Source organism: Trifolium pratense, linkage group LG7 (genome assembly GCF_020283565.1).
Source record: "Trifolium pratense cultivar HEN17-A07 linkage group LG7, ARS_RC_1.1, whole genome shotgun sequence".
NCBI lineage: Eukaryota > Viridiplantae > Streptophyta > Magnoliopsida > Fabales > Fabaceae > Trifolium > Trifolium pratense.
The window spans coordinates 52,318,804-52,420,820 of NC_060065.1; the positions used below are offsets into that span (position 1 = coordinate 52,318,804).

At 32.5% G+C, this 102,017-nt stretch overlaps 13 protein-coding genes, 1 long non-coding RNA gene and 1 other non-coding gene across 16 annotated transcripts; 7 read left to right on the top strand and 8 right to left on the bottom strand.

Moving 5' to 3' along the window:
• Nucleotides 1-3,993: 3,993 nt before the first annotated feature.
• On the top strand, nucleotides 3,994-14,704 carry LOC123899354 (E3 SUMO-protein ligase SIZ1-like). The gene is made up of 17 exons (XM_045950465.1): nucleotides 3,994-4,309; nucleotides 4,451-4,498; nucleotides 5,129-5,209; nucleotides 5,475-5,517; nucleotides 7,732-7,804; nucleotides 8,028-8,190; nucleotides 8,366-8,496; nucleotides 9,322-9,390; nucleotides 10,098-10,185; nucleotides 10,279-10,354; nucleotides 10,525-10,598; nucleotides 10,780-10,887; nucleotides 11,815-11,976; nucleotides 12,076-12,180; nucleotides 12,270-12,350; nucleotides 12,441-13,650; nucleotides 13,881-14,704. Exons 2-17 carry the CDS (start codon nucleotides 4,475-4,477, stop codon nucleotides 14,018-14,020), a joined length of 2,628 nt encoding a protein of 875 aa, XP_045806421.1. The 5' UTR covers nucleotides 3,994-4,309; nucleotides 4,451-4,474; the 3' UTR covers nucleotides 14,021-14,704.
• Nucleotides 14,705-16,522: 1,818 nt separating this feature from the next.
• Nucleotides 16,523-22,640, bottom strand: LOC123895687 (auxin response factor 4-like). 2 transcript variants are annotated; one of them, XM_045946163.1, is made up of 12 exons: nucleotides 21,287-22,640; nucleotides 21,096-21,152; nucleotides 20,350-20,538; nucleotides 20,153-20,237; nucleotides 19,706-19,796; nucleotides 19,369-19,533; nucleotides 19,010-19,129; nucleotides 18,824-18,902; nucleotides 18,370-18,532; nucleotides 17,544-18,289; nucleotides 17,259-17,449; nucleotides 16,523-16,904 (listed from the first exon to the last, which is right to left on the bottom strand). In XM_045946163.1, the coding sequence occupies exons 1-12, from the start codon at nucleotides 21,644-21,646 to the stop codon at nucleotides 16,721-16,723; spliced, it is 2,430 nt and encodes an 809-aa protein (XP_045802119.1). In that variant the 5' UTR covers nucleotides 21,647-22,640; the 3' UTR covers nucleotides 16,523-16,720. The 2 variants fall into 2 exon arrangements, with proteins under 2 accessions (XP_045802119.1, XP_045802120.1); XM_045946164.1 differs by lacking the exon at nucleotides 21,287-22,640 and having other exon boundaries at nucleotides 16,550-16,904; nucleotides 20,350-20,595; nucleotides 21,096-21,143.
• A 3,836-nt stretch (nucleotides 22,641-26,476) lies between these two features.
• Nucleotides 26,477-26,548, top strand: TRNAP-AGG. The gene has a single exon. It is a non-coding gene; the product is annotated as a tRNA-Pro (tRNA).
• A 1,791-nt stretch (nucleotides 26,549-28,339) lies between these two features.
• LOC123898480 (MLO-like protein 6) lies at nucleotides 28,340-33,325 on the top strand. The gene is made up of 14 exons (XM_045949448.1): nucleotides 28,340-28,505; nucleotides 28,618-28,675; nucleotides 29,042-29,373; nucleotides 29,874-29,934; nucleotides 30,099-30,187; nucleotides 30,302-30,376; nucleotides 30,799-30,893; nucleotides 31,002-31,051; nucleotides 31,249-31,289; nucleotides 31,423-31,596; nucleotides 31,702-31,737; nucleotides 32,036-32,103; nucleotides 32,242-32,302; nucleotides 32,755-33,325. Exons 1-14 carry the CDS (start codon nucleotides 28,386-28,388, stop codon nucleotides 33,244-33,246), a joined length of 1,752 nt encoding a protein of 583 aa, XP_045805404.1. The 5' UTR covers nucleotides 28,340-28,385; the 3' UTR covers nucleotides 33,247-33,325.
• Nucleotides 33,326-34,348: 1,023 nt separating this feature from the next.
• LOC123897895 (protein transport protein Sec61 subunit beta-like) lies at nucleotides 34,349-34,979 on the top strand. Its single transcript, XM_045948712.1, has one exon. It carries the CDS (start codon nucleotides 34,467-34,469, stop codon nucleotides 34,788-34,790), a length of 324 nt encoding a protein of 107 aa, XP_045804668.1. The 5' UTR covers nucleotides 34,349-34,466; the 3' UTR covers nucleotides 34,791-34,979.
• A 1,182-nt stretch (nucleotides 34,980-36,161) lies between these two features.
• Nucleotides 36,162-40,174, bottom strand: LOC123899994 (exosome complex component RRP4 homolog). Its single transcript, XM_045951274.1, has 6 exons — nucleotides 39,748-40,174; nucleotides 39,608-39,653; nucleotides 39,419-39,508; nucleotides 37,885-37,950; nucleotides 37,730-37,795; nucleotides 36,162-36,828 (listed from the first exon to the last, which is right to left on the bottom strand). The coding sequence occupies exons 1-6, from the start codon at nucleotides 40,002-40,004 to the stop codon at nucleotides 36,370-36,372; spliced, it is 984 nt and encodes a 327-aa protein (XP_045807230.1). The 5' UTR covers nucleotides 40,005-40,174; the 3' UTR covers nucleotides 36,162-36,369.
• A 2,080-nt stretch (nucleotides 40,175-42,254) lies between these two features.
• LOC123896616 (syntaxin-71-like) lies at nucleotides 42,255-44,294 on the top strand. The gene is made up of 8 exons (XM_045946986.1): nucleotides 42,255-42,476; nucleotides 42,870-42,995; nucleotides 43,257-43,419; nucleotides 43,508-43,593; nucleotides 43,739-43,807; nucleotides 43,905-43,949; nucleotides 44,070-44,132; nucleotides 44,214-44,294. Exons 1-8 carry the CDS (start codon nucleotides 42,321-42,323, stop codon nucleotides 44,292-44,294), a joined length of 789 nt encoding a protein of 262 aa, XP_045802942.1. The 5' UTR covers nucleotides 42,255-42,320.
• Nucleotides 44,295-44,749: 455 nt separating this feature from the next.
• LOC123897955 (NAC transcription factor 29-like) lies at nucleotides 44,750-46,758 on the bottom strand. Its single transcript, XM_045948790.1, has 3 exons — nucleotides 46,455-46,758; nucleotides 46,060-46,346; nucleotides 44,750-45,418 (listed from the first exon to the last, which is right to left on the bottom strand). Exons 1-3 carry the CDS (start codon nucleotides 46,633-46,635, stop codon nucleotides 44,912-44,914), a joined length of 975 nt encoding a protein of 324 aa, XP_045804746.1. The 5' UTR covers nucleotides 46,636-46,758; the 3' UTR covers nucleotides 44,750-44,911.
• A 5,753-nt stretch (nucleotides 46,759-52,511) lies between these two features.
• Nucleotides 52,512-53,126, bottom strand: LOC123896617 (E3 ubiquitin-protein ligase MBR1-like). The gene has a single exon (XM_045946987.1). It carries the CDS (start codon nucleotides 53,124-53,126, stop codon nucleotides 52,512-52,514), a length of 615 nt encoding a protein of 204 aa, XP_045802943.1.
• A 2,268-nt stretch (nucleotides 53,127-55,394) lies between these two features.
• Nucleotides 55,395-58,375, top strand: LOC123899042 (zinc finger protein BALDIBIS-like). The gene is made up of 4 exons (XM_045950093.1): nucleotides 55,395-55,862; nucleotides 56,001-56,133; nucleotides 56,277-56,676; nucleotides 57,260-58,375. Exons 2-4 carry the CDS (start codon nucleotides 56,043-56,045, stop codon nucleotides 58,083-58,085), a joined length of 1,317 nt encoding a protein of 438 aa, XP_045806049.1. The 5' UTR covers nucleotides 55,395-55,862; nucleotides 56,001-56,042; the 3' UTR covers nucleotides 58,086-58,375.
• A 1,661-nt stretch (nucleotides 58,376-60,036) lies between these two features.
• On the bottom strand, nucleotides 60,037-61,275 carry LOC123897611 (fasciclin-like arabinogalactan protein 12). Its single transcript, XM_045948323.1, has one exon. It carries the CDS (start codon nucleotides 61,100-61,102, stop codon nucleotides 60,230-60,232), a length of 873 nt encoding a protein of 290 aa, XP_045804279.1. The 5' UTR covers nucleotides 61,103-61,275; the 3' UTR covers nucleotides 60,037-60,229.
• A 3,420-nt stretch (nucleotides 61,276-64,695) lies between these two features.
• On the bottom strand, nucleotides 64,696-65,811 carry LOC123899655 (fasciclin-like arabinogalactan protein 11). Its single transcript, XM_045950842.1, has one exon. It carries the CDS (start codon nucleotides 65,711-65,713, stop codon nucleotides 64,859-64,861), a length of 855 nt encoding a protein of 284 aa, XP_045806798.1. The 5' UTR covers nucleotides 65,714-65,811; the 3' UTR covers nucleotides 64,696-64,858.
• A 1,483-nt stretch (nucleotides 65,812-67,294) lies between these two features.
• LOC123895256 (fasciclin-like arabinogalactan protein 12) lies at nucleotides 67,295-68,318 on the bottom strand. The gene has a single exon (XM_045945513.1). The coding sequence runs from the start codon at nucleotides 68,248-68,250 to the stop codon at nucleotides 67,492-67,494; it is 759 nt and encodes a 252-aa protein (XP_045801469.1). The 5' UTR covers nucleotides 68,251-68,318; the 3' UTR covers nucleotides 67,295-67,491.
• Nucleotides 68,319-74,150: 5,832 nt separating this feature from the next.
• Nucleotides 74,151-80,308, top strand: LOC123895257 (beta-galactosidase 8-like). Its single transcript, XM_045945514.1, has 19 exons — nucleotides 74,151-74,727; nucleotides 74,812-74,907; nucleotides 75,602-75,714; nucleotides 75,790-75,856; nucleotides 75,935-76,027; nucleotides 76,125-76,268; nucleotides 76,415-76,503; nucleotides 76,591-76,696; nucleotides 76,822-76,909; nucleotides 77,041-77,159; nucleotides 77,341-77,502; nucleotides 77,701-77,903; nucleotides 77,999-78,093; nucleotides 78,202-78,311; nucleotides 78,446-78,559; nucleotides 78,668-78,769; nucleotides 78,894-79,105; nucleotides 79,197-79,533; nucleotides 79,793-80,308. The coding sequence occupies exons 1-19, from the start codon at nucleotides 74,575-74,577 to the stop codon at nucleotides 79,898-79,900; spliced, it is 2,511 nt and encodes an 836-aa protein (XP_045801470.1). The 5' UTR covers nucleotides 74,151-74,574; the 3' UTR covers nucleotides 79,901-80,308.
• Nucleotides 80,309-86,692: 6,384 nt separating this feature from the next.
• LOC123897826 lies at nucleotides 86,693-93,430 on the bottom strand. The gene is made up of 3 exons (XR_006805128.1): nucleotides 92,937-93,430; nucleotides 88,808-91,097; nucleotides 86,693-86,968 (listed from the first exon to the last, which is right to left on the bottom strand). It is a non-coding gene; the product is annotated as an uncharacterized LOC123897826 (long non-coding RNA).
• Nucleotides 93,431-102,017: the final 8,587 nt, after the last annotated feature.

Here is a 102,017-nt window from a genome sequence, read left to right on the forward strand (position 1 = left end):
AGTCACTTTCCTCGATCGAAATCGTTTTTGAGTGATGTTTGAAGATCTGGGTGTGTTGGAAGATTTGGGTATGTTTGAAGATATGCAAAATTTTGATTTCTTTTTTTAATTTATTTTTTGTGTTGAATGTTTGAAGATTTGGGTGTGTTGGATGATTCTGATTTTTTTTGTTTTCTATTAAAGATTTGATTTATTTTTTCATTTATGAGTTTCTGGGCTAATTCTTAATGGGTTTGTTGCTGAATTTTCAACTCATTATGATCATGGTGCTAGTCACATTAACCCTATAAAAGCTCTTGATCCTTGCTGCGTGTTTGTTGTTTATGGGTTAAATCTTAATGTTGTTGTTGCTGTGTGTGTTGTTTCTGGGTTGAAGAAGATGAACAGAAACATTAGTTGGTGATGGTGGTGCACAGTTAGATTCGAAGTACTTGCAAAATCTAATGGTTTATTTTTCTTCAAAAAGATCTAATGGTTAAGATTAAAAAATATATTGAGGTATATGGTGAACCACCTATAATGTTGGTCCACCTAATACATTTGGGGTTGATAAACTAACGGAAGGGACCAATGTGGCAAACGATTATATCTTTAAGGGACCAAACCAGACCTTTTTTTCTTTAAGGGACCATTATGAAACCTAAAATGTCTTTAAGGGACCATTTTATTAATTAAGCCTAAAAAGAAAGACTGTAAAAAAAATAATGGATAAAGCAAAAACAAAATATCACATATTTACATCATTGAATTGAATCTATAATCAGTCTCGTGGACAGAAGGAGAGAGACGTCACCCACAAAACAACAACAAAAGATCAGTGTCCTTTGCACAGAAATACTGTTTGTTTGTTGTTGCAAAGAAATTACCCAAAAAATAATGCAATCCATGATCTTAAACATCCCTGGTCTTCCTCTCTGTCTCTCTGGGATCACACACCCTCTTCCTCTTTCTCATGAGTAACTTCATCTCACTATCTTTTCACTTTCTTTCTCTAATACTATATTATATTATTATTATATCTTTATTTTTTGTTTTTTGCTTTTGTTGTTGTAGGATGGCAGATCATGATCGTAGGAGGAAGATCATGATGATGATGAGAAAGCAAAGATCACATAGCAGAAGCAGAGAGGGTGTTATGATTAATAGTAATAATATTATTCATGCAAATCAAGAAATGGGTATTCTAATAAACATTGCAAGAGAGTATTTTGATGGAGATCTGAACGATATCTTGTATGATCTCTACCACACTTCACCTGCAAGAGCTGCTTAACTTAATAATTAGCTTATTTAATTTTTCATCAAAATTTCATTATTTGTATGTGGATTTATTGTAATGATCTGCCTCTTAGCCTCTCTATGAATTATGATCCTTTAAATTAATTTATTAATTATGCATGCAATTTTTTTTTTGTTTACTTTAAATTCCAATGTTATTCAAGTGTACTTTTTATGATCATTAATTTTAAATTTAAATTATAGTGATTAATGTTATTCATTATCTAAAGATTATTGCCAAGTTTTTGAACAATAGGGATAAAATGGATTTTAGATACTAACACTGTCTCACCTAAGGATGATATCATTGAAGATGACAACTTCATTTGAAAACAGACCAATACAATACCTAAGTTAGGGGGTGATGGTAAATTTGTTTAGCATGTGTTTAAACTTGTTCTTAAATTGATATGAAAAATTGGATGTTAATTAATATATAAATGAGAAGATTCATACACTTAATTTTTAAAGGTGTTGGATGAAGATATAAAATTCAATTCATTTGTGTAATTGTTTTTAACTCAATGTAATCAATGTGATGATATCTTAGGAGTTTATCCTCCTTTGTTATTTTTTATGTTGTTCTTAAATTTTTTCTCCTTCTATATAATGTAAACTTTTAAGTTTTAACTCACTTGACACATCAAAACTCTTCACCTTCTTGATCCAACAACAAGAACCAGTTTTTCTCTTCCACTAGGTCGAATCAATACTCCGATACCACTATTGAGACATTTGAGAGAGCGTACAAAATGGAAGTGGATTATTCAATTGAATTTGAACATGATATCTTCATCCAAAATCTTAAAGACATCACGCATATAAATCATTTAATTGGACTATTTCATCAATCTTGCAAAAAATAAATAAATCTACTATTATTGTATATAAGCATTATATAGTGGTCTCAAACCAACTCTCTCTCCAAGACATTTTTTTTGTCAAGTAGCATAGTGGCTAGAAAATTCATCCTTAAGGTGGATAAGTGGGATAACCATGGTTCGAACCCCGACCCCTACATATATAATGTAATATTTTGTCAATTGAGTTAAACTCACAGGACCTCTCCAAGACATTTATTTATGTGACAATGTTTATATTTTTCTGTTTAATTATATGAGTAGTGCCAATATTTATGGAATGAACCTTCGCACACTGATACATATAAAAAAATTAAAAAGAGAAATTGTGGAGCAGTTTTTGGATATCCAAATTATACAAAAATACAAGTTTTTGAACCTTCGCACATTGATACACGAGACTGACATACACTTATACTTAACCAAAACAAAACAACAAAGATAAACATGTTCGTGGTTCAGTTCGGTTTTGGATGACAAGCAAAAAATATTCAATCCGAACCGATCCAATTTTATGAGGTTTAATTTGGATCGATTTTTGCATATCCAAATTATACATATTTTTATTAAATATTAATATTATAAAAAACACTGTAAAAGAATAGTTTTATTTTTGACAAAATAAATATAAGTATGCTAACATATAATATATTAAAAATTAAAATTTTGGAATGACAATTGTCAAGTATATTTGAAACATATCAAAATATAAAAAATAAATTAAATTAAACTAACAAATAGTGTTAACAAAATTTAAAATGAACAAAAAATATGTTAATGCAATATATATTCATACTAATAAAAAGATAAATAAGTATTGAAATACATTACGTCAAAATAAAAGAGTATTGAAATATATGTATGCGGTTTAATTCGGTTTTGATCGGTTTTAAAAAATCAATCCAATCCGATCCAGCGATTTTCACAAATGGACATCCAAACACATCCAAAAATATTCGATTTTTTGCGATTTTCGGTTTTTTTGGATCGGTTTGCTGTTTTTATTTGGATTTGAGCACCCCTAGTGAGATCCATATCAAGTCATTCACATGATAGATTTCTTTCGGAATATGCTTTGAGGAATCATACATAATTTCTTAATCAAGCATCCAACTTAAGCCTATGTTTACAATCCTTTATTAACTCGTAGCTAGAAGGATTTGTGTTTGCTTCTGCGGTGCGTTCACCAGCATCGCCTTAATGCAAAAGCTTGATTTGAAGTTTCAATGAAAACATTACATAACCTATAATTGAAAACTAAAACGCAAAACCAAACATATACTAAGTTTGAGTCACTTTCAGGTGTGTGACATTGAAAATCAAACCAACTTACTAAACATTGGTAGGTCACCGCCACCGTACATTTCAATTACCATTTCATCGGGAAAAAAAAAAAATTAAAAACCACAAATTGTATTTTGCTTTTAAACACACGATTGACATCCACCATCTCCATAAATATTTCATTGGAAAAAAAACTACAAATCGCAATTTCCTTTTAAACACGCGACTGACATCCACCATCCATCGTAAATATTCCACCGCCAAAATCGTAAAAAGAAATGGAAAACTACAAATTGCATTTTTCTTTCGGTTTCCTTTTAAATACACGACTGACATCCACCGTAAATATTTTATCGCCGAAATCGTAAAAAGAATATGAAAAACCACAAATTGCAGTTTCCTTATAAGCACGCGACTGACATCCACTGTAAATATTTCACGGGCGAAAAAATCTCAATTTCCTTTTAAACACACGACTGACATCCATCGTAACCTTTTAAACACACGACTGATATCCACCGTAAATCTTTCAGCGCAGAAACAAAAGTGTCTCCCATATAAAAAATAAGAAAAATCCTAATCCTAATCCTAATTACGGCAAACATAAACCCTAGCCAAACAAAACCTACCCTAAAAAAACAAAGAAATACGAGAAACCGTCGATGTGTTGTGTTCCATTGACATTGAACTTAGACTTGAAGCACTGAAAATTAACCCGGACATGTTACCGTTAAAAAAACTAGATTGAATAATTATCGATAAATCCGATTGCTGAAAATCAACAAAACGCATATCAGCGTTTCATAACAGTGACCACTGCCGACTCCGCTTACGCAAGCTCCCAAAGCCGAAACCCTAATTCATCATTCAATTTCCCCCTTTTCTTGGTGCGTTACGGTTTTGATTTGTGATTTGTTTCATAATTTCTACTTAATTTCTACTTAATCATCTATTAGTTAAGAAATCAAATTCTACTTTTTTGTTTTTTATAAATAGTTTGTGAAATTCACTGATTTTGTTTGTGGCAGCATGCTTTGTTATTGCTGTGCAATATGGATTTGGTTTCTAATTGCAAGGTATGATATTGAATTGAATTTTTCTGTTTGGGTATTTTGATCTATGATCATTTTTTTTTTGTGTGTTTATTTTTTTATTTTTTTGTAACTTTAAGTGTTATCAATCTATAATGTAATGTTAAAGTAGCTTTTTTATACCAATGGGGATTAGGTGGGGCTAGACTCCCATCATATGGTGAACTAAGGTTCAAATCCTGCTGGGGTGGTGGCTAACGTGCCTCAAATAGGATTACTTCATGTGTTATGGCATTGTGCAATCACCACTTATTGCAGTTTTTTTTTGTGAACGGCTATTGGAAAATTAAAGGGTTCTTGATGGATTTTTTGTTTACTTGAAGAGTTTCTTATTGCAGTTCTCTTTGTTGAAGTGCTAAAGCAATAATGCATTATGCAGTTTTTTTTTTGGTGTATGGCAATATAGGCTAGTTCATGTCGTTGGTCTTTCTGTTTTTTATTTTATTTTGTTTGGTTTACTTGTTGTGAAACTTTGATAACCAGGTTTTTAGTGCTGGTTTTATGTTTTTGTTTATCGGAGTTTAATGCTATGATGTATTATTAACCATGTATTATTAACCACGAGGGTGTGCTTAAGTGCTTTCCTACTTTACTGACTAGCGACTTTTCATGTAGGAAAAATTGGCATATTTTCGTGTAAAAGATCTTAAAGATGTGCTTACTCAGGTAGGGCTTTCAAAGCAGGGAAAGAAGCAGGTGAGATGACCAATATTACTGATTGTACGTTAAGATATTGTCTTTTAAACTTGCTATTGTTTTACATTATTTATACCACTTTTCCCATTTGATTACATGCAATCAAGAATACAAGTTTAAAAATCAAACTCTTTAGAGAGTATTTATATTGTCAATCCAAGGAATGGACTTTTACGACTATTGTAATACTGGAGTTAATCTCATACATTATTATTTTTAATTGCTTAGGACAATGTAATAATGTCACTACTCCATTTTTTTGTAGGATCTTGTCGATAGGATATTATCTATTCTCTCAGATGAACAAGGTATGATTATATTAGTATCTCTTATCCTGGCACACACATGATTTAACTTTTAGTATTCACATCACTATTTTGTAACTTTTGTCTATTTGATATGTGTGAAAAACTGAAAGTTTATAGGTGTGACCTCCTATTTAGTCTATTTGCATTCGTTCTAGGCACATACTACAATAAGAAAACTGTAGCTTGAGTTCTTTCATTTACTCACACTAAATGGTAAATCTTCCTTATTAAAATAAGAAAACTGTAAACCCTAAATCAAAAATATCAACAAACCATATACGAGAAATATCGGATAGCATAGCGGGAAAATAGCGGAAGCCGCAAAGCGGTTAAAATAAGTAATTATTTATAAAATAAAAACACAAAACACAAATAAAAAATTGACTGACATTAATCTGAAAATCTCAAATTCAAACAACTAATAAAACAAAAAACAAAAGTTAAAAACAACTTAAAACTCAAAAGCTAAGCAGTTCAAACTTCAAAAGAACTAAGGATCTGTTTGGCCTAGCTTTTTTTAGGTGTAGAAGCTCTTTTAATCATAAAGCTAGAAATAATAGCTTTTTAACTAAAGTTAAAATTGTTTGGTTAATCTTAATTTTGTTTTAATAGTTGTTTTTTTTTAATTAAAAGTTGTTTTTTTTATTATAATAGGGTTAAAAGATATATTTGATAAAATATTATTATTTTTTCTAAAATATAGGAACTGTTTTTTTTTTTTTACTATAGCATTTAGAAATTGTTGTTTGGCCTAGCTTCTTACTTTTAAGTAGAAAGAAGAGGAAAAAAAAGTTAGGCCAAACGGGCCCTAATAATTGGTAGTTCTAGCTCTAACTAGGGAAATGGTGAAGGTGTTACTTGTTTAAAGTTATAACTGGTGGAATTTATAGTTTTTCAAAAAATAATTAAAAATTCTATGTGATTATTTAAAATTCATTTATTTTATAAATAATTATAAATGTAACACATGTTAAAATTTATTAGCATTTTGTATTCTAATATATATATTCATTGTCACATGACATATATGATTCTAAAATTCATATTTAATATATGAAGAATGAGGGAGAATGAATTTTTAGTATCATGCATGTAGCATGTTTTCTTGTTGATGATTGACATGATTGACATGTTTGATCCTAATAGTCATATTTAATATATGAGAAGTAAAGAACGTCATTTGTGTATGATTTGTTCACATCTCATGTTTCTGATGCAACTCCAGCATTATGGAGGGACAAACTTAATCAACATAGGGCTGGTAAAATCTCAAATTCAAACAACTAACAAACCAAAAAATATAGAGTCGGTAGTGGCTTTGTTTACCTATAGGTAGTGCGTTCAGGGTAATATAAACCCACCCACACCAACTCAACACTCACTCCACCACTTCACATTGTTTTTATTTATTTTTAATATGGATCAATACATAGCGACTATACCGGTTTATGAGAAAAACGACGCTATTTTGAGCATAGCGAAGTCAGAATGTCATACCGGCTTTCGTATCGGATAGCCAAAATTCCGATACGCAATATCGGTATACCGGCTCTATACCGGATATTTAATAACACTGCTTGGACGTTTCCTTTTGCCTGTATGTTTTGTTATATGTAGCAACAAGGTAATGAAGGGCAGTGTTGTTATAGCGTGGCAGATTTTGTGCCAGCTGCCATAGGAAATTTGTGGAACGCCGTCCGACATGGTGGTACCATAGATAACAATCCCACATTTATATGGTTGAATTTTGGACAGCCACCATTGACAACATTGATGATGAACGGTCATCGTCAGGCCAGCCCAGGCTTTATGCCATAATGCAGTAGTGCCTCAGTTTCTCACTCTCCTGTGTATCTGTCTGCAAGACGTTCACATCATTTTTATTTATTTTCAATTAAATTTCGTCAAAAGAGAAAGCTGGTTAGCTCTTCGGTTCTAAATTGGCTGAGTCAAACATGTTTATACCGATTGAGTTACATTTCCAATCTGATTTGAGGCTTGGACTGGTTGGACCCGCTAGTTTTAACTTTCAAAACACTGCTTTAGGAGTGGTGGAAAATTCTATGATGCCATATTTTATTGAATATGAAATTTTGAATATTTAGCTTTTATGCTTCTAATAATTCAATTTTGTGTTTTTAATATGTGAAGTTGTGTTTCTGATGTTCCTCCCTTTTCTCTGGTAAACTAAGCACCTTGTTACATTTTTTGCAGTTGTCAAAGTGAGTGCTAAGAAGAATGCTGTTGATAAAGAACAATTGGTAAAATTAGTGGATGACACATATAGGTCAGTGTCAAAGACAACACTATCGATACCATTTTCTTCATCTACTTTTGGTATGCTTCTGATTAATGTAATGGCTGAAGTTTTATAGATAAGTTCATAGTTAACACATGATTTGGTGATCTGTTTTTAGGTTTGCTTTAAGTTGACTATACTGGTGCATATATGCCATAATGCCCTCATTTATAGTTTTTCTTTCATGATGTTGTGTTTTATTTTTCCCCAGAAAACTTCAGGTATCTGGAGCCACTGATACAGCATCAAAGGGGCACGGTGCTTCAGACAGCAGTAATGTGAAAATTAAAGGTGAAGTTGCTGATTCCTTTCAATCAGATACAAAGGTTCGCTGTCTCTGTGGAAGTTCATTGGAAACAGATCTATTGATCAAGGTGTAATATTCAATATATTTCCTCTATCCTCATTATACATAAAATTATATGCTTCTTTAATCTTACATTCTCGTATAATTCATTGATCATTTCCATTGTTTTCCTTGATGTCATGTGATTTTAATTTAGAACCCAACTGACAACGTATATTTGATAACTATGGCATTGTTTACAGTGTGAAGATACAAAATGCCCTGTGTCACAGCATATCAATTGCGTTATTATTCCAGATAAACCCATTGAAGATCTCCCGGCACTTCCAGATAAATTTTATTGTGAAATATGCCGTCTCAGTCGTGCAGACCCGTATGTCACGTTCCCTTGTTATTTCAGCTTATATGGGGGCGGGAATAAATTGTTTGAAATTTTTTACTCCATAGTATTGTGTTGAATTTTTTTATGTTCACCACAAGAGCCATGCCATTTGTGTTTCTATTTCATCAAGGGTTTGTGTTGGTTCAAGTAATTCAGTTGTGATTTTCTATTACCGAGCTGTTATATTTGCTATTGGTCCATTGAACTGAGCCTAGGAGCAGTCTGGTGATTTTAAGAACTGATTCCATCAGGCAACTTTTATTAGATGCCACGATTTTCAAATTACAAGAAAAGTCAGCTTTTGTTTACTGTCTTTTCTTTTTCAAAAAACATTAATTTTTATTTTCAAACATCTTTTAATCGAAAAGATTTTTGTCAGAAGAAAAAAAAAAAAAAAAAACACAATTGAATGAAGAGCATAAGGAATGATTTTGCATATTATCAAACTTAATTTAGTAAAAATACAAATGCTTGGTTATTGTTAGATAAAATTGATTTTGCTTCCAAATCTTAGTTTAACTAGAAATGATGAGAAGTATCTTTTGCTTTAGGTTTAAACCTTCACACTAAGTTTTACATAACACTTAGAAATTCAAATTGGTGAAGTTGGTTCTTTGTGAGGCTTCATATCTTTTTATTTATTTTCCTTTCATGTATGTGATCATTTTCCGGGTTTGCAAACTAAGTTTTGTTGCATTAGATGGTTTTTTAGTTGTCTTATTTTGTTATATTCCCATTCATTTAATTGGAAGAATTTTCCTACATTTTATTATTTTTCATTTTCTTTAATTCACATGCTCTTTCTCTATATTACAGGTTTTCGGTTTCAATGACACACCCTTTATTTCCGGTGAAGTTGATTACAACCCATATTCCAACTGACGGGTGAGTACCTTGTGTTGATTTTGTTGAAGCTGATATAGTTATGTAGTTTTTTTCATTTGTCTTTGAGCAAGATGTGTTGTTCGTGTAATTTCTTATATGCCATTTGAAGATATTTGTTGCCTACACTTGAACTTAGTCAGTAGAGAGTAAGATGTTCTTCATATCTTATATGACACTATAGGTGATATTTTGTTGTCTAAATTGGTAGAGACTTGCATATTCTTCATTTTTGCTTGACTACTATCCATTTCATTTAGGGTAGTGAGTGGAGGTGAGGGTCAGGTGAAGGAGGGGGTGTCTAACTCCAACAGTGAATCCAAATACACGTGCTTTAACTGCTGTGTACTCCCGCTGTTCCTTGTTACTTGTTGCTTTTGTAGAAAAGACTTGTTCCTATATACTTGTCATTTTCAATATACAATGCACCATTTGTGTAAAACTTTTTCTAATAATACCTTCATTTAATTAAATAATCCATCTAACTATTCCACTACCACGGGGCTTTTAAACACTCTTTTAATCTTCATACATTATTTTACTACATAAGTCAACACAATCATTTTCTTAAGAAGTGTGCATGACCTAAAATGACATTTATAATGAGACAATATATTGGTATATATTATTATTTACTATTGTTGAAACCCATTTTTTGTAATGGCTTTCTACTTGAAAGACTTGACCGTACTTCTGTTTGTATGGTTCAGAACCAACCCTGTGCAGACTATTGAGAAAACATTTCAACTTACAAGAGCAACCAAGGATTTGTTATTAAAACAAGACTTTGAAATTCAGGTTGGTTTTGGGTTCTCTGTAAGTATAAATGTTTAACCTTCTACTAATCTAATTAAGCACTTTGTGATGTTTGCCGAATGACATAATATGTAGGTTTGGTGCATGCTTCTGAACGACAAAGTTCCATTCAGGATGCAATGGCCACAATATGCAGACCTACTGGTCAATGGTATGTTATTATTATTGCAAATAATCTTCTCTTGAGGTTGAGGGGTTATTTTAGTTCCATTAGTGTAATTATAAGCTCATAATTTTCATGTAAAATATAAATCAGTTTTTGGAATTCATGAATTTTGTGGTTGTATTGATTGTTTGTTCTATTTGATTATGATCATATAGGTTATTCTGTTCGTGCAATTAATAGACCTGGTTCACAATTGCTTGGGGCTAATGGTCGTGATGATGGCCCAATTGTGAGTTTATTGTCACTTATTATAACTATTCCAAACTTTCTTCAGTTGTCTTATTTATCGCATATTCTAAATGTAGATATTTATGTTGGGTAGCTGGCCAATCATTTAGCAGTGTTATATTAAGTTTTGCCTGTCTTGGTTTTATTCAATTTCTTAATATTTTTTCTTTCTATTTTGTTAGATCACGCCATATACAAAAGAAGGAGTTAACAAGATTTGTTTGACGGGGTGCGACACTCGCATTTTCTGTTTAGGGGTCCGCATTATTAGAAGGCGCACCGTGCAACAGGTAGTCTGCAGTCTTCCTTAACTTTAGTCAGTTGAATATATGTTGGTTTTTTCATACAGGCTTATCCGAATAGTCAAGTTTGATGTTTAGAATCTGCGCGGTATGGTATCGGTCCAAACTTTCTGATATCTGGGGCTGATTCCCGAGAAATTTGATAAATTGGAATGCTTGTGTGGTCCTTTTTCCATGTCAATTTGAAGAACACGTGTTTAATCATGGTCTCAACTCCATAGCTTCGAACATAAATGAAATCACAAACCAAAAAACCTGAACAGCCCCATTTTGCAAAATTGTAATGAACCCAACAAGCTTATTAGGTGGATGGTCTCAACTTTGATGAGCTGAGACCTTGATCTACAAACCTATATTTGACTCTAATGAGGGAAGCTCAGTTCCGTCATATTTCAATCTTTAGTCATTTCGAACCTTATGATTTGTCAATATTATATGTCTATCGATTTTGAACTTGTTATGCTCATTTTTGCTAAGTTGTGGATCTATCGTGATTTTTTATTTTGTCCATTAATTGTCTCGTCTGGTCCAGTCTGGTCCTTTTTCAGACCTCGTGCTTTATTGTTGTGACTTTTTTCTTTGATATATATCTTACTAAGGTATTTTTTTGGGGTGTAGAAGGGGATGGGTGATTTATTATGATATCTTTTATCATAAATAAACAAAATAAAATTGTACACTTTTATTATAATTATTTGGGCATACCCTAGGGAGAAACACTAGGGAGAAAACAGAAATAATGTAATCCTTGAGTAAGATAAAAATTTAATTCAATAAAGATGTGTTTTTTTGGTCTATACTGTTGAAATGTGTTTTGGTGGTATCTTGAGTTTTTAAAGCGTCTATGTTTTGATTGAACTTCCAATTTCTACCATCTGTGTCATAAAATTAAATAATTTAGTCTCTGGTATCTAGGTCCTCAACTTGATTCCCAAGGAGTCTGATGGTGAGCGTTTTGAAACTGCTCTTGCACGTGTCTGTTGTCGTGTTGGGGGTGGAAATTCAGCTAATGATGCTGATAGTGACAGTGATCTGGAGGTGGTTTCAGATACTTTTAGCATCAACCTTCGTTGTCCGGTAAGGCTTTGATGTATTGGATTATTTTAGTAATTCGGGAAGTTATACAATCCAGTCCTTGAAGTTTTTAAAAAAATTATGTTCTTGTGAAATTTGTAGATGAGTGGTTCAAGAATGAAGATTGCAGGAAGATTCAAACCTTGTGTTCACATGGGTTGTTTTGATCTTGAAGTTTTTGTGGAAATGAATCAACGTTCAAGAAAGGTAATATCCTCAGAAACTGTGCATGCTTTATCTTATTCCTTTCTTTGTATTAAAATAAGTGTTAAATGACACATTAATCGTTTCTGCAGTGGCAATGCCCCATATGTCTCAAAAACTATGCATTGGAGAATATCATTATTGATCCGTATTTCAATCGCATCACTTCTATGGTAGTGCTTTCTTCTTTGACCTTCATTTCTCTCGTTTGTATTTGAGTCTTATGAACCGGTGCTTATTATTGAAATTGGTTTTTGGCACAGATGAAAAACTGTGGGGATGAGTTTACAGAGGTGGAGGTGAAGCCTGATGGTTATTGGCGTGTCAAAGCTAAGAATGAAAGTGAACGCCGCGAGTTAGGGAATCTTGCTAAATGGCACTCCCCCGACGGGTCCCTCTCTGTTTCTACTAGTGGAGAAGACAAGAAAGCGGAAACCTTGAATGTCAAACAGGAAGGTGTTTCAGACAGTCCTAATGGCTTAAGACTTGGCATTAGGAAAAATCGTAATGGAGTTTGGGAAGTAAGCAAACCCATTGAAACAAACACCTCTTCTGATAATAGGTTGAATGCAAATTTAGGAAATCATGAACTTGTGGTTATTCAAATGAGCAGCAGTGGCACTGGAAGCGGATTGGATGGTGATGATCCAAGCGTAAATCAGAGTGGTGGTGGGCATATAGATTATTCTGCTACCAATGGGATTGAGACGGATTCTGTGCGTCACACTAATGTTAATTCAACTTATGGATATACTATTCCTAACACTTCTGCTCCAATGGCTGATGCAGATATTATTGTTCTTAGTGATTCTGAAGATGATGATATATTAGTATCTGCTACAGATGGTTGCAACAATAATCAAACTGGTGATGCAGTTGATGTTTACTCAGTGCCTCCACCTGGAATTACCGATCCATATGCTGGAGATCCCAATATTGATGGAAATTCATGCTTGGGAGTTTATGATAATCCCGGTGTTTGTTTTGGGGTCCCCTCTCTCTGGCCATTGCATTCTGGAACTCAGGCAAGCTCAGGATTCCAACTATTCAGTTCTGATGTGGATGTGTCTGATGCATTGGTTCATGGTGATATTAATTGCTCCTCATCACTGAATAGTTATACATTGGCTCCAGACGCTGCTCTGGGATCTAATACTCTAATACCCAATTCATCCACTGATCAGTCTGACACTGATTTAAATGGTGGCTTGGTTGACAATCCATTGGCATTTGGTGGAAACGATCCCTCGCTTCAGATTTTTCTTCCTACAAGACCAGCAGAATCATCTATGCAGCCTGAATTAAGAGACCGCACAGATGTGTCGAATGGCGTCTGTACAGAGGATTGGATCTCTCTTAGCCTCGGAGGTGGGGCTGGTGGCAGTAATGGTGATGCTTCCACGCCAAATGGTTTGAATTCCGAACCGCAAATTCCATCCAGAAAAGATGCCACACATTCTTTAACTGAAACCGGTTTGTTACTTTCTGAATCTAATTTTTTTTTTTTTTTTTTAATTCAAGTTATTCCTGTAAATTTCATTATGTGACGGTGGTAGTCCACCAGAGTAATGTTAGCTAGTGAAGCAAGTCGTTAACCTACCCTCACAATATATTAGGATTCTAGTATATTCATGTTCTAGTATAGTAATTCTTAATGTCATTTTTTTCCTTTTGACTTTCTTGACTTATTTTTCCTCATGCAGCTTCTTTGCTTCTTGGTATGAATGATGCTGGTTCTGACAAAGCAAGTAAGAAAAGATCAGAAGGCCCTTTCTCATTTCCCCGCCAAAAACGTTCAGTAAGGCAGCGCTTGCATCTTTCTATTGGTTCAGATTCTGAGTAGAGGGAATTACACCTCTAATAGCTTTAGATGTCCTTGCCGCTACATTCTGTATCTAGAAACTGATGAAGTTAGAGCAGCATTTTTGGTCTCAGGAAGTGAAAGTTGTTGTGTCATGAAACATCTCTGATGGAACAGCGCTACAAAATTTTCCCTTGCGAAATCCTCTTCCTCCTGTAGGGTGTCATTTCCCTATTGGGAAAGAAGTATGTTGGCTGGAACTGTCCTCGGTTATTTATGCAGATATATTTTCAGAGTTGTCCTAACGACAACACATGATAGTGCTGCTTTTGTCCAGATGGGCATTTAGATTGGATAGTTCAAATTATTATATCTGCAATTTTGTCTCTGCTGCTGATAGCCATTAACCTGTACAGTTTCAGCCAACAAATTGAATAGGAAAATGAAAAGTTTTATTATTTACACCCAGGTAGACGCTCGCTTTTGTAATATATATGGTTGCTAATATTTTGTATTATAATTTAGGAACTAGATAGAGTGGCCTCCTGGATTAGCAAATTTTTATGAGGATCAACATTTCATCCGTTGTTGTATTTAGTTCTAGCTCGCGGTGTTCCAATTTGGAGCACAGCTCGAGTTGAATTGTTGTAATATAGTACAAGCTTCAATGTGGTGGAAATATTGAGCCTCTGCGCTGGTTTGTCGAAATGAAAGGACAATTTGCAATATTGTGTTTTTTTGGGGTTATTTATTTTTAATATAATTTTAACTTATCATAAAATATATTTGTCATCAAGATTGATCTTAAGATTTTTGGTGCTCTGGACCAACTAAAATAATGGTGTCTTTCATAATTATATAATTAGGATTGTTTCGTTCAGGTATTGTGGCAGAACTTAGAACAATAAACAAGGCAGGTTCTTTTGACCAGGAAATTAATAACAAAACTCTATACTAAGTAGTCATGAGAATTGTTAAGTATTTAAAATAAAAAATTATTCCTCCAATTCTTAAGAGAAAACATCTTTAGTAATATGAAAATCAATCAGGAGTTAAGAAAAGTACATAAACTATTGTTCAATTTTTTTTGATATATTTTTTTATAAAACTATTGTTCAAATTATATATTAAACTTATATACTCGTAATTGATAATTTAATTTTGAACTTAATCTTTTTTTTTTAACTTAATTTAAAATTAATATTTTATTTTTAATTTGAAATTTAAATGTTATAAATATAAAGTAAGGAAGTTATAAATATTAAGTAAGGAAAATATAAAAAAATTATTAATATTTTATTAATTAAAATTAAAAAATTAATTTCGAATATTAAATAATTCACACTCAAATAATTTTCTCTCATTCCCAAGAATTAAATGTGATTATAGTCATGCATTTCAATAACAAATAACACCAACAGCTATATAGTCATTAATATATCTTGTAAAGAATAATATCTCTCTCTCACACACACATCTCATGTATTAAATATGATTCTTTGAGCCATACATTTCATATGAGAACTAATATTATATATGATAAAATACAAAGTGATTGTAAATTTTAACTCATATTATTTTATTTGTGTGGAACCCTATTATATTTATATATCAATTATTTATCAAATAACTTAATATATTTAAATAATCGCATAAGATTTTGTAATATTCTATCATTTTATCATAATACAATTAATTACTTGTTTCATCTCTCACCTATTTTCATCTATTTTTTTTTCTTTCTTTATTCCTTTTGTACACACGCAAAAAAATAAGAGACATTATTGGAAACGAACGGAGTATCAAAAATGTTATTTCTCTAACTATTAATGCATCTCTGATGTTCCCCTGTTCTCTATTAATAACAAAACCGTTACCATCTTCGCATTTAATTTAATCGTAAGAAAATGCAAAGAAGACAAGAAATCTCATATTCAAGCAACTAGAACAAAACATCATCTATCGTTCAAGTATTAACAGTTAGCACTTAAAACCATCAGCATTTTGGTATTCAATCATGAAGCAAGAATTATAAATTCTAAAGTCAATTGAAAACACAATTCTCAAAAATCAAGTAAAGTAACATGTAATAAGGAACTAACAATCAAATTCATAAAACTAATTACACATTTTGCAAGATAGTTAAATAGTGATTAAGGTGCAAGTGTAACTACAACAATTAAATCACAAGAGAAAATACAACTGATAGACATACATGACTGACATCACGTCCACTCGGTCTGACTAAACAGACCTGCTCTGATTGACATATAACCCACGTGGTCGAATTGGACAAAACGGGCTCTGATTGACATTTTTTTTTATAGCTTTTGAATTGTTTAAGAGGTCATCCAAATAAAACACTATAACTTCTCACAAAAAGTCAATCTCACAGTTTGTACTTGGTGGTGTTTTATTCACTTGAGATTTCAAATTGTTCTTGTTTTCATCTTGGCAAAGAGGTGGCAGAGATTGAATGATGGGGAAAACGATTGGAGGTGATCACAAAATTGTTTATGACATGATAAGTTGGAACACATTTTTGAAAGTCTTTCATTGATTTCTATTAGATTGGATCAAAATTGATTGATAAAGAGATTAATTGATTAATAATATTCAATTTCAAAACTAGCTCAAAGATAATAATATATTTTTTTCAGCTCAAATATAGTAATCAATTGTAATAAACATGCAATTAACATTTGATTATATTTGCATTAGAGACAAGGCCAGCATATGCAACTAGATTCTAACTACTGTTGGAGAAGAATCAGGTTGACCTACTGAGGATGACTTTGAAGCTTCCATAATCAGTGGTGTTTGTTCCAAACAGCTCTGGTTATCATCATTCATCATCCCAATTGTCATCTTCTCCACTTCTTCTTGTGTATGTATATGAATTTTGGATACCATATCACAAAACTCACTGCAGCCAAAAGGGTGAGTGTATTTTTTCAGTATGTATCATATCACCCAAAATATGTTATGTTACATATACCATTTGCAAATAGGTGCAGACAAAAGCAGCATTTAGTTAAATAAAATATGAGTCTAGGAACCAATCGTTAGTTGGTTTAGTGGTGATTGCCGTTGGACTTGGTAGGGAGGACCACGGTTCAATCCCCCGCAACTCCAATCGGGAGGGGGCTGGAACCACTTGATGCCAGAACTGACCCCCAAACTAGATTATGCGGTCCAGTGGGCCGGATACTGGTGGTGAAAACAAAAAGAAATATAAAATAAAATAAAATATGAGTCTAGGAAGATGAATGAAACTTACTGCCATGGATCATCCCCAACAACCATAATGTCATTTTCACTGTCAGTGTAGAGGATTCTCCATCCCTTATCAGAATCTCTTAAAAGGCCTTCCATGCCAAATAGTCTCTCTAGTTCACTCATCAGATCATTGTAGCTGCTCAATCTTGAGAGATCAACGGCTCTTCCAACTAAGCTACCTTGCTTGTGAACCTTCATTCAGTGCAATATGCGTCGGCAAATTGTCAAAGGAAGAGAGAAAAATGCATATCAATCACAATATAACTTAGTTGCTATCGTCGCTCACCTTTGTGCAACTTCTTTTAGCAGAGTTCTGTAGATTTTGTGAGGTGGTTTCCGCCGCAGACAAGGAAAATCCAAATAATTTGCAAGGATTTATCTTCCCCTTAAAATTTTCATCATTTAAAATCCTTATGTTTGCACCTAGAGATGTAGCAGCCGAAGTATTGTCCTGCAGCTTCTGCTCGTTTCGGATTGCGAAACTTGATAGTCCAACTTCATTTTTCAATGTACCTATCTGAGCTGAAGGAGTGTTAAATGGAACATTCTCTAGGTTGAAATTTGTGGGTTTAGAGCACAAAATGCTACTACCTTGGCCATAAGGAAAATAGGAATTTTGAAGAATTTCCGATCCTAAAGAATGAAAGTTTGGTTTTGTAGCTTGATGTAAGGTGTAATTTGTGTAACTGACATTGGTTTTACCCCAAGAATTAAGGTTTAAATCAACCTTTCCCGTCAGGGATCTCAATGGACATATTTCTTGACCTTGCAAGACCATAGGAAACCGGTTTGTTTCCGTGAAGCCTGCGTAACTAGAAGGGTGAACCCTCGTAAACTCGGCAGAAGTAATTTTTCTTGCTCCAGTTGATGCAAGATTAGTATGAGAATGACTTAGAGAATTGATATCAAATTCTGTCTTCTTAGTTACCGTGTCACATCCATAATATAGTGACATAAAACTTGTTTTTTCTTGACCTTGCAAGACCTTGGGTGATCTTATAGACTCATCAAAGTCCATAAACCCGCCGTCTCCTGCTACCAAGAAGAGAGGTTAGGACACATTAAGTTTAGTCGTTAATTCTATTTAGCTAACTCGGCATTTGGATTCATACCAGTGATAAGGTGACTGGGGGAGTCAGCTTGAAGACCTGTCCGGAGTTTCTTCAGCCTTCGAGAAGATTGAATGTTCAAAGGAGGGAGAGAATTAGAAGGATCAATCTCCCAAGGAGAGATTCTATCTTGTTGATTATTCTCAATATCCTCATCCCATCTGACCTGTTGGATATCACAGGTAGCTTTTATTGATCAAGCTATCACCATTTGGTAATTAATTTATTAATGAAATCTGTTAGAAAAGCATATGTTTCAAGACAAAGCTGGTGAAGATAAATATCAATAGAAAATACTAAATGTATATTATGGTTCGAATTTTGAAACAATTTTGGTCAGACTTTACTTACCTCCTAGTCTAACTTCATATTTACTAGGGCCCCCTTCCTCTCAGAACCGGAGGGTTAAGACAAAAAATATGCATAATATGGTTGTAAAGAAAAATAGAAAATGTACCATAAGGCATCTCCATTTTGACTTGGGCCATTTATAGGGATCCAAATCACTCATTCCAATCACTATACCACTGCTAAACCTGCAAGACTTGAAAATGATATCATATTCCTCACGAGTCAACCGATTCATTTTGGTTTATGGAATACAAACAATGGCTAAAGATTTATAACTATTGTTGTAGCTGACCTTCTTTCTGGAGATTCATCCATTTCAAATTTCATTTTGAATCTTGTCCCTATGGTCACTGGACTCCTGATGCTTTTAACATACTTTTGGTAAGGGACAACAAAATCCGCATGACTTGCTCTATATTACATCAAATTCAAACACATTAGTTGAAATCATTTACTGAGCAAGATGCAGATAATTGTTCATAAGAACATAAAGCTTCACATGTTGCAAGAGCAGTCATAAAATTCATCCAAGCCACCAACTTAATATCAACATGTCATATATAAAAAATTACGCTCACAAATGAAAATCCAATATCAAATAATTAGAGTGTGAACTTCATACATTTTGCAAATGAAGAAATGTATAAGTACCTTGGACTGTAGAAAACATGAAACATGCTTTTTGCAGATATTGCATTAGCTACAGAAGAAAGGAAACTAGGAGAACAACTCTGGTTACCAATAATTGATTCAGGAAGACCATTTCTTGGTCGAGCAGCTCTTCTGATTCCCAATCTTAACTCACCATTTTCACCCCTACATAGTGATTCATGAGCAGTAAGGTACACGCAAATATTTTTATTTCGAAGTTTATCATTTCTTTCTGATCAAAGCTTAACAATGATAGCAGGAGCAAAATATGAAAAATCTATCATATAAAGATTAATGCAAATTAAAAATACTCAGTTCGACACAAACACTCGCACACCTTAGAAAGAGCACTGCATCACCAGAAACAAGATTCTTTTGGCTTACAAAAATACTCCAACCGGTAGTGAGCAGATGCCTCCTCGGCTGACCTGACAAAGATTACAACATGGACTTTTCTGGTTCATTCATAGTCGATATATGAATCCAACTAAACACAATATTACTTTGGTCTCAATTATAAGCAAAAATAAAATTTTTATTGGACTCAAATATAAGCAAATGTCAACTGAGTTATCCACATTTAATGTTATTATACCAAAAATATCCTTACATCAATTTCTTAATGTTGCGAAGAGATGACCATTATAATTAGGGGTAGGTTAGTGAATGTATTTCCTTTTTTACATGAAATTGCGAAAATTAAATGCACTTAACTACCAGTCTTATAAGTGCGAAAGTGGATACTTATAATTGAGTCCAGAGGAAGTATTTTTGTTTCGTCTACCTCTATAAATATGGCGAAATTTCCAGTCCACACCATGCAGATCTTTTGCAACAAGCTCTTGAGAGGGTCTCTCCAGCTTATAATCCTGAAGAAGTTAAAATAAACCGAATTCGTCACCACCTTCAAAACATTTTCCAATAATTTCATGTCAGAAAAATAAATAATATCAGCTCAAAATAGAACATATTGTGTCATACCAAAGGAGGAAAACAATCTTCGGCAGCTCGGCGAGGAACAGAAAACCCTCCATGAGTGCTGGTATCAGAAGCAGTGAGTGTTTTGCAAAACATGTGAGAAGCTAACTTTGCAGGTGTTGTTTTTCCATTTCCATTTCCATCTGCTTCCAACCCTTCACACTCTTTGCCATCCAAACACATCCCTGCTAACTGAAGACCACACAAAATTTATAATTTCCTTATGAGCTTGGACCAAAGAAGCAATCGCTGCATTATGTATAACACTAGTATTGAGATCCCGTAAAACGCACGGGGAGCAATTTGTCAAAAGAATCTACATTAGAAACACTCCTATAATTTGTTGTGTTCGGTTATTGAGAATCAACAAAGTTTAACAGTAAATCGAAGTATCACATTCATCATACATTGATATTTTTAAAAACTCGGTATCCAGCCTAAGGACCAACTAATCCAAGAGACACCAATCCAGCCGTCCACTAGCGGGGGCCATCTGTATGGATGGGCCCCAACACAGAAAGTGGCACCGGTAGGATTTGAACCTGAGACCTTGAGAGGAGCAGACTCCAGGTCCCAAGCCTTCACTACCAGTCCAACCCATGTGGGTTTCGGCATACATTAATGTTGTATAAATCTATAAGTCTATAACTTGCACACAATTTTTTCCCCAAAACTTGCCTATTTCAAAAGAAGAAATCCAAACCAAAATGCATCAAAAAAAGAAATAACATAACAAAAGTAAAACCAACCTCTGCCTGTGGAAGCAAAGTAACTTGTGTGTAAACCTCATCATTTTCCTTATTGGCCTGTTAATTGAAAAAATTTAGAAAACAATTAAACCAAACCAAATTAATAAAAGCAATTAAAGAGTGCAACTTCATGTGAATTAATCATATACAAGTCAATAAAAGAGTAAACTTCACTCAATTTAAGTGCTTACCAGTAATTGAACATTGACAACCCTACAAAAGATTTGTGGCTGAAGATCAAAAGTTGGAATCTCCAATGGTGATAAGAGAGACAAAGATGAAAATTGTTCCAAATGACCCTGTGGAAAATAAACTACAACATTCCCTTTCTTTGGAAGTGATGTTAAAGGACCAGCACAAGCATGCCATAGCTCAAGATAAGAAGATACAAGAGCTGAAGAAGAACTAGAAGATGAACATGTTGGTGAAGAAGAAGATAAAGTGCAAACACAAACACTTTTCTCACAGTCACCATTGCAAGACACATTATTCTTCTTGTTCTTATTCTTGTCCTCAACTTCAGTTACTTCATCATTCAGATCAATTTCCATGAACACAAAATATTTTGTTGTTGGTTTTTCTCTTAGGACTCAAATGAAAACCAAAGAGAATATATAAAAAAAATGAAGAAAAAAAGGAAGATAAAGATGAAGGAGAGTGTAATCAAGTGGATTTAAGAAAGAAAGAAAAAGGAAAGAAAGAAAGAAACAAAGAGAGAAAGATGAGGTGGAAATGAGGTCAAATCAAATCATGAAAAAAAAAAAGGAATACATGTTTGGAGGGACACCACAACAAAAGTGAAAACAAAGAGATGAACAGAGAACATGTTTTTTTTGAGAGGAAAAAACAGTGTCAAAGTTGTATGATTCTTCTTCTACCATTTGAAGAGGGAACAAAAGAAGAGAGACATAGATAATTGCATTTAGCACAGGAAACAAAAGGCAACAAAAGTTAATTTTGTTAGTGGATTTTGTAGTTGTTGGAGAGAGATAGAGTGGGAGTGAGTGAGGGAATAAGTTTTCGTGCCGTAACTGTCTGATTTCAAATCAACTGTGTCGAGATCTTTTATAGCGTCAAATTTTGCAAAAACATCACAACAGTCACAATAGCGAATCTATTTTTGTGTCGAGTGCATGTGTGTGTGAGGGAATATGATTTAATTTTTTGCTATAACTGTGTGAAGTAGTTACAATTTTGACGCATCTGATCAAAATAAGCTATTAAGATTGGTATAATGCATAATATTGAAGTTGAAATTTGACTGGATGATCTCAAATCAACCGTTAAGATCTTTTACAGCGTTAAACTATATGAAAACATGACGACCAACATGGTATAATGTATAATATTGAAGTTGAAATTTGACTGTGTGATTTCAAATCAACTGTTAAGATCTTTTACAATGTTAAACTGTATGAAAACATGACGACCGACAGGGAATCCATATCCGTGTGTGAGTGAGTGAGTGTGAGTGTGGGTGAGTTGGGTGGGGGGACAAGGCAGGAAAGTACAGAACCCACACTTCTTCTCCTTTGCTTTGTGCTTAGCTTTATCTTTTTTTGTTTCTTTATTAATAATAATTTCTTACCTTGTTGGTGAGACCCTCCACCAAAACACAAACAAAAAAATTATGTTTGATTCATTTAATAAAAACAAAAAATTTATGTATGACCTTATAAGTGTGTATTGTTTGGTTTAGTGTTTGGCAGCAACTGCTCAGAATTCAGAGATTGAGCCCTTTCTCTGCATCACTAGTACTCACTCCATTTCTTCACATTTTCCTTTTACTTTTTTTACTTCATGTCCTCATATGCATCTCATGCCCTTCCAACTTTCTCATACTTGCTCCTAATAGATTGATCAGTAATTTTATTTTTACCGTTTTATGAGATGATTAATCTTCGTTAAGAATTTATTGGTGTTTAAAAGTCTCACATCGAATATGAGATTCTCAATATTGTCATGTTCGACGTCCACATCATCTTTCACTTTATCGGTACTGACCCGATAATAACTCTTTTCCTTTTTAGCGGCTTCATTCACCTGCTCATTTATCTTTGCCAACTTTTTAATACCTATATGAATCATACTTAACAAAGGTTCTTTATGAGCCATGAAGTATGGCCGTTTTACATAAGTGAGTTTTTAAAAACCTAACCTTCTCTTTTTAAGAAAATGTCTTATATGAATATGATATGATGTAGTCAAATAATAATGAAAGGTTTGAGTAATTTGCAGGTTTTGTAGGGCCCATAAGGTAGTACTTCACCCGACACATAGATTATTGTTTGGATAAAGATAAACTAAGAAATCACTTTTCAATTGCTTTTAGATAAAATATTTTTTCCCTAATTTCATCACTTATCTCTTGAAGGCAAATGCAGCTAGGCCTCCTTTCCAAAGAACCCCTCGTGCATACAAAATCAAAACACTTCATAAGCACTAATAATAATTTGAGTAATATTTAATTCATATCTTTCAATAAAGTAATAAACTAATTAAAATATTAATTACCTTGCACGGGTACTATGCATTTTTAACTTTTGTTTAAAATTCTTGACTACTTTATAAAAATGTTATTGCAATTTCAAATGTCATAATCAACAATATAATAATAAAAGAAAACGTGTGTAACTTAATCATTGCTAGATACAAATAAGAAAGAATATACCATGAACGTACGTATGTATTGTTTGATGATGAGCAAGGAAAGTTGGTAGGAGTGTCAAGCAATTGAATATTAAATCTTCAATATATTTTTCCTATTCTTACTGTAAAAATAAAAGCAAATAAATAAAATAAAAATTGTTGTTCTACCTTATATGGATACACTACAATATGTTGCTTATAGAACAGGAATCTGCTCAAAGTAGATCATGCATTGCAGAGTTGTACACTCTACCAAGTTACTAATTGGGTGTCACAAAGTTGATGGTTGATATACAACTGAATCTACTATAACATGTGGTTATGAGTTTGAAATTTTTACTTATAATATAGGTGTGAAGTATTCACTCTTATTGGCGATGATAAATTTTGGTGGAGTACATGTGGAGTGCATACTATAAGCTCTCTCCTCCCAACCAAATTATTTGCATATACAGGAGTTATGAATCGAACTTCTGATGAACTTCTGACCACACACTTAAATGATCTATCCTTGCTACTTGGTTGTAAAGAATCAACCAAATTGAAAATTAAATATATTAAAATATTTAAATATACATTTATAAATGTTATTTTAATAAAGTATTTGGGGATGGAGTCTCCGCAAGACGGAGGGTAAAATCTCATCCCCAAATCTCTCTTGGGAGACTTTCTCCTTCATCCCCATCTCCACAGAAAAAATTCTCCATTTTCAAATCCCTAAACCGAACAATCTCCGTGGAGATCTCCATTTACAAATAAAATTCACATCCTAAAACATATGAACTCTTCAATTATTGAAATTCCTCCCTTTGCTACCCTCTCCTTATATATAGGAAGTAAAGGGTCAATTTCTTCTTCACATGTATATGATCTATACCTTTTTTATCTATCCAACTTTGCATACCAAATAAATAAGCCGTATATAGCTTTACTGTAATCAGTACACACTCCATAACTCTATCTCTATCTGCTTTAATTAATGTGTCTTTGTCTTTTGGATTGATTTTGTTTTTCTTGTCTTTGGCAATAAGTTTCAAATTTAGTTTTATTATTAATCGCCCGCATGCATCATAACCTTCCATCATATATGTCCATGTCTCCTTAATTTCCCATATTGTTTGGTATTTGTTGGTGTGTGTTTGCTTGTACCGTAGTATTTCCTCTTTTCTAAAATACTACTACTATATTTGGTTAAAAATTAATAAGTCAAAGAAAGTCAAAGAAAATTAATATATTTGGTTAAAAATTTGGACAAAATATATTCACAGTTGTCGATCAATTTTTGCTTATATTTTAGGACGAAAAGAGTATTTCATATTGATTAAAAAATTTGATAAATAAAAAAATGTTGATTTTACTCAATTTCCCATAATATTACTATTTATGTATTTATGTTATTAAAGTAAAAAATAATAAATTAGAATGATGCACGTAATATTAATATTATTAATGTTATAAACTAAAGGAGTACGTATTTGGTACATACCCCAGCCTAGGTAGTCAATCAAGGATTGATGAAGCTGTTGGGGTCTAATAATGAGTACTTTATGAATGATATGAGAATGGATCTCTCAATTTTGTTTTCCTCAATTTTTACATCTCAATCATCAATCAACTTCCTTCAATTTCTTTTAAATTTAAATAAATTTTATATTTATGATCCAATGACCTATATTCCACATTATTTCCTCAATTTTTTTCCACACCAGAGAATCCATTATATAATCCATGCTTTTGAAAGGAGCCCATGCTTTGCTTAGTTCCAATAAACAAAGAGTTAATGGGTCCATCATAGGAGACAAAGGGTATCCCATAATTACTCATTTGTAATTGGGGTATCAAAATCATATAAATAGATCTCTTGAATTGTGAGGGAGGAGCCTCGCTAGATTGGATCGGTACATTGAGCATCGAATAATTTTATAAGTGACTCTAACATTACATCTTCACCCAAAAATCTTAAGGCATCGAGTTTATGAGTTTTCTCACTTATAAAGTATTCAACATCAACTCTTCCAACTAATATGAGACTTTTGTCACACTTGATATATTTCAACGATCAAAGATAAGAAAAGTAAAAAAAAATAAAAAATTACCTATAGCTCCAACTAATGTGAGACTTTTGTCACATTTAATATATCTCAACAATCAAAGATAAGAAAAGTAATAAAAAAAAACAAAAAAAAAGTACCTATAGGCTATAGCAATCATAGATCAAAAATTTCATCATATCAAAGTTATTTTATTTTTATATTATTTACAAGGTGAATATGCCTCATTTTATTATTTTTATTTAATCCCTATCTTGATTATTTGTGAGACTTGTTTTATCTAAAGATTTACATATGTTTCAAGAGCTTTTAATTATTATATATCACTTCATAAAACAAAAAGTTTTTTTTTTCTCATTACAACTAAATTGTGACAAGGCCATCTTAATCAAAATTGGACCTACTCCTCTAATTCTTTTCAAACTTGAAAAGTGAAAAGACTCATAAATCTTTCTATTGCATGTTAAACGAATTGATAGGAATTTAAATCATTAGTACTGCATAGGAGAGTGTATTTTCTTGTGAATCACCAAAAAAAGTTTATAATTAAAATTAAAATCGCTAATCTCTCTCTTCTCAGGACAATGTGTCTTAATAAGCTTCTTAATTTAAAATAGAATGCCAATTTTTAATTGATTGTTCAGATTAAATTCTATATTATACAGATACTAATATCAACTTGGGCATTTGGTCTAGTGGTATGATTCTCGCTTAGGGTGCGAGAGGTCCCGAGTTCAATTCTCGGAATGCCCCTTTTCTTTGTTATCTTTTTATTCATTTTTTTTAACTTTTTAATGTAGTTTGATTTAGTCTTATAAAAAACGATAAAATTACAGTAACAGAGTCTCTTTCGTGGGCTCGTAATAATGCATAATAAGCAAGGATGGGCTTTGGACCTTGAAAATCTTATGTGATTTTAAATCCTTAATTAGAGACCTTCATCATTATATTCATTAATTCCCATGAAATAACAAAAGGAAAAGACAAATTAGAGTACCAAATTAAGACAGATCATCATAAATTAAATGATCCAAAGGTAGGTATCATATTATAGTTGTATTGTTAATTAAGAAGACAAAAAGTGAGAGACATATGTCAACAAATATTTCATATATATACACGTAAAAAAAGTATTCTGCTTAGAGTGAAAATAGGCCAATCCAATGGACAAAATTCCTTGATCTAGTAGTAAAGACCAACATTTTATGAAAAAATTATTTAGCTAAAAAGGATAGGCTTTTAGGTCATTAAACTTGTTAATTTTTTTGTCGTAGTGACTAAAAATTTCACTGTTAAGTTGGATAAGTGAAATGATTAGAGTCATCGTGAGTTTAACTCAGTTAGTAGGGGCATCGCACCATATGTGCAGGAGTTCGGGTTCGAACTCGGGACATTTCATTTATTCACCTTTAAGGTGAATTTTCTAACCACTATGCTAGTTGACAAAAAAAGTGAGATGATTGGAGTGCGAAACCTAACCCTTGCATATAATACAACGTTTTTGCCAATTGAACTAATCTATAGGTATATTAAACTTGTTATTCTATTTAAACTAAATATATGTTATGGTTAGTTACTTAATTAAAGATGTTAAAATGAAATATGTAGGTTAGCAAATCATATTATATTATATTTTCCTAAAAGCTAATACTCAAGTCTACAAATATCTATGACAAGCACGGGCGGCTCTGAATTTTAGGAGGCTCTGTGCAAAATATAAAAGTGGTCTCTTAATAAAAAAATATAATTTTTTTTTAAAAAAAAAATCGATTTAAATTGCATATAATATATATATATAAAAAAAACCATTCTTATTCTTTCTAAATATATAAATTATCAATATTAAACTAATTGCATTAAATCAAATGGGACAAGAAATACAAAATAATTATCTTTGTATATAACGTCAAAAAGGAACCTCCTAATCTAAGGTTAAATTTTATGCAAAGATTAAAATGGACTAGAGCCATATTTACGAGTATAGATAACTAATCTATTAATACTCATATGATATTTTATGAACATTAACAATATATAACTATTATTTTAGGGCCTAAAAATTAATCTATTAATATACATCTGATATTTTATAGGTATAAATAATATATAAGTAATATTATAGGACCTCAAAATTTTAAGTTGAGGCCCTCAAAATTTTGAGGCCCGATGCCGTAGCGCATCTTGCACATGTGTGAAGCCGCCGCTGATGACAAGTAACATGTTAGATTTAAATCATAATTTTTTAATCATATCAAACTTAGGTTTTGTAAAAACCTAAACTATTTCCATTCCAATCTTGTTAGGTTAGTTTATGCGTCAAAGGCAAAAGTCAACAACAAAAAAACACACCCTTGGATATAACTGGATTATTTTTTTCAACATAAACAAGAAAAAAAATGAAATCCCATTTTTTGTCCAAATCTCAATTTCTCATCCAATATTATATTAGAACATAGACTCCTCTAAACAACCTCCACTCATCATTAACTTATCATCTATATATTTATTATTATGCCTCAAAATTAACAAGTACATACAATTTGTTAAAATTGCTTGCAACATAATTAATTAAGAAGCAAATTAATTAACCATGGCAGGAGGTGGAGGAAGAAGCTTAACTGAAACACCTACTTGGGCAGTTGCAGTTGTTTGCTTTGTTTTACTTTCTATATCTATAATCATTGAACACATCTTCCACATCATAGGAAAGGTATACATGCACACATATAATTGTACATTTAAATTATTTAATTTATATACATCGACAATATATTTATTTAATTTGTGCATGTTCCATAAAAAAAAATTGTGCATGTGAGCAGTGGATGAAGAAGAAGCATAAAAGTGCCTTATACGAGTCACTTGAAAAAATCAAATCAGGTATGAAATTTGAATCATTTTTTTTTTAATTCAAAATAATAGTAGATAAACGGGCAACGAACTACGTCGCTATGTTAACCTTTTCTGAATGACAAAATGAATCATCCTAGAAATCTATGAAACACGGACAAAGATACGGATACCAGACACGATATGAACATTGACACGTCGACACCGATAATATTTTAAAAAAGTGAAATAATTATAAGTGTCGGTTTTGTGTTGCTATTGGACGCTGACGCGTGTTCGACATTAGAACACACCTAATTCAAGGAATGTTTGTGCTTTGTAGAAAACCACATCCATAAAATTTGAAAAAGTTATAGTATTATTATGTATTGAACATTTTATGTGTGTTAATTGCAGAGTTAATGTTATTGGGATTCATATCATTACTCCTAACAGTTGGAGAAGGTTTGATATCAAAGATATGTATATCAGAAAAGGTTGCAGCTACATGGCATCCTTGTAACAATAATGTAGATGAAGAAGAAGACCACGAAGCCGGTGGTCGCCGGAGATTACTAGCAAATCCCCGGCGTATATTGGCTGGTGGAGGAAGTGATAAATGTGAAGCTGAGGGAAAAGTAGCGTTTGTGTCAGCAGATGGTATTCATCAACTACATATATTTATCTTTGTGTTGGCTGTTTTTCATGTCGTTTGTTGCATACTTACTCTGGCTTTAGGCAGAGCAAAGGTATAAACACATCTTTTACTACTTTTTATTTAAGGTTAAATTATATTTTTAGCCTAACTTTCATAAACTCGAGATTTCAGCCTCATAACTTTCATAATATCATTTTTGACTCTTTAACTTTAGTCACTTTTGTAAAAAGCTAACCATCTACCGATTTTGACTAATTCAACACAGATGTGAATAGTTACTCACTTGTCACGTAGTATGTCTTGCCACATATGTTGACGTGTCACGTGAGTCGTTGTCCATGTGCCAAGACATGTTGGCGTGACATGCGAGTTATTGTTCATGTGTGCGTTGATTTGGTCAAAATCAGTGGGGTCAGCTTTTTACAAATGAGCGGGCCAAAAATGTTATTAGGAAAGTTATGTTGCCAAAATCACAAGGTTGTAAAAGTTAGAGAGAAAAAATGCAATTTAATATTTATTTAATTATTATAATTATACTATATGATTTATTTATCTCTTTGATACATAAATTGATTAATTATAACTCAATAGATGAGAAGGTGGAAAAGATGGGAAGAAGAAACCAAGACACCCGAGTACCAATTTTCACATGGTTAGTCAGACACATCTGCTATGAATTTTGCCAAATTACTATTATGAAGGAATGTGTTAAAGAAAGTGCTAATTAATTATTAATTAATGTTGTATATAAATAATTTTATATATATGTTAGGGGAACTCACATGATATATTTGGTGCATTATTTGTGTATGACAGATCCTGAAAGATTCAGATTTGCTAGTGAGACTTCATTTGGAAAAAGACACTTGAGTTTCTGGACTAAAAATCCTGTCCTCATTTGGATTGTAAGTCTAAGTGAAACTCATTTTTGAGCATTTTCATCATTTTATAAATTATAATACTAATTATATTTTACTAAATAAATTATTGTGTTTGTTATACTTAATTGCATTTTGCAGGTTTGTTTCTTCAGGCAATTTGTAAGGTCGGTTCCTGAAGTGGATTACTTGACCTTAAGGCATGGATTTATTATGGTAATTAATATTACCCCTACCAATTTCTATCATTTCTTTAGTTAGCAGTATTTTTCTCGTCAATGATGATCGAACTTAAGATCTTATTCTTAATACCCAAACTCCTGATTACTATGTTAAACCCAGTGAATTTCTTTAGTTAGTAGTATTCATTAATAAGGATTTAATTTGTATATATACTGATAGTGTAAAACTTTTTTGACACGTACATTCAATCAAATCACGACATGTAGATATTTGTTGAGATATTTCACGAACAAATCTATAAAAGTGACACTATAATGTGATTTAGTTGAATGCATGTGTAAAAATATTTTACACCGTCAATGCGTAGCAATTAATCTCCATTAATAATACTTGTTTGTTATGAAATTTATTTAACTAAATTCGACATTATTATTATTATTATCTTATAATTATAGGCACATTTGGCACCTCAAAGTCATGAGAAATTTGACTTTAGACAATATATCAAAAGGTGTTTGGAAGAAGACTTCAAAGTTGTTGTAGGAATCAGGTTATTCTACTTTATGTCTTTTTTCCCTTCTTTTCCTTTTATGATTTTTTATTTAGAAATTTAATACATTATTTATCAAGTATTGACTCCTCTCTTAATTTTTTTTAGTCCTCCAATCTGGTTCATCACAGTGTTCTTCCTCCTGTTCCATACTCATGGTAATTAGCAAATTGTACATCTTATAATAACTCATAATTAAGGTCAAAAATTTCACACATTATTATTATAGTTTAGTTTTCATATGCATTGTTAAAGTTTTAAAAAGTTTTATACTATCGGAATATCACAACTAATTATGTACGTGTGACTCAACAAGATTCTAATAAAAGTCAAAACGTTTTTAATGATCTGACAGGGTGGCACTCTTATCTTTGGCTACCATTTGTTCCTTTGATTGTAAGTACATGCAATGCCATAGCGTATAAACTAAATTAGTATTACATTAAATAGAGATTGTTGTTAATTAATGATATTTTTGTTTGAATAAAATATAAAAAAAATAAAATAATTTGATGTCCCAAAATTGTAGGTTGTCCTATTAGTTGGAACAAAGCTGCAAGTTATAATAACTCAAATGGGTCTTAGAATTCATAAACAAGGAATGGTTGTAAAGGGTGAGCCAGTGGTGCAACCTGGTGATGACCTCTTTTGGTTTAACAAACCTAGATTTATTCTCTTCCTTATTAATTTTGTGCTTTTTCAGGTAATTAAATTAAGCAATAACTTCAATTTAATTTTAAATATTAAATAAATACAGTGACTAACCAAAGTCTCTTGTGTGTTATTATTTGTACATTTATTGAAACAGAATTCCTTCCAGCTTGCTTTCTTTTCATGGACTGCAGTAAGTACTCCATATAAAAATTCATATAATATAGTTTTTTTTTATAACAATCATATAGTATAGTATTTTTTTTTAATCAAATAGGCTAGTGATTAGAATTTTACTATGCAATGTCCCCACCAGAATTTGACTATCAACTCGAGTCAAATAAGTGAGTATATCAGAGTTCGAACCTCAATCTCTACATATTACATGCAATATCCCTACCAACTGAGTTATTTGATTATGCACTTATAGGCTATTAGCAATGATGAAATCATGAAACTCATATTTTTGAATTGTTTGATTTTTTTTCTAGCTTCAATTTGGGTTGACATCCTGTTACAATTCACATAAGGATGGTGTGGCCATTAGAATTTCCATGGGGTGAGTCTCATAATATATTATATACACCCATTCATTCCCTTTTAACTTGCATTAAAAATATGTACAAAAAAAATATATGTGTCAATATTAGTATCAAGTTTATTGTATGCAATTAAATTAACTTGGATGATTTGGCAGAATCTTCGTTCAAATTCTTTGCAGCTATGTGACTCTTCCTCTCTATGCTCTCGTGACACAGGTAATATATACTATAATGAGATCTCATACTATAATATAAAATATGTTTATATACATATGAAAAATGAAAAACTTGGGAGTTTGGGCGGGTCATGGCTACCCCGGTCTTAAAGGAGATCCGCCCTTAACTTAATACTATATTTCTATTACTTTTCGTTATATAATATAATGATTTAAAATGACAGTAAAAATAGGGAGTCTCATTTTCTATGTATAAGAATGAAGTGAAATAAATATTCATATACATGCCGCTAAAAATAGTATTGACATGCATTATAATTATGGAAGACATACTTATGATACTTTTGACTAAAATGTCACATTATGTTCTAGTCCATGATAAATTTGGCTATTTTCTTTTCACTTATATTTAGTTATACTAACCCCTTTTCATTTTCAACTATTAAATAAATATCTTCTTCTTTTATTTATTTATTTATTTATTTAAATCAGATGGGTTCAACCATGAAACCAACAATATTCAACGATAAAGTAGCCACAGCTCTAAGGAATTGGCACCACACCGCAAGGAAGCACGTAAAGCAGAACCGTGAATCTGGGCATCAAAGCCCATTATCAATAACTCCGGCCCATTCAATGTCCCCGGCCCAAATCCTTCGTCATTACCGCAACGAAATGGACACACCAACAAGAATCAACTTTGATACCCCATATGAGTCATATTCACCCTCACCTTCCAACTCGCACCACCACAAGGTTGAGCCCAATGTTGCTTCTTCCAACTCAATTCGTTTTCTTGAAATGGAAATGGGTCACTTGGCCCATGATCAACAACAAGATGTCATTGAGCCCAAGCCTGTTTCTATGGGCTCGATTCTGGCTCAAGTTGAGATTGATGTCCAACAACACAGTGATGAATTTTCATTTTCTAAAATGGCAGCAAATCAAGCTGAGATTGATGATGCCCAACAACACAAAGATTGATGCCCTCATGTGTTCAAACACCCTCTAATATAAAAAGGATAATTTTAAGGGATCTATCACCTATGAATATATGAAAAGGTCTAAAGAACATATTTCAAAGTTTTTCATCAACAAAAAAAATTCAAATCAATTATAACAACTTTTGTGATGATGGTCATGGTAGGGCTTGTATAGTTCTTTGGAGACTATGGATTTTTTTTTTGAGAGCAATATCACTTCGGATGTACATGTACATTTTTGTGTCATTCGGCTTGTATAGGGCTTGTAATATTGTTTGATTTTTTTAGAAATGTTGGATAGATGAAGTTGCTCTTATATTATGTATTTTTCATCTTTTTATCAAATTGAAAATAATAAATAATTTTTGTTTTATGCTTTTATGTATTGAAAATAAAGGGTATTAGTAAAAGTAACTTTAAATGTATTTTCTATTCTCTATTTTTTTTTTATAAGCTATTCTCAATTTTTGTTGATTCACAAGTATAATTTGTCTATTTTAAAATTTGATTATATAACTTTTTTTTTTAATCAATATCATTCTTTTACACATGAATGCAAGATAAACAGATAACAAATTGCACTATGTTAATCATTTCTGAATGACTAAACCAATCATTTTGAATCTACATCCATAGAGGATAGACAACGTTGTTATGCAAGACACTTTGAACTTTCTTCAAAAGATCAATGCACCTGGTGCTAACAAAATAAGAGGTAGTTTAGTAAAAATAATAATTTTTTTAATAAGTGTGAAATGTGATAAATTTGACTATAAATAAGCCGGAGGGAGTACCACTCTTAAGTTGCAGCTATTACCGTGGTCTTCAACTATATTAAATGTTATTGTTCCTAAAATACTCCTGATTAATTGTCCACTTTTTAAGATGATTGCATATTTTCAATGCAAATTTAATATATTATAAATGATAGTTTAGTAAATACAACAATTTTGCTTACAAATAAGGCCAGAAAGCATATAAATCATCGCATAAAAAATAAATAAGATAAAAATTATGTTAAACGGTTAAATCAAAGTGTTTAATTTAGAGCTGTCTGATCATAAATCTGAGACTGAGGTTACCTATTGCGCGTAACTTCGTGAAGTAGCGTATAGAATCGGGATCCCTTCTTCAACTACTTCTTCCTCTAAAGTCTATTTTCACCCACTTTCCTTTCAATTTCAATTCTCTTTCTCAGGTTTCTTCTCCCACTCCTCCAACATGGCTAAAGGTGCATCTCAATCTCAATCATCAACTTCAACCGCCTCCCGTCCAGCTGGAGGAGGACTCGCTGCTCCTCGCGGCTCTGCTGCTGCAACCGCCGGCATGCGCCGTCGCCGTCTCACTTCCGGAAACACTACTTCCAGCGTCGGAGCTGGATCCAGCGGAGGTAGTAACATGCTGAGATTCTACACCGACGATGCTCCAGGTTTGAAGATATCACCTACGGTTGTGCTAGTTATGAGTCTCTGCTTCATCGGTTTTGTTACCGCTCTTCATGTGTTCGGGAAGCTTTACCGTTACAAATCTGGCGGTGGTGTTTGATTTCAAGATCTGAATCTGATAGTTTAGGTTTTGGATCTTGATTGATCTTTGATGATCATAGTGGTTTGTTTTGGTTTCTTTGTTTTGCATAATTAGAAACTTGCGTTTTGTTTATTTTGTGAATCTTTCTAATGCTTAATTTCACTGATCTATGTTTGGTTTAAGTTGAATCGCAATTTGCTTCGTTAATTTTGTTGCGTTATTTTGTTAATCATTTTCTGATTATGTGTTGATCAATGATTTCTTTGAATTTAGTTGAATCTATAAAATAGAACATTGCAAAGACGGAGTAGTTGTTTGATGAGGTTCCATTTAATCCATAAGTTTAATTTAATTAATGCATGCAGCTAGATTATGCATACTCATTAATAATGTGGCGGTGACACAACTCCATCCATTTCAAATAGTTTTATGTGGTTGGTTGCTTGCTTAGTTTTGTTGCGTTAAAACGTATAGAAATGTGACTTTGAAAATCTTCAATTTATCATGTTTGATTCAAGTGTTTTTTTTTGTTGGTACATTATTTGATTCAAGTGTATAAATTATGCACAAATACTTTGTATTCCAAGAAACATACACAACCTTTTCACTTTTTGTTTGAATGTTAAAGGGTGAGAATTTTACATTCTCATAAAATTAGGGAGTTTGATCCTTTCATTCTCAATTTCTCCATATATATCTACTTTTTCTCTCTATCTGTCTTAATTTTTAATCCCCTCTTCATTCAAAAATAATAAATTAATCATGAGAGAGGATAAAATTAAAAAGATAGAGAGAAAAGAGAAAGATGCAGAGAAAATGAAAGGAGAGATCCAATTTGAAAAATAAGGGATGCACCACTCATAGCTCCTCCACTCAATGAATTTAATTTATATGCACCGTCAGTGAAATGTTATTTTACACATACGTCCAGTAATATACCAACATATCATGTATGATATTTAAAAACACATGATGTGTCACATTCATTAAATGATATGGCAACACATCATTAGATGCATGTGTAAAAAATCTTTACACTAAAAATCCACAACAATTAAACTCTTTAAAAATATTCCTGAAAAATTAAATTACTTACCAAATAAATTCACCGGTAATAAGTAATATTTTCCGGTTAATAATACTAACATGGCAAATCATGTTGGAATCCTAGGTGAAAAATGTTTTCACATTTAATATCAAACAATACCTCAAATAGAGTTGCATCTATTATCTACGGAAAACAAATAAAAACATATTTTTAGTCTTTATTTACAAAGTAATATTTTAATCCTCAATTCTAAAAATTACCTTTTTAAAAATTGTACCAATGATCAGACCAATAACATCATCAAGTCATGATTAAAATGGTTCATTTGTGGTCAAATTGGATAACAAATAAATAAATTTAAAAATTATAATATATATGTAAATGTAAAAAATCAAAATGGGTTAAACCAACTGTAGTTAGACAATGATTGAATGGATTTTATCCGATTCAACCAAATTACAATGTAATTGAAATCAAACCAACTAAAGAATCGGAGGATTTCCGGTTTAGTTCAATTTGATTTTTAAAATATTAGTTCAGTTTCACAATCTACCGCTTCCTTTTACTTGAGCTTCTCCTTTCTGCCTCTTTTTCGGCAACCAGAACACAAAACTCAGAACCAAACATGTCGTGTATATCAAGATTTGCAGAAATGCTTAGATCAATAACTTCCTTGATGCTTTCCAATGTTATAGTGAATCCTAAAGTGGATAATACTCTAACAGCATTAGCAGCTCTGCATATGTAATTTCTTGTCTCCAGTGCCGTATAGTTTTTATCTTGTTCTTCAAGACTGACAGAATTTTCATTTGGAATTAACACTTGTGGATCAGATAGGTTCACTGGATCTTCTACCATGACATCTCTGGCTTCAACGTGTTCCCCGACCCATACGAATCCATTACAACCAAGTATTAAATCAACATCAAACTTCTCCAGATGATGGAAATGCTGTTTCTGTCTCTTCACTAAATACGGTGCGACTGTAAGCAGTTGACCAGCATTAAGCTGCAATATGTAAAATTGAAACAAATTTTAAGAACCTAAAATGTATTACAAAGTTAGACGCCATACATAAAATTACTATAAGCGCCATAGCTATCAAAATGTGTATTTACCCCCTCATTTCAGGATTATATTTGCATTACATCTCAATCATAAACAGGAAGTTGTAAACCGCGTAGTTTTATACTCCCTCCGTCCCAATATATAAGACCCTCTTTGACTAAATATACTGTTGTGCACAAATAGTAACAGAAGGTAATAATAACGAAATTGCAAACAATAAGAACACAAGAAGTTTGATAACGGAGTTCCCCTTAGGTACGTCTCCGGCTGCAGAATTCGCTACAGCTCGTTTCTATTAGATGAAAGAATGAATTAGGGTTTCAGTGTTACAAGCGGTATATATAATATCAATAGAATGACGTAAATACCCCTGCACCATATGAACCATACTCAACTCCGGGCCGGGCCGCTAGCTCAGCTCCGGGCCGCCCCCAGCCTCTTCCTGATGCATATATGAACCATACTCAACATATACTATTCATTAATCTTATATTGACCGTATTTTTTTTTTAATGACATATAGATGTAAACATTAACATATGAGATCTTGTTTGATTTGTGTTGATGAGTATTTTCAAAATATCAAGTTTTTATAATTTTTACAAATAGACAATTAAAGATATTAGTGATCAAAATTGTGCATTGAAATACGTGCAGTGGTCAACTAGATCTTATATTTTGGGACGGAGGGAGTATTTGTAAGCAACAACGCCCATATGAATAAGAGTTTCCATTGGTACTATTCCCTACTGGAAACTGTATATAACTGACTATCATTTTTTGGGGGAAATAATAAGCAAGACGATAAAAGAAATGTTTCATAAGTTTCAAGACTACAAACCTTTCCATATTTTTGACTTCTTGCTTGAAGGTGTATGTCATCATGCTGAGAACGTCGAACTTCAGCCTGTGGACATGTACATAATTTAGGATACTAGTCAACCATTATTTCCATCATAAAAGTAAGTAAATTTTAATAAACTTGACTGCACTTACACAAATGACATCTCCCTCCTCAAAGATACGGCGCATGTTTAACTCATCCACGGCTGTCCTTCGCCTCTAGCAGTGGAAAGAACATTTTTGAATGAGTGAATTTCAAGCTTAATTGGAAAGAAATACAACAGTATGCTATGGTATATACGAAGAAAAAAAAATGGCAAAAAACCCAATCAAGTACTTACAAAACTGAAGGCGGTTGTGTAGGATACCTATTTTTGTGCTTATCAAAATTTCAAAAGGACTTAACTACTTGTTAAGTGATGACAACCATAATTGTTTTGAAATCAGCATTTGTACCCCTCACATTTTTCTATTACCTTGTTTGGAGTTTAAACTTTAAGTATTATTTAGACCACAATTACAGTTTATTTATGCAAGCATAAAAAGTTACAGCTGAATCAGCTTAACTACTTCATGAAAACTGAAATCAGCTGTAACTACTTCATGAAAAGTGAAAACAGACATTGATGACCATCAAATCAAAAGTTGACGCAAACAAAGTAGTTAAAATCGAGATTTATGCAAAATTGGGAAATTTGGAATCGTAACAGATTATACAAAACTCAAAAAACTCATTTATGCATATAAAATAGCACATGTAAGATAAAGAAAAAACGTAAATCACACTTGAAATACTTATTTAAATTCACAAGCATGTCAATAATAAAGTCTTACAAACTATTAACTGAACTTCGACCAGACCTAAACATCATCATCAACTCCGACCACTGCCATCAGCTCAACTCCGACAACCGCAATCGGAGTATGAAACAGATGATTTTTTTCCCTCAGTATACTACACATTTCATCCACTATTGATGACCGTCTCAAGGGGTTTCTCTTCCCATCAACCCACTGCACCTTAAATTTCATTGGATTAATTCGCATGATAAAGACTATTCTCAGTAACCAGCCTCACCACTTCTGAGACTTAACTTTGAGCCCCAATCTTATACTATTATTACTACTATAAACATAATCAATACCTCTGCTGGTTCAAAATCACAGTAAAGCTCAGACACAACATATCAAAGGCTGTTCATTGATCGCAGGATCGTACGACCCCACAAGGTAACTTGCGATCCTACCAACATCAATGTTGGGGAACTTGCCCCTGCAACTAAGAGCTTCACATAATCCCCAAATCTGTCCTAAGGCACTGTTCCCATATTCTACAGTTACAGAATATCCTAGAATCAATTCATCACAAATCCAAAACTCATTAACTGAAATACTCATTATGAACTGCTTATACGCAACTACTTTATATAAAATCTATACTAAATACATATATGACTCTTGTTCACCTATTCTTCCACTCAACAATTACATTATCCTATGGCAACAAAGCGGCAAAAAAACTAATCAACGCTACCAATTCTATTACACACAGTAATAAAAAATCATTTAAATTCTCATCTGCACACTAATCTGCTTTTCTTCTATTTTTTCCTCTTTCAGACATAACTTCCAACTATAAAATTTCTTAAACATTATTCATTTGGAAAGATACTGTAATCGCAAATACCTGTACACCGTCCGGCATATTCATAGCAGAAAGCATCAGATAAGCATTTTGGCTGCAATTAATATCCAATCTCCAACATTTTTGAGCAACCTACACAATACATCAAACAATAACATTACTATAGTGAAACATTATCAACAATATCAACATTATCAAATGCACAAAACAGTTGAAACTATGAAATTTTACCTCAACTACACGCCCTATAACAATATCACCATCCTCAGGTTTATACCTAAAATTCAATCACAAGATTCCATTAACAAACAAAAACATAACAATTGAAAAAACTGAACAAATTAAGAAGCAAAAATCGAAATTAAAATTACCTTGAGCGTAAAGTGCGAACATAAACGAGTTTGTTAACACGCTCAACAATACCACACAGAGTGGCAACGACTTCACCGTTATGATCGGTGGTTCCGTGTCCCTTGAGTACGCCGTCTTCGTGGTTGACGGAGATGGAATCGGATATGGTGACTGAAGAATCGGAATTTGGAATTGAAGATTGAGATTCTAGAGTTTCTAGAACTTTCTGGAGACGGAGCTTCTGAGTTTGATTGAGTTGTAACTGAATTTCTCTCATGTCTATTACGCTCTGTTGTGAGATAGTAAGGGATGGGAAAAGAAAAGGTTAGATAAACCCTAACCCTAGAAGTAGTTAGTTAGGGAGTGAGGTGAGGAGGAAGAGAGCGGCGGTGCAGTGGCGGGAAGGAGGGAGTGAGGGTTGTTGTGACTTGTGTTAAAAATTGATTTGATTTGATTTGATGACATGTAATAATCTAAAGAGTTTAATTGTTGTGCACCGTCGGTATAAATATTTTTTACACATATATTCAATGACGCGTTGCCAAATCATTTAATGAATGTGACACATCATGTGTTTTTAATTACCATACATGATGTGTCGGTATATTATTGGACGCATGTGCAAAATAACTTTAGACCGACGGTACATATGAATTAAATTCTAATCTAAAAACAAATTGTAACTTATATAGAAAAAAAAATAGGGATAAAATTAAGAAATATCTTTTATCTTATTTATTTATTTATAACATATAGTATTTATATATACGCAAAATAATTACACTTGAATAAAAGGCAAACGAGCAACAAGCTGCGCCGCTACCCATTTTTGGATCGCAAAACCAACACTATTAAACACTACATCGTGATACCTAGGAGACACCACATTGCTATGCATGTGTAATAAAAATCAGACCCACCAATTATATTTAATTGATAAATACCAAATTTATATCCAACAGCATGACTCTTTAAACTCTTTTCAAAGTAGTCGCAGCCTTTTGTGCTAGAAAACCAAAAAAGTGTCAAATGCGAAAGGTATAAACAGAACATGCTCTCTCATATTTGACCACTTTATTTGAAGCAGCTTTGAGGGTTTTCTGTCCTACAGTAAAATCTCCAATCGTCAATCCCACAAGTGGATAAACTCCAGTCAAGTCCACACATGCATGTTTCCCCCTATCCAACCGTGCACCAGAACATCGGGTGCCTCTAGTTTTTTAATTGTTTTTAATTCGTCATTTATTTTATAAAAGTGTACAAATTAATCTTTATCATTTTTTTTATACATGCTCTTTATTTTTATAAACACACGAGTTGCTCTTTTCAGTCTTTCGACAAAATAAATTATTGTCATAAGAGTTTTTTTTTTTTTTTGGTTTACAATGAGCTGGAGATCGAACTCATGATCTATAATGTACTATCAAAATTCTTCATCACTAGATCAAACCCAATAGCTTAAAATTGTTTTTTTTGAAATCCAACGAATTTTGAATAATTTATACGTGGGTCATCACTCATCAATTCCCCATTATTATTATATATTATATAAAAAGAGCGTTAAACAAAATACCAGTTTTTCTCTAATTTTCATTGTAAAGAGAATTTAATGGTGATGATTTTAATGAGGCGATAATGGTTATTGATCTTAATTGCAAATGATAAGTGGTAATTTTTTGGTGTCAACATATTCTTTTCATCCGTATGATGATTTTGTACTCTAACTTTACTTAAAATATAAAAAAAAAATTGTAAAGAAGTTCATTTATGTTTACGAGCAGTTTGATTGTCTTGTTGTTGGATTCTCCGGAAGGAAGGAAAGAAGCAATAAAAATTTTGCTCATAAATTTTTTTTTGTGGTGATGTTAGATAGGGTGAAAAGATTATCGTGGTGGTGGTTGAAGTCTAGAAAAAAAGTTGTCATTATGATTTGAATATGTGGTGGTTAAATTTATTGTCTTGTCTAAGATGTTGATGGTTTCTTGGATGTTGATGTGCTTACATTTTTTGTAGCTCTTGTTAAATTCATTATACTTAAGTTTATTTTAATATATAGCATATTTCTTTGACTTCTTAAAAAAAAATATAGAATTTGAGAATGAGTATATTTTAATGTCGAAACTTATAGTTCATTTTATGAAAATGAAGATTTTTCTTTAATTATTAATTAAATTAGTCACAAGAATCAAACACTTTAATTGTGGATAAATAAAAAAAATGAGTTTAAACTTGTACCTCAAATCCTCAATAATATATCAAATGTCCTATACATCCCTCTCAACACATTTTTTTTTCTAAATAAAACTCTTTTCAATCTCAAATATATATTATTTTTAATCATGTCAATGTTATTAAGAAAGTCAATACTATTAGGAAAATAAGAAGGATAAAATAGAAAGAAATATGAACATGCATGCCACGATGTCATCTTGTCCACAAATAACTACTTCACATACCCGTTCTATACGCTCAACCCCTGATCTCCAATTGAGATGGAACACTCTAAACTACTAACACAAACACAGACATACTTAAAACTTTCTCCTTATTTTTCTCAATTTCCCTTTTGAGGAGAACAAAAAAACCAAACACAATGTCTGTCATCGACATTCTCTTCCGTGTCGACGAGGTTTGCAAAAAATATGACAAATACGACATTGACAAACAGCGTGAACAGAACGCTTACGGTGATGACGCATTCGCTCGTGTCTATGCCGTGGTTGATTCCACCATTCAACAAGCTCTCATTGTTTGTTCCCTTATCTCCCTCTCTTTTTTATCTTCTTGGTCTTTATTCTATGAAGCACAAATATGGACACCAGATACGACACTCACACATAATACTGGACACATGACACAACACTGATAATAATTTGAGAAAGTGTCATAATTGAATGTAATGATAAGTGTTGGTGTCAGACACAAACACTGGATGACACCAGGACACATGTAATTCGAGGAGTGTCCGTGCTTCATAGTCTTTTTTTACCTCAAACCCAATTGCATGATGATGCAAAGTTTGAATATTTTGGCTTCAAAATGTAAAATGATAACGAAAATTATGACCCTTTGATGTTATGTGATGAAATAAAATAATGACCCTATGATGTTATTGAAATTTAATTCAGTTGTTTCAATGTAGAAATCTGAGGCTGCTGCTAAGGAGAGTAACAGGGCAGTTGCTGCAGCTTGGAATGCTGAGGTTCGTAGAGCCAAGGGGCGATTGATGGACGAAGTTCCTAAACTTCGTAAGCTCGCTAATAAGAAGGTGAGGTTTGTTTTTAAGTTACTATTATAAGCCACTTTTGTAAGCACGAGTATGATACGATATCTAATGTTTGAGGAGATGTATTATTATATCTTTCCTTGGTACTACTCCGGTTTCAACGACAATACTTTTTCAATGAATCTAAAAAGTCAAATTTTGCTTATATATGAAACTGGAGGGAGTAGTGTTTTATGCATTATGTACTAGCCTTCATTGTTACGAAAAATTGCGGTCAAATATGGCTAATCCTATCAGTAACAGGCTAAAGGTCTAACAAAGGAAGACATAGCCATTCGTCAAGATCTTGTTCTTGCATTGCCAGAAAGAATCCAAGCAATACCAGACGGCATTACATCTGCTGCTAGTCATACCGGAGGATGGGCAGCTACATCAGCTCATCCGCATATCAAGTTTGATTCACCAGGTAATCGTCGTTGCAGATACGAAATACATTTTATTGAGACGTATGGATTATGAAATAACGGTGTTTTCTTCATTTATTCCAATCTCAGAAGGACCTGTTGACAGTGATTATTTCAGTCATAGTGAAGAATCCAGTCAGTTTCGAAATGAATATGAAATGCGCAAGTTGAAACAGGTGCACCAGATTTCTGCTTTACTTCATTTTACTGTTTTTATGCTAAAGCAGAAAGGATTTGAGTTTCTTAGTTATTTTGTTTTATGGTAATTCTCACTGGCTGGTCTACTGTATTCATGAATGATTCCGATTTTGATATCTGCAGGATGAAGGGCTTGATATCATATCAGAAGGATTAGATACTTTGAAAAATCTAGCACTTGATATGAATGAGGTTAGTTATGAATCTAGTCTTTCGTAATTCCATTCGGAAATGTTGGATTTTAAGAGGATAATCATTTTCTCTTCTTTTTCTCATCAACCTTGTTCAGGAATTGGATCGGCAAGTTCCTTTAATGGATGAAATTGACTCAAAGGTAAAATAGTTATTAATTCGATCTTTTTATTTTTCGTTCTACTTTCGCAAATAGTGTTGCAAGTATGTTAACAATAAATACATTACAAGATGTTCTGTCCTTGGCATGATTATTATACAGGTGGATAGGGCAAACAGTGAAGTGAGAAACACTAACTTAAGGCTGAAGAAAACTATCACCGAGGTAATTGACACGATTATTGAGCTCGTCTTTATGTGAAAATTTGCTAGCTTATATTGAAATGCAATTTTGTTTCCTCTCCAGATGAGGTCCAGTCGAAATTTCTGCATCGACATCACTCTAATGTGTGTTCTTCTGGGAATCATTATGTGGTTATACAAGTAAGTCCGATATCCTGCTCCTGGTCACCAAGCATTCTAATTCAAAACATGGTTCGCAAATCGCAATAACAATATCTTCTTTTTGTTTCAGTGCACTAAAGTGATTTGATCTCAAACTTTCCCTTGTTTTGCTGGTTGTGCTATCAACGTATTGCATCCTTACACTATCCGAGGGATTTCGGGTGTAATTTTCAAACGGTCAGCCTGGATGGCAACATATATATTATCAATATATTATGTAACTCTCTAATCTATTGATGTATTAAATCTTCACTTGGAAATGTCATCACTCTTTTGAATAACATCTATACACAACTTAAAAGATCGATATTTATCAATAACACAACTCCTATAGGTTGGAGGAATAGAAATTGTATTTACAAATTCTCATTGCTAAGTAGGATACAAGGAATTTCATGAATACATACATGGAAACTTCTTTATCTAGTTATTCGCCATATGTTACAGGTAGCAATAATCATAACAATACATAAAGAAATAGAGCAATAACTCATTTGAACTTTTGAGACCTATTGTCTTTCCGGTTATTTCTATACTTCGAAAACTAACTATGAAATAAAGGATTCTTGACTATTCTATAGTCAGTGCGCCTTGCCTTCATCACTGCTGGTATCTTTCTGCAAAGTTTAATTCGTTTAGCGCTTTAAAATCGATGCTAGGAGATTTGTCTATTTTGTTTACAGTGTTGAACCTACTGTTAAAAGAAATTAGATTTTCAAACTGATCATCATCCTCAATAGATTTCCTTTTCAGTGAGTTGAAGTAACATTCCAAAGAAGGGATTGAAGTTTGAGAATTCACTTTATTGAAACCTTCTTCATAAACTGATGTTAGATTATCTCCTTTGCTTCCATCAAAGCTGAAACTTGACATGTTCTCAGTTGGAGGTATAACTCCACCAACAAGAATAGATGCTATGATCTGATAGTCTTTGTACTGATAATCTGTGATCATGTCGGCTCTAAAGTTCGTGTTTGCTGGGCGTTGTTCTTCCACTTTCGGTAGGTTTACTGGCATGCTTGGTTCGCAAGGAATCTCTTGATTCTCTGATAAATTCTTCATTGAGTAGCCTCTATGTCGAACCCGACACAATACCCAGTCATCCAACTGTGACAGCAGAGAAATGCTTATTATTGCATTGAGTCTGCTATGAATTTATTATTGTCATTTAAAATCTCATTATTGTCATTTAAAATCTCATTCAAGTTTATAAGATTGAACTATTCATTACTTAAGGCCTATTTGGATTGATTTATTTGAGCTTATGTGCTAGCATAAACACTCGTAAGACTCCCTGGGATAGCTTATAGAAACAACTTATGACATGTCAATAGTTGTTTTCAGCTTATTTCCATAAGCTCTTCAAGATAGTTTATGAAAACTATTAAGAAGCCCCACATCGGTTGCGAGAATGGTTGCAATCCGCACCTTACAAGACATTTTAAGTTAGAGCCAACTCTCAAATTCTAAGATAGTATCAGAGCCTCCTTCATGGTCCGCTGGGCCGTCTACTATCAAGTTTCTGATCGGGCAATCCACAATTTATATTCGCGCCCCAAGCCCAATAGCGCTGGGCACGAGGGAGTGTGTTAAGAAGTCCTCACCTTACAAGCCGGTTTTGTATGGTTGAGTTAGGCCCAACTCTCAATTCTAAAAAACACAACTTATAACTTATATTACACACAAACACTTACATGATAGGGTTTATGCTATAAACACTTAATTAAGTTGTTTATCTAAACACTTACCCGCATCGAACCTTTTAGTCTGAATGATTTTGTAGTTGTGTCAACCAACCTATACTCATTCATGATCCAATCTGTCTTTGAACCCTTAGGAGGTCTACCTGAATAAAACACAAGAGCTTTCTTCACTCCTATATGCTTTGATCCACAAGAAGAAATTATTGGCTTATCAGTTCCAGTTGCTTTCCAGTATCCTGAAGCTGCTGTTCTATTCGGCCTTAATCCATTCGGGTACTTTCGGTCTCTCGGACTAAAGAAATACCATTCTCCCTCCCCAAATAAAGACTTCTCTGCACAATCACAACAAAAACAAAAGCAAAAACAAAAAGATTCATTTTCTTGAGCTACAAGATTTGGTAAATACTAAGAATTAATACAAAGAGAGTGAAATAACAGACTTGGTAACTCCCATGGATTATACTTATAGAGATCAATTTCAGCTATAATAGAAGCTGGAAGCGGACGCGACTTGATTTTGTTTTGCAAGTAATGAACTATGAGTTCTTCATCAGAAGGATGGAATCGAAAACCGGGCGGAAAAATGTAACTAGATTTGGATCCCTTTTGTTGTCCCTCCATCAAAGAATTTTATGCTTTGTTTTTGACAAAGGAGAGAACAATGCAATGGAATCAAAATGTAACGGTAATACCTATTTAGCTTTGTTTAAATAAGAGAGTGAAGTGTTTTTGGCATTATATAAGGTTTTAATCCCATGCAGATAGTAAAACATTATGGAGAGGAATTAATTGGTTGCATGTAAAGTTTGAAAGAAGAAAACATAGAAACCAAACAATTTGTTTTTATTCAATGAATTGATATTCAGCATGAAAGATGCTGATAGTATATTATCTGCTTAATACCTTACCTTATTAGCACAATGTATTAATTGTGCTATAAATTGAGCTTTGCAAAAAATTATATATAATTAAGTTTAATAATTGATATTGTGTAGCATAATAAGTTAGTGTAGTCACTTTCATATAATTGTATTGTAGATGGTATGTGTACTGTGAAAAAACAATTGTTACCTAATTAACTTGATACTGACTCTAAAAATTAATTATATAATTTGCTTGTAAACAAAATTTTGCTTATGGGACCTTTGGCTTTAAGGTTTTCTTATTGTTTTGTCAAGTATTCAAGTTTAAGTTATAAGAGCAAACAAGAATTGACACTATTATCATTCCAAAAACACCCTTCAAATTTATTGTGGCGATGAAATGATTATTTTTTGCGCATGAACATGAACAGTTGAACACTGACACGGATATCAGACATGACACGAACACTTACCCGTCGAACCAATAATAATTTTTAAAAAAAAGGACATAATTCAATGTAATTATAAGTGTCGGTGTCCGACATCGACACATGTCCGACACGGGACACACCAAATGTGAGAAGTGTTTGTGCTTCATAGAATTATTGTATTATAGGTCTGAGGCGTTCGCCGACTTTGTTAATAACTAATTTTTTATTTTTTTTTTCTAAGAAACTATAATCATATTGAATGAGATGATGAAAGTCTCTTCTTCTTGGACCAGGATTCCATGCATTTGATTTTTGGGTGCAGTCGTGCAGTCATTTCATTTATAGCCGTCCGATCAAGATCGGACGGTTATGATTTAAAACTGTATTTGTTAACTGAATTTATTTAAACCGTTCGATTGTGATCGGACGGCTATAAACCAACTGCATTGAAATTTTGACTGCACATGATTCATTTCCCTTCTTCTTTCTACCAAACTTTTTTCACAAGATTGAGTTTCAAATATCGCCGAAGTCATAATGTGGGTTTAGTTTCACTTGTAGTAATAACATAGTCTTGGTAATTAATATTCCAATTGTTTGTAGGTGTTAAAGTCTCACATCGATGTGAGATTTCTTAATAAAATCGTCTTATAAGATGATAATTGTGTCTCACTTATAAACACATATTCAGGTCATCTCGCAAGCGATGTGATTTTTAACCGTATTTTTCCAACAACAGCCAAATTGTGTCAGATATGCTCTCGAGAGCTTTGTGGCATAGGTTTCACCGCTCAGACCGTGTCCTCTGAGAAGAACTACTAGTACGTGACTTGTTGTCTTATTGCAAAAAACATGATAAAACTTTTTTATTCTTGAAATTGTTCATGCATTTTTGTCACTCCCTTAAACTTATTCGTTTCAACATTTTCTGTCCTCATAAGCTTCATGCACGTTACGAGGGGACTACATACCTATACTACACTTTACATGATGAGAGTGTGACATTTTATTATTATTGTATATAAAAAAAAAGTGAAACATTTTGTTATTTTCCCCTTTTTTCTCCTTGTTGGTTTTTGATGTTTCAGTTTTAGTTGTGTTTTTTTTTTTTTTTCTCTCCTTCTGTTGGCTTTATTGTGTGTTCTTGAGTATTTTTTTGTACGAAATTTCTACCGTCTCAATAGTGATTAATTTTCGTTGAAGAACCTGTAAAACACAAAAGGTAAATTCTCTTTTCACAGCATTTTCTTTACAGACAAAAATTAGAGATGGATCGAACCACTGACCACTTACTTAAGAAAATGAAAACTCTTATCACTTGATCAATTCATTGTTGGTAAATAGACCTAACACAGGCCAAAAAGGGAAATTAATTAATAATTGTACTTACTACATTTTAAATTTTTAATAACTTTTGCACCAACATTTTGGTCTTACAAACAAACCGATAAAACCCAGGTTTTGAATTTGTTGGCGAGCAATGAAAGCAGCATTAGATTGGAGCTTACTTAGCACAATTCGTGAATAATCCATAGACCGGACATGTTCATGTTGACTGGAAAAACTTAGTTCCAATCGATTAAGATTGTCATTTTTCGACCATTTTTATGATCCTAGATTCCTAGGTAGGGGAATTTCATGCGTTCATCCCTAAGCTAGTACTAACTGCCAAGCATTTACACACACACCCCACTGAGGTCCTCCAATTATTCATCAGAGTTGTCTTTTCTCCACAAAAGAAATTTGGTTCTTTGCTGGTTGCGTCACCATGTGTTTGATATGCTAAAAAATAAATAAGGAACTGAACAAGCAACTTCAACAGTATTGTTTTTGGTTTCAAAACTGTTTTTGGATTGGACAAACTGAGGCTAAGAGATTGGACAAAAATTGAAATTCTTGTCCCCCATTTAACCACGGGACAAAAAAAAAACTTGACCACAATACAATTGTTTGTCCTCTGCTGCATAAATTGTCTAAAATATCAAAATAATCTTTTGACCGTACGAAACATCTTACAAGATAAAATTTTATCAACACCTTAAATTTTGTCTTGTGTTGTTTTGTATTGTACTGTCCTGCATTGTTTTGTCATGTACTTATATTTTGCACATCAAACGGACCCTAAATAGCAGATAACATATGAAGCAAAGACTCCGACACAGACACCTGACACGAACACGTCGACACTACTAATGTTAAAAATATAGGATCACCGACACCGCCACATATTTATAAAAGATCTAAATTAAGAATCAAAATATATAATGTGCATCTAAGTTGAGCAAATCTTTTAATTAAAAAAAGTTAAAGAGTCCCGAGACACTTGATAATCATATTAAAAAAGGAAATTAATGATAAAGATAAATCCCTTATTAATGCTACTAATTTAGTTTAGAAAATCTATCGTGAAAAAAATTATTTTAGAAAGTTATAGAATATTTTGGAACATCAAAATACAAAGGCTCTGTTTGGTAAGGCCAAATATTGAGCTTATAACTTATAAGCTATAAGCTCTGTTTGGTAACAGTTTTTAAGAAAGAGCTTATAACTTATTTTTCAAACGCTATTTCAAGTAGCTTATGAGTTTATAGCTTATCATATTTTCTTCCAATTTTACCTTTATCATCTTACTTGAAAAAATTAAATATTAATTAAACATATCTTTTTTATGTCATTTCACACTTATAAGCTAGCTCAACCACTAATTTTACCAAATAATACAAATTCAATCAGATAGCTTATTCGTTATAAACTAAAAGCTAACTTATAAGCTATCCGCTATAAGCTCATCCGCTATTAGCTTATCAACTATCCGTTATTTTTTACCAAACAGAGCCAAAATAGACACGATAAATTCACTAACACTTTTTTTTTTTTTTGACAAATTCTAACAATTTTTTAATAAAGGACGAAGAGAGTAGTTCAAGTTGCACTTTGAAAAAAATTGAGAAATGATAAATCATCACTCCTCTATCGTGTTGCCCTCATGGTTCATCATCTCTCCCTTGTTCATCATCAAGCATTTTTCGCTCATTATCGCTACTTCCTAATAAATTTTCATCATCCTCAATATTTGCTTTCATCGTCTTCCTTTCAAAATGTCACATTTACTAATACCCAAGCTCAAGTTGCCGAACCGTTTCTATAACAGCCATTGAAGATAGTTTGGATAGATCAAATCAAATACAAAATATTTAGGTGAGGTCTACCCTAACGTTTGATAATTGAGATATTTACCTAACAAATAATAATCAATGAGAACAAGTCACGTTACACGTAGATTTACATATGACACCCATAAGTAATTTGTAATTAACATTTCTTTCACATATATATAATTTATTTTTATTTGTTGATAGTAAATATCCAAATTATAGAGGAATAAATTTGAAAAAACTAAATATTTATCTTTAATTCATTAACACGTGCAATTTAATTTTTTTATTAAAATAAAAAAATACCTTGTTGAAGAGAGAGAATGGGAAGCAAAATTGGTGAGGTTGTAGTTCTCAAACTTTCTTTCTCTATGAGCTGACAATATTCGTTTTGTGGGCTCCTCACTCCAAACAAACAAAGCAATGCCTCACTCAGACACTCACTCATGTTCACGGACGGCATCAACCTTTAACCCCACCATTTTTCTCTCTATCCCCGTCCCTTTCTTCATACTATACCACATTTCCATTAATTATACAATTATGGCATAATCATTTTCATAATTGCCTCTATAATATAATCCCAACACCTACGTGTCATGCTCTTACGAGTACGCTAGGTTTGTGTCGGTAAAAGAACTCAAGTTTTATCTGAAGAGATAAAAGAGAGAACTTCGATGGATCAATGGAAGAAATGCTTCGAGCTGAAGGTTAGAATCCGAGTCAATATAAGTTTGAGGTGGAGGTCGATATTAGAGTGAGACATACCTTAGGAGATGGTGAAGAGTTGTATATATAGGCCAATGGATATGGAATTGGGCCGATAAATGTGACATTGAATTTGATTCAGCCCAAAAATTTGATCTAGAACAGTGTAAATTCAATTTCTAAATCATATTTTTCTTCCGATTTCAAATATAAGTAAAAACGATGCAACGATCAAATAATATATATTAGGTATAGACCAACTTCAAAAAAATTCAAACGATTTAACATTTATTTGATATTAAAATGAACGTAGTAATAATCTTTTTAGAAATATAAAATAATCTCATGGTCATGTGTATACTAGATGCTTGATCATTAAAATATGATCTTGTTAACAAGTGCTTTCGGGGCACTTGAATTGCTCCTAATGAGTAATATCGCGACTGCTCCTCTTAATTTTGTCTCACAAATTGGTTTTTATTGATTAAAATAGCTTATATATAATATAATAGTCACATGAATTAAGATATACGAGTAATAAAGTTAATTAGTATCAAACTTACTAAATTATCCTAAATATTCCTAATCAAATTTCTAATTTTTGAGTAAAAATATACACGGGACCATTATTTGTCACTGAAACATAAAAAATTGAATAAATAAGTTTACAAGAAATAATTAACACAATAATTCAACTTATATTTTAACAATATTATATAACAAATTTTTAAATATTTAATTTTAAATAAATTTTCTACATTAATATAGTGAAAAACTCAAATATCGATGGACAAGTGCGAATGCACGGGTCTTTAAATTAGTATTTTATATAACTTCTTTTTGCAAAAAAAATAACAACTACGGAACACTAGTTTGATTGAAACACACGGATTCTTCTCTTCAATTTAAATTTTCTCCATACACAAGTCAAAAATTAAACCCTTTATCACTTGCTTAAGGGGTATAAATCTCTTACTACTTAAATCAATCTAGTGTTGATTAGAATTTCGTTTGAAAATTAAAAGTAAGATCGTAGTTATAAGTTATAACAATATTCTCAATTTGACTCAAATTAAAAAGTATAAAATTTTAAATTCTTAAACTGCCAACGTACATGATTCAAAGTTTGCTAATAATACTAAGATAATCTCCATTACAATAAGATAAGATAAATAACACAAAACCTAATACTATTTTACTATAGTGAAGTAAAATCAATACTGCCAAATTGTTTTTAAAGACTGAATTTTCCTTCATACTATTTCAATATACATCAAATTTCTAATATAGTGAATATACATCGATAAATGTATACCCTAATCAAGTCGAGGAAATTCCATTCATACTATTTGACAATTCCGGCACAATGGACACCAGAAGAATGATCTTTGAGTAATGCATTTTTTGAGCCACTGCAAAATGCAATCTTTGTGAAAAATATGCAAGCACTTCGTCTTAACAAATTGAATCTTCGAACCACTAGAGAACTCTTCCAAACAAAATGTGCATTGTTTTATAGAATAACGAGAATCTTGATCTATTTCAACTTTCTCCAATGAATCCACAATAAGTTTAGATGCAAAACATGCATGTTGGTGATTTTCTTGATTCATATAACTATGATCTTTAATATTCCATGTAGTAACATCACCAACAAAAAGCATAACATCCATCTCCCAAGAATCATACGAAGACATTTGCCTAGCACATTCACCAATATGAGGCAAAATTTCTTTCAATATTGGATGAAAAATAGGCAAGGATGAAAAGTAGCCATATAAAGGGTTATTGTTTCCCTTTTTTAAGATTGTTCTTCCATCACACTTGCATAAAATGTTGCTAGGAACCAACAATGTTTCATTGGTCACATTGATTGAGACTTTATCAATGGTTTTTATGGGCAAATTTTCTTCGATGAAAATAAAATTAATGTGGAAGGTGCCACTAGATGCCATGGATGAATGAAGTATTTGCAACAAGTATGATCAAGGAAGTTATTTGGTTTCAAGAATGAAGTATTTGTAACTTTTTTAGGGTTTGTGAGATGGATTTAATTTGTTAAGCATAGACCATATTTATAGTGTGAATGCTCTCAAAAGAATAAAAGGATAAGTGATATATTTATTCGTTAAACAAAGATAATTCTTATCTTTTATAGAGAAATCAAAACTTGATAATTACGGTATCTTATTAGGATTTGGTTAGCTAAATTTATGATATTATATTTTATACGATTATACTTATTTAAATAAACATCATTATTGTAAAAAGATATTATAGATAAATATCATTATTTAATATTAATCATTAAAATGTACCCAAAAAAAATTAATGGTTAAAAGAAGGCCGATAAATTTTCAGCGAAAACAAATATTTTAAAAAGATTAGATTAGATTTTCTAAAAAAAAAGATTAGATTAGATATTTCTGTAAAAATAAATTTTAAAAATAGATATTTTTTTATTTAAAAAAAAAAGATATTGACAACAAAAGATTCTTTTTGATTTTTTTTTTCAATCAAAAAGATTGTTTTATTTTTACTCAAACACGAAAGATTGTTTTGACCGACGATAAAAAAGGAATTTCAAATATGTACATAATAAAACCAATCTTAAGTTACCTAAAAAAACCAATCTTAAATTAAATCTTTTGATTTAGCTAAACAGAACAACAAAATACTGGTCCTATGGTTAGAAGAAGTCCAGGCCACTCATTGCTTGTATATGTTGTAGTGCCCGTTTAACCCTCCTTATCTTACCCTTAAAAGTTACTTTAAGAATAAAGTTAAAAATAAAAAATTTAAATTTAAACTTAAATTTGTTTGGTATTTATTACATTAATTAATAATTAGTAGGAAAAAAATGAGGTAATTATAAAACTTCATTCGTTTTCCAAAACTGCAAATAATCAAATATTTAAAACAAAAATTATTTATGGACACTTACAACACCTTTTTTGAAAAAGCACTTACAACACCTAATTAATCACATATAAGAATATGAATATTTAGTTGAGTATACCTAATTCAATCGTACAAAATCGATTTCTTAGTTAAAAATCTCTAAAATGACTCTTAGAAATTAGAATTTTAACTTAATTCAACCATACAATATTGACTTATAAAATAAAAATTATTTTTATTTATAAACTCATATTTAAATCATCTTACTCCTATCAGACATTTCTTAACACAAAGTATACAAAATATTGGTAAGCATGTAGTCCCTTCGTCCCAAAACTTTAGTCCTTTTAGAGTTTTGCACAGAGATTAAGAAATGATAAAAATTGATAAGTTAAGTCGTTTTTACCCTTACTTTATTAAGAAAGGAAAAATATATTTAAGGCTTAATTGCACTTTTGGTCCCTTATCTTTATTTTAGGTTTCAAGTTGGTTCTTATCTTTTAAAAGTTTCAAGTTGGTCCCTTATCTTTTCTGCAGGTTTCAATTTGGTCCCTTCCGTCAAATTTTTCACTTTTACCGTTAAATTTGGACACGTGTCATCTTTTCATGGGTGGTTTCTTTTTGCCACGTGTCCAAATTTAACGGTAAAAGTGAAAAATTTGACGGAAGGGACCAAATTGAATCCTTCAGAAAAGATAAGGGACCAACTTGAAACTTTTAAAAGATAATGGACCAAAAGTGAAATTAAGCCTATATTTAATTAATGTTTTAGCTTTAGTAAGGGTACAAATGGTAAAGTATCACTAATTGTGCATTGGTTTCTTAAAAGAACTAAATATTCGGGACAGTAAAAGGACCAAAGATTTGGGACGGAGGGAGTATTATTTTATTTTTGAATAGAAAATATATTATATATTAATATAAAAAATGAAAATAGTACGACAGAAGATTCTAAACAACAAAGAGGCACTAACCACACTCAACTAGAACCCAACAATGTCTAAGGTAAGACAGAAAAATAAACAGACAAATAAAACTACAAGAAAACACAAACAAACTAGAACCCTCAAAATCACCACCTCAAGAAAAAGAATATCCATCATGAAGAGAGAGTCAAGGATCAACCACAGGTAGGACAAAAAAATAAGAGGACCTTTAATCTCTCTGGCCCATCGAGACGATCAACACGACACTCCAACAAACTCTACCGGTTCCAGCATAAAGTAGGACAATCATGTATCATTGTTGTATTCCAAACACGGAGCACTTGTTAAAGCCTATATATACACACACACAAAATATTTCCAATAGATTACTAAGTGGACAAGGTGAATCAATGCTCCATGAATCTAACTTAAAAGATACTATATACACACATAACATTAAATTAAGTTGTAAGTTTGAACCAATGCTAGTGCTGATAGTGTACCTCAAACAACAGTTGGAAAAGGCATAACTATAGCAGCTGATTTTTATAAACCTTATAGTTTTACATAATTTTAGCAAGGTATATACTTAGCACAGCAGTATATATGGAGTGAGAAAGTGAGAGATAGAGAGAGAAAGAGGGTATAGTACGTACGTGGTCCATCATACTATACTAGTCTACATGGCTGACTGACTTACACTCACAGTCACAGCAGCCAGCCGTGTTGATAATTATACAAGAAAACCAAGTCAAGTGTGAAGCAACTTATTCATTTCTACTTCTCTTTGCTTAATTGCTTGCTACCTCAATTCTCAACTTATATTAAACCCTTCTTCTGCTACTACTTCCTCTCTATTCACATGTAACATCAATTTCTATTTCTTATCATATATCATATATATCATAGTAGTAGTAGTACTTTAATTTCTTGTCTCAAATAAAAAGTGAAAAAATCAGTATATATATAATTCAACTGATTATTGTTATTTTGTTTTGGCAGCTAGAACTAGCTTAATTAATTAATTCAATTAAATATTCAAAGATGATGTCTCAAGAAGCAGTTTCTGTTCCATCCAACTCAAACCCTAATTCAAATTCAGTTAAAAGAAAAAGAAGTCTACCAGGAAATCCAGGTAAGTTCTTCTCTTTCTCTTTATCTCTTCTACACACAATTTTTTTTGTATGTGATATGAAATTATATGGTAAAAATAATACTAATTAATTCATAGTTAACTTAACATAATAAGTTTGTTGATTATAAGCATATATGTTGCAGATCCAGATTCAGAAGTGATTGCTCTATCACCAAAATCGTTGATGACAACAAACCGGTTCATCTGCGAAGTATGCAACAAGGGTTTCAAGAGAGACCAAAACCTACAGTTACATAGAAGAGGACACAATCTTCCATGGAAGCTTAAGCAGAGAAATCCTCTAGAAGTAATAAGGAGGAAGGTGTACGTGTGTCCGGAGAAGAGCTGCGTGCACCACGAGCCTAGTAGAGCTTTAGGAGATTTAACAGGGATTAAAAAGCACTTTAGTAGAAAGCACGGTGAGAAGAAGTGGAAGTGTGATAAGTGTTCGAAGAAATATGCAGTTCAATCTGATTGGAAGGCTCATAGTAAGATTTGTGGTACTAGAGAGTACAGATGTGATTGTGGGACACTATTCTCCAGGTATACACATACATGCATTATTTGAACCATAACATTGTTGATATACTTCAATGTGTATGCGTAGTTTTTACTACAACTATATGGTCAAACTGTGATTCTGTCTAACTCACCGTCAATCTAAACATCACTTAAGAATTGACCATATATAGCAAATTTGAGTGTGATTCATCTTGCATGAGTTTAAGTAAGTTTCATAATAACATTAGATTATATAATTTACATTTTATTCCATTTCATTCCATTTTTTTATCATACTGATAAAGTTAATTTGTTGCTTTAATTCTTAACATTGCATTAAATCTCATGGTTAGTAAATTTTTCACAAATTTTTGGTATAAATATTTTGAGATTCTGCACACGAGTACGTATATAAGTATGCTTTAAATCAAGGCGAGTTTGACAAAATCATTGTAGCACTGTGATTTTGTTGAAGCTCATCATAAGTGCAGTTTGTGTTTTTGAAAATCACGGTGATTCTGCCAAACTCAATCCAAACATGTAGTAATTCTTCTTTGATATGATAGAAGTAATTAAGGACCATTTTGCTAATTATTTATTAATTGTGTGATGATTGACAAATCAGGAAGGACAGCTTCTTAACACATAGAGCCTTTTGTGAATCCTTGGTAGAAAGAAATGCAAGAATAGGTTCAATTCCATCCAACTTTGGAAACAATCTTATGATCAACACTCAACTACAGAGAATTCCTCATCAAGGTTTATTTGGGCTTAATCAAGAATTTGGTGGACCAGGCCCAGAAACATTCATGGCAACAAATTTTCCCAACAATAACAATATCCCTCATAATTTATTATTCTCATCATCAGCATCAGGAACAAACTCTGATTTAGAATTAGTCCTCACAAATAACATGAACACAACTTTTGGTTCATTGTTACCACAAGGACAATGGAATATGAATTACCGTTACAATGAACATCAAACTGCAGAAGCATCATTTATAAGTAGTGGGGGTCTATCTATGCCTATGTCTATGAATATGATGCATGCTCCTCAAGGAGTACTATTAAAGCTAGAACAACAACAAGAAGAAGACAAAATTATGCATGCTGATTTGTCTCATTTGTATACTCATAATCAATTACAAGAAGGTCCAAGTCATCACGTGTCAACAATGGAATCTACAACTACAAATGTTATGATCAATGGTAATAATAATAATAACAATAATGTTGCTGCTTTCAATAATAGTAATAATATTGTTGAAATGAAGAAATTGTTCAACCAAGGAAATGTTCTGCATGATGGAGACAAACATGAATTGAGCTTAACTAGAGATTTTCTTGGTGTTGAGTCATTGAAGTTGCCACAACAGGAGGTTCCTAGGTTTAATCCAATAGGATCTGTCATGCACATGCAAAATGATCAGTTTGGTGGACACTACTGATGAAGTTAATTGCAATATGTAGTATAGTGAAGTTTTTTTTTTGTCAGGTAGCCCAGTAGCTAGAAATTCTATCTTTTTAAGATGAATAAGCGGAGTGTTCAGGGTTCAAACCCTGACTCCTGCATATATCCTTACCAACTGAGCTAAGTTCACGGGACTGTAGTATAGTGAAGTTTTGTATGATTATATATACACAAAGATATTATAAATTACTATATATGTTAATGTTAACATTTAGCAGCAGCAGAAAAATACAATACTCGTGACCCTAATATTTTCTGTGTTGAGAAGCATGCAAACAGTATAGTGAGATATGATATGTGTTATATATATATATATATATATATATATATATATATATTATAGATCACGTGATATTCATAGCTAGAGACATCCCGTGAGAGAGGTAGGGGCCATTGCATCTTGTTACGTAAGAGACAAACAATATATATACAATGGTTTTTCTTAAATTATATATCTCTTATGAATTATAGTATATAGTACTAGTTAATAATTATAATGTAGGGCAAAGAAGCTTGAAAGAGAAATGACGCGGTTTTTCTCTCCATGCTTTACAGTTGGAGTATATATAGAAAGAGAGAACTTTACAGTGTCAGATATATATGGGGTACTGGCTGGCGTCTATGACCTACTTTCTTTGTTTTTAGTGACCTTTCAGCTGTGAAGGCCGTGTGAAATTTTTTGTGACTAAAACTAATGTAAGTTGGTAGATGCATTCTGGCTACTTGCAAATTGCAATTACCGACTCGCCAAAATCTCTATTGTCATTTGAGTTGGTTACTCCTCGTGGTATTCTTGAGTTTTTGGATGTGGGTGTGTGTGGGAAAAGTAAATTCGGGTAGTTGTTAATTTGGCATGTTATCATGTGGTTATCATGTGGACTATATAAAATTTCTGAAATGATGCAATTTTTTTGGAGTGGAACCTCTTCTATTGAATATTTGGTAGATATATACGATGAAACTTTAATCTCTCGAAAATTATTTCTAGGTAAAATGATGGCTTCCTAAAGATGAGAGAACCTCTTTTACCGTAATGTATTAAGTAATCTACAGAGTAATAGTTTTAATAACTTTATAAGGATGCAAAACTTAATACATTATAGCAAACTACAAAAATCTAGTTGTCAAACCCATAATCTTTTTTAGATAGTAATAGTATTAATAAATTAGGGGTGCAAAATTTAATATATTACTTGTTTGACGAATTTGTTTCAAAAAGTGTTCGAAGAATGACTTGTCTTAAGTAGTTAGAAAATATTTTATTGTTATTAATTAGAACATGAATCTATTTACGTTAATTACGAGGATGATTATTTTGTTTTTGCTATTTGCAATTTAAAGTGAGAATAATTCTTTAAAAAAATTGCATTTTATTTTTTGACCTCCAAAAACTCAAATTGGACCCTGTGGAGAGGTTGCCACAATCGCAGTTGTTAGCCGCCATTTGAAACCACGACTCTAACATTTGATAGCTTAAACATACAGAGGTTATTACTCCCTTCGGTCCTTATTGTAAGAAGAAGTTGGTTTTTTAGATTCATAGAAAGTTTGGTGTATTTGGTCTATAATATGGATCAAATACATTTAACATTCTATAAATCTCAAAAGTAAATTTTTTTTTATAATAAGAACCGGAAGGATGAGTATAAAGTAACATCACATAAATAAATTGAAGGATTTCAGTATAATTGTTTTTTAGGATATAGTATGCATTTAGAATGGACCTACAAAATTATGTGAGTTACATTAAAAGTCTCAAAATGATGTAATTTTCTTCGAGTTCCATTGTGTTAAGCAATTGGTGGATATAAAAACCTTCAACATTTTTTTTATTAATTAAAAATAAGATGATTATGATTATGAGTTCATACAAAATTTATATGCATAGTTGAATTTGTCCAATATAAACCTTCCAAAAAGAGTTCAGATACATACATAACGTAGATATACACTTTTATTTATTAGAACGAATTCACATAGATATACACTTCCCTCCCTTTTCACTTTCCATGCCCAATCATAAACACTCAAAAAACATCACTGTATCATAGTAGCCATTGCAAAAGGAAAATAAAAAAATCAATGTGTCATAGTAGCTTAATATGTCACATAACACCCGTTCTAGTAGATTTTGTTGTAAAAACCTCCCACAAACACAATTCCAACAAGTGCCACCAATGTTCCACACATGTCGATCCTCATAGCACCCGAGGTCACAGTTGGAACAACTTGCGACGATGAAGAATCATCTGAAGACACGGGTTTCTCCTTATCTGCCTTCGGCGCCTTAGCATCCTCAATAGTAGTAGGTGCCGGTGCTAAAGCTGGTACCTCTGCTACAATTTTCTTAGTAGGAAAAAATTCCGACGGAATAAGCACTTTACCAACCTTATAAATAGCAAGATGTTTATCCGAATATATAATTCCACTAATCGTTGTGTTAACATGTCCGGTTGAAATGTTCACATTTCCACCATAACTAATCACATTAAGTTCAACTTTTCCAGGTTTGTTACCGGCAAGTGTTCGAACCGGGTTAGTTAAAGTATCGAAATTTGAGCTAGATACAAAATCAGGAACGACGTGGAATTGAAGTAGTTCGAGTTTTTGTTCGTTTGAGAGTGTGTTGAGGAATCCTGGTTTAAGTTCTGAGAAGGCGGAATCCTCTGGCGCCAAAATGGTTAAGCCGCCGGATTTTATGGTTAAGAGTTGTGAGTTTAATTGGTTGATTAGTTGGGTTGTTTTCATGAGACGGAGGAAGATGTTGAATGAATTAGCTTGTTTTAGGATTTGAGCTATGTTTGTTGAGGAAGTTTCAGGGGTATTGTTGTCATTTGGTGATTGGGGTAATGTAGGGATTAAGGGTTTTGTTGGGGCTGAAGTTGGTGATTGAATTGGTGACGTGGCAGGAGATACTGCTGCTAAAGTGGTGGAACATAAGAGGGAAATAACTAGTAGTGAGATGCATAAGAGAGATTGGTTTTGAGAATTCATTATTTTGGGGTATGATTATGGGAATTGTAGTTGCAATGATTGTTTGATTGATGAATTGGAAAGATATGGAGTTGTGTGGTTTTATATTGAGATTTTAAGGGAAATGATTGGTGGGTGAGTGGTTTGGTTAATTGTGATTTGTGAACTTAATAATATTGTTATATATGGTTGGGAGATTTGGGTGTTGTGTCTATTGAGATGGATATATATGATGGAAACTTTGAAGGTGGTAAGTTAGGCAGTGTGAGGTGTAGAGATCCATAAGATGTTAGAAGAATTTGATGTGTGCAAATAAGCAAATTGTAATGTGATTTTCTAGTGTAAAATCTCATTATTTGGTAAGGATATTAAGATGTCATAGAAGATTGAACAAGTGGACCAATTTTGTTTTTATCTATTTTTTGCTTGTGAATGTAGGGAAAAGAGAGTGAGAGTTCAATTTGATGTATGTTATTATTGTCAAGAAAAGCTCAATGTGCAAGGAGGCGTGCAAGATTATACTAGAAGAGGAGAAATACTTGGGTGGATCACCTCAAATGAAAATTACTTGCAAAATATGAATGTAGATATATGAATGTGTAGCTATGTACTACATAAATATAAAAGATATACATTCATATATCTACATGAATCCGGTATAGATTATGTAGTATTATTGTTTTTATTTGGCTTAGTTGGGTGTAACCGGAATAAACTATTCATTGTTTTTTAATTATATGTTTGCTATGGTCAAATTGAAGTGTTAACTTGGACTTGTGACATATCATCTGCTTTTGGATGATTCTTATTCTCAAAAATCATATTATGTGTTTGCTGAGGTCACAGTTGGAACAACGATGAAGAACTTCTCTCCTCAGATTTGTGTTAAAACTACACTTGTTTAAAGTGTTCCGGTAACAATTTTCAAGTTATTCTTGAAATATATACACACCATAACACTTGTTTAAGTGTTCCGATAAAAGTAACAAAAACGATTTTGTAAAAAATCAAATTGGAATAGATTTGGAAAGTGTTTCGATAAAATGTATCAAATTGGAACTGTTGAAGTGTACGGAAACATCATAGTGGAGAGGTGTACACATATCCCGAAAAAGTTGAATAGAATATAGTAAAAAATGTAGGGGAAAATTTGGATCGAAATGAATCTACAAATCTGAACAAAACAAACACCGTGTGAAGATGGGATAACACATGCAATATTTTTATGTTTAAAAAATAGTTGAAAGTTTACCTTGTTTATTAACATATATGAAGAATTGACATTTGAAAAATGACATAATTTAATGAACTTGATATTACCACATTTCTTAAACTCGTTCTTTAATCCAGAGTGACTTATGCTGGATATTACGAAACGAAATACACTACGAATAACGAACTTGATATTACCATTTTGTCGATCTTCTTTTATTTGATTTGAATTCGAAAACTTCTCATCTCTTCTCTTACAAGGCAGCTAACGATGGCGGGATTGTTGAAGCTCAACCTCATTTCAATTGATAATGATGATGATGATGATGATATACATTGTAAGATAATTATTTCTTTTTCATCTTTTATACTAATTCTCAATCAATAATTCTCTAATTCTAATTCTGTAGCAAACATCACATAACCTTTCATGAAGATCAAGATCAAAGATACAGTGTTGTTTGTGAGCTCAATTGTTGATTGGGTAGCTGAAGGGTTCGCTTGGAAAGAGGATTCCTCGATTGAGTTTGGGGTACCTAGGTTTATAGAATTAGTGCAATTGCTGCTTTGCGACTAGGTGGATGGTCGGGAATTGGGTGAACATAGCATTGAGTTATCTGAGTTGGTTGCGGACCCTCATTCAGGTCCGAAAGATCTCGTGTTCTCTTTTATCACTTCAAGAGAATCGTTTTGCTTGGTAAAGGTCAAATATGATTTTCGGGTAGGTTATTAAGCTAAGTTAATTTATTTATTATTTTATTTTTCTCATTTGACTTCGGTTTGAGGAATTTTATTGTTTTGTTTATTATTTTACTTTTAGATTTACCACACATATGTGCGTGACAAGATTAAAGACAGACTGTTTACCGTGTCTTTCTTCCCGAACTAGGATCCATGGGTGATGTATACGTTATGTACTTTCTTCCCCCAACAAGGTAAATTTTCTAGTAAGCTGTCAAGGGATGGTGTCGGACCTCAGAGCCACTATGCTCCTCGTGGGAATGAAATAGTTTATTATTATTGGGAGAACCAACAGATTTATGTTAAAAAGTACATTTGTTTAAAGTACGCTTGTTTAAAGTATTTCGGTAACAATTTCAAGTTATTCTTGAAATATATGCACATACTGGAACACTTGTTTAAAGTGTTACGATAAAAGTAACAATTTCAAGTTATTTTTGAATAAATATTGTTGTGAAACCTTAACAACAAAAAAAATCACATGCGGGGTGAATTACACAATTCCCAAATTGTTATGTTTATTTAGTAACGTCTCAAAAGATTATAGAGTAAATTACACTTCTTTCTCTTGAAAAAAGCTTGAATTATACTCATTTCTTATGTTAAAATATACACTTTAATCCATTTTAACATAATTTTTTTTTTTTTTGTGGTAACAATTAACTTTAAAGAATTATTTAATGTCAAAAAACTTTACAGTCATCATTTAATAAATTAATTTCTTTAAAAATTTAGTGTTAATTTTATGATTTTAGAATATAAATTTCAATTTAAAATATTTTTTAATTAGCTTTAATAATTTGGCTAGTATTGTTATTATATATTTTGTATAACTTCAAATTTTAAGACAATGTTTAAAACTATACGTAAATAATGTGAATAAAAAATTATGAAAACATATGCATATGGTAATTTTAGTGTAAATTATGAAAACTTATCTTTTTTAAAGTATGTGGCTTTTTTATTTATTTATCTTTTCGAGTAATATTAAATTTATTTATTTTTATGCAAACTCAATCTTAAATTTATAATTGCTTATGCGAAGAGACATCCAAACACTTCAATTTATGTAAGTATTTTTTAACGAACATATCCAAACGTAAATAACTTATTAAGCATAAGAGCTTATAAAGTAAGGTCTCGTATTAAAAGCTCTAATACTATAAGCATTCGTGTAAGTTGTTTATCCAAGCGGGCCCTTAGTAAAAGAAGATTGAATTACACTCATTTCTTATGTTAAAATATACACTTTAATCCATTTTAACATAAATATTTTTTTTTTGTGGTAACAATTAACTTTAAAGAATTATTTAATGTCAAAAAACTTTACAGTCATTTAATAAATTAATTTTCCTTTCTTTAAAAGTTTATTGTTAATTTTATGATTTTAGAATATAAATTTCAATTTAAAATATTTTTTAATTAGCTTTAATAATTTGTCTTGTATTGTTATTATATATTTTGTATAACTTCAAAGTTTAAGACGCTGTTTAAAACTATATGTAAATAATGTGAATAAAAAATTATGAAAACATATGCATATGGTAAATTTTAGTGTAAGCTATGAAATATTGAAATCCATTATATGCACCTCTTCACTCAATGCTATCTTCAAATTTCTTTTCATCCAATATCCATAGAGAATGTTTCAATTTGATGCATATATAAATTTAATAAAATTACTCAAATCATATATTCAAACAATTTTACAAGGAAAAATAATGAACATGGTTCAAACCAACAACAGAATTAACTGAAAAAACAAAGTGCAAAGATAAAAGATCATTCAACTGCAGGTGCCAAATGGATGATGAATGATGATTTTCAACTCCATAACATTGTCACTGCAACAAAAGCTATTCCAATAGAAATCAATTTTGTTGCTTGAATTCCAAGTAAACTCATTGCTCCAGAACTTTTCTGATCCTGTGTTGTTGATGATTCATCATCATCTTCTGCAGAAGAAGATTTCCCTTTATCAGCTTTAGGTGCTTTTGCAGAAGCAACAGGAGCAGAAGCAGGTGCCTTGGTCCCGAAGAAATCAAGAGGAAGCAAAACTTTATCTAAACGATATATAGCAAGTTTGTTATCTTGATACACTACACCGGTAACAGTGGCATTAACCACGCCGGTTGAAAGATTAACATTGTTACCGGACGATTCCACGTTCAACGGAAGCTTTAAAGGGTCTTTACCGGCTACCGTCTCAACTGGGTTACTAAGAGAATCAAAATTATTGCTGTCAACAAACTGTGGAAGAATGTGGAATTGTAAAAGTTCGATTTTTTTGCCTTCGTTTAGTGAGTTGAGGAACCCTGCTTTGAGATGCGAGAAAGCTGAATCATCCGGTGCAAAGATTGTTAAACCGCCGCCTTTTGCTGTTATGAGCTGTGAGTTTATGTTGTTCATGATTTCTGTTGTTTTTAGAAGACGGGTTAGGATGGTGAATGTTTTCGCCTTTTTGAGGATTTTCGTGATGTCGTCAGGTGTGGAATCGGTGTCTGGTGAAGTTGGTAGTGTCGGGACTAATGGTTTTGACGATGTTGGTGATGATGCTTTTGGTGCCGGGGCTTGTTTAGGTGATGCCACCGGTGCTGTTGCTGTTGCTGCTATGTTGGGAGAATACAATGAGGAGAACATGAGTAGAAAGAGTGAGAAGGAAAATATAATTTGTTTCATGTTTGGCTTGGTGATTAGAGATTATTATTATGAAGGAATGAATATAAATGATTGGATTTTTTGTTGATTTGTGTGTTGGATTTGTTGATTAGAGGGTAAGGAGGGGGTGGATTTATATAGAGGCTAATGAAATGATTGTTAGGTGTAATGTTATAGTTCTATAGTTGTGTTTTTTGGTGATATAAATAACCTGTCATGGAGAATAAGGATCTTTTATCTTATTTTTATTGGCATGGCATCTCTTTTGGTTCCATGAATTATGGTATAAAGTTTTGGTGTGGTGAGCCATTAACTCTGAAATGAGATTATAATTATTAGTTCTGAAATCATAGTGCAAAAAATGTGGTTCTAATTAATAATATGTAGGTTACAGCAATATTTAGTAAGAGTAGCTGTATTTTAGCTTATTGATAGTGAAAAAATTAAGGTTTACGATGTTATAAGTCACGCTTCGCTTTTTCGTTCCTGCCCACTTGTCAGTACCTATGAGTGATATTCAATAATCTTTAGTAATAAGTGAATAATCGCTTGAGCATAACGAAACCGTAGTAAGTAAATGGGCTGGTTTGCCAAACCCAAAAAACCATAGGATTTGGGCCTTAAATTTTCAGCTCAATTTTTTTTAGCCTGGTCCAAGCAAACCCGTTTATAATACAGGCTACCTCGTATGGGTCACGGTCAACCCGCTTAATCCATTAAAAACACAAAAATAATAAACCAAATTTATGCCTAATGTTACAGTGATTATGGAATTGTCAATGTTATTAACAGTATTTCTCATTCTCATATGAGATTCATGAACAAGAGAAGGGAAAAACAAACAATGAGCTAAAGCAATTCTCATTACCAATGAAAGAGGAGATTACAATGTTAAGTTAGAATGACCTAACTAACCGTTCATGTGGCATAACTATTCTAACTGCTTTACAAAATTCTTTAACTGAATACAACTAACTACTAGATTATGAGTTAACTTGTTGAACAAGTAACTTAATTTTTTCTCCTCTATTGTTTGTTAGTTATGACATAAGTTATGTGAGGTTGGTTGTGGATTTTGAACTTTTAATGGGATCTCTTGTTGGGCCTTACATCTCTGCAATATTGAAATTGGTTTTTTGAGATCTATCATTGATGCAGGAAAAGCTAAGGATTCGGGATCAGTGTGTAACGAAATTGATAGGAACTGAATTCTAGTACTGCCTATATTTATTGGTGTATTTGTCTCTTGTTGTATTTCATTTCTTTATCTTTGTTTTGTAGTACACAACTGTTATGTACTCTTGTTTCTGGCTTACCTTATGGCTAATGCCCTGAAGGGCCGATCCGTTTAGTCTGCAACTTTGCATATAGTCAGCCTCATGTAGTGTTTCTAGAGCCCATATTTTAGCTGAGAATTTCAAACTAGTTAAGACTAAACTTAAACTTAAATTTAGGCCAACATTTTTCTTTTTATAATTCAATTATACTATTATAATCTATTCAAAATTAGTGCATCTTTAGAGTGACAGCGAGTTTGACGAAATCAGGGTGACACCGTGATTTTGTTTAAATTCTAAAGTAAATTTTTTCTTAAAATCATGATGACATAATGTAATTTTGCATAACAACTTGAATACAATTTCCACTACAAACTTGCTTGATTCTTAAGAAACACAGAAACCAAAAAATAAATGACAATCATTGAAAAATGCTACAAAATTCCCACCCAATCCAACACATGAATGATGAAAATGAAACAAACAACAATAATGATAACTTTCTTCAACCTCTCATAACTGTCACAATGAAAACACAATTACTGAAGCAACCGCGACAATCCACATAATTCCAATTTTGTCCTTCAAACTCATAGCATCAGATTTATCAGTATCATCTGCAGAAGCAGGACCATCTGCAGATTTTTTCTTAGAACCATCCTTACTCTTTTCGGGTGCCGGAGCCGGTGGAGGAGACTTAGGAACAAAAAAATCTCTAGGAAGAAGAACTTTATCAACTTGATAAATAGCAAGTTGATGATCAGAATAAACACTACCACCAACAGTAGCATTAACAACACCAGTTGTTAAATTCACTGAATTCCCTGAACTTGTAATATTCAATGCTAACCTCTCAGGATCATCACCAGCTTGTGTTCTAACTGGATTACTTAAAGTATCGAAATTTGATATCGAAACAAAAGAGGGTAGTTCATGGAATTGAATAAGCTCATTCTTTTGTTGATCATTAAGAGAATTAAGAAAACCAGGTTTTAAGGTAGAAAATGAATTGTCATTTGGTGCAAAGAGTGTCAATCCATTGTTTGAGTTTAGGAGTTGTGCATTGATTTGTGTAGCTACTTGTGTTGTTTGGAGAAGGCGGATAAGCGTGGTGAATCCGCCGGCTTTTTTGAGGACTCGGATAATGTCTGTTGGTGCTGATGATGGTGATGGTGCCGGTGATGTAGCGGTGGCTGCTGAAGTTATGGTGGTGAGATTGAAGAGGAATGTTAGAACAAGTGAGAGTGTGAAGAGTGGAACTTTCAATTTCATCATCACCATTTTTTTTGTGTTCTAAGGAGAGAATGGAGAAGTTGTTTTTGAAGTTGGAGTGAGGGAAGGAGTGATCAAATTTATTGAGGATTCAAAAGGGTTATCTTAAAATTAGGTGGAGTGTTTAATTAGCAAAATTTAGTTGTTATATATTTCTTTCCAAATTAATTATAAGCAAATTTTATCTTGTGTTTTTAATTTATTGAAATATAAAAATCGGGACATAAGGCTCAAATGGTTAATAAGTTCTTCATAGGACGAATTGTTCCGGAAAACCCGAGTTCGATTCATAGTAGAAAAAAATACTTGGTCCAACTTTACTTATCTCTCGATCGAATTCTAGATTACCAGACCCCTTTTTCTTAGAAATTAGATGATTAATATATATAAACAAATGTTAATTAATCTGTCTATCCCATATTATATGCCTTTTCTATAAAGAAAAGTGGTTTGTATAGTAATAAATTTTGTAAAAAATGTGTGTTACTTTCACATAATACATTAATACCCCTAAAATTAATGGATTTTCCAATTATAATTTTACAAGGGTGTTTTTGTAAAGTAGTTAATGTATGTGAAAATTTGAAGAGAGACTTATATTAAGGGACTACAAATATGAAAAATGAATAAGTACATATAAAATACTACTTCTCTACTATTTAATAGTATCTCTAAAATGTCACTCATTTTTTATCATGAAGGGTAATTTAGATAATAGACTTAATTTTTTATGAGATTGCATAAATCAAATGTGATCAACTCAATTTTTTAAAATATGTAACTTGCTCAGATTTTTGCTTATATTTGATTGGTTCTAGAGGGAGTTTTTTCCTTTTTTTTCTTTTGACAAATTGGAAGAGTATTATTTAGCATAATATGTGGTAGGACATTATTGAAAGGTGGTATGTCAAATGAGAGAAATCAGACATTACTGTACTAGCCACTTGGGTTTTGCTTAGGAAAGTAGCAAAAACAGGGAAAAGAAGATGAGAATGATTGCTTAGCATTCACATATTAGTTGAAATTGTTCTGAAAAAAAGTTTAAAAGAATCAAGTATTTGCTGCTATCTTAAGGAACAAGTCCCATATTTTATTTTATTTATTTATTGCCAGTTTTAGGAAGTTTGATGATAATGATATTTTGGGTTTGCTGAGTTGGTTTCCCTCATCAAGTTTCTTTAAGCCCTATTGTTCAAGTTTTTTATTTTATTTATTGCTTTAAGGTATAGATTTTTTGGCACATTTGAGATTCAAATCACACACAAATCATGGTACTAGTATGTGCATTAGAATTAAAATTTACATTATAATATATTATCAACAATTACAAACATACATTTTGACTTGACATTGACTTTTCAGCGTGCAAAATGCGAGCGAGGGTAAATGAATGCATAAAAAACCCTATATGATCACGAAATACATTAAGAACCACCTCGCCAAAGTTAGTTTGCAACCATGAAACAACACGCGCAAGTCGTTGATCTCGATGAGAATTAGGAGAAGCAAAAGTTTTAAGAACATGATGCAAAAGATAAAACACTTGAGTGCCAATGTCTGGTCGAAATGCTTGATATCTTGAAATATACACTTATTTCGAGAGCACCAAATCTCCCACAAAATAATTGGACCAATCGGACCAAGATTAGTACTAAAAGTATTTAACCAAGCGTGTAAGTTATCATAGTTCGGAAGAATGATCGACCCTTCGCGCGGGGGCAAAGGAACAAGACATGAAACATATCTCCACTCTATATTACATAAGTTAGATAAAATAATTTACAAGACACTAAGACAAACTTGAATGAAATAGACTCATGGCGCAATTGCCATAAGAAGAATTAGATATTAGATAGAATTTGGAGGCATGATATCTAAATCCAACTGACTTCTCATAGCAAGGAATTCTGGGTATTTCATCAGCCAATGATAACCATCAAATTGGTGCACTAAAAAATATATCATTTTAAGTGTTGAAAATGGAAACAAAAGAAAAAATCATACAACTATTTCAACATATGAAGGCACTTTTTTATGTGTTACGCATATGAAGGCACTAAAGAAATACAATTCATAAATATTTTGAGTATAAAATGGAATAGTTTTTTTAGTGTTCCATTTTTTGCTTAATGATAACTGTATTTTATATTTTAGCATTTATTTATTGATTTATTGATATATTTGTAGGGATTTACTATTAAACCTAATGAAATAGTATAGGATCTAACTAAATTAAAATATCCCCTAGCCAACTAGCCAATAAAATATTATTGTGTGAGCGATGGTGACTAAGTACTACTCCCTCCGGACACAAATATAAGAAAAAATAACTGGTTACGCGATGTTTAAGAAATTTAGTTAAGTGTAGTTAATTTTCTTGATTTAATGCAAAACATGAGTTAAGTTTACTATATTACCCTTTGAAAAATGATTTATGCCTTGGAAATCACATAAACTTTTGAAAAGTGAAATGATTAAATAAGGGTATATTAGGAATAGTAGTATTAATTAGTTTAAAAGTAGTTGACTTTTGCTTATATTTGTGTCCAAAATTTGAAGTGTTTTTTTCTTATATTTATGTCCGGAGGGAGTACTAACAAGGAATCCTCCTAACAATTAAGAGTTCATCCAAGTTTTCTCTTCCCTCCCTATCATTCTCTTATTTCTCTTGAAATCCCATTTTTGCCTTTGGAAATAAAGTTCGGACTCTCTTTGATGAATGTGATATCGAGGTTCGGTTCATTTGGAAAATAGGTCAGTCATTCCGAACTTCTTTTAGTTTAAAAAAGAGTCCATAACGGCAAAAAGAGTTCGGAACTGATGGGGGTTGGGGTGGGAAGAGAAACCTTTGGGCTGTTGAATTTTGAATGGGCTTCCATCCAATCCAAGCTTCAACCGGTCTATGGACCACATACAGTTCAAGCCCAAAACATATCATTTTCTTTATAATCGTTAATTCTTATTAATTAATTAATTAATTAATTAATTAATTTAGTTATACTCTTATTTTTTTTCTTAGTTCTCTACGAGACACACATTCCTAACCCAAAAAATAAAATACGAGACACACATTAAATGCAAATTTTTTTTTTCAGTAAAATTTGAATTTTAGTTTGCCAGATTTTTTTTTTTTTTATTTTACAAACCCATATTGAGATTTTATTTTTATTTTTATTTTTGAAAAAGAGAAACTTAATTATACAAAAAGATATTATTCAATAGTACTCCAAAATAATTAGACATGAGTGAAAGGTAAACGGGCAACAAGCTGCGCCGCCAATCCTTTTTGAATGGCAAAATTAATTCTTTTGAAAACTACATCCATAGACCTATGAGAGGCAATATTGTTATGCATGATCCTTTGAACTTTTTTTAAAAGATCAGCAGCATCTGGTGCTAGGAAGCCAAAAATGTCAAACGCGAATCGTATAAAAGCATGTTGATTGTCAGAATACGCTTTCTCATATTTGGCCACTTTGCTTGAAGCAATTTTAAGGGCCGCTTGTCACACAATAAAATCCATTGACTTCAATTCCACAAGTGGAGAAACCTCAGTCAAGTTCACACAAGCATGTTTTCCTCTTGTCCAACCGTACACTAGAACATTTGCAGATCTAAGCGTCGATCTCTCTTCTTGTTGGTCAGTCAAAAAGTTCACATGCGTCTCTTTCTTCACAGATACATTTGCGCGCTTACAAATGTCACAAAGAACATCTCTGACAAAGTCATACCTATATTTGAAGCCCGAAAGCTCCCTACAATGAAACTTAATGCATTTCATTATTCAAAATATTGTGAATAAAGGAGGTATCAACTCATAAATATAACGACTAGTCTTAGAATATGCACCCTTGCTAAGGTGTGAGCAACATTATTCGTTTGTCGTTTGACAAACTTTACCTCAAAGTTAGGATATAGTAATATAAGGATTGAATACTCGAAATTATTGAATAAAATTAAGATACACCAACATTTCTAGAAAGAATTACATCAACTACCACTTTTAAATCACTTTCAAACATGACTTATTGAGAAAGTTAACCGACCCTTTTTGGTACCTTTGATTTTTTTTATAAAAATAAAAGATCAAATCATCAAGAATAAAGGATGAATGTTTAGCTTTACCAAAAACAAAAACGATGAATGTTAAGTTACATAAATGCAACTTAATAGGTAGCTGAACATTAAAATTGGAGTAACAACTCAACTAATTAATAAATAAATACCAATCCATACTCAAATAAACACATCATTGTACCGCAACTACGATCGAGAGTGTTGTAACCACTTGATGTCATAACTGATCCTCGAACCAGATTAAATTGGTGGTGAAAACTAAAAAAAAACACACACCACCATTGTACCCAAAAATTTGAGATTTCACATTCAAACTATTAATTCGAGAAGTGTCGTATTTGGGATCAAATTCGAGATTTCACATAAAAATATATCACTGAAACTATTAAACTGTAACAATGAGGAAAACAACAAAGTCCATTTGATTTGCATAGAAAAAGAGAAGTGTGGTAATTTGAATTTAGAATTTTACATAAAATATTCTCACGGCCAAACTATTAAACACCAACAAAGAATGAGGAAAACAACGAAGTCAATTTGATTTGAAAAAGAGAACAAATAGAAAGAAAGAAACTAAGCAAAGTATATTAAAGAACCTATCAAAGTTAGAGAGAAAAATAAAGAAAAGTAAACACTCATTTGTCATATTTAGGTGTGAATTAGATATATGGTGGTAGAATTGAAGCAAGTAATCAACCATTGAATTATGTTGTATTTACTCCAACAAAATGTCAGCATCCTATAACAATCGTGTCACTTTTTGCACTAGAAGAACTATAAAATTATTTAACAACTTCTATAGTCTCCTTTAAATTTTGTTATACAGAAAAATTTAGCGGCACAATTTATTGTATCTTTTGTTTATGTTTAATTATCTTATATATAACTATATATTTACATTAAAAAAAATAATAACATTGCATCTCATAATAAGAAAGAAATTCGTAAACTTAATTTGGTAGTAAAACTGGTGAGTTAGTTAGGCTGCTCATTTGCACGCTCAACTACCACTTAATTACTTCTATTTTTGGTTCATAATAATCAATGCGTAGAAACTTAGATATGAACATTTGTCCTAGCCAATATATATTTTTTTTTATAAAATAAAATGGTAGTTAAAGTTGGTACATGATCTTAAAAAAGAGGCAATGAATGCGTTTGAGTTGGTTAAACAATGCTAAGCTTGTGCATAGAATTAACTCCATTAGTATATTGATCTAATTTAAATATAAACAAGATAATAATTTTTGTCAAGTATAAATATAATTACTATGAGTTTAGTTTAATCGGTAGGGACATCTACTTATCAGTTTGACCGGAGTTCAAATTTCAGATACTTTACTCATCTACGAAAAATTTTGACAACTAATCTACTTGGAAAAAAAAAACTTATTTAAATACTTTTTCTTACGCAATTATTTAAATACATTTTTATAAGGAAAAAGCTAACATGTGTCCTTAATGCACTTGATAGTGTAGCATGACCCTTTAAAAATCTCACCATAACGAGTTTCTAGATCCAATTCACCTAAACTTCCTCTTGTTATTTAATTAAGGATCATGCTAACTCGTGCTCCCGAGACACTATTAAGGAACACAAAAAAGGAAGTTTTGAATAGAAAATAACATTTTTTTAAACTTTTGAGAGTTGACTGCACAAGTTTCAATGACAAATTACTATTTTTGCTTCCTTAATCAGTGTTCGGGACACTGTTTAGCATTTTCCTTTAATTACATCATAAAATAAAATGCACTAAAAATGTCCGGTGAGCATAGCTCAATTGACATGACATTGTATTATATATGTATGGGACGAGATTCAAACTCCACTTATCTCACTTATCCACTTGTAATTAGAATTTCTAGTCACTACTACTCCACAAAACAAATTATAATTTTTTTTTAGTGCATTTTCAACAAGAAGATGCTAAACTAAACAGTGAGTGCAGTAAAAAGGAGAGACACAGGACAAGAAGCAGCAGAGGAAGAAGACAATGTCACCACCGACAACCTTTTTCTTTTTCAACAAACAGTTTACACCTGTCATACCCTTCTCCTCATAGTTTCATTCAACATTATTATTATACACATGTTTCATAGTACTACAAAGCAACAACATGTGTAACAGATAAACCAAACCAAACCAAGAACCTTGTATTGTATTGTCATTTTGATTCAAAGAAAGAAAAGTTCCTTTCTTTCTTTGTGGGTTTCTTTTATTTCTTTTTGGGTTTTTTTTATCCAAAAAAAAAGACAATGAGAGCCATCAAAATTGTTTTGGTTTTGATTTGGTTCATTCCAACAATGTTTTGTACCAATGTGGATTATGATCATAGAGCATTGGTCATTGATGGCAAACGTAAAGTCTTGATTTCTGGTTCTATTCATTACCCTCGTAGTACTCCACAGGTTTTTCTCTCTTTGATTTTTTTTGTGTGTTTTTTAATTGTTCTTTGATTTTTAACAGCGTTGAATTTGTTGTTGTTGTTATAGATGTGGCCAGAGCTTATTCAGAAATCCAAAGATGGAGGACTTGATGTGATTGAAACCTATGTTTTTTGGAATTTACATGAACCAGTTAAAGGCCAGGTTCACACATTTTCCTCTGCCTTTCAGCATTGCATTGTAGCTATAATTAGGGCCTGTTTGGAGTGGCTTATTTGAGCTGGCATAAGTTTTGTGAGATCTTATGAAAACAGCTTATGACAATTTTTATAAGTTTTTTTCAACTTATTTTCATTCATAAGTTCTTCAATATAGCTTATGAAAATAGCTCGTAGGATATATAAAAACAATTTGTATTTATTTTATTTTTTTCTATAAAAATAGCTTACTTAATTAAGCTTATACATAAGAACAGGATAAGCACTTTTTTTTTGTTGACAAATGAAAAAAGAAATAAGAAATAAGCTAATTATAGTTGTAAAAGAAAAAAGAAAAGAAAACAAGTGTCTATGTTAAGCTGAATTGCTAATTGTTGGAAGCATGAAATGTTGAACACATTTTTGGGACCTGTTTGGATTAACTTATTTGAGCTTATTTCTTGACATAAAACACATGTGAGAATGTTTGAGAAAGTTTATTAAAACAACTTATGTGTATGAAAACATTTTGCCTTTATTTTATCTTTTGTAAGTAGAAGTAGCTTGTGCATAAGTACTTATATGCAATAAGCATTTAATTAAGTTGTTTATCCAAACAAGGTCTTGCTCTAGTTTTGAATTAAAAGACATAGACTCAGAAAGACTATTATCATTCATTGACATGAGATGGATTTTTGCAGTATGATTTTGATGGGAGGAAGGATTTGGTGAAATTTGTGAAGACAGTAGCTGAGGCTGGTCTATATGTGCATCTCCGGATCGGTCCATACGCGTGTGCTGAATGGAACTACGGGTAAAGTTTGGTACTTTATGTGTATTATTTTTCTTTGGTGTTAAGGTCTAATTGAAGGCTTTAACTTCTTAACAGTGGTTTCCCTCTTTGGCTTCACTTCATTCCAGGGATTAAGTTCCGAACCGATAATGAACCATTCAAGGTAAGGTAACCTTCACCCTTCTGCTTCATTCTATTGTTCTTAAATCCGTATTCATTTCCCGGAAAACATTGTCTTCAGGCAGAAATGAAGACATTCACCGCTAAGATTGTGGATCTCATGAAGCAAGAGAAATTATATGCATCACAGGGAGGACCTATTATTTTATCTCAGGTATTTTTTATCCCTAAATACATCGTCTTTTTGAAGAACTTTTTTTAAGATGGAAGCTTATATGCTAATGTGAGAGTTTTGTGCTTTCTAATGCCAGATTGAAAATGAGTATGGAAACATTGATTCACACTATGGTGCTGCTGGTAAATCTTACATCAATTGGGCAGCAAAAATGGCTACATCTCTTGATACAGGTGTTCCTTGGGTCATGTGTCAGCAAGCAGATGCTCCTGATCCAATTGTAAGTTTAATGTTTTAATATGTCAATGTTAATTGTTTTTCGGTTTATGGTTTACTAGTTTGTCTGTGTTCTAGAAAAGTGCAATCATAGTACTTAGTACGCTGTCTACATTCGTCTTACTTGATTTTTACTTTAACCGCACACAGATTAATACATGCAATGGATTTTACTGCGATCAATTCACACCAAACTCTAATACAAAGCCGAAAATGTGGACAGAGAATTGGAGTGGATGGTTAGCGACTTAGCGTCCTTTTTTATATAAATCGTTGCATCGAATTCTTTTTGTTGTCTCAATCCTTTGAATTCTTTGGAGTTGTAGGTTTCTTTCATTTGGTGGTGCTGTTCCTTCCAGACCTGTGGAAGATCTTGCATTTGCTGTCGCGCGCTTTTTCCAACGAGGTGGAACATTTCAAAATTACTATATGGTATATTGCAACCTCAAATGTTGTTCACAAGTTCAATTTTATATGATACTTCAGTGGAAAAAAGCATTGACTGTAAGAGGATTTAGCTGATACTGTATCGTTTTTTATTGCTTACTCAAAAACAGTACCATGGAGGGACCAACTTTGATCGAACTACCGGGGGACCTTTCATTGCTACAAGTTATGATTATGATGCTCCAATTGATGAGTATGGTATGCACTCCTTCAACCTTCATGCTGCATATTTATCGTTCATGTTGTAGCCATCACACAAATGTATCACCGGTTATGCATCGAAGATAATTTTGTGTTTGTTTTTAATATATCTTTACTGTATGCTGCAGGCATTATAAGGCAGCCAAAGTGGGGCCACCTTAAAGATGTGCATAAGGCCATAAAGCTTTGCGAAGAAGCATTAATAGCTACGGATCCCAAGATTACATCTCTTGGTCCAAACCTAGAGGTATAGTTGGTATGTATTGAAATTTTGGTTTGATAAAAAATCTCACTCGATGTCTTAAGATAGAATTTCACGATCAATTTTGGTATGTATTGGAGTTCCCTGCACTGAGTAGACTTTTGCGCCTATTTGTCGCACTATCTGGATTGGGTCCTAACAGTCTTTTACAATTTAAATCCCCCAGGCTGCAGTTTATAAGACAGGATCTGTATGTGCTGCCTTCCTCGCCAACGTGGACACCAAATCTGATAAAACTGTAAATTTCAGTGGCAATTCATATCACTTGCCTGCATGGTCTGTGAGCATCTTACCAGATTGCAAGAATGTAGTGCTTAATACTGCAAAGGTTTGTGTTACCTTCATTTATGTTATGTTGCTTGCTTCAATAATGACGATTATACCAGTCAAAGTAGATATTTAGAAACTGTGATTAATATTCATTTTGTGATTAAACCTATATATAGTCAATGTGTTTTTTCTTATTTGCTTGTCCAAGAAGTGAATAGCATATTATGTAGTAAAAATAACATTTTTTTTATGGCAGATTAATTCTGCATCTGCGATTTCAAGCTTTGTAACTGAACCTTTGAAAGAAGATACTGGTTCTTTAGAAGCTTCTAGTTCAAAATGGAGTTGGATAAGTGAACCTGTCGGTATTTCGAAGGTCGGTTCATTTTCAAAAACTGGATTACTTGAGCAAATAAATACCACAGCTGATAGAAGTGACTACTTGTGGTACTCATTAAGGTAGATAAGCCTTAAGTTTGAAAGATATATTTCCTCTGAGCTATGATTTTGTGCTTCTTGATAACACTTCTCTTGTATTTTTTTTTTTTTTAAAGCATTGATCTTAAAGATGATCCTAGTTCGCAAACTGTCCTTCACATTGAATCGCTTGGCCATGCCCTTCATGCTTTCATAAACGGCAAGCTTGCAGGTAAATATTCATTAGAAAGTTATATTTTGTATATTTTGTATGTTTCAATTAAGTTCTTCCTGAATTATTGAATAGTAACTATGTATGATATTATCAACAACTTCTCAGGGAGCCAAGCAGGAAACAGTGGCAAAGCTAAGCTTAATGTGGACATCCCAATCGCACTAGTTTCTGGAAAGAACAAAATTGATCTGCTTAGTTTAACAGTGGGACTTCAGGTTCAGATTTTATGGTTTATATTTTGCGATTATGCATTTGCTCATTAGTTTCCACCGTGCATAGACTGGCTTGCTCGTTCATTGATTTCTCTCATTAATATATAATAATCTAACATGAACCGTATACACATCAGAACTATGGAGCTTTTTTTGACACAGTAGGAGCGGGGATCACTGGTCCTGTGATATTGAAAGGTTTGAAGAATGGCAACACTCTTGATCTCTCGTCTCAGAAATGGACATATCAGGTCAGTCTTAACTTTTGAGTTTTGATTAACTACTATTCTACTGTTCCTTCTTTCCTGAATGAGTTTAACGGTGATACATTGTTAATGGAGTTAATTTTTTTGATACAGGTTGGCCTAAAAGGTGAAGAGTTAAGTCTGTCTAGTGGAAGTTCTGGACAGTGGAATTCACCGTCATCCTCTCCTAAGAACCAACCATTGACTTGGTACAAGGTAACTTTATTTTCATTTTATTGCTTCCCTAAGATGGAATTAAGTTGGGTGATTTCAAATTAAGGCAATGCTACTATATGAAAAATGTTTTTCCGACTAACCAATGTAGTACATGTTGCATTAGTCAAACTTTGATGCTCCATCCGGAAGTAATCCAGTTGCAATTGACTTCACGGGGATGGGAAAAGGCGAGGCTTGGGTAAACGGACAAAGCATTGGGCGATACTGGCCTACATATATTGCTTCAAATGCTGGTTGCACAGATTCATGCAACTATAGAGGACCATATACTGCGTCCAAATGTCGCAAGAATTGTGGAAAACCATCACAGACATTGTAAGTGTTGGAAATTTTCAATGAGAAAAAGTTGAAACATGAAAATAGTCTTGATCTATGATGTCACTAAGGCATTAATTTCATCTCGCAGATACCATGTACCGCGATCGTTTTTGAAACCAAGCGGCAATATTCTTGTATTGTTTGAGGAAAATGGTGGCGATCCAACACAAATATCTTTTGCTACAAAACAGCTAGGAAGTTTGTGTCAACATATATCTGAATCTCACCCGCCTCAAATAGACTTGTGGAACTCGGATACAGAATCGGGTAGACAAATAGGGCCTGAACTATTGCTCGAGTGTCCTAATCAAAATCACGTAATCACTTCCATCAAATTTGCAAGCTACGGAACACCACTCGGGACTTGCGGAAACTTCTACCACGGACGCTGCAGCAGCAATAAGTCACTGTCAATTGTAAAGAAGGTATTTATCTAGATTCCTCTTCCCTTGCTAATTTGTTATGTTTCACTTTGGTCCATACCGACTCTGTCGGGTATGACTCGTAGTTTACTAATAAGTAGGCATGTCACTAGAACTGCAGCCACTTTGCAGTCGGAGACGTAAGCACAATTGGTCAAACTCCGTGATCAAATATTGAGTGTTCTTTGTTTACGTTTTTCGTATCCGTTTTCTTTTGAACCAGTGTTGCTGTTCTAACAAACTCAAATGATCTTTTTAACAGGCTTGCATTGGATCAAGAAGTTGTAGCGTTGGAGTATCAACTGATACATTTGGAGACCCTTGTAAAGGAGTGACAAAGAGTTTAGCTGTTGAAGCTACTTGTGCATAAGAAAATATATTGTGAGCTTTTAGACAAATTGAACCTTGCACTATTGAGGAATATATTGTGCAAGTTTTGGAATTGAACCTTTAGACAAATATATTGCGAGGTTTTAGACAAATTGAACCTTGCACTATTGAGGAATATAAGTGCAAGTTTTGGAATTTCAAAAAGAAAATACTTACAGCACATTGTGGTAGGTTTAAGAAACTTTATGAGATTTAAGAAATTTATTTATAGCTTAGCACACTAAGATTTAAGAAAATCACGGTCATGACGTCTGACTTAGCAATTTCAACATTTCTGTCGGTTAAACTAGGATTTGTGGACCACAAGCACTCGATTTTAAACATAAAGAAAATCACTTGCAAGATGATAATAAAGTTAGCCAAACTCATTATCATTCTCTTCATTCTACAGACTCTCTAAGTTGTAAGATATATGAGGATCATCCTTTGGATTGTGTTAGTTATATATAACTTCTTATTACAAAATCAAACACCTTTCCTTTTATATATCCTCAGGTTCATCTAAACTTAAGAGATATAGTGTAAGCCTAATATAATACATTGTTGTAAGTCCAATGAAGCTAAAAAAAATACATAGTTGTTAGAATGCATACTAGAGGACGAGTTTCCGAGCACTAGTGAAAATCTCACAAACTATAAGGACTGAATTAACCCACATCGAATGAAAATTTATATTTTATTTCAGGAGAGATTCTTTTGGCACCATTGAATTTTCTCACGCGCGTTGCAAAATTCTAAAAATAATCCGTGTTTTAATTTATTTATTTTTATTTAATTGTAAAGGCTTGAGACTTCAAAGTGTGCTCATCTCAAGATTTAAAGTTTGAATCCTCTTGTGTCATTTAGTCTATAGCCATTCCACACTCACAGTTTTAGCTCATTTGAAAGAAAAAATTCTACTCGAGAAATAATTGAAGGTCATAACCCTCAAAGAAGGTACCATTGACATTAAATCCCAAGCCACCAGAGAACATAAAATCAGTTGAGACTTGAGATACAAGTGTAACTGATCATTTAGGTTTCAACTTTACAGCACCAATAATAATAATAATAATAACTTGCCATGGTGATTTACTGCATATTTTCATATATACATCTTATCATATAAGTTACCAGATTTCTGAGAAAGCTAGCTGCATTTATAAATCAGTGGAGTAGATACTAATAGACAATAGTCAATGTAATAGTCAAAAAGTTTATCCAATCTAACAACATCAACTAAGCACAATAATGAACTATTAATCACTATCGCATTAGAAAAAAAATAACATACCCTATTATGAGTTCATCTATTGAGGATTCAAGCTGGTGGCAAGAACAAGTTCAAATATTCGGGATATTCAGATATGCATGAAAGTTTATATTCATCTAAGTGAAAAACATAGTTCCTAAGTGTGAAATTATCCCTATGGAGGACGGATTCGTCAATAAAGACAACACAGTTTCCTTTGGGAAACCCAATTCCGAAGCATGGGCAGAAAACAAACATCCATGCCCCAAGAAAGAAAAAAAAAAAACTTATCCCCTATATCTTTCAACTTCGCCAACTGTTTCTTCTCATCATCAAACTTCATCAACCTCGCCCACTTGTTCTCCTTTTCATCGAGCTGAAATAATCAACAAACAAATAAATCGGGCAAAGATTCATTATTGTTTACTAACAGTAACTCTGTCACTCTCCACCAACAATCTTCTGGTTGCATGAAGACCAACAGGTTGGGCCACAGGCTCGTCTCCGGTGTTGGAAGGAAGCTTTAATAGGTGGAGAAAGTGTTTAAGTATTTGAGAGAGGATATGAAACTTGTTGGAAGAGAATGCTACTTATATTATTGAGTGTTTGTAATTTTTGACTTGATTTACAAATGACTAGCTCTCCCCTATTTATAGCCTTCAAGGGAGAGTTCTACATACTCCTAGAGACTCTTCTACATACTTCTAAGAGAGAGTTCTACAAACTTCTCTATACTTCTACATACATTTTCTACTATGACTTCTACTTATTTCTACATATCTCTAGAACATTCTTTAGACTTACTACTTATTACTAAATTTTGGGCTTAAACTTCCTAAGGCCCAAAACTAACAAACCCAAAAACAATTTACATATTCAACACCCCCCCTTAAACTTGATTTTGCTACTCCAAGTAAATATCTTAATTTGACAAAGTGTTCACGCTTGAGAGGCTTGGTGAAGATATCAGCTACTTGGTCATCTCGAACTCCTTCGTCATCTCTTTCTTGAACTCTTCAAACATGGTTGGATTGTTCCCTGTGAAGATCAAGTCATCTACATATAAGCACACAATCAAAATATCTCCGCCTTTCGCTTTGATATAGAGTGCGTGCTCATATGGGCATTTGATGAAGTTCTTATCTTGGAAATACTTGTCAATTCGAGCATTCCAAGCTCTTGGGGCTTGTTTCAACCCGTAGAGTGCCTTCTTTAGCTTCAAGACCTTTTCTTCTTCTCCCTTGACTTCGTAGCCTTGTGGTTGCTCAATGTAGACTTCTTCGTCAAGGACCCCATTTAAGAAGGCTGACTTGACATCCATTTGATGTATCTTCCACTTGTTTTGAGCTGCCAATGAAATGATTAGTCTAACAGTTTCTAATCGAGCAACTGGAGCGAATACCTCGTCATAGTCGATGCCGGCTCTTTGATTGTATCCTTTTGCCACCAATCTTGCCTTGTATCTTTCAACTTCTCCTTTGGAGTTTTTCTTTGCTTTATACACCCACTTCACACCGATCGCCTTGTGCCCTTTTGGAAGTGAGACCAACTCCCATGTTTCATTCTTCTTTATCGCCTTAATCTCTTCGTCCATGGCAGTTCTCCAAGTCTTCTTCTCAAATGCTTCTTGGAAATTCATGGGCTCGCAATCCGCAAATAGACAGAAAAGAGTAAGATTGTCTTGATTTTCGGTTACCTCGTAAATCTCTTGCAAACTTCTAAAGTGAGGAGTCTTTTCACTTGAGCTTTCTCCTTCTTCAGAACTCGGAGTTGGTGAAGCCGGAGGGGTAGCAGGATCTACTCTTGGTTCCTCTGGTTCCACATCATTTTCTTCAAATTGTGGAAAGAAGTTGTAGTCCTCATTACTCGTTTTCCAATCCCACTCTCCTTCTTCATCGAAAACCACATTTCGACTAATGATAATCTTCCCCGTATCAGGATTATAGAGCTTATAGCCTTTGGAGTTGGTGTCGTAACCAATGAAGATGTACTTTTCACTTTTGTCATCAAGTTTGATTCTTTTCTCGTCCGGTATATGAGCGTGAGCTATGCTTCCAAAGACTCTTAGATGGGAAATTCCAGGCTTTCTTCCACTCCATGCTTCTTGTGGTGTTTTTCCCAACACGCTTCTTGTCGGAGAACGGTTTGATAGATAAACAGCGCACGCAACAGCTTCTGCCCACAGTTCCTTTGGTAGTCTCTTGCTTTTTAGCATGCTCCTCGCCATCTCAAGGATTGTCCTGTTCTTTCTCTCTGCTACTCCATTTTGTTGGGGGGATCTTGGTACCGTCAGTTGTCGTCGAATGTCATTGTCTTCACAATACTTAAGGAATTCGTTTGAAGTAAACTCTCCTCCTCGGTCGGATCTTATTGCTTTAATCACGAGACCACTTTCCTTCTCAACCAGGGCTTTAAACTTTTTGAAGTTTTCAAACACTTCTGATTTCTCCTTCAAAAAGTACACCCATGTTTTTCTTGAAAAATCGTCAATAAAGAGAAGGAAGTAGTTACTCTTACCGAGTGATCTTGGCTTGATCGGACCGCACACATCTGTATGTATGAGCTCCAACGGCTTTTGCGCTCTTGAGCTTGACTCCTTAGGGAAGCTCATTTTGAACTGCTTTCCAAGTAAACATCCTTCACATACTTGATTGGGGTGGTTGATGTAAGGCAATCCTCTGACCATTTCCTTCTTAGAGAGCAACTCTAATCCTCCAAAATTAAGATGCCCAAATCGAAGATGCCAAAGCCATGACTCTTCTTTGTAGCACATTTTGAGACATTGCGCAACATCATTTTGTATGTTGAGCACGAACATTCTATTTCTTGACATTGGCACCTTAGCAATGAACTTGTTTGAATGATCTCTTATATAAAGATTATTATTCTTCAATTGAATGTCATAACCTTTCTCTAAGAGTTGTCCTAGACTCAAGATGTTGCTCTTCATGTTTGGCACATAGTAAACATTGGAAATAAATTGATGATCCCCATTTTTCAAACGGATGAGAATGTTTCCTTTACCTTTCACTGCAACTTTTGATTCATCTCCGAAAGCCACGTTCCCGTTCACTGATTCGTCTAACTCTACGAACATGCTTCTTCGCCCACACATATGGTTGCTTGCACCGCTATCAAGGTACCATTGATTATCTCCACCTCTTTCATTATCTTTGTGCGCCAACAATAATGTTCCATCTTCTTGGCTTATTTCTTCAACATAGTTGGCTTTCTCTTCAACTCTATGATTGTCAGGAGCTCTACATTCGAAAGCATAATGCCCAAACTTCTCACAATTATAGCATTTAACCCGTGACTTATCGTACCTTGGTTTTGGAGATCCTCTCCCACGACCTCTTGATGAGATTTCTCCTCTTTGATTGTTGTCATCATTAGGCCTCCAACCTCGTCCGCCTCCATATCCACGACCACGTCTGATGACAATTTTAGCAAGTGTACTAAATTCGTCGCTAAGTAATAAAATTTATAAGATTCGTATCCACAGGGATTGTTCTTATTTTCAACTAGACAATTAAATTAAATTAGGATTAATAAATAAATTGCAAAGGGGGGTTTTCAAATTGATTTGTAGTAACAATGACAATAATTAAAATCGCAAGAAAATTGAAACGTGAACTTTTATTAGAGAAAGACGATTAGGAATTATTTTGAATCCTCTCTTTGTCCCTATCTGGTACTCTAGGTTCTAGCCCTCAACAATAAAATTCTTATAATTACGATAATTTAACAAAATAGGCCGAGTCCAATTCCTTGGCTCATCGATCCCGTTTATCTAATATAGCACCCTAATTCCTTAGGTGAGACTAATATTATCAAAAGCATGAATGAACGTTAAATTCTTAATCATACCAACTAATTCTTTATTCCTAAAGCAATTACGATTGGCAAACAATTAATCTAGTTCCAGTATAAACCCTAGGGTCAATAGTGATTTATAACTTAAAATCAATTCGAAAGTGATCAATTAACGAAAATCAATAAACACAAGATTAACGGAATAATTATAAGTTTTCATTGAATAAACTAGAACACGTAGTTACATGGCTCAGATAGTTTCAAAGAGAATCATCTATAATTCCTAATCTGATGAGATTAGTTACTCATAATAATAATTAACATAACAAAAGAGTTAAGAAAATTATACATGAATAACCGATGAAGACCGCGACGGCGAAACCCTTAAATTTTCTTCTCTTGACTGCCGCACGTATTTTTTCTCTCAAAGAAGTGTTAATCCTATTTCTCCTAAGAAATAATATTTATATGCTGTCCATAAAGCAGATTAATTGTGCCACTATATATATGCAAGTAAATCGCGTCCCTGTTGGCAACAAATGTGAGTCCCTCCCAGCTGGCTGTGTGGCTGATGTCATTAAAAGTGGGGATGACGTCATGTGAAAGCACAAAGCAAAATTGCGCCGCGATTGAATCAGGCTGGGGCGCGAGAAAAACAGAACTGCAAGCTTTGAATCAGTTCAAACTCTTGAAATATTTTCCAAGTCTTTTTCTTTCTCCTTATTCTTCAAACTCTTTTATATATCAATTTCTTCATAAATTCTTCTCTTTTATCTTGCAATACTCCTAAAAATTAACTAAAATACTATAAAATAATAATTAAAAATACTCAAATGACTGAATGTCATCAACGTCCACGTTCTCGAGCGCCACCTCGTCTTTGGTTGCTTCGACCATGTTCTTCTCTAGGTGAATCGAGTCGTGTCTTGAGTACTTGCTCCTCGATATCTTCCTTCTTCTTCTTCTTTTCCTCATAAGCTTGCAATGACCCAAGAAGTTGCTCCATTGTCATGTCCTCCAAATCTTTTGTCTCTTCGATGACAGTGACAATATGCTCAAACTTTGGATCTACCGATCTAAGAACTTTCTCCATGATTCTTACATCATCATACTTCTCTCCGTTTCTTTTTAGATTATTAGTAACCGTCAAAACTCTTGAGAAGTAATCAGAGATAAGTTCACCTTCTTTCATATGCAAAGCTTCAAACTCTCCTCTTAGTGTTTGAAGACGTACCTTCTTCACTTGATCAGCTCCCTTGTAAGAGGTTCGAAGTTTCTCCCATGCTTCTTTAGCCGTCGTTGCTCCGGAGACCTTCTCGAACGTGTCTTCATCTAATCCTTGATAGATTAGACAGAGAGCCTTCTTGTCTCTCTTCCTTGAGTCTCTCAAACTATCCTTTTGAGTTTGAGATAGAGTACCTTCATTCTCCGGGATTACAAGGCCTTTCTCGACTATCTCCCACACGTCGTGTGCGCCAAGGAGAGCCACCATTCTCAGACTCCAATTGTCGTAGTTGCTCTTTGTGAGCATCGGGACTTGGAGAGGAACACCATTATTCGCCATCTTTAGGAGGACCTTCAAGCTCTTGATACCACTTTGTTGGAAGGAAGCTTTAATAGGTGGAGAAAGTGTTTAAGTATTTGAGAGAGGATATGAAATGTAACACCCTAACCTGAATACTCGTATTACTCTAGTTTTATAAGAGGATTGTTTTAAAATTTTCGCAGCGGATAAAAATAAAACTTTATTGATTAATAATTAAGGATGGAGATAGATGAATATTATGAATTAGGGTATTACTATTCCCAAATTACATTGCTATAAATTTAATTAGTATACACATGCACTAGATGAAAATCTTTTACCAGTGGCTTATACATTTTTATGTCTTAACCTAGACCATATAAAAAAAAATTGAAATACTATACACCCTCCCTATGTGTCCAAATCAGAGCGAGGCTACACCGGAACACGAACACCAAAACGCAACACCTGAGAAACTGAGCTCCCAAGTGCCCAGTCAAATAACAAATAACAGGGTGAGTTTATGTAATGAGCAAAAAAAATAGGAAATATACAACAAGGTATAAACATGATTATATCACATTAATAATTCATGCAACATTTATACCATTTAATCAACACCTCAATTTACACATCACTAATCAATTAATTAAATCAATCATACAACATTAGTTACTTACAATATCGGAGATATATTACTAAATATCCAACTCACCATTAGACATCATTTAGCACCCACCAATTAACACACACCAATTATCACTTATCATTTAGTGTGCAATTATGCAAACATCAATTAACAATTTATCAGTCCACAACATTTCATCTATTGAAATTAAGTATGCAATGTCTCCCTAAACACGACCTATATGCATGTGGTACCCCTCATCATAATTTTGGAAAACTTATTTCCAATGTTTTAGATCATCGTCTCTAAAACAACAGTAAGCTAGATCATCGTCTCTAGAATACTCATCAATAAACACAACTTATGAATGCATGAATGTGCATATACCAAACATATGGTTTTATCTCAACTACAACATCAACATAATATGGATAACATATAATCCAAATATTCTAAATCATCGTCTTTAGAATACACCTACGCATGATAAATCCTTATTTATCATCATCAATAAATTGAACATCCTAGTTATATTCATGAACAATCACACCTCGTCATTGTGAATACGCACGAAAACACTGTCATTGTGCATACGCACGAACACATCACTAATACACCAAAAGAATTCACACACTAATAAAATTCATCATTTAGTACACAAATAGAATCCATCAATAATCCACATCAATGACACTTCATCAATAAACTCACAAATAAAGTTTATCAATTAAATACATTAACTAACACATCAATTTAGTTTCATTCATATATTCATCACCATTATCTTTTTGAAGATTAGATAAAATAATTTAGCTAATCCTAACTCCACTCAACTACATTCTCTATATTTCCCAAAATTCTTAATTATTCTTTACTAGATTCGTTTTAATTCGAAAACAACTTCTCCAAATTAATCACTAAGTTTTATCATGAAAAGTAGTGATTTAAACTCTCCTAAACTCACCTAATAATTAGGATTAAGTCGTATAAAGATTAGGGATAAAAAGGGATCGGCAAAATAGACCTAACATCACAGAACAACGCAAACCAGAGTTGCAGGACTGCGATTTGCGCATGAGGCGCAAAAGACAGCATCCACCTGCAGAATTTTGCAGGTTTTGACCTGCTCACCGCGCAGACCATTAGTTGAGCTACGTATATCGGATTTCAACGCGTAAACATGCGTTGGAAAGATAAGGGAAAGAACTACAACTTTTATGTTGACCTCAAAAACCAGTTCAGAACGCAAAATGGTCAAATTGTCACGTTTTTGCTGCAGACTTTATCAAAAACAGTTTTTCTTAAACTATAAAAATTCAATCTTTGATTTTCCAAAAACCCAATTTGAATCCCATTAGTCCTAAGACTTCACTAATCAACACTCATGATATTTGAACCTCAACAAACATCATTCCATCAACAATCAACACCAAATCATCAAGATTCATCATCATTAATTCATTAAATCATATAAAAACTCATTTTTCTCAAAACAACACACAAGATAACATGAATTCTAAAACATCAATAAGATTATTCACAACAACAAAAACAACAATCTACACCCAAGGGTTTTATCACAAAACCCAAATCTAATGAGAGGGATGAAGGATCTTGGGAGATGAGAATGAATTTCATTCTCTCCCTTCATCAACCAACCTCTACCCATTAACAAAACTTCCCTTACCTCTAGAATTGGAGAAATGATGATAACTTGGCTTGATGAATCATTGAGTTCCTCTCCTTTGTTAATCTTGTTGTTCTTCCTCTCTAACTTTCCCAAAACCTTTTCTTTCTCTCTTCTTCGATCTCTTCTTTTCTCCTCTCTACCTCATTTCTCAATTTTTATAAAAAATGACTACTTCTCCCTCTAAATCCTCCTTTTATACTTAGGTTTACCTTCATCTATCAATTACTAAAATACCCTTCTACCAAATACTCATACACCACTATCTTAATAATTATGCCAAAGTTACTATTAACTTCATTAGATAACCTCACACACCCAAAATTACTATAATACCCTTCATTCTAAAATTATCAAAAATGACATTAGTCATAAAATGATCAAAATACCCCTCTAGTCTAAAAATCTACTAAATCTCAATCAAACACATCAAACAAGCAATTAAACAAATATAATAAATAAATAATCCTAGCGAAAATCGGGGTGTTACAACTCTCCCCCACTTAAAGAATTTTCGTCCTCGAAAATTACTCGTAAAATACAACTCCAAATTCTATTAATATCGTAATTCTCCCAAAAGGTCAACTAGGTATCAGAGTCTGGTTTCGACTCTTTATTTAAGGTATTAACGGTAAACTCTACTGACGACATTCATTCCCTCTAAACCATACTTCTCTGGTTTTTCAAAACAATTGAAAACCAAATTCAACTCAATAAAGACAATTCATCATGAAGGAGTTACCTAGACACAACATCAATAAAATACTAGGAATTCTATCATGCATAATAAAATAGATCACATACCATATTTACGAAAACAAAACTCCTGGAACATAGGCCTAAGCCCGCATGAAGGAAACGGTACATTCAAAAGCATGCAACACAGAAAAGCATATACACCGGACATGTTATAATATTAGGAAACAAAAACAACACATCTAGCAAGTAATTCATAGCATGAACATAAATAAGACTGATATCAACTTCATAAAACCACAAACTTACATACTAATAACACAGACATCAATAAATTCGTACACACTCACACAACTAGCATATCCCTAAACATGTTTTAGTATCAAACAACAAAGCAACACAAAATTATTTATAACATCATATACAATCACCACAAAATTTCGAATTCACAAAACATGATTAGTACATAAAAAAAAAAAATCACATTTTTCATAACAAATCATTTCTTATTTCGTAGCAAACTCTACATGCTACTAAAGTTTGACAAAATTAGTTTACTCCAGTCAACATGATTCCGTCTACTATTAACAACAGATTAAGGGTGATCAGATCCTTAATTTGCTAATAGGCTGCCGATAATCATGATTGTGGCATAACTCTCTTTATCATACTAACATACTCATAACAAAACGTTGTATTCAAAATCATGTGATGACTAAAAAGAACACTTAAGAAAATGAATCACTCACATTTAAATTTACATCACTTTTCAAAATCCGTCAAAAGAAAGACAACATCATTTATCAACTTTTCGGAAAACATGACGACGTATATCATGCACATTTTAAAGCTCACTTAATTTCACTATTAATATTTTACTCTTCCTAATTTTATACAAAAATTAGTATTCAATTATTCAAGAGAAAAGAATCTGGATTTTCAACAAGGTTTTATTAATTCTAATCTCATTACTAATTAAAACACAACATCGAGAATCGAGTAAAGCAACATGTCATGAAGAAAATAACAACGAACATCATAAAGCAATTCACCAACTTGCAAGATAACTAAATGACTAAGGTGCAAGTGTAAACAACAATTAACTCATAAAAAGATCAAAAGATCAACCGATAAACAAACACAACCGACTCAATGCACACTTGGCCTGACTCAACAGACCTGCTCTGATCGACACATAACACACACCTAGCCCACATAGTCCGATTGGACCAACGGGGCTCTGATACCACTTTGTAACACCCTAACCTGAATACTCGTATTACTCTAGTTTTATAAGAGGATTGTTTTAAAATTTTCGCAGCGGATAAAAATAAAACTTTATTGATTAATAATTAAGGATGGAGATAGATGAATATTATGAATTAGGGTATTACTATTCCCAAATTACATTGCTATAAATTTAATTAGTATACACATGCACTAGATGAAAATCTTTTACCAGTGGCTTATACATTTTTATGTCTTAACCTAGACCATATAAAAAAAAATTGAAATACTATACACCCTCCCTATGTGTCCAAATCAGAGCGAGGCTACACCGGAACACGAACACCAAAACGCAACACCTGAGAAACTGAGCTCCCAAGTGCCCAGTCAAATAACAAATAACAGGGTGAGTTTATGTAATGAGCAAAAAAAATAGGAAATATACAACAAGGTATAAACATGATTATATCACATTAATAATTCATGCAACATTTATACCATTTAATCAACACCTCAATTTACACATCACTAATCAATTAATTAAATCAATCATACAACATTAGTTACTTACAATATCGGAGATATATTACTAAATATCCAACTCACCATTAGACATCATTTAGCACCCACCAATTAACACACACCAATTATCACTTATCATTTAGTGTGCAATTATGCAAACATCAATTAACAATTTATCAGTCCACAACATTTCATCTATTGAAATTAAGTATGCAATGTCTCCCTAAACACGACCTATATGCATGTGGTACCCCTCATCATAATTTTGGAAAACTTATTCCCAATGTTTTAGATCATCGTCTCTAAAACAACAGTAAGCTAGATCATCGTCTCTAGAATACTCATCAATAAACACAACTTATGAATGCATGAATGTGCATATACCAAACATATGGTTTTATCTCAACTACAACATCAACATAATATGGATAACATATAATCCAAATATTCTAAATCATCGTCTTTAGAATACACCTACGCATGATAAATCCTTATTTATCATCATCAATAAATTGAACATCCTAGTTATATTCATGAACAATCACACCTCGTCATTGTGAATACGCACGAAAACACTGTCATTGTGCATACGCACGAACACATCACTAATACACCAAAAGAATTCACACACTAATAAAATTCATCATTTAGTACACAAATAGAATCCATCAATAATCCACATCAATGACACTTCATCAATAAACTCACAAATAAAGTTTATCAATTAAATACATTAACTAACACATCAATTTAGTTTCATTCATATATTCATCACCATTATCTTTTTGAAGATTAGATAAAATAATTTAGCTAATCCTAACTCCACTCAACTACATTCTCTATATTTCCCAAAATTCTTAATTATTCTTTACTAGATTCGTTTTAATTCGAAAACAACTTCTCCAAATTAATCACTAAGTTTTATCATGAAAAGTAGTGATTTAAACTCTCCTAAACTCACCTAATAATTAGGATTAAGTCGTATAAAGATTAGGGATAAAAAGGGATCGGCAAAATAGACCTAACATCACAGAACAACGCAAACCAGAGTTGCAGGACTGCGATTTGCGCATGAGGCGCAAAAGACAGCATCCACCTGCAGAATTTTGCAGGTTTTGACCTGCTCACCGCGCAGACCATTAGTTGAGCTACGTATATCGGATTTCAACGCGTAAACATGCGTTGGAAAGATAAGGGAAAGAACTACAACTTTTATGTTGACCTCAAAAACCAGTTCAGAACGCAAAATGGTCAAATTGTCACGTTTTTGCTGCAGACTTTATCAAAAACAGTTTTTCTTAAACTATAAAAATTCAATCTTTGATTTTCCAAAAACCCAATTTGAATCCCATTAGTCCTAAGACTTCACTAATCAACACTCATGATATTTGAACCTCAACAAACATCATTCCATCAACAATCAACACCAAATCATCAAGATTCATCATCATTAATTCATTAAATCATATAAAAACTCATTTTTCTCAAAACAACACACAAGATAACATGAATTCTAAAACATCAATAAGATTATTCACAACAACAAAAACAACAATCTACACCCAAGGGTTTTATCACAAAACCCAAATCTAATGAGAGGGATGAAGGATCTTGGGAGATGAGAATGAATTTCATTCTCTCCCTTCATCAACCAACCTCTACCCATTAACAAAACTTCCCTTACCTCTAGAATTGGAGAAATGATGATAACTTGGCTTGATGAATCATTGAGTTCCTCTCCTTTGTTAATCTTGTTGTTCTTCCTCTCTAACTTTCCCAAAACCTTTTCTTTCTCTCTTCTTCGATCTCTTCTTTTCTCCTCTCTACCTCATTTCTCAATTTTTATAAAAAATGACTACTTCTCCCTCTAAATCCTCCTTTTATACTTAGGTTTACCTTCATCTATCAATTACTAAAATACCCTTCTACCAAATACTCATACACCACTATCTTAATAATTATGCCAAAGTTACTATTAACTTCATTAGATAACCTCACACACCCAAAATTACTATAATACCCTTCATTCTAAAATTATCAAAAATGACATTAGTCATAAAATGATCAAAATACCCCTCTAGTCTAAAAATCTACTAAATCTCAATCAAACACATCAAACAAGCAATTAAACAAATATAATAAATAAATAATCCTAGCGAAAATCGGGGTGTTACATGAAACTTGTTGGAAGAGAATGCTACTTATATTATTGAGTGTTTGTAATTTTTGACTTGATTTACAAATGACTAGCTCTCCCCTATTTATAGCCTTCAAGGGAGAGTTCTACATACTCCTAGAGACTCTTCTACATACTTCTAAGAGAGAGTTCTACAAACTTCTCTATACTTCTACATACATTTTCTACTATGACTTCTACTTATTTCTACATATCTCTAGAACATTCTTTAGACTTACTACTTATTACTAAATTTTGGGCTTAAACTTCCTAAGGCCCAAAACTAACAAACCCAAAAACAATTTACATATTCAACATCCGGTCCAACCACAATTGTCTGGGATTGGTTAAGTGCGTAAAACCGTCCTTTAAAGACGCTGGTATCTCCATTGTAAGTTGTCGGACGAGTCAGCCGCCAACTCTTGTCAAGGTAACCGGGAAGCATCAGATACTTGTTATCAGAAATGCGCCGAGTAACTTTGCCCCCATGGCACATGACACGATCAACATCAGGGTTCATGTATATGGATTCATCGAAATCGGGATGTTAAGTATCCTCGTTGATGAAGGAATCTGTTTCTAAATGAAGGATGGAGAGGTTGTTTGGCTTCAACACCTCTTCATCCTTCATTTAGGAACAAATTCATTCATTACCTAAGGATCTTGAAATTCTGGCAAGGCTGGTGGAAAGATGTCGCGAAAGATGCTACAGCATCTCGTACCAGTACAGAACACAATAGACAAGTTAAAAATAAATTAAGTGCAAGAAGATAAATAAGACAGATCGTTTGTTAACACAGTTGAGTGCAACGTCACCTACTCTAGGGATACCAATCCAAGAATGAATCCACTATAATAGCTTAGTTCAAAGCCCTCGACCAACACCCGGTACTTGACTTCTCGCCTAGACACTAGGCGTGCAATCCTACCTATGAACCTCCTAGATAATGAGATTCCGTCCCAAATTCCCTCTAACAACACGTACTGTGCTGCTGTCAATTATAACGATCAAGATGGAGACACCCTCCTAGAAACTAGACCTCACTCTCGCTTAAAAGCTCTTGAGTGAAACACACACACTAACTCCGTGTTTCAAAGCTTAGGAGTAGTTTACAATTAACAATCAATACACAGTCTTAAACTTGCACCAAAGTGACACAAGAAAGGCTCACAAATAACACAAACACTAAACCCTAAAAACTCACACCTTTGTAAAACACGGTTTAGAATACACGAGTTGTAAAGGCTTGAGGCTTCACATATATATAATCTTCAATTGGCTTGATGTGCAAGTTAGGTCTTCAAACAAACACAACTATAAGAATTGTGGCCAACCCTATATTATTTTCAAAAATATAACCAATTTGTTTGTCACGCAAAAATACGATATATTATTTTCAAAAATATAACAAGTTATATTTTTGTTTTAAATAATAATACTCAAACTGCCTTCGGGAAAACTTGGAGAACAAGGCTCGTTTTGGTTTGGCGCATAAGCTTGCAAATATAATTCAAACAAATCTTGTATGTGATTTGATATAAAAATTCTGCGCAAAAACAGAGCAGACAATGTTGTACGATAATGTTACAACATCTTGTCTAGCATCTGGCTAGAGTTGGCTTTTGCAAAATGTAGCCAATATAAAAACCCAACAAATCTTAACAACCCAATTTCGATGAATCCATACACATGAACCCTACAGTTGTCTATGTCACGTGCCATGTGAAAAAACTTATGCTACTTGGCCCGTTTTCTTATTTTAAGGAGTTTCCGATGCTTCTCAGTTACCTTGACGAGAGTTGGTGGCTAACCCATCCGACAACTTAACGCACTCAACCTATCCAAACAGCCGTGGTTCGGCCGGAGTCGAGTGTCCAATTTGTGGTTCAACCTTTTCGGTTCCAAAGCTAAATCCTCTCCCCTTTCATCCCTTCCCCAGTCGAGAGCCTTCCATGCGGATTCCTTCAAAGAATTCTCAGCATCAATGTAAAAACTTCCCGGTCCACGCACTGCTTAAGATAAAGTGCAGTAAATAAATTCCAGAATTTCAGTCCCGGTGGGTGCGATATTGAAGGCCTTCACGGGTTTGAACCCTGATACTTGTTAGAAGTACTACATTAGCTAGAGTTATGGCATAGACAACATTTATAAGTGAAGTGCAAATCTCAACTCTAAAGTTAGCTTTTGTGGTTGAGCATAGGCCTCATAATTCTAATGTGGTATCAAAGTCTATCATAAATTCATTTATTGTTTGTTGCGGAACCACCTTTTTGAAACAAAGCTGCGTCACACCCCTAAAGTCCTCTCAAGTGAGCATTGTTGTTATTGATTGGGTTTTAGAATTCTCTCAAACTTATGGTTGAATGAATTTGCTTGTGTTGATTGAGTGATTGAACCTACTAAATACTTGAGAGTTGCTGAGGGAGCGAAGTGATTATTGAGTTGGTTGAGCATTGTGAATGATCCTTTGGTCTTGTCCGAATTGATATTGTGATGAAGAAAAATTGCACTGTTTGTGTTGATCATTGAAAGGCCAATAGGGAACTTCAATGTATGTATATAGGGATGATAGTGTTCTGATAGTGTTCATCCTTTATAGGCCGAATTGATATTTATTTCTTGTTTATTTTTACTTAGATTAGGTTCTGATTGTTATAGGTTTGTTTTCTTGGAATAATGCATATAGTAATTATTTTTTGTTTATTTTCTAATTCTCCACGTTTGTAATTTATTAGGCTTAAATTTTACTTTGATACCTTTATTCGGTTTTAAATATAAAATTATATATATATATATATATATATATATATATATATATATATAGAGGGATCAAATTATATTGGTGTAACATTTGAGTAATGTTACCCAATAACGCTTCAACGAATATAAATTTTACAAAATTCATCTTTGGATTGAAAGTTTATATCATATATCATCCATGTTTAATTTTACAAAAATCTAAAATCGTTTCATATATTATTGAGACCGATCATGATTAACGCTTTATGTGTTTATTGAATACCGTTAAGCTTGATCAATCTCAATAACATATCAAACGATTTTAAATTTTTATAAAATTTAACATGAATGATTTATATGATATAAACGTTCAATCCAGCGGTGGATTTTGTAAAATTTGTATTCGTTGAAGCGTTATTGAACGGTGTAACATTACTCAAATGTTACTCCGGTGTAATTTGATCTCTCCCTTATATTTATATATAAGTCTCGGAAATTCATTTACTAGGGTCAGAGTTAGGCATGGCAATAAAACTCATACCCGCGGGTACCCACCCAAACCATACCCGCTTTGACGGGGAAAACTCGAGTTGACTGAGTTTGGGTTCGGGTTTGGGTTTTCCCCGATTTCAAAAGATGGGTTTGCGGCGGATAATTGGTACATTGATACCCACCCCGAACCCGCCCCGCTTATACTAAAAATTAGATTTCACCTCTTTTAAATTGGAAACGCTTAAACAATCTTTTAAATTACGTTCATATATTTATTTTTTATTTTAATTTGAGTATTAAACAAACCATTTTCTCTTCTTTTTTTTTTCTTTATTTAAAAAAATATTGTTGAGAGAAAATAATTTTGGAGCTATGTTTTACACATTTATTCCGGACCGATCCGAGCTATATTTTTTCTTATGTTGCATATTCTTTCATTCCCTGTACAAATAAAAATTAAATAATGAAAACTTTTAAAATAAAATAAGTTAATGTATGAAGAGTATAGTTTTTTTAGATCTATTTGAATTTTCAATTTCTTTGTATTAGTGTATGAAGCGTATAATTATTTTTAGAAGTTATGCCTATAATTTTAGAAGTTATACTTTATCAATTAAAATTGAAAAATATTGATTTTTCTAAAAATATTTATTTAATCATTATCAATATTATGATCAAAAGCATACTTATATTTTGTCATCCATATTATTTATTTGTTGGCTTTGTTCTTCCATGTCTTCACCTCAACCATCTTCTTCATTTCTTCCTCCTCCACCATCAAATATTACATATCAGAAATTTTTTGAAATTTTACAACCACCAACTTTTATGGTGTAGAAGATCTAGACCACCACAACTATTTTTTAGAAAAACTATTACCATAGAAATACTTTCTGGTATCTCCTTTACGAAACCCACAAAAAAAAAATCAATCGGAGCAAGTTCGTCGGGAACCACAGTGTCGGAAACGATATCCGCCGCAGCCATCACTTTTCCGGTCAACAACATTATCATGAAGATGAAAAGGAAACTACATGATCCGGTTCGAATATGTTTATATTTGTTCTTTTTGAGTCGTTTTTTTCACTTCTCGGGGCTTTGTGGTGTAGTTTGAGTATGGGTTGAGAGGTTTGGATACAACAAAGTAAAGAGTTAAAATTGTTTTACAATTTTTTTGCAATCAATTGATGATATTTGTTTTGTTGGTATGATAATGGTTTTTTCTTTTGACGGAGATAATAGTTTTATTGGAGACCATCAGACCCTAATCCCCCTTTGATTGATTTCAACCGAATAAGTTCAATTTCATTATGAAATAAAATCAAATGTAGAAGAAATTATATATATATATATATATATATATATATATATATATAAATTATAGTAACAATTTATTCTATAGAATTTATTTAGAACTGGAATTGAGGAACAACTCATACTAATATTTATTAATGTCGAATCGAAAATGTGGTGTGGCCAAGCGGTAAGGCAACGGGTAGTTTGTCCCATATTTTATTTATTTTTTAAATATTTATAATGTAGTATTATCATATTTATTAAAATATTATCATTTATATTTCATTTCACTACTTTTATAAGTGTAATGTGCAAGCAAGTTGTACTTGCACCTGATTAAATTATATTAAAATGTGTATAGCTTTCTTGAGACCCACAAAACAGAATGGTACTATTATTACTCACAATCTCCCAAAACTTTAATCTATTATTTGAGTAAAATCACATTTGATCTATCTTTTTGTTTTTTACTTGATCTAATGAAGCTGAAAAATCTCTAAATACAGATTTAGTGAAAAGGAAACATTTTATTTTGAGGAATCATGCATGATTTTTATCATAATAATAAGAAAAAGACAATATTATGATCAGATAAACAAAAAATAAATCATTTTTGTAAAAAAAAAAATAACTCAAATCATAAAACCCAACCAATAAATTCTCCCTTTTTCTAATTTTCAATCTACTTCTTCGTTATATTATTTGATTGATTAAAAAATTATACCATGTTTTGATGTTTTTATGATTTAACAATAACATGTATCAAAGTTGTGAAGTCTCCGATCTTTATTTATAATTTATTGTTTAATAATAATGTAAACAAAATAATTTCAGTATCAGTACTTTCTCTTTACACTTACTTTCTTACCCAAACTCTTTGACACACAAGTTTGCTCTTCCTCTCCATCTTTTTTTATATTTGTAGGTTTTCTTCATTTTTCTATCTCAATGTGGATTGGTGGTATTCATCTTTATTACTCATCTGATTTATTTTCCTGACAAAATAAGACACAAAATTTAAACAGAGTAAATGAAAACAAAATAAAAATATAGTTAAGATGAAGAAAAAATATAGTTAAGAAAAAGTGAGATACTATATTTCTTTCAACCATTGCGTGATTTTCTTTCTTGGTATGTATTTGATTTTCCCGTGTACTTCTTTCTTCAAAATATACCATTATTCCTTAACGCAACTCTGGTATTGATTCTGCAAGAAAGACATAACATTGTTAGTACGATTTTCTATTTTGTCATCTCTTGAAAGATTAACAAAACATAAAATATTGAAACATGAAGAATAATATTAAATGATAAGAAGAAAGTAGTAAGAGTTAAAAAAGAGAAATTTTATTTGGACAACATTTTAGTTGTCGGACACCATATAACACTACGGTCCACCAATTTATTATTTTATATTGACTTTGATTTGCGTGAAAGTTGTAAATTAGCCTTGGTGGGATACGGTGTTCATACCAGACAACAATTTCAGGTTGTCCATATAACAGCCCTCGTTAAAAAAGTAGTAGAAAAAAAAAGATAGAAATAAAATGATGAGTGTATGAGAAAATTAAGAGATTCAATTGTTTCTGATTTATGTTGGTGAGAGAAGGTAATAAAGCATTGAATTTTAATATTTGAATTCAAAACTTGAATTCTAATATGAGAGGGAAAGGGAAAGTGTGGGATATTCAAAAAGTGTGATGAATAAGTCACATGTCTTATTTTTAAGAAATTGAATATTTTTCAAATGAAACTGATTTTTGTATGGGGCTTGGGACAAAGTTACCTTTACTCTCACAATATAGACATATGGCTTGGTTGGCTTGAAAAACAGCTTGGTTTAGTTCAGTTACTTAATTTGGACATTAAAAACCCCTACTTTAGACACATGGTGGATTCTTAAGTAAGGGCATTTTTATTTTACTAGTTATTATAGTTTTCTTATATTAGTATAGATAGATAGATCAGGAGGTGTAAGTATCATCTTCTCATTGTTTTGGCTTTAAAGTATTGATTGTAAACATTGATATGATCAGATTGATCCTATGCAAAAACCACCATCACCAGAGAACATTATCATTCATATATCAAGGCTATGTTTGGGAGGCCAATAAGTTAGCTTATAGCTTATAGCTTTTAGCTTATAAGCTAGAAGCTCTGGTAACCGTTTTAAAAAAAAGAGTTTATAGTTTATTTTACTAGCTTATAGCTTATTTTTCAAACGCTATTTCGGATCTGTTTGACCTAGCTTATTTTTGAGCTTATGCAAACATCTTATGTAATATAAATTAGGTTTTATGCTATTTTATACGTTCACACTAGTCAAAATTGTATTTTTATAAGTTATTTTATCATAAACTACCTTGACAAACTTATAATAATACATAAAAATTGCATAAGTTGTTTGCATAAGCTCAAAAATAAGCTAGGTCAAACGTGCTCGAATCAAGTAGCTTATGAGTTATATCTTATAATTTTTTCTTTCAATTTTATCCCTATCATCTTACTTGAAAAAAAAATTAAATATTAATTAAACATATTTTTTATGTCATTTCATACTTATCAATATATTTTATTCATTACTTTTTATTTAGCATTAATATCTCAACAAACTAAATATTTTTTTTTTTTGTTATATCCTATCCTTAAAACAAAATTTAAAAATTTTGCTTAAACTATTTGTTACTTTGTTATCTTTTAACATCATATTTCAAAAAAAAATAACTGAAGTTTAATATTGACAAAAAATAATAACTCAATTATTGTTCAAGTTAGAGATCAAACTTTAATACTCTTGATTGAAAATTTAATTTTGAACCTAGATCCGTTTGGATTGCCTTATTTTAAGCTTATGTGAGTTTATCTACTGATATAAGTCGTTGTATTAGTGTTTGGGTAAATTTATAAAAAATGTTTATAAAAATTTCATAAGCTACTTATGTCATATTTTAACAAGCTCTCATAATATACTTATCATTGGACTTAACATGGAGCTTATAAAAAAGTATCCCGCTTTAAATCTGATCTGCTCCATTTTACACATTATTAACATAAACTTAACTTCTTGTTTTTATATGATTATCTTTTTTATTCTTCACACTTATCTTCTTTTTTTTTGTTACCTTCACACTTATCTATTTAAAAATATCACACTTATATTTTTTAAAATTTATTTTTTTGAGTCAATTTTAAATTTATTTATTTTTATGCAAAATCAACCTTAAATTTACAAATGCTTATGTAATATGGGACATCCAAATACTTCAACAGCTCAAAAAATCCAAATGCTTCAAATTATGTAAATGATTTTTAATATACATATGGAAACGTAAATAGCTTATTAAGTATTAAGAGCTTACGATATTAGCTCTCGCATTAAAAGTTCTAATACAATAAACATTCGTATAAGTTATTTATCCAAATGGATCCTTAATCTAAGAATTTTAATATTAATTTAAAATTTTAAATGTACCAAATTTTAATTAAATAAATGATGAAATCACAAATAATATACCATAAAGTTTTTTTTTTTTGTGAATATTAGATAAATAAAATGCATTTTTTTTTTTTTACGCAAAATACACTATTGTTTTTCCTCATTTTCATGTATTAGATATGACTCTTAAATTCATACATATCAATCACCAAGAATATCACCAACCAATTATGAAGCTTAAACTAAAATATTAAAATTCTGATATTAATAAATCATAAACAATTCGCTCTATGTCATGCATATAAATATATCATAAAAAACACACACAACTAATTGTTACATACATACATAACACCACCGATATATTACAATCTGTTGTTCTTAATTTTTAATGTAATACTATATACATAATCATTTATTTGACCTGCTTTTTTTTTTATATAATCTTTTGTATTTTTTTTCTTTTCTTTCATTTCATCTTTTTTACATATATTTATAAAAATAAAAGACAATTGTATAAACTTACGGAATATATTGCTATTACAAAAACAACAAAAATTTATATCCTCTAACTATTTACAATAATATTAAAATAAATTTATATATATATATATATATATATATA

Excerpts from the sequence above, each read along its gene's own strand:
- LOC123899994 (XM_045951274.1), bottom strand. The coding sequence starts at position 40,004 with ATGAGAGAAATTCAGTTACAACTCAATCAAACTCAGAAGCTCCGTCTC. Across the intron at positions 39,509-39,607 it reads TTATAGGGCGTGTAGTTGAG|GTTGCTCAAAAATGTTGGAG; the intron begins GTAAAATTTCAT and ends TGTATTGTGTAG. Across the intron at positions 36,829-37,729 it reads GAAGTCAAAAATATGGAAAG|CTTAATGCTGGTCAACTGCT; the intron begins GTTTGTAGTCTT and ends TACATATTGCAG.
- LOC123899655 (XM_045950842.1), bottom strand. The coding sequence starts at position 65,713 with ATGAAACAAATTATATTTTCCTTCTCACTCTTTCTACTCATGTTCTCC.
- LOC123899042 (XM_045950093.1), top strand. The coding sequence starts at position 56,043 with ATGATGTCTCAAGAAGCAGTTTCTGTTCCATCCAACTCAAACCCTAAT. Across the intron at positions 56,134-56,276 it reads AAGTCTACCAGGAAATCCAG|ATCCAGATTCAGAAGTGATT; the intron begins GTAAGTTCTTCT and ends TATATGTTGCAG. Across the intron at positions 56,677-57,259 it reads TGTGGGACACTATTCTCCAG|GAAGGACAGCTTCTTAACAC; the intron begins GTATACACATAC and ends TTGACAAATCAG.
- LOC123895257 (XM_045945514.1), top strand. The coding sequence starts at position 74,575 with ATGAGAGCCATCAAAATTGTTTTGGTTTTGATTTGGTTCATTCCAACA. Across the intron at positions 76,910-77,040 it reads TGCTCCAATTGATGAGTATG|GCATTATAAGGCAGCCAAAG; the intron begins GTATGCACTCCT and ends TGTATGCTGCAG. Across the intron at positions 78,312-78,445 it reads GTTTAACAGTGGGACTTCAG|AACTATGGAGCTTTTTTTGA; the intron begins GTTCAGATTTTA and ends TATACACATCAG.
- LOC123895687 (XM_045946163.1), bottom strand. The coding sequence starts at position 21,646 with ATGGAAATTGATCTGAATGATGAAGTAACTGAAGTTGAGGACAAGAAT. Across the intron at positions 19,797-20,152 it reads ATTTCGCCATATTTATAGAG|GTCAGCCGAGGAGGCATCTG; the intron begins GTAGACGAAACA and ends AATCTTTGTCAG. Across the intron at positions 16,905-17,258 it reads GTTGGGGATGATCCATGGCA|TGAGTTTTGTGATATGGTAT; the intron begins GTAAGTTTCATT and ends TTTTGGCTGCAG.
- LOC123896616 (XM_045946986.1), top strand. The coding sequence starts at position 42,321 with ATGTCTGTCATCGACATTCTCTTCCGTGTCGACGAGGTTTGCAAAAAA. Across the intron at positions 43,594-43,738 it reads AAATGCGCAAGTTGAAACAG|GATGAAGGGCTTGATATCAT; the intron begins GTGCACCAGATT and ends TGATATCTGCAG. Across the intron at positions 43,808-43,904 it reads TAGCACTTGATATGAATGAG|GAATTGGATCGGCAAGTTCC; the intron begins GTTAGTTATGAA and ends AACCTTGTTCAG.
- LOC123897611 (XM_045948323.1), bottom strand. The coding sequence starts at position 61,102 with ATGAATTCTCAAAACCAATCTCTCTTATGCATCTCACTACTAGTTATT.
- LOC123897955 (XM_045948790.1), bottom strand. The coding sequence starts at position 46,635 with ATGGAGGGACAACAAAAGGGATCCAAATCTAGTTACATTTTTCCGCCC. Across the intron at positions 46,347-46,454 it reads TAATCCATGGGAGTTACCAA|AGAAGTCTTTATTTGGGGAG; the intron begins GTCTGTTATTTC and ends GTGATTGTGCAG. Across the intron at positions 45,419-46,059 it reads GACTAAAAGGTTCGATGCGG|TTGGATGACTGGGTATTGTG; the intron begins GTAAGTGTTTAG and ends CTGCTGTCACAG.
- LOC123896617 (XM_045946987.1), bottom strand. The coding sequence starts at position 53,126 with ATGGCATCTAGTGGCACCTTCCACATTAATTTTATTTTCATCGAAGAA.
- LOC123899354 (XM_045950465.1), top strand. The coding sequence starts at position 4,475 with ATGGATTTGGTTTCTAATTGCAAG. Across the intron at positions 10,599-10,779 it reads GTCGTGATGATGGCCCAATT|ATCACGCCATATACAAAAGA; the intron begins GTGAGTTTATTG and ends CTATTTTGTTAG. Across the intron at positions 12,351-12,440 it reads TCAATCGCATCACTTCTATG|ATGAAAAACTGTGGGGATGA; the intron begins GTAGTGCTTTCT and ends TTTTTGGCACAG.
- LOC123895256 (XM_045945513.1), bottom strand. The coding sequence starts at position 68,250 with ATGGTGATGATGAAATTGAAAGTTCCACTCTTCACACTCTCACTTGTT.
- LOC123897895 (XM_045948712.1), top strand. The coding sequence starts at position 34,467 with ATGGCTAAAGGTGCATCTCAATCTCAATCATCAACTTCAACCGCCTCC.
- LOC123898480 (XM_045949448.1), top strand. The coding sequence starts at position 28,386 with ATGGCAGGAGGTGGAGGAAGAAGCTTAACTGAAACACCTACTTGGGCA. Across the intron at positions 30,377-30,798 it reads TAAGGCATGGATTTATTATG|GCACATTTGGCACCTCAAAG; the intron begins GTAATTAATATT and ends TTATAATTATAG. Across the intron at positions 31,290-31,422 it reads TACCATTTGTTCCTTTGATT|GTTGTCCTATTAGTTGGAAC; the intron begins GTAAGTACATGC and ends CCAAAATTGTAG.